Source organism: Anopheles moucheti, chromosome 3 (genome assembly GCF_943734755.1).
Source record: "Anopheles moucheti chromosome 3, idAnoMoucSN_F20_07, whole genome shotgun sequence".
In the NCBI taxonomy this organism is placed as follows: Eukaryota; Metazoa; Arthropoda; class Insecta; order Diptera; family Culicidae; genus Anopheles; species Anopheles moucheti.
The window spans coordinates 82,655,493-82,760,918 of record NC_069141.1 but is presented as its reverse complement, the minus strand read 5'-3'; the positions used below and the strand labels follow the sequence as shown (position 1 = coordinate 82,760,918).

The window sequence follows — 105,426 nt, the reverse complement described above, 5'->3', positions numbered from 1 at the left end:
TTGAAGGTATTTTCTTATGCTTGAAATATTGGGCAGGTTACGTCTGCTACAGAAATCCTACCAAAATATTTATCCAAGTTGGCTTATGCAAAACATACTGGGCAAACGTACTTGATACCGAATTGACAGACCATTGACAGCTTTATGACTTTACGTCACAAATAGAAGCTGTTATTAAATTACGTAATTCCCATAATAATTACACAAATATTTTAATTACTTTTATCCGATATAGGTATTCATTGAAACAAAAATAAATTAAACTTAAACTTCTTATAACGGCTCGAAGAGGGCAAATAACTCATTAATCCAATTCTTTTCCATTTTACATGTCCCGTGTCGTGCGTCAATGACGACATCGCAGCCGCCATGATTCGATATCAGCATCGAAAGGGTCTCTCCTTCCTTCCTTCGTCTGCGCGGCGTTAAAAGCGTCCCAACTAAGCTATCTATGCCATGCGCCCTAATAGAACAGTATCAAATTTCAGCGTGCGTAAGGTCTGTTTGTTTTTTGAAAGGTCCTCCGAGGTTTTCTCCACCATTACACAGGCGCTCCGGTTTTTTTTTTTGTTTCGTAGAAATCGGGTTGTGCCATGCCAAGGCTGTCAACGTGTGTCATAGGGCGGGCTCGTGAAATGCGTGTAACGCACGAACCGAAAACCCTTCATTGGTGGACAGGAAAAAGAGCGTACCGGCAAAGGTTTGCTTTGGTTCCGAACGTTCCGCATACAAATAGCGACGGTGGGAGTCGGTTAGATTTTCGGTCCGTCTGGCAAGCGGACAGGAAAACACCGGTCCGAACGAAATGGCAGACAGGGCAAGTTTGCGTGCCACGGCACGGAATTTCCACGCTCGCCACGGCACATTGGGTAATTGATCTGTCATCGGGCAAATTCGGTACCAGCTAATAAAGCCCTCGTTTTGAGCGGTGAACTCTTTGCGGGAGAAAATGATGACCGAGGGACGGACGCGGTATGATAAGTAAGCCATACCGTGGCACCGGCGTCAAACGTTTTCTCGAACACTGCCAGCAAACCATTTGCCTGAACGAGTGACCCATTATTTAAGAGGAGGCTGCCTTCTCCCGCGGCGGCCTTAAAGCCTAACCAACCTAGCGAAGGTATTGGACTTTTACCGCACGGAGTTCGTGTTTCGGGCCGGCAGCGACAGTGTCGTGAGACAAAAATGAAGTGACATCGTTTCTAGCCGCTCGGTTCCATGTCGCCGTGGGTTAATGCTGTGTCCGTGTGTGTGTAGAATCACTCATTCCCTCAGCTTCACCCTAAAGGTACACCATGTTCGCGGATGGCCGCGGAATGCAGAGTTATGCGAAAACTGTGCCACCATTATGTGCGCGCTGAGTGCATCGTGCGCCTGTTGGGAGGCTAGGCCTAGAACAGCGAAGGGGCAACCAGTGGCACAAGGGGTAACACATGTCATACGAATTAATGTGCACAACTTTGTTCAACTTCCAATAAAAAAGCCGAACACCAGTGTGCCACCGGGGAGCTTATAATTATGTGCGTTTCAATTGTGCCGTTGTATAATCGATCGTCCGTTTCTTCTGTGCCAGTAGTGTTGTGCTTTCTTTTCCTTCGCCTACCCATTCCCGCGCGGACGAGATGCTTTCCCACCGGACCAATTTGGCACATTGAATGGCGGACAATCGTTGCCAAGATGAAGTCTAACACGCGCTCGTGGTACGAATATTCGAGCAGCAAAACTCGGGACACAAACCCGGGGATGCGATGCAATTTGGCGCGAGGAGTAGTTTTGTCGAGATGTCGGGAGTGAGCCAGGATGCATGGAAGCGGAGACAGATTACCGCAAAACGCGTGCGTGCCTTCAAATGCAGTGGGACGTGGTGAAATTTCGACGCCACGTGGCGTAATTTTACGGCAGAAAGTACGAAAAGAAATGAACTAGGGCTGCCTGTTGTGACCAGTCACGGTGCACGTGAGTGTGCGTGGTTTTTTTGCTCTTCGATTTTGTTTACCTTCCTTCTTCGCTCGCAATCGCACGGCATGATCTTGATCCCGCGATATACACGAGAGGAGAAAGCATTGTCATGTGAAAATTTTGCACACATTTGACGTGATCATTGACTTATGTCGTTACGTGCAGGGAGCAAAATCGACTGACTAAAGATGTGTCACTTTCGAAAAAACGGGAGTCGATAAGCGATCAGCTTAAACAAGAAGAAAAGAGCGGCATATTGTATTGGGCAATAGCTTGTACTAACTTTGTTGCTAGATTGTTTGATCAATATTTACTTTACATAACATTTCTTCAAGAGACGAATGGAGTCTAAAACTGGCGATCGAAGAGGATGAAGTTAATAGTTAATCGAACCTCAAGGAGTATTTAACGTTTAGCCTGGTATACAGCCCTAACTTCCTATTGCTACTCAGAGTTATAGTGAAACTGTTCGGAGTATTCAAAATATGCATCTATCAAAGTAAATTAATTGTAAGAGTTGTAGTCACAGGAATTTGCATAAAATTCCACTATACTACTACACTAGCTAAATAATATAGCCAAATAGTCAAGCCGCATGTTAAATCATTGAAATATGTACCAAAATCAACACATTGAAACCCCTAAATTAAATGAGTCAAAAAAGGCTTAATTTAACTTTTACTGATTTACAAATTGACTCAATGAAACCTAATTAAAAAGTATATTAAGGCGGAATTTTCATGAATATTTTTATGTCCTTATGTTATTTTTTGTTTGGTATTCGGTTTAGAATTGTAGGAAATATTATAATTTTTTAAATACACGGCCTGGCCGTTCTACGGGTAATTTAAAAAAAATGTTTGTTTTCTACCTTTTTACAAAAATTATTTTCCAATTAAAAAAGTAACACAAAATATTTGTAAATGAGTTTTAAAGGCATCTCGCTTCATCTCTTTAACAAAATTAATTTAAATATCCCAGAGCAATTCTAACTTTCATTAGTCACAGAAACATTGTCTACCCGTCTGCAAACACGCGCGAAAGTATGCAAGAAATGTGCCATGTCAGATAACGCACAGCGGTATGGCAGAAGCAAACGTCCTCTGAAATTATCTCGACAAAGGCCGACACTAACGAGACCCGTCAAACTTTGACTGCAACTGTTCCAATTGTACGTTCGGAGAAGAAAACGATATACCGGGGAGCTGTTTCAAGCGACCCGCGGTTCACGTGTGGCGAAACCTATTAGCTGCCAGCGAACGGGAGGCATTGGCCTGGGCAGGTACGGTTGGGAGAGTTTTGAACAATTTAACTTACATAATGTATACGAGCAGGCCGACACATAAACGCGAGCACACGCCGGCGATGTGTCACAGAGATGAAGCATGACAGCGTCGTTGAAACACTTCCCAACACAGACGAACGTATGCGATTTGTGGAAAGGATTCCGTACAGTTTTGCTTATACATTTTCACTCCATCTTTTAATGAGTCGTTGATTGGCGTTGAACGACGGCCACAGTCGGTGGCTTCGATCGGCGCGGGGCAGAACTTCATTCCGTGCCGAAACCTCCGCTTACAATGCTAACAGATCGCACCGTGGATGGGCCGTTGATGGCGGTCTGTCAAGGGTCGATAGTTTATTGATAGAAATGCATCGATGCATCGCTGAGCGGTGATTGATGGTGTACGCGGTTCGAGTTCGGTTGGCTGGGGTTGAGGCTGACGCGCCTGACAGTCTTACTGACAGTAGCCGACAATACGAGAACAGCATCGGCAAGGCGGAGCTAATCAGGTGGCCGCACGCACGCACAGCGTCCATGTTGCAAGAGGAAACACTCGCTGCCCCGGTGCAGCTAATGTCGAAACGACCATACCAAACCGCACGGACAGACTCCGCTTTTAGCCGAGACACAAACCGTTCATCAATCTTTCCCCCTTAATGAAGTTGAACTAACAAACGCACGGCAAACCGTGTCGATGGTAACGAGATGAAATGGGCAAAATGGAACAGCACGCTTTTAATTTACTTTGCCTTTTAATTGGTGAATTTGAATAATTAATCTTTTCACCGTACGGCTCACCAGTCCGCAGCTGTATGTTTGCGTTGTAAGGAGATTAGCAACAACAGGGGAGACAAAAAAAAGCTTTACCTCACCAAGCAACAATGCATTGCGATGAATTGTGCACTTGCAAGATGCATTCTAAGACATAATCGAAATTCCATAACGCTTGAGCAAAACGGTAACTGCCACGCGTCTAAGTCCACGCCATTGGCACGAGCCTCCGAGCCGAGATCGTGTGTGCATCGAGAGAGCAAGCATGTGGTGACGGAATCCGTGCAAGCGCACACACGCCGTTTGCTGCGTAATCTTGCGTGACCGAAGTGCAAGAAGTTCCCGGCCGTCGCTGGACACCGATCTTGCCGGCTGTTAGTGCAGACACGGTGGCTCCATTGTCTGCGGGGTGTAATATGTTTGCTTTAGCCGCGAAACTGTGGCATAATCTTGGTGGCTGGTGCTCTATTTCTTGCCGTTGGTTATTTCTCAGTACTTTTATTGATTTATGAACCGTGTGTGTGCCCCGCAATGGAAATGATGAGGTGAGCGTTTCTTTTTTTTGCTAAAAGTAGCTCATCGAAAGACTTGAGCACATGAAACAAAAGAATATAAATTATATTAAATAATTGTTTCTCAATGCCACTCTTCTGTTCTTCATAAATATATGAGATTTTTTTCTTAAAAAATGCTTAGAGTTTAGGTTTATACTATATATACCTTATTGCTTCCCACGACGTAATTTTGCTGTGGTATGTCGTAAGTTTATCTCACTTCAAAGCATGAGTTAATTGGAATATCATTCGTGCACCGATACGTCTAGATCAGTTGACTTTCTTGAAAGGTTTCTAGCGATTAATATGAATTGTGTAGTTTTGAACCTCTATTGCATACTTTCAGGTGTTTAAATACAATCCAATTACAATATTTTCTCTATTTATGCTTATGCAATAAAGAGGAATAAACGTAATATCGAATATCAGCTTAATTTATATATTTAAAGCTGAAGTTATTTCAACATATGTTATTTTTATTGTGCGAAATTCGAACTTAAACAAGCACAAGAAGGCTTGTCCTGTAGATGCTGACGTATGGTTTTAAACCCCAAAATTCGATTAAAAATTCTTATATCACTCACCACACAATTTTCGCATCTCAAATTGTCCGAACACCTGCTGCAAACAGACCCGCACCATTAATCACGAAGTGTAAATGAATGGTTCACGATAAGACGATTAAGCGTAGCATCGCGTTACAAAAAATATTAATCAAATGAAAAAAAGTTGTAAAGGCTCGAAAAGCAAATTAAATCAATTTCGACTCAGAACAAATGGGTGGAAACGATGGATTTAGAAAGGATTATTTCGAACGCTTGAATTGGTGCGGTCTCAGGGAAACAATACGAAAACTAAAAACAAAAGGCTCAATCCATCGATGTCAGTCGATGGCCACCGTGTCCTCATCGACTGCTGTAGTGACGGATGTTATTAATTTTGTCACTGTAGCCACCGTCGTTCGAAGCGCTTTCTGACAGAACGCCCTCGCAAAGCTGAGTATCGTGTGAAACTCGCCGCGCCAAAGGTACAGCTAGGCGGGTGCTTCAGGCGGTTCCTCTTACGCGTCACGAACTGGGTGTGGAAACGAGAGCGGTCGAATGGTTTGAAGGATGGGCGAGATGGCGAGCAGGAGAGGGTTGAAGGTCAGGAAGTAAAACCTTGAAAAACGGTTGTCTTTTTTCACGTTTTGTTTTAAGCGCACGGGCATGGTGGCGGCTCCTCGCAGAAAGACATTCGGGCATCGTGGCGTCAATATTTTGTAGCGCACTAAATTGACCCTTTCGGGCTTTATTTGGAGGGCCACCCTAGTGTGTCGTGCGGTGCCGGCCGATCATAAAACGGATCCAAACGCTAACCGATTGATGGTTATCGTCTAGCCAAAACGAGAGAAAAACAACACGGCAGGGCACGTAGTTCTTCTCGGCGCATTCGAAAGGGAACCCCGGTGTCAAACGAAACCATTCATCGCAATTAGCCATTAATCTCAAGAATCTTCCCATTCCTTCCGAAGGTGGTTTGAATTTAATTTCATTCCCCCTGCTGCACACCCACACTCACACAGCCATGCGCTTAAAAGCTTTAATCTCATTAAGCGGACGCCGTAGTACACCTGCAGCATATGGCCGGTGAGACCACCGCGCTTACAAGCGTACATTATGGATGAAAAGTGAACGTTTGTGTGTTGTTTTTTTTTATTGTTATTAATAAGACTCCCTTTTGGACAAAGTGTTGACGGCGTGGACTGCTTCGATTCGATCTCGTTTCACATCGCCCTGCCTAGTTTGGAGCGCACTGCTCTCAACGCTAAATGGATTGTGTTTTGATAGGCAAATTGAAATGACGGACCGCTCCCAAAAAAAAAAAACAGCCGTCAGGACGTCCTTCGAGAAGTTCTTGACCAGCGACGTCCGATGTGGCTTCATTTATCATGTTCTCATAAATCATAACGTTCCGGTGAAATCAAATACGAACTCGCGCCCTTTCTCTCGCTTGGTTTGGTACGACTTTACGGCTGATGCTCGGCTGGGAGGAAGCAGCATGGGTTTGGCTACGTTTAACCTTGCTGGGCTGATGAAATAAAGCCTTATCCTGACGGGCTCCAAATGAACAAAAACTGCAGTTTAAAAAAAACCCAACGCCTTGAGCGATTTTTGGAACCCCAAACGAAGTAAATCTTTTAGTTTATCACGAGGACATTCTAATGGTGGTTAGGGTTCGAATAAACCGGCTTCAGGCGGATAAGAGTGTTCGTAAAAAACATCAACATTTTTATTGTGCACTTAATGACATGTTACATATGCTTGCTTGCATCATGGAACAAGTGTTGCCAGTGCTCCATTTTGTCTCCACTTTGTAGTTTAACTCTTCTTTTTTCCTTGTACAGATAATAGCTTGATAACAATGGATTTTCATGACTTTGTAATATTTTTATTGAAATATCCAGTATCCTTAAACTCCCTTTCTTCTTGTATTGTAAATTCTCCCTAACGATCTACTAAACTGCACGAATTACACAATCTTTAATGCGTTAGCACCATTTTACCACACACACACACTCACGGTCCAAGAGCATTTCGGTCTGTTGTAGGAGTAGTTAATGCACGCGTCTTTACGCTCATGCTGGGAATGTGACCCGCCGCAGGCTACGAGGCACGACTCCTTCCACGATTCGACCGATCAGATTAATCGTGAGAGCTGACCATGAAATCGACATGAACTTGTGATTTTTGGCTAAAATTTATGACGCGCTTTGTTTCATCTTACATTCGTGCATATGGGAGGGGGGGGAGAGATTTGCTTAACGGGTTTTAAGGTGACCGAAATCACGACCAGGAGGGCAGGTGATCTACCCGACCCCAGTGGAGTTTTGTCATCGTGGCACTGCAGCGGGAGGATGAAAACTTGGAAAAGGGAAAAATGGGATTGATCTGACCCAGTTCGAATCCTCGCGCACGACTATCCGCAAACGCAATGCTTGCCAAATTCTCGGATGATTTGTGGCTTTCGGTCGACGAGTTGCTCCCGACCAACGGGAAAGAAATTTGAGCCGACACGGAAAATAATGTCTCCCAGTAGCAGTGGGAGATTTTTCGCGGGGTTTGGACAAAAACTATGTCTTTAATTGTCTCCCGTCAAACGCTTTTGGAAGATTTTTAGGCAGAGAGTGGTGCCAATTCTACAACCCTCGAGCGGTACACTGATTGCGCAATGTCCCATGTCCCAGTACCCTAGTGGCCCGGAGTGGAGTTCATCGTGAATTTTTTTAGTAAGCGCTCCCTTTTGCGCCGAACCCGTTGTGTCGGAAGTAGGTTAAAGTCAACCATACGTAAAGAAGTATTTGCCACACGGTTCAAACGCGCGTCACATAGTCGCGTCCCTTTCGAAAGCTCGGGTTCATTATTTTCGCTCGATTCATTTTCTTCAAGCTGGCAAGCTCTGTTTCGTTAAGACTTAACAACGCAAACGATTAGCGGCGTTTGTGGTGTCCGATGATTACGGGGTGTCCGCTGCATACGGCGGGAGAAGGCACCCATAATGCTGGTCCCACCGTCTGGCCGACGACTGACGACTACAGACATGCATAGGTGGAAGTGCTTCTGCTGACTGAGGAGGACCACGGTGGCTTCCAGTTATTCAATTAATAGCCAGACCGAACTAATGGCCGCAACGGTTTGTACTGGATCGATGATGGCGAAATCGCGTCGCATACGCTGAAGTGGTCACCATTTTTTATTTCTTGCGAGTGGCCGAAGAGGGGGATGAAATTTAAACCACCAGTCGAAGGTGGTTCGTTTGGAGGCGGTCAATCCAAACCCGGGCGGGAATTGATTCTAGAGATTTAGATTAAAATCTTGACCGGCACGGCGTTACTCGCCGTTAGTGCACATTGCATCGGGCAGGATGAGGTGCTATAGCGAGTTAATCAACTGCCTACACTAGAAGCAGATCACCCTCCCTGTGTTACGGTCCGGTGCAGCACGGCTGGACCCATAAATTGAAGCATTTTTGGAACGGTGTATGCCGCGCGCTTGCATGAATTGCCACCGGTGTCCACTAATGGGGCTTCACAGCTCACGCTCGTAACGGTGCCCCGTTCGGCAATTTGTTTGGTGATTGCGCTCGGTGAACGATTTCATTCCCCAGAACCTAGCTGCAGCATCGGGTTTGTGTACGGTTTGGTTTTTGCTTTGTTTTCGTTGCTGAAACACTGACCCGTTTTGTTTGTTTGAGGAATGCCAATTTTTATTTGCATTCATTTCCGCCGACAGGTTATTGCAATTTGCCCACTCGTGTCAACTCTCCGGGTTGGGTGGAAACGATGATGAAATAGGAGTTGGAAGAGTACGAAACAGGGGTGTGTTGTTTTGTTAGCGTTTATATCAACGCCATTCCAATGCCATTCCCAATATGCCCGAGCGTAAAAAAATGCCCACCAAAATCTAACCTCAAACTTTGACATTAAGCTGGGAGATACTCATAAAAGTAGAATTGTAGATAGAAAGTGGTTTCGCAACATGTTTTGGTACACACGCTTTTGTGTGGATTCTAACTCTTTCAAACACAATTTACATTTACGAGTTCCAACGGATATGCGCGAGAACGGAGGGAAGCGGACGGTTTTACAACTTCACTTTATCTGGACAACGTGCAAAAAGCAATCACAACAGGACAATCGTCCTATCCAACCCGGAAACCGTCACTATCGTGATCATGTTTTTTTTATGGCAAAGCGTGAAGATCTGTCAAATCTATCTCGACGGTCCTGGCTTGCCGCCATCGGAAGAGAGTTAACAGTTGTTGAAATTTAATTGCTGAGGTTTTATGGGATTGTGGTTTCATTCGCTTTACAGCTTCACCCCCCAAATGCTGGTTGGTGTATGGTGACCTCGGAAATTTCGTCGTTAAAAGCCAATACGTCTGTTGATCGTTAGTGGCGGCATGTTGTGTTGTTAATTTGGCACGTCCGGCTGTGGAGCGGTCAGTGAATTTGCGTGGGTTACTTTGATGTCTAAAAATGTTATCAGTGTTGCATGGCATTTTCATTTTTGGGTTTATGAGTTTCATAAAATTTCTCACAAATATGTTTCATAAACGGTCTTTACATAAGGGCTTTTATCAAACTGTTAACATTGCAACGGGGATTTTGGGTTACTTGGAATTTTGTATATGCCCATGAAAACTTCCTGAGTTCCTTGAGGTTTTCTGAGTGAAAAATTTAGAGAGCATTATACTTATTCGGAGTTCGTACTATGGCATAGTTATGTAGACGTCATTGGTAGAAATGTTTAACTCCCAAAATGATATATGCTATGAAAAGAATGAATATGATCTTTAGATGATCGCATTAGTAGTTTTGATAAGCTCTTTACTCTGTGACTTTTGAACAGAGTGCATCATGTATTTCAGAGTAAGTTTATGAAGTTTACGAAGATGTTACAAGGAATTTTCGGATCCAGGAATACCTGTCATAGTTTGGAAAGTGTCCTACCCTTTAAAAATAATTTCAATATTTATGATAATTATCTAACAATATTTTATTAAAGACAACAGTCGAAAAGATTTATAAATCAAACCCTTCATTCGTTCGGTACTTTCACACACTTGTTCCCTTTCCGTAGTGTCCGAACACCTATACGAGGCAACCCACGCAAAACCTTCCATCGTCTCTTTGGCACCGATCCATCATCTCCTCCGGTGTTGCATCGAAATCGCCGCTGACATCGATCGGCATTAACTGTCAGCGGCAAGTGCGGCTCGCAAATCATTTACCCGTCCGTGGAATATTATTCATTTTTCTGCCTTTCCCAGCTGTGCTGCAAATTATCTTATCGGACCATTTTAATCAAATCAGTTCGCGCAGTTCATGCTGACACACCACTTCCATGCTGGCACCGGCAGCAAACAAGACTGTGCGCACCAGCCTTTCCCTTAGCTGTCTCGATTGACGAAACACCCGTCAGCAGCGCTGCACCTGACACCAGGTGAGTTGTGCACCCTCGAGGCGAACGCATTTCGTGTGCTGCACTTTTCCCCAACGGTTTCTGATCGGAGCGAGCGAAAAGGGGTAACGATCGGTACCGCTCGCAATTACCAATGCGACAAATGTGCACAAAATTTCCAACCGCCTTTGCCAAAGTGAGTGAAAACTTCCGGCTCGAGAGCGCGCGGTCGAGCCGTCGGGGTGGACGGTTACCCTGACGACAGCTCACCATCAACCAGCCATCGATCTTCGGGCCTTTCGAGAGGCTTTCTTCGGCGGGTTTGTTCGGTTGTTAGATGGACGGACGGCCCGGTGTGGCAGTGCCCGGTTGCAGTTTGCCTACTTTGTACGCTGGGGCCGTCCGGCTAGCTCGTCGTTTTTAATGAAATCAATTCAACAATGCTTTCTCTGTTTATTTGATTTTAAATTTTCATTCCACTTTTATTGGCTCATAATTTTTCACCTTCCAGCTTTACATCTTGGTCTTGTTTTGTTGCTTTTTTGCTGCTACTTTCGTACTTCCATTTCGCTGCTCGTAACCTGTCAGTATGGTCAAACTGGAGCTCTGGAGAGGATGGACGGAGTAGGAGGGTTTGTTTTTTCAGCCCCTCTTAGCGTCGCCTCCTGTTCGTCTGTCCGTTAGATGGAGAAAATCAGCAATGGACAATTTCTCCCCGCCACGACACTGCAACCTTTTGCTCGACGGTTGACGGTTTGATGGTCTTGTTTGTCTCGTTTCGATGCTGTACCGTGCTGCACATGACACTCACGTCCCTTGCGCGGGGTAGAAACGGTGCGGGAAAGTGGAAGGGAGGAAGTATATCCGCACTAGCCGGAAACGAGTGCCGTTGGAGTGGACAGGTCTTAACGCCTGTCGGGTGGTTTTTCCTTCGCTCGCCTTCATTTCTCGAGCGACTGCATGACGGAGGCGTTTGGAGATTTTGCGCGCGCGCGCGCGACATACCCGAACTGGAAAATTATAAACTGCGCTTGGATAGAGCTGTTTGACCATTGGCTCACACACACGCGCGCAACTCACCATGCGCACCATGGAAAGGAACGCGTGTTCATGATGTGAAGAAATCGAGCAATAAGTGTGCGCTACAGGGCAAACTTTTTTCTTCATTTTAATCGTTCCGTAAAAACGGAGATGGACGTCGGTTTGCTTTGGAATTAAAGTCTGGTGATATTAAATTTCAAAATAAATGGGAGGTTCAGCATACAGCAAAACCGAACGGTACTGCCCCGGAGCGGGACGTCGAATTTGGCTTTCGCTTGTTTGATAGTCAAAATGGCTTAACGACAAAGCTGAGCAATTTGAGGTGCACGCGAAGGCTTAGAGCACAATTTGCTTGCCGTTTCGAGGGTACGGATGACGAAACGGAGTAGGTCTAACGCCTTGTTTGAACGTGACACGTTTTAGCGTTATTTTAAGTGATGTGTTAATTTTTCGGATCTGCGTTGCAAAATGTGAGACACAGCAATGGTGACATTAAAAGACGATGGATCAAATGATGGGAATGAACGCGAAAATGGAGCTTGGCGTGGTATGAATATTTCTCTAGAGAAACGCCAAATGTACCTGTAAAAGATTGTAATGGCTATTTGTTCAACTGTCCATTAGCGTTTTGATGCAATTATTCATTTACTCTGATAAATTGTTGCTGTTGTTTAAGCATGTTGCAAGATGTTTTTCCATGCCCAAATTTAATTGAAAATATATGATGGATGGGAATGATGACATTTCTTGGTGAAATGTGAAGCATTATTTCATTTTGTAAGTAAAAATCATGTTCAATAAGAAATTTTCATTTCTAGTGGCCCCGTTATGGAGATCAGTGTTAATTTATTCATTTACCAGGCAAAAAACTAGACATCCGTCTTGTGATATTCGATCAAAATTAATATTAATGCCGAACAAAAACCTAAATGACATAAAAACAGAACACGAACAATGCTTTCTCCGTGGAATAAAAAACGTACAATTACATTTTATGTATTCACAAATAATGAAATTCGAAGTAAATTGACATAAATAAGAATATGAAAAACTGAAAAGAGAAGCAACAAAGAAAGCAAGAAAGATACAGGGCATGCAGACAATTTTTCATTAAAATCCGATATCAAACAAAGTTGTAGTACAAAGATAAGGCCAAAAAATCCGAGGCTCATTATTTCGTATAATGAAAATAAATTTCCAGATAATCAATTTCTGATGAATTCATAACGAACTACTATTGTTCACAAACAATGATATCGTCCGCGAAAAATTAATCAATATGTCGAATGCAAAAACGAATGACAAACAATTTGAACTTGTTTTTTCCCCCAAACTCCTTTGATCTTCGACACTCTTGATTAAAATGGGATCGATCTCACGGTAAAGTCCACCGTGTGCTTTCGCTTTCGCGTCCATGTTCGCCAGGTCGGTGACTTAATATCTCACTCATTTCATCGGAAAGGGTCCTGTCCTGTAGGTAGCCCTCGTCGTCACCCAACGGATCGGTAGCGACACTTAGGCAGCTGTCACTCAGATTCAGAGCTTTCATTCATGCTGCCCCTACGCTGCGAAAAAAGAAACACCCAAACCATTTCTTACGCAACGGTCCTGAGCTTGAGCGTGATCCTGCAGAGTGTAATCATTTCTTTAACAGCTGAATACCGGTACCCGATTTCTTAACCGGGACGTTGACGAACTGCCTGTGACCAACGAGTGGGTATGACAAAGTTTTCCCTTCCATTTTTGGCTACTGTCAAGCTCATTCAATGCTTCCAAGTGATGTTGATTTGGAGCAAATATCCCTCCTGGTGTGTGTTTGGAGTTAAATCGTACGCTTGGACAATGATGATTTATTGACGACGCTTGCACACGTTCAAGCATTCGTGTCGGGGCGTGCGTGTGTTTTTCGGTGTGGAAAGTAAACCTTACAAAACTCGGTGAAAGAAATAACACTAACAGTGGTAAATATGTACGGACCACCGTGCGGCTGACAGAACCGCCACCATGATAGCTTAATTGCCGTAAAGCCGTGGCGCAGTGAGGTACATTGGGCGAGGAACAGAAATTCACGCATCATGCCCGCATACGCTGGAATCTGGTCTGCCGGTTCAACATTAGCCGAAAGTTGAATTCCGTGTTCGTGTGGACCACTTCCGGGACCGGAGTTTTATTGGAACGGTATCTCATGGGAAGCGTAGAACGGATTCGAACGCACATGGACATGGACATGGGCGAGATTAGAACGTATTCGGTGCTTTTGGCTTGTTTGTAAGGTTCTGCTAACAGCCCAAGAAGGCACCATATAATGTTCTAAATGATTAGTAAATGTTGTACAATAGGTAGCAAATTCGTGGGAGATTGGGGCTTAGAAACTGGTTAAGTGTATGGCCCGTGGATATATCATGACATAGTAGAATGGCATGATTTATAGTTCTTGGTGGATTTTATGGTGTGCCTGGTTTTCCTGTGTTTTACTACTTTAGTAAAATTAATTATTTACAAATTTGTGTTAATTTATCCTATTTTGTTTCTAAATAAGAAAAAATATTTTACACATAACTTACGAAATCTGTCCAATGCTTGGATAATAACGGAAATAAGAAAGCTTTTTTGCAACTTCACGCTTAATTGACTTAAACCTTCATATTGAGCTCGCAGATTGCACAGTTTGTGAGGACATTATTAAGTTCCCACTATGGCTGTTAGTTGCCACCGTTTTCATCACGCAAAAAATCATCTTAAGCTGTCAAACAAACATATCATTATTCCGCGTAAACGATGCGTTGTTTTTGTCAAGGGTACGATCAAAGAAAACAATCGGATGATGACAGCTTCAGTGGAAAATAGTAGATTTTCCCTCCTCTTACTACACAACGAGCGAGCTCTATTTGGAAAGCTCCATATCTACATGGATCTTCATCATTCGGCAAACAATAAATGAGTTGCACTTTGGTTCAGTTTCTTTCGATTGCGTTCCTCTCGACGGTAGGCCGACGGTCTTTAGCACTAAAGCCCCACAATGCATCGTGCACTTGCATCTGCAAACATTGAGATAAAGCAATAAATAACGAACTCATTGCTGTAAGGGAGTGAACCTTTTCCCAAGCTGCGATTGTTTAGGAAAACGCATCACCAATGGGAATGTGAACATTGTATCGTGTGCGTCGGCAATGTTCGTGTGGTTTATAATTGCAGTTGCATTAGAAAAACGTGTGTGCGAAAGCTATCGTTAGCGGTTGGAAGTTGGTGAATTCAATGGATGTGTCATGGAATAATATGATTGTTAAGAAACCACGCTGAAAAAACTACCAGAAATCTTGAGCCGTAGTGATAAAATATGTTGTCTTTAAACCGGTGTATCATTTATGGCTTTCTAAAACATTTTTAAATAATAACTGAAAGAGCATATTCTTCAACTGAAACCCTATTTTTATTCATATGTAACGTATTCTACAACAGTACTATTAGTATTTGAAATTGATAAGTTAACGTTTGATAATAGATTTAGCAAAACTAACAAATGTTGTTATATGCAACAAATATCTAAAAATATTTTCACAAACACGAAATTGGAAACCGGATCCTTTATGTATCGTTATTCAAAGGGTCCCCTTGCGTAGGACGCAAAGCCTCCCGGAGCATAGCTAGTACCTAAAACAGTATGTAAATTCCGCTTCATAAAATCTAGATCGTATGCATAACGATGGCAAGATTACAGCGTCGGTCATACTGGGAAAGCGGATATGACCGGACGTACGTACGAGACCCCAGAGACGCCAGACGCCATCCGACGGTAACCCAAATGGCTCGTATTTATTTGATTAATTGGCTCCAGATTCCAGTCGAGGCGCGAGTAAATATGGAAATTCGATCGATGCTCATACAGTCTGCCGGATCCAGTGGTCCTTGAACGATGGACGCACGCACCGACGCTGGACGACATTTCGGGCGCTGGTGTATGAACGACGGGGCCAGGAAAGTGGGTTGGCTTCTGGTGAGATGTCACGGTGACGCGGTGTGGGTCACCCGAAACCAGTCGGTACACCTGCCCGCCAAATCCCCGGTTACCTCGCTACGGGGCCAGAAATTTGCGAGCACGAGCGTATCGCGGGCGCAACACGATGCCGGTACATTAATTACACCGTTAGGCTGTTTATTCGCTGTCAATTGCGAATTTTCAACAGTCCGCGCGGTCCCTCTACTCCCCCCATTGCCGGCCGAGCAACCTTAGCAACGTTACGGTGTGCCTCTATTTACCACCCTAATCGCATCGAATCGTCATCGATTTTTGATCGGTCGAGATTGCGCACAAAATATTCGCTAATCAATTTCCCATCCGCGCGACCGGACGGCTCGGCAAACGTCTTCAAGCGAAAATTAACGAATAGGGCGCGAACGAAACGAACGAACGTTGCGCGAAGTGCTTTATTGCTCAATGTGGTTAGCGGCGAGGGCTTTGGACAATCCGCATCGCACTATTATGTGCTGTATCGAATGTAACGTCCTGGGAGTAAGGTCCACACCTTGGACGAGATGAATTCCAAAACCCATTTCACGCATCATCCAGCTGAGCGGTGCCGAAGAACAGCGGTTGCATATGAGCACGTGTGCAAAAATAAGGGCACATCAGTGTTGCGGATTTTTTTTTTGTACGTGTGGCAAGCCGGCTTTTCTCAATCCGACAATGGGGCCGTTGGGCCGCGCGGTTGGTTGGCATGAGTGGTGCGATGAGGTTGCGAAAAGTTGTGCCAAAAGATATTCAAACCCGTGCTATGTTACACGGCAAACCCGCGGATTTAAAAACTTGTCGCTCGTTGGTGGTAGATGAGTGGTTCCAAATCATACGACATGTTGATTGGGGTGGTTGCAATGTTGGAATGTTTACGATTGCATAAAATGTCAACCTTCGCAAAACAGTGGTAGCAATTATGCTGATGTTGAAAAAATAAGTTTACGATACATTTGATTATATTAAGAATTTAAAAAATACTAAAGATGACGTTAAGTGGAAATTGAATTAAGCTGGAAATGTGAAGAATATTTGTAAAAATCACCTTTAAATTAACTTTCTCAGAACTCAATAATTCAAAGTAGACAAATGCGTTTACTCAATCGCGGACTGACATTGCCGACTAAGAATAGTGGCGCCATCTGTCGTGAAAAAAAATCTTCGAAGAAACGTTATTAAAATAGATTATTCTCTTCATCTTATAAATATATTCATTAATCAAAAGACACCAGCAGCACCGTATTTAAATGTTTCACTGAATCAAATTACTCACTTCACGCAAAGTACTCCTTCGCAAGACAACACAAAGACACTAACTCTAAACGCTAACGATCTTATCCCGTGCTCAAACAAATCAGCCCTTAAATCAACTTACCCGATGTAGGTGTGTGTGAGTTTGAATGAGTGTTTTTGGATTGAAGAATAAATTACAGACACACAAACGGGAAAGCATTATAAGCACACCGTTCTTGCCAGGCCGTTCCATCCCGCCCTACCCCTAAAACGAGGTGAACCAATTTTTCCTGAACCATTTTTTCTTACAATTCCTCGCCCCGATTCGAATGTAGCGAGCAGCAGAAAAGAAACTGAACTCCATTAATCCAACTACGGCTGAATATATTTAGGTTTCTGCTAGTAAGTTTCTGCTTCCTCGGAAGCTCTTAACAGTTTTCCGTGCACATTTACCGAATGGTGTACTGTGGTGTGTGGTGGATGAAGCATTCCGGTTCTTAGGATTCCTCTGTGTATTTATCTCTGCGTACGAGGATATGCATGTGTAAATCCTTGTCTTTGTTGAAGTGTAGTACCATCACAGGAGCTGTCGCACGTTGGGTGTTCGTATTCTCTTCTTTTTTTTTTGTTATTGCGAAATCAAATTACGCATGATATCCTGGCGGTGAGTTGAGCACCTTCATTTTTTCGGTTCACTTCCAACAACACCAGCCCTTTTGATTCACCCTTCCTTTCGTTCGTTGTCGAAACACAAAGGTCGACTCTTATCCTAAAAGCATGAAATATTTATTTTCAGTTCAGTTATAGTACACGTCTCCCATCGGAGCCCGGTAAACATTGTGTGTGTGGTATGGGTTTTGCGAGTGAACATGAAACATAGTGGCTGAGTCCTCGTCTATCCGGTGCCGAATGATGATTCACAGATGCGTGGCACCGGGAAAAGCGAGACCACTCCAAAGTCTATTTCTCTCTCTCTCTCTTTTTCATAGTTTGTGTTTCTAATTATCTAGTCTTTTTGGTTCTACCAGCTGCGTACTGGTGCTGTTGCTTCTATCTGGCAAAGCATCATCAAGCGTGCGGGTCTCCACAATGCACATCTGCATCTGCTCTAAACTGGTGGATGATTGTTTGGAAAAGTACTCAAGCGGTGCAGAATCTTCCTCATGCTGCCGGCACGTGGCTAGGGTGTGCGTCATCAGTACCGTGTAAGCTTAGTGCAGCCACGTGGATCCCATATGCAAGCTACGGCTAGTGTTTACGCGTAGTAGTCAGCTAAAGCACGGGATAAGAACCAAGGGTCAGGATAAAAGCAAATTAGCGCATATATTTCCAAGTAAGCGTATCCGCAACAGACACTAAACACACACACACTCACACACTCTCACAAACTTGGAGGAAAGTATGTGCTAAGAAGGATCACATTTAGCAGAGAAAAACACAACACAAAGGAGGAAGTTAATTATGCGAAACTCGCAGTAAGCCCGCAAGAAAGTGGTATGGTTCGTGGAAGTGAACGAGTTAGTTCTGTGGGTGGTTATGGAACAGGGAGGTTGCAATTGCAACGTAGGTTTTGCTCACTTCTTCCAAGTTGCACTCGGTCATTAGTAACATGCACAGCGCAGAGAGCTCGACACAAGTGCAACTAGTACCACATTGGTGGAGTATTTCTTTTGTACTTTTGCGTCCTTACCTGTCATAACTTCCATAAACTCTGTTTTTAGGAATGAATGGTTGCATTTGACGTTCGCGGATGGATGCAAAAATAAATTAAGAAATTAAATTTAAGGATAAAAGCTACAGGTCGTTGAGCATGGATGAAATTACCCTCAAAGTCCACCGTGCCTGATCCATCGGCATCAATTTCGTCCACGATGTCGTCCAACTCCTCCTCTGGCACAGCCCCATCCAGTTCCCGGAGGATTGCTTTGAATTCTTCAACAGGAAGGTATCCTTTGGCTATAATTTCACACAAATGAACGTCATTAAAATTAACTTATTTTATAAAATTGGTGACATGGAGATGGAATAAAATGTTGACGGTGTTATATGCTACTACAACCTGTAGTCTGTTCATACAGCCTGTAGTATATCCAATCCAATTTATTATCAATTTATTCCGCTGTCGCACGCTTGGCACAAAACATGACAGACCAATCTGATTAGTGTCCTGTTTATGTGTTCTATTTTCCATTTATTCTTGCTTCGTTTCACTTTCAAAATGCAATTCGTATTAAAATTGAAAACGATAGGTACAAGCGCCATAATATTTTTTGTTCGTTTTGCACCTACCTTAGGTGCACTATCGAACCACAACCAACAGTTTCTCAATACCGAGAACACCACCCAATCTATTGGGGTTTTTTTTTATGTGGCAGTGCTAAAAATAACCTGACATGGATTGCAATCCTTCGTCAGACACCGTCATCGAGCAGTGCTGGTTTCGCACGAACTGCATTCTGTGCAGCTCGTTACGTACAACACCGAAGCAATTTGGATGGACAGAATCATTCGATAGAATAAAATAAAAAACACTCAACTCTTGCTTTTCCCCGTCAAGAGTTGTTGCATAAAATTTCGAATCACACTTTTTCTCGCTGGCCTAACTTTCATAGAAAAACATTTCCTGGGATTATCGTAATTTTCAACCAACTCACCATCCTTGTCGTACATCATGAACACCTCGCGCAGCTCCTTCCGCAATGCATCGTAATCCTCCTCCGGCTCGACATAGTTCGAGGCAAGCGCCACAAACTCATCGAACTCTAGCTGACCGGACTCATCTTCGTCGTACTCTTCGATCACCTCTTCCAACTCTTCCTCCGACAGCTTGTGACCGAGCAGCTCCAGAATTGTACCGACCACGTCCGTGGAGATGCTGCCCGTTTTCTCCTTATCAAATGCATTAAACGCATCACGCAACACTAGGGAGAATGAGAAGACAAAGCAAAAGCGGTAGATACACAAATCCCGCACACCGTACCGTATAGGTTCGATTATTAGATGTTGCGATTTATTTGCACAACTTCACAAAAATAGATTGAAATCGAACCGAAATACATTGATTCGCAACCAAAAAAAACAGCTCCAACTCCGCTTTCGAATTCGGGTGTACAAGAGCATTGGATTTAATTTTGTTGGTTTTCCTTCGTACTTCACTGCCGTCCCACAGCACCCCCCTCGGTATGTCCCCCCTTACCTTTCAACTGGTCTTTGCTCAACTCCTGCTGCGTACCGGGTGAGAGTGTATCATATCAAATTAAAGCACCAAATTCACCGCACGATAATGTCCGCCACACACACAGAGGACCCGGCCGGTCGTCAACGAATGGGAAGTGTGAAAATTAGGCACCCCAAACAATCGCCATTAAATAATTAAGCCGCACCGAAAGAGAGAAGAGAAGAGAAGAGAAAGACAAAGAAAGTGATGAAGAAAACGGGCAATTGAAATGGCGCAAGCGAAGGTTCAACCGTCTGGAGTGCGGAAAATTCGCGAATCGAACGTGAAATTGCACTCGCAGCAGCGTTGGTAATGTGGGTAGGAAAACTGAGGAAAACCTCCCCCATCTCCTTCTCCACACAACCGCGTTGCCAGACTAGTAAATCACCATTTACAATTGGCACCACTTACCTTTCCTGCGCCCGATCCCGTACTTTCGCCCGCATCCGACATTGTGTCCGACATTATTGTTTGGGGCTTTTTGTGGGTGGCTGGAAAACTCGATGACTAAACAACGCCAAAAAAAACAACACCCGTCGCACAGGAGCACGCGAAGGTAAATGAAGCACAAATCAACGAATTAAATGTAGCGCGTACAGATTTAAGCGAACGCCGGAATCGTCTATGCTTCGAGTGAATAAAAAAATAATCCCTCACGAATCACGATGGTGCGATTGATGCGAACTGGTTCCCAGTGTGTCCTCACCGGTGCATCTTAAAGCGAGATCGCCAGAAACAAAAAACGCAGTACGGTACGATCGATTACAAATCGAATGCAGTCGCTGATGCGTGTGGTACCGGATGGGAACACTTTCACTTGTCAGCGCGGTGCGTTCAGTTTTCTCACCAGACTGCAAGCGACGTGCGATGTATTGCAATCGACTAGAACCGATGAAAGATCACCATCCAAGCGGTTGGCATTGTGCACACCATCCTGCGCACCCTTGCGCCTTTCGCCGTACGCCGTACGCGAATCCGCTGCGTTTTTTTTCCTTCTTCGCAAGGTCGAACTCACGCACAATCAACGACCTCACGCACCGAAACGCGCAATTCGCTGCCACCGTGGTGAAAGTGGCGGATGTTAATATACGCTAGCACGATTCGCACGATTAGTTGCCGACCAACAAAGCAGACACACCGAGGAAGAAAAACCGCACGCGCTCGATCACGTTTGAAGAGTTTCCTATCGTTTTACTTAAAACCACAACCACAACGCTTTAGTGTAATTAGTGCACCAAAATGTTTGACACAATTTTGCACTCCCACCGAGAGAGGGTGAAAAAAAGCCATTCAGCCAACACCCCTTTATGCGCACGGGGATGGGTTAAAAGCTTCTACCACAGCTCACACCTGGCGATCGACGGACTGCACGATGCAATCAACACCCGTTCGAATCCCGGATGATGGGATGAACGCGTGCAGCTCAGCGCAAAGAACATGCCCGACGACGACGACGACGACGGCGATGGATTCAATTTAGCGAATGAAGGAATGTCTTGCAGGGCAACGTTGTCACCTCACGTGGATGGCGTAACGATGGGTTGGCGCTCGTTCTGAGTCTTACCGGAGGCGGGCTTTGGTTGGATTTTTTTTATTGGTGACGCATTCGGGTGCCAAGTTGGTCGATAACTTTGTGTCACGGTTCATTGGCCAGTTGGTCATACTTTTGAGTTTCCTTCTTCAATAACTCAAATATTAAAATTATTTTTTTTTATTAAATTATTTGATGGAAATCGTCGAACCAAATTGTTTGTTCTATGTTCTATGATTATTTTTTTCAAATTTTGTTATGAATTTAGTTACCTTGCTGTAACAACAATAGTTTTTATTGTTTATTCCAACAATTCAAAGTTGTTTTAAAATTTATTTTTAAATTATTCACATCGGTTTACTTTCATTAACCTTAAGGTTTTTTTTCGTATTTTATAAAAAAATAAATTCAATATTTTAATGCCTGTGGATCCGCCCAATGTGTTTTCAAGACGACGACCGCTATGACCCATCCCGATCACCTATTCGGGGCAGGAATCCCCTCTCCGCTCTGCAGCATTAATCATTAAAATTAAATATAATAAATAGAATTTTCACATTCCTTTCCCGGTCACCGGTCGGGCTGATGAGCGTGTCAGCCAGCTGGTACGATTGGAGGGGTTATCGGCAAATGATTTTGGCCCTCGTGATCATTACGTTCGTAAAGCTGGCTATCTTATTTGCCCCATCGCGTCCACCTGACCCCAGGTCCGATACGGTCTGCTCGTAAAATCGCCCTGCAAATAGCTGAGATATTTTTCGTCGAAAAGCAGAAAATAAAAATCAACCATATGTGTCGCAAACCATATTTGAGGTTGTGCCGATGGTGCGATAGAGTTGACCTCGGGAAGCGAACGAAAATAAATAAGGGTTACTTTAATAGGTGCCAGTAGGAAAAGCGAACGTCGCATATATACACATTCAACAATCGATATGTTTTATTCCAAAATTATTTCCAAGAACCTTTTAACAAACCCTTGCTAATGTTAACTATATTTCGAGCAAAAACTCACATTCTTCTCTGAAGCACCATTAAACTAATGCTATGGTATCATAATTCTTAAATTACCATCCTTTCTTAGCATAATTCCAATCGGCTTAGCAAGTGAGCGCGGAAATCCATCCATTCGACCGTAATACCATCTCAGACGGACGCTATCTTTTAACGCGATATTCTTCACCACAGTAATCCTACCATGGCTGGATCGAACCCAATGCTGTAAGCTCCTAATTCCCGTTCCTTCGGCTCACGTGGAGAGTTATCGCAGCTGAACGTTGCACGATAAATCAAATCGATCCGCAAAGTTTCAGCCTGTTCGTACTGTGATTGGGTTACTAATAGCATGAAGCCCTCGGGTTCATCAATGTTTCAAAAGGGGAGTAGCAAACCAGAAGCTTGAGCCATCTGTGGTACATTTTGCAGGGAAGGATATAGCTACAACTTAATAATGGTTATAGCATCTTTGAGAATTTTTAATACCGACATCAATAGCTCAATAAATTATGAACAGAAGTTCAAAGTAAACCTTTGATAAGTGCGTACTGAACAAAGAAACCCCTTTTTGCACACAAAGTACTTGAACGCATTTAATATTCATTTTAAGTAAAAAGAACAGAACGGTCACCTAGCAGTAAACCAATACCCAACAGCTTCAAGAGCCGTTCAGGAACAATGGCGATGGAAAAAAGTTGTTAAAACAGAGATTAAACCAAACACATCCATACTTCGTCTACCGTCGGAAGAATAAAGGAAGTGGCTCCATCCTGCACGCTGTCATGTTCCGGCAAAAAGGCTTATCGGTGGCTACACGAACTTCATGCCTACTTCTCGTTGCTACGAGAAAATGGAGCAAAGCGAGAGAGACTTTTTCGCTCGTGAACGAATCGACAGGACAGTCGAGAATCATTGTATAAGTTTTTACACTGAAATTAATCATTGTTTGAATGGTTCGACGAAGTCACTTTTAGTACGAATGTTCAAGCAGATTAGCAGGGCAGAGAAGTTATTCTATGGAGCTGTGGAGGTACATGGTGTCCGATTTTCATAACGGTCTTCGATAGTTTTCATAATTAAAGTAATCAATTCAATTTGTTTATAAATAGCAGACATACAAAATATGCAAAATAAAGAAATATAAATAATTCGTATAAACTGGTGGACAAAGCCACACTGTTAAAGTATGGAAGCATGTTGTACTTTCCACATTTTCTCCAGTCAGTCGACAACAATGTTTTTCTACTCGTATGACGCTCCTGGCGCTATTTTCCAAACCCAAACCAACAACTGGAAGAACCGATAGTGAAGAAAACTTCTACCATTCAACACATCCAGTGTGTTTCGTTTGCTCTGCTTGGCACGGTATTTCCTGCTCGCAACCTGATGCTTCCCTTATGTTGTGCACCGTGTTTGTTTGGTAAGGAGAAAATACATTTTTCCCGTATACTGCACGCCACTAATGTGATCACATTTTTTAAAGAAATGGTGAAAAATAAATATTCCTCGCGTTCGCGTTGCGTATGGCGGTGCTAGGTGCAAAATGTAGTTCTTTCTCGGAGCTCGACGGAACGCATAATAAAAGCACACAAAAGGAACACATTGCCCAAAACATGGCCCCGAATGATAATGAACTTTATTATTTTAAAACATTCGCTTGCGCTGTCTTCTTGTGGCGTGTAGCGGGGAAACGAATTTACGTCCATGGAAAAGGCCGATGCCAGGTTTCCGTTTTGCGTGTGTTCGTATCCTGGAGCGTTGCTTCACGCAGCACACTACGAACGCATCCGCCTCGACAAGCATTATTTAGATAGAATGTGTTTCCAGTAGAATGTTTTAAAGCGATCACCAATGAAGCAAACGAAAGCTTGTTTGCAATCATGCCTCGGGCAGTGTGCCGAGTGGAGAAGAGAAACTTCTTTCCTGCAAGTCTGCTATATCTTGCCGAGCCCTCGTGACTCTGTCCCAATTGACCTAAATCCGTCGAGGTCGCATGCCGTGTGGCGAAGATTTCTAGCTTCCTGACAGAAATTCAACTTGTGCTACTTAGTTTTAAAGTGGCCCCAAACTGTTCTCGGTTCTGCAGCGAAACTGAAGAAAACGCTCCATTACGAAAAGTTATATACTTAGAAAAACATCCTTGTAGCATTTTTCAACTTCCTCGCCGTTAGTTTGGTTGAAATGCACCGTGCACATGCATGTGACATCGTTTGCGTGGAACAGTGGAAATGTTCACTCAGCTTGGCATGCAGTTGAGCGGACTGTGAGTAATGTGCGAAATAACTCGAAAGGTCATCGAGTGCACACGAAATGGTACAATCTAGTTTTCTCTCTAGACCGAACTGATTAATGCTACTGTTTGCTCACGTTATGAATATGGCCTTACGGCCGCCAAACAACATTAATTAAGATGCATGAATTATTTATAAACTCGTGTAAGTATGTTACCCATCAGTTTCGGGCTATAAAGATCAGCATGATAAACATTGTAGGGAAGAATGTTTTAATCATTTGGCTCAACTGACACTCACACACACATAGTTAGAATTCAGTTTAAATTAGAAAAATGAAAAAAAAAGAAAATTATCAATGCACACTTGGTTTTTCCCAAGCACCAACTTATGTACAATTATACTATTTTAATTAGGATAGTGCTCCTAATGTAATGCCTTTTTTTAAGGTTCAATTTTATTGAATTTAATTTTCTGCAGTTGCTGATATATGTTCCTATTCACATAAGTTCTTATCAGGTTTAGAATCGAGACATTTAACAGGAAGGGATTTAGATCAGTTCCACATGTATACAGGTTGATTATTTTTGAATTCATTTCTAATTCGAGACGAAATTTCAATACAGATCCACAGATAATATTATTCCGAATGGGAAGCCTGAAAGTATGCAAATTGCATAACAGAAGTTGATAATTAAAATACCCGTTGGAATATTTAATAGCAAATTTAATAATTTATTTATTATCTGCTCACGTATAGACCGAAAGTAGGTGCAGAAAACATATTATAAAGACTTTGGACTTTATTGAACAGCACTTCTCTTGTCTTGTTTAAACTCTCGAAAAATTTACAAACTCAATGCGCTTTCTGCTATCAGCACTCTTTAATAGTAATCCAAAACATCAAACTCCCATCACGAAACCTCCTTTTAGACGTCATCAAAGTAAAACGCTACTTTTCCAAATCGGTTGGTTTATCTGCGGTTTACCCTTACAAGGGGGTTTCCACAATTGTTGTTTATTTAGCGCTCTCGCTTACAATATAAGATCAACAGCAACATCCAAACCATGCCTCTAGCATGGTGTCGGTGTTTAGTAATACATCTAAGCTCACCACCGTACAAGAACCGGCATAGGGAAATGCGGAAGGGCAAAGGAAAAGCAGCCGTCCCGATTAGCAACCACGGAATATACGGAACGGATAGAATGTAACACTTTGAACAACCATTAGTAGCAACGATAAGCAGCAGCGACGGGTTGTGGCGCGTTTCCTTGCAATAGCCCTCCGTTCCTTCGCCGGTTCTTGCGTCTTTCAGAGCTTACAGATCGCAACATGGTGGCAGATGAACTGATGGTAGAGCAGCGAGCCCAGCTTCAAAGAGCCATCACACGTAGAGGAGTGTGGGCCCGATAAACAGTGGTCCGTTTAGGCACCCCGGTGACACTGACGAAGAAGAAACTTAACGAAGAAATGGGGTTTGTAGGAGTTTTTTTTACGCTTTTGAGATTTTGGTTGCTTAAAGTCCGGGATGTGTGTAGCACTTAATCATCACCACCAGTCATGACTTCCATGAATTCTGTTGTGGGAAGAAGAAATGCAAACGTAATTAAAGATGGCATACATGACTAGGTACTCTGGCGCAACTTACCATCGAAGTCCACGGTGCCGGAACCGTCAGAATCGATTTCCTCAATCATCATGTCCAGATCCTCGTTGGTCAGGTTGTCGTCCAGCTCCTTGAGGATCTCGCGCAGCACCTGGGTGGTGATGTAGCCGTTACCCTCCTTGTCGTACAGACGGAAGGCTTCCTTCAGCTCCTGCTGCATGGCTTCGGCATCCTCCTCAACCATGAACCGGGCGGCCAGGGTAACGAACTCCTCGAACTCCAGCTCACCGGAGCCGTCGGCATCGACTTCGTCGATAATTTCCTTCAGCATCTTATCGTCGAGCTGGTGGCCCAACATGCTCAGGATCGTACCGACCATCTGCGTGCCAATGCATCCCTTCTTCTCCTGATCGAATGCGTTGAAGGCATTGCGGAGCACTGGAAGTGAGTGAGGTAGACGTTTGATTAAAGGTTGTAAAAACTAGACGAATCGTTCAAAACACAGCGTGTCTCTCATTCACAATTTTCATTCTCATAATCCTTCTTAGTGAGTGCGTTAGTAGTGAGTAACAGACCGGGTGAGAAGATGAGTTTCATCTCCGTGGCAACGTATATTTTTAGTGCATCATCAACGCTTGAATTCGCTGCACATTGTAGCCGTTTCCCATCGCTTCCCAAAAACCCCGTACATCTCGTCTACTGCATTTTGAATAGCGGTGTGACTGACTGCTTGGCGCATGTGTTGAATTTAGCTTTCTCGCTCATTCCACCCCGTTGACGATGGGGTGTTTTTCCTTGGCAAATGTTTTTTTTTTCTTTTTTAGCTCGTCTATTCCGCGCACTGTGCTGCACCGATCATTTCACAGTTCGTTTCGGTGTGCACGGTACGGTGTGTGTTTATTAATGAATGAACATCAGCTAGAGGGATGGTACACACGATCGTAAAACTAGTCTCGTCATCCTCTGGCACGGTAGCAGTCAGTACACAAATGGCAGTACGCTCAATACCATCCACCTATGCAACACATTACAGCTGCACGTTTCGAGGGAAGCAGTGCCGGAATTGTGAAATTTATTTTCTCATCACCATCCAAACATGCACCCAGCGCATCTTGGGCAGTTCGGTTGTGCTACCATTTTACTATTTCTTTTTTTTTTTCGATGGAGAACCCTGATGGGAGTCATTAATGCTTTGACGGATGCATAAAAACGGAAGTTAAATTTTCGCATACAAAATGACCATGGTACGGTTTGGTCAGGTTGGGGGTTGGAAAGGGATTTTATGTAGTCCGGCCCGAGTTTGCATGTGCGGGTGCTAACATGCACGCGAATTTAAATGAAATTTTCTATTACGTGCTTTCGGTGGCGTCCTTTCGTTTATTTTTCGTTGTTGGAAAAGATGAAAACGTAACAACACCCTGGGGACGCATTATGTGGAATGGAAGCAATAAGTGCGGTATGATAAGCGGAATTTTGTGTTGAAATTTTTCCTAAAGAGGATAATACAGCGTTTGAGGAGCATATTTTGATAACACATTTAAGCTGCTCGCAATTTAAAAAATTGATGAAAGATATAAGAAATTGTTTTCTCGCGGATTAAAATAAATATTCTATAATCTCACTGCTTTTAATGATTCTTTCTACTATTATTACAACTTCCAAAAATAATTACCAGTGCAGTACGATTTCAATGAGTGAATTAATTCAACAACCTTTTTTCCTGTACTTGTTGCGTTTTAATCACCCATTGATGCACCTTCCAGCTGTGTCATCCGCGGAAGCACGTTTCATTCATTATCATGCAGCGTAGACTGCGCGACCGCTTAACGACCACGCGAAAGAGGCACAACCCAATCCCAACTCCCAGGCAAAGGCGAACCTCATAAATCCAACCCCTGAAACGTACAGCTTCATTGACATTTGCAGCAGAAGCTATTGGGGAGCGGTCTTGGCAACGTAGCACGTATCTGAAAGTTGGATCTCTGCGTGGATGCATCCACGATGCAGTTGCGTGGTGCGTTTTTGGAGCTTATCAGATTATCGTGCGAAACGGAAAATAAGGGTGTTTTTTTGGGGGGGAGGACATGGCTTCAGTGTTGTGTTGTGCTTTATATTTGGTAGTGATTGTGTTCCTGCACGAATTGTTGGGTGGACAGAGTTGGGTTTATTTTGCTGCGAAGGCTCATAATTCAAGTTCACGGTTATCACGATTGGTTGCCAAACACTCCGGCCACTGTCTGTCACGCTGGTGATATACACCTTGTATGTTTGCGGATGGCGAAATGAAATTCCATCCAAAAGCAGCAAAATGACGCGATTTTTTAGTGCGTTCTGTATTGTTTGTTGTAAAATTAATTTTAAAACTTCATACACGAGCTGGAAAAAAATCCCATTACCCGCAAAGAACTTAAAATTTATAATTCTCTTACTCACAACTCCTTTACTGCATGGAGTAATTGCTTTTTACGACAAGTCGTCTACCAATCACCCAGACGCACCCATCACTCGGTCAATTTCAATTTTGGCACATTTGAACCACATAAAAACAAGCTCACCAATGAGCCGCTAATTGACTGGCGAAGACGTTCAAATCATTCGTCAGCATTAAATGGCACGGGTTTTCATGCGATGGGTTAAAAAACCCCAACGACTCAATCAACCACCAACATCAATTCCACTCATCCACGAACCCATTAGTGAGCATTTATTTTTTTTTTAGAACGTTATTTTGTTTGCTTTCGATTTGCTTTTTTTTGCTTCGTTCAACCGCGCGACCTAGCGTGATTTATTTTCCCAACCAGCTGGTACGAGCTATTTTAGACACCCGTCTGTAGCCTCCGAACCGCAGCAATACTGATCTCACGGGTTAGAACGTTGTCCGAGCTGGTTTCCTGTCTCGTTTGTATCAAGATCATCGAACAGTAGGTTCCATCCCTACTGTGGTGGATGGAATGCACCACCGACCGAAATGAAGTTAACCTAATTAGCATCGTACGCATCGGTTATAAATACGACAAGCAATTGCGTCCACAAGATCGAAACGATCTTCCCCCGGTGCGTGGTAGGATCATTTGGGGCTTGATCTTCATGACGCAAACCACGAATTGCTCCAGTTCGAGTGCATTTCGATGGCAGGCGGGAACGAGATCATAATCTATGCACCGCAAATGCAGTGTGCTTTTTCCGTACCGTAAACTGTCTGCCGGTCGGACTATTGATGGCCGAAGGTGGACGTTTATGCGCACCTTCATTGGCGAATTTATACGTCGTGTGCGAACGCGACCGATCCTAAAACCGATTGCTCTCAATTTTTACGAGTTGCTAGCTTGTTGAACTGGTTTTAAACACCCCATGCCTATTTTTCATCCAATGATGATATTGACAAGCAGACAAGCGGGCTCACTAACCCGCTCGAAGTGGATGTAAAGCTACAGAAAGCGATTGAAAGCGTTAGCAGCGTGTCAAGTTTCACGCTTCGAATCGATTTATGTTCCATCTTTGTTCCATAATACTTACAAAATGATGAGATGTAGATCATGTAAAGCAGATCTATTTCAATACAGCAATAGATTTTATAAAATGAGAAGGGGTTTTGCTATAAAAATGATTGGTATTGTCCTTGAGAAACTCGAACCTTCTTGGAGACATTTCTTTTTTTAGGAGATCTGCCACATTTTATACAGTTCACAAACAGAATTTCCCACCAGCAGGAGCACTCATTAAACTGTACGCTCGATAAATGGATCGTAAAATTGTGAATAATCCATTTTATTGATTTGTACTAGAAATGTAGAATCGCACCTTGACAGAACCACACCAGTTCAAACGAACTAGCCCCGAAGGTCCCGACCTGGTAAGCTTGTAAAACAAACCTATTAAGCAGATTAGAAAATGGTTTGCCGTATTTCCATCCCCCGACAACGACACAATCGTACCGCTTTGCTTTACCGGGTGACAGTTCGTATCGTTAAATGGATTATTGCTCGATGAGGTAGGCCGCACTCGTTGACATTGGATGGTTCGTGATGGGCGCTACTGGGAAAGATTAATTAGCTTCTTGTTACAGCTGATAGCGCTGAGCTTGGTTGACGGTAATGTGGACAGCTAGACGTCGAGAATTGATCTTCAAATTATCTCCAGGGAACGAGAATTCCCGCAATGTCCTCACAGTGAGGGAGTGACAGTAATTCTCCAAACAAGGGCAATTAAAATTACATCTATCAACACCCGCCGGACGGTTTTTGCTGACGAAGATGGGAAGCTGTGTAGAATTTTAATCGATTCAAGAAGCCACCTTCGTGTCATCTCATACGGCTCTTCGTAATCGTTTGATGATCAACTGACGTCATCCTTGGAATAGGACCAATTCATCATACCTTTCCTTCACTAAGCTTGCGGAGAAAGTGAAAGCCTTTAGGTGGTCTCTCGCTCTCCGGGGCCACACAATTGGCATAATCTCCTGCTGGAAGCTCAGTAAATCCCTATCGACGTACGCATTTGGCCAACCTCAAAATGTTCAAGGATCTTGCTCTCGCCTGACTCCATCGGTACCGTAACACCTTAGAAGACAACCGATTAAAGCAAAACGGTAGCCCAGTGCGGGTTGAAGTGGTTTTTGGAAATGATTACAGTCCCTCCTTACGCGCCTTCGCCCCGAGGGGACATGCGTGCTCTGAATGGTGGGTGTGTAGTGCAGTGTTGAGTTGTCTAGTTTTAATTTCACCTTCGTTTCCCACCGCTACAGACACATAACAACCAAGCCAAACCCAGTCCGGTCCGGTTAGTGGTCGGACTTAGTGACAACTGTAGTCCTAGGTCATGTCGACGCACCATGAGGCCACTCCAAAAACCAAATTTCTTTGTCGTAGGACCATGCAATGCTTTGTTTTAGCTCCCGTGAGATTTACCAGCGGGTTTTCGGGTTGGTGAAAGGATTCCGCCCCGGCTACCGCTATCCATTCCTCTTCTGGCAGGATAATTTTGCACCTGCTCCCCCAAAAATACCCCACTTACAGCGCTTTACATAACACAACGCGAACAAAACGAATCAAAATGGATCAAACCGTCGAGCGAAAGGAAACCGTCGATGATAGCAATTAATGTGCGCAACGGCAGCAAAATTTCAAACAAACACACGAGAGATAAGAAGAAAACATACAAGGTACAAAGAAAAATAAACAACAGCCGTATCAAGAGAGAAAAAAATATGACAAACGGAAAACACAACTTTGTGGATACAAAACCGACCATTAAAGTGACATTCGCCAAAATAAAAAAAATAAACGAGTGACCGAACAAAAGGTGAGGACATGTTGCGATCATCGTATTATCGGGTCGTGAAAGTGACCGAATCGGAATTTGCCAAACAACTTTCGATTACCGCAGCGGGAAAGGGGTTTGCTTTGGTGTTGGTTGTAATTATTGTTCAATCATTCAGCGAATCATGGCGCAAAAGTAAGGCGCTCGGCTATGATGCCGTGAACGGTAATTACATTCATGGGTTGATTCGAAGTATTACGCTGGAAAATCGGTGCTGTTTCAAGGGTTTTTTTCTGTTTGTAATATGCAAATAATTTCCAAGAAATGGTAATTTTCATTAAAACCAGAGCGCTGCCGAAGATCGCTTTAAGGGTTAATTGTTGTTGGTTGGGGGAAGATAATTTTTCACTCATCTTTAACAAGGGGTAAATATTCCAAAACTTGCAAGATTTAATTTTCCAAACAGTTTTCCTTCGTGGGCAATTTTCAACGGGAAGGAGTGAGTGGGAGACACGATTTGCTTCGTAATAACGCTTTGACAATACTTACGTTCCAGCTGAGCTTTGTCCAGATCATCCTGGGAAAGAGAAAAGAAATCGAAAAAAACAAGATTTTAGTAAAAAATATTCAAGCGTCTTGATTGAGAAACTCCATCCACTGGGCAAATATTGTCTTCAGTCAAAATCGGGCTCCCCTTTATAACTCTGTTTTTTGCTGCAGTTCCTGTATCGATCTAGCTTAAAGCTCTAGCTGGTTAGTCTTCGTCAGAAAACAAAAAGTTCACCGTGCTCTTGTTGGTCATGGAAAACTCGCAACATGTTGCCAGGCATGCCCAGCATGAAAAGGAAAACTTGGATATTCAAGACACTCGATAGGTTTATCCAAATACATCGAGCACTGAAACCCGCCGCTTACCGGGCACATCAGCACTGTATGTATTATAAATAGCCGGACGTGTTCTGGGGCCTTTGATCCGGCATTGCCCTCCGCAGTACATCGCGGTACCCGCACACCGGTCGGTCTTCATTTGTATTCCAAACGAGCAGTTGGCAGTTTTCCGTCATTGGTTACTGTCTATCTTTCTTGGCCGGATTTTTTTTTTCGGGCACAAGTTGTTCCAAAAACCGATTGGTATGGCTGCTGATATTTTCAGAATTCGGGGTAGACGGACAGGGTGGCAATAGTGATTGGTTTCTGCTGACGGTACAAATATGACAGGTCGCTCGTAAAGTCAATGAATTGACGAGATCCAACGCGCACCGGTGAGGTAGCAAATATCCATTAAAGCTAGCAAATTGATGCTTCCCAGATGGTGGTGAAATAATGCAGCTGCACAGTATGCGTTTGGTGTTGTGTTTTGAAAAATAAGGCTGCTAAATGAGCGATGAAACACTCTAAATCCATTATCCAAATTAAACACCTCGTCTGATGCGGCTCTCGGTGTAAGGAGTTAAATGTTTCTTTTTAAAATTTTCACAACCATTTTCACAACCACAATTTTCAAACCACCGTAGAAAATTCAATACTGCACGCATTCGAAGTAAAAAATAAGCTAAACTCAGCGTTTTTGGCAGCCAAATTTTACATCAGAATTTCCACTGGCCTAATTTTGAATGACTGGCGTCCCAAATGAAAATCGCACGGGATGCACATTTGCAGCACTTCCTGTTGTTTTGGAACACTCAACCCAAAAAACTAGGTCTCATTATGACTGACTTTCAAGAAATGGACCTAGAGTTCGTAGTATTTTTTCCAACATTGTCCCTATTTATGAAACTGCTTGCTAAACGAACCGCTGAGCGTCGAAAAACTGATTGAGCTTCACTTGGCAGAAGGTAGCACTGGCACAATAGCAACACCACACTGACGGTACGCAGCACCATCATCGTTCCAGGTCCACCGGAGAACACCTTGTACTTGCAGAGTTTTTAGGCCACAACTTGCTACTTCCACCCCGTCTGGTTTTACTCCAACCCTCCGACGAGCCTCGCGCGTTAACCTGCGGGTGAACATTACGTGCAGCAGACAACACACCCGCCCTAGCTGCCGGGATTTTCATGAGGGACGGAAGGACGATGTGATGAAGTGGGTGTGTGTGTGTGTGTGTCGTTTTTCTCTATTTTTTTCTGCTTTGTTCTAATGATTGCAATCATTCACCGTGTACCGGTCGAGAATGTTGCAAAAATCTTGGCAAAACTTGCCCTGTCGCCCCTATTGTCAAGCTGTCAACCGCGAGCTGCCCGAGCGCGTTTGGTTGCGTTCTGGCGATTCTCTGGTTTCGCAACGCTTTACTAACCATCTCGGTGCACTGCACTTGCCGTTGTTCACTGAGTGTTCTTCACCGTAAGACTGTGCGACCGATCTGTAACTGCCGACCAACCGTTATGGGATGCAACTGCGAAGGATGTGGAATTGACCAACCGACCACCTTTGGGAAGCCGTTATTAAGAAAGGCGTTTAGTTTTTTTTTTGTTTTGCCAAACTCAACGAATAAGAATACACCGCAACGATGCAACTGCAACGACAATGCGATGTGCGAAAGTCTTGGGAAAACGTTAGTACAAGGTGCTATAATATTTCTAACCCTTTCTATTCGGCCTTGCCTTAGCGAGGACGGTGCACCAAAGACTGCACCGATTGGGGTTGGACGGTACTGCCACAGGGTGCAACAGGGTACCGACCAAGCCTAGACGCAAGTTTTGCTTTATTAATATGTACAACTGCACTATATTTTATAGTTGCTTGGGAAGACCATCACCGACGGCTTGGGCAGTCAAAGCGAACCACGGAACGAATTTCTTGGAACGGTGCCCAACGAGCAAAAGTCGACATCCCATCACAAACGCAGCAATGGCGCGGGTTCTCGGATCTCATACACATCGAGCGATGTGATGGCGCGAATTTTCCCTTTCACAGCACCTCGTCAAAAACTTTTGGACCCGATCCAGACGTGGCTGCAAAATACTTACAATGGTCGACATGTTGATGCAGGCGGCGGTTACGCGTGGTGGTGTAAAAGCAAATGGCAACTAGCGGCAAATGTGCGTGCCCGGAAGTGGTGCCCGATTCTGCGGATCTCAGTAGAATGAAATGTGACCCCTACCGGAGTGGTGGCTGACTGCTAACCGACCCGTATCGTTGCTGTATCGTTATAATGGCCAACCGTGCGGCCATGTGTGCGAGAGAATCGCGTAGGACATGGGGAGTGGGTGCATTTTACAGTAAATTCACTGTTCGCCCTCACTTCATATAAAACGCTAAGAGTTTATTTTGGTGCTGCTTCCACCCTCAACGATAATAATCCCGATTCCAATCGTTTACACACCGTTCAATGGTCGAAGCATACGCGTAAGAGCGTGTTTGGGTGAGTGAGAATCAAAAAGGAAGAGATCCGATAAGACATACTTTCGTTCCCCTGGTACGAAACGACAACAGTTTGGTGCGAACGTGTGCGAGCACACGTATTTGCTTCTCTTACACACGGAGAACTCCCTCGCAACCAATTAGTAAGCGGCTGTGGTTTGGTTCGGCATTCTTTGGGAGCTGCTACAATTTCGTTCCCGTCTCAAGTTTTCACTATTGCTTATGATATGATACGTTTGGAGATCAATGAATAGTACTGTGATCAAGTCTCACTCAGCGCTTCATCCAGAGCAGTTGTCCAAAAATTCGTCCAGATGATTATTCGCAAAGAATAAATATTTTGAGAATTGCCTATCTCACAGTGCATAATCTTTCTTTGGCATACAACATCCAACGATGTATGTCTCCTGTTGAAAACTTACATAAAAAACTAATGGCAACTCGTTTCACCCTTATTTGAGTAATTATTTCATCAGCATTTGATGGAACAATATAAAAAAGAACTTCACCTGTAAGAGGGTGCCTTTGAAACATAAACTATAGTCATTTCAAAACACAGATTTAGGTTAAACGAAGAATTTGACCTAACTCACCTACGTATCCTAAATAAAACATAGAAATACATAATAGTAATTTAAAAAGAGACTAGTGAGTTAAGTTAAACCTACAACATATTAGGAACATTCAAGAGGAAACAACTTAAAAAGTATTATACAAAAAATACAAACCAGTAAGCCTTGTGATATCGCTTTGCTCGTAAACAGGAGCAACCTATAATGTAGATAAACGTGTAAATATAACAACCAAGACCGGTTTATACGAAAAATAAAATAATTCGTGATTTATAGCCGAACTCCTAGGAGGATTGATTCTAACACCAACATACAAATACAGAGCGTCTCTGCTAAGCTGTGAATGAGTCTCCATAAGATGGGAATTTTCCATTGGCATATCTCCTTAATCTCTTCGAGCTCCCCATATGTTTCCCTTACCCTTACGAACGCATTTGTGTTGGTGATCTTCTTCACGGTTACCGCGAGATGAATCCATTTCGAGCGATTTTCCTATCGTTTTCTAATTTTCTGAAACACCGTACCACTCTTCACACTCTGATGCGTGCCATGCAAGGGATCTCGAGGGCAGCAGCTGAATTGTGGATGGTTTAATCGGTTCTTGCTAGAGAACGTACGCGCGTTTGCTTCTGTCCCGCACATCCGCCACATGAGGATTGTTCTTTTCGAACCGTGAAAATGCTCATATCTTGCTGCTTGTCGTGCATCCCACGGGTTCGCCGCAATAATAGAGCTGTTTTCCAACTCTCTACCACTGGTTCTACCACTGGTGGACTGATCGTTCGTCTTTACATTGTCTATTTTGATGAGCTGGCATCGCGGTTTACGATTTTTTTTTTTATGTAGTGTGACGGCATTCGGGCATGATCATAAATTTGCTTGCGGTGATCCATTTTTCATGTTGCACAAGATGGTAATTATGGGAAGGACATTGGAACAAACATTGTTATGGTTTTGTTAATCAACTGTCTAAAAGATAGTTTACACGAAAAAAATAATTAAAAATTTATCGATTTACCGAATCAATGAATTTCCATTCCATTTTTCCACGCGAAGAATAATTAAAAACAGAATTTTAAGTGACTGGCAATGGTCACTTTGATTATTATTTACAATTAACTACACCGGATACTAATTTAGCAAAAATAATCAATCGACTGATTCAATTACACTCTCTTCAATTATCAATAGACAATAAAAATGTTTATTGTGCATAAAAACTCAATCCAATTCAATGCTACCCGGCGTATACTGCTCGCAAACGGTTAATTGTTGGTGTTTGATGAAATTATGATTCGCTCTATTATGCTCAGTCCGTTCGCATAATGAATTCCAGCCGTACGTGCTTGTGAACAAAGGTGGAGTGTGTATTCATTTAATTGCATTCACTGCTGCTATCGGAAGTGGTTACGAGTCCAAAGGGTCCGATGCGTACGCCGAATTCCACGTCATAACCGACCAATTAAAATGCATCACTTGTTGCACATTTGGTGTGCGTGCACTATTGGGAGCAGCAATGATTTGATTTGGGAGTTTCAGTGTGCATTGTGTCTGTGATACAGGAACATAAGAGCGAATATTTAGAATATTTTCTCTTTCATTATTCTCATGAAACAATTTTACAATTTTAAATACACTCCCCCACCGCTTTTGTATAAACGATTTTCCTTTGTGCTCACTAAACGCTTTCCTATTACAGTCGTCATTCATTAACATTCTCGAGCTTGCGAGCGTAATTTATTTTTGCTGCAGAAATAAAAAAATCACCCACAATTGTCCCATAACCTGCAAAGCAAAGCGTCAGTCAACAGCTATGCTGTAGAACGATTTTCAAGAACGAATCCGTTTTTTTTCTTTTTTGTTAATGGTTTCCGCTGGCCCATCATTGACTAACGCCAACGCGTCTATCTGTCATCACTAGAGGTACAAAAGCAAAGAATGTTCCTTCCTTCCTCTTGACAAACCCGAACAGACACACGTTCCATCCGGTAACCGGCCAGACCCGAGGCCGGTCGCTGGGTCTATAAATATGCGAAACCGACCAGTCCCGCCGTTCCCCTCGCAGCCGGTTCAGCGCGAAACCTTTTGTTTGACCTGCCGGCATGGATGCTGTAGAAAGCATTATAACCGGTTAAAAACGTGATGCCAAGCCGAAAACTGGGGCTGGGTGAGTGGGCCACATTTTCCCAAGGACCAAGGTAAGCGGGAAAACATTCCCTCTCACTCACTGCACAGTTACCGTTGCTAGGCGCTCTGTACACGATGGTTGTACGATGGTTAGGAATCTTTGAACAAGAGGAGGTTTTGTCATAAACCACTATAAACGCGTGGCTGATCTGGTAAACGAAGACATACACTCACACACACACACGCTCGGGAGGGAAAATTCGATTGAAACCTGCTAAAATCAACACCCAGATCTGGCAGATGAGTAAGGGGAATGGCCATCATCCAAACGCAAATCCATTCTCATGCTTAACTTCCTCGACCAATCCACCGTTTAACTTCACTAATGCAGTTTCGGGGGAAAGTTTTGGCAATCTGCCTACGGGAAACTATTTCTGCATCCAAACTATTCAACCAGCTCTGCCAACCCAGACGAGCTGTCTGTCGTACTCTAATCATTTATTCATGGTGCACATAAAGTCCGTACAGTCACACAAACACACGTGCGGACATTGTTCGGTAGGTGGTGGTTGCGTACGATGGCCCATCACCATCAGTGGATCGCTCCTCCGTAGGACGCCCGGTGTCGATTGCTACGCAGTGACTGATGCAGCGTACCGGCGGTGCGTCCCATGTAGCTCGTCCCAGCCGGTTCGTCGTAGATACCTTGCTGCTGCTGCTGCTGCTGCAAGGGAAAGTTTATTTTGATCTCGGACTTTTGCTTCTTCAAACGTTTGCTGGGATGGGGCGGAAGTGGTGGCGGTGGGGGCTCGTTCGGGTAGAATTCCAAGGATGGTCGCGAGCGGTTCTCCATCTTCCAGGATATGTACTGGAACTGGTTCGAGGGTACAACGGCGGACACGTAGCTGCGGCCACTCTCGATGCTGGTATCTGACACGCTTCGCTTGATATTTGGTCTGAGTGGAGCAGATCGGATGGCAAACCCGGGGCAACGGCAACAGGATGCGGAAGAAATAGTAAGAATAGTTTAGCGGAACATTGGTTGGAAGAAGTATCATGAAAGTCTAAAATTAAATTGCGCCTAATTGGACAATACCCAGAAGCTTCATTTGCGAACTGTTTCCGTTCCGCTTCTCTGCCGGGAAACTTAACCCATTAAGGAGGTCAAACGAAAAGTTCCACCGGGCAAGACATTCATAATATTATAAGGGTACATCGGTTTCTTGAAAAGGGTTTGGATCCGAACACCATACCTTTCTGGCGTTAATGGCTTCTTCGGTGGCATCGGAGACATGTACGTGTTTTTCACGGTGTTATTCTCCACCGGCAGTACCGAGGTTTTGGAATCTGTAACGAAAGAAAACCCTTCAAGAGTAGCCAAATTCCTGAAAACATTACAATCCCCCTTCAAAACAAACTCCCCACTCTGGGGACTGCGCAATATCCACGCATACTCACGGTTCGATTGGTACAGGGACATGCTTTTGAAGAAACAGTACGTCACCAGCACGCCTGTTAGTAGGGCCACCAAGATCGACGAGATAATGATACTTATCATCATGATCTTCTGATCCTCTACCAGCCATGCACGCTGCCCGTATAGTGGCAGTAGTCGGTAGGGCAAACAGTTGAACGGCGATACCATTACCTCGTGCAGGCTGAACGCACAGAAGATGTAGTTCTTGTCCGGTACCAGGTTGACGATGCGAAGCTTCTGACTGCTGAGCGTCTGGCAGTGGGCACTGCTTTCGACATTGGTGGAAAACACGGACGCCAGTGTGGAGGTATCGTGAAACCAGAGCACCGCACCGTACGTCGTTTTGTCAAACAGTAGTTCCACGACGCCCTCCTGTGCTTCGGAGACGGTGAACAGTTTCGTACGGGTAGCCACGGTTAGACCAATCGTGCTACCATCGACTGATCTCACCGGGCGATGTTTTGTCGGCTTTTCGGCGACGATGTCCGCAGATATTGGGTTGGCAGTACTCTCGCACTGGAGTTGTACGAAATTGGGATGTACTGTTGGAATTGGGACGGTAGTCGTTGCCGTACTGGTAGTGTCGGATGTACTGGTGGTTTCTTCACTACTCTGAGTGCTCTCCGATGTAGTACTTTCTTCTGTGGTACTTATTGTTGTTAATTCTGTGGTAGTATCCGTCGGCGATGGAGTAGTCGTTGGATCCGTAACCGTTGGCGTAGTGTCCCACGTTGTAGAAGTTGTTTCCGGTGTGGTGAGTTCTGTAGTGGTAGGTTCTGCTGTAGTTCCGACACTGGTGTCAGTCGTTGAGTCTGTAGTTGAAAACGTTGTGGATGACGTGTCCCAAGTGTAGTCAGTTGTGTCTGTTGATGTGGAATCATCATCGGAAGTTTGTAGCTCCGTTGTAGTACTATAAATCGAAGAGGTGGCATCGTCCGTGCCACTTGTTCCCATCTCCGTTGTAACCTCTGTCGAGGTGGACTGTGTAACTGTAGTCATGCTGCTAGAATCAGTTGTTTGCATCGGTGGTTCTGTTGGATTGAAGGTACTCGAAGGCTCTACGGTGGTCGTTATTTCACCAGATGGTACAATAGACGTGTTTGGCGTTGGACAGAGATCAACGTTTTGAACCAGCATACCCTTAAGCTCCGTAGGACCTTCACACACGGGTTGATCCAGCACAAGATTAGAGGTTAGCAGCAATTCTTGCAGGTACTGCAGCGAACAGTCACACTCCCAGGGATTATCTTTCAAATATATCTTCACCTCCGTTCCCTGCAAACAGTCAAACGTTCCCGGTTTGATAACGGTCAGCTTATTGCCAATCAGATGGATCTGCTTCACCGTGCTGCATATGTCATGAAACACTCCGACATCGAGCCACGTAATGTGTGAACTGCGCAGGTACAGGCTCGTCAGTGAAGGCAGATTAGCGAAAGTGCCTGGCCGGAGCGTGTCATCGAAAAGGTTGTACTCCAGTGAAAGTATCTCCAGCCGTGGAAGCGTTGCGGATCCGGTCAAATTTTTGGGACTCGTCGAATCCAGGCTGCTTTCGATGATGAGACGCGTCAGCGAGTACTTCATTGGGCTCAGCACGTACGGGTCGATTCGGCGCAGTGGTAGATTGAGCAGGTTCAGCTCCTTCAAGCTCTGCAGGCCCAGAAAAATTCCCGTTGGGAGATGATCAAGCTTGAGCGATTGTAGTGTGAGCACGGTCATGCCAAACATCGAACCGACATCGAACGATTCCGGCTCTATCGTGGCAATGTTGGAGTTAATCAACATTAACGAAGAAATCTCAAGGTCCACATCCAGCTGTAACCAATTTCTTCTCAGGACGTCATCGGAAGTCTTCAGTGCCAGCATGCTCAAACCAAAAGAAGGACAAGAGCTTTCCTATTGTATGGAAGCATCGCAATAATTAACTTTCTTTTAGTTCCTTCACGAATCTTGAGCTCACCTGGACTAATTCTTGTACTTCCATGGATATATTTGCTACATCCACATCCGAACATTCTATAAAACATTCAACGATTTTACACTTTGCAGCATCTTCGATAGCATCCACTACCAAAAGGGGATACACTTTTCCAGGTTTTGGTTTTGGGGGATCTGGGGGTTTAGTCGAATCCCTGTAGGTATATACGTTACATTGTAAAGCTTTACCAACGCTCTTCTCAAAACAGTTTTTCTCACATACACTTACTTTTCATCCGCCTTCGTAAAGATGTCGGCCAGTACGAGACACATTAGGATGGAAAAGCAAATAACACAAAATAGCACTGCCAGACAACCATTCCGATTCCGGTTCCAATCGAGCGTTGGTGGACAGCTGCTAAAAGGCACAAATCAACATCAACCATTCGATCATCGAAATGCAGATAAAATCGAAGTTCTGTTTAGCAAACCTTTTGCTCGTCCGACTCTGTGATCGGTTGGAGTTGGTAATTTTCACTCTACCCTTCATGCTGCACTGATGCACTTAATTATGTTGAAAGATTTTCTTTATTATCACTGCACCGTTTTTCCAGCCAATTTTACCATACTCGAAGCAGCACATCCGGGTGCCAAATTATCACTGAAACTGGCTGTGGCACACTCGTCCTCGACACTCATTAGTGCGCCGTTATCGGTGTCACACCATTTGGTACGGACTGCCGCGGCATTGAACAGACGAACGGTAGGGTAGTGGCGAAAAACGTGGAAGGATATAATCATCTAATCAAATTGAGGAGCATGCATTGCAATCAGGCAAGCAAATAGCTTTTCACCATCGATCAGTGTGGATGCAGCAGGTAGCTGGGTGTCAGAAAACGGGTTCGTTTCCATTTTCCGGGTGTTGTGACGCGTTAGATAGTGGGAGTCTAGCCATTGGCGATTGTTTGTAACGCATTTCACACACAATTGCGCTTGATATCGAAACTGATACGATGATTTCCCTAGTGTAAATAAGAGTTATCATAGAACGTGGACGAACGGCAGGTTTACTTATGCAACGATAGATAAGCGATTGGTCGAATGGCTGCAAATGGAATGGTTTTGGATGGAATTTGTTTAATTAGATATGCCATCATCATCAGAAACCTTTCCGCGGAATACAGATGGTGAGAAAAGGTTGTAATTTTCGATCGCAAGTTATTCATTCGGAAATAAAGTTTATCGCACTACATTAGCCGATTCGAAGAACCCTGTAACGCCTGAATTTGAAATTGCATACACCGTATTGCATAACCACAGGCGTTTAATTATTTTCAAATCTGTAACATAAACTGGCGGTTTTTTACGGTTTTTGGAAAGTTTACTTAAGTTATATTATAATTAAAAAGTATGTTAACAGAAAATCTCCGAAAATTAACAGCTTTAATTTATGCGTAATATTGATTTTGGGTATTTTAAATCATATTTATTTTACAGTTTACGTAATTATTGTTACACTGGACAATCATAGCATTTCAACTTTTTATGCATAAATAGTTCATTAAATTTTAAGACTATTCACAGTTTCAGATATTAAACATTTAACTGAAATGACAACTAACCACAGTCAAGCACACTGTGAATTGTACCGTCGAATTGAATTGATCAATTTGTGTATACATTGTCGATCACCGACAATATTGCCTCAAAATAGAGACACAAACCCGCAGCCAACAACCATTCAATTCGCAAACAATTGTAATCGGTACAGCCGATGGAACAACCGCTTACAAAAAGGACCACCGTCCGTGTCAGTCACGGTTAGTCTTACCTTGACCATTTCACGAGAACGTGTGTGAGTTTTGTTATTGTTTTGGATTACTGATCGTCTCCTTCATCGCATCAACATGAATAAGTCGGAGTTAAGCAAGGATCAAATGAAAAGTAAGTTTTCCTTATCGTCTAGAAACGTTTCATCGAAGGATTTGAAGGATTAATTAACCAAAAACAATGAACTCCTAGTCCTGAAGGAATCCTTCGAGGCGTTCGACATCGAGAAGAAGGGTAGCATCTCGGTGGAGGTGGTTGGTACCATTCTGGAGCTGCTCGGGCAAACTCTGTCGGAGGAAGAGCTGACGGAGGTGATGGAGGAGTACGATGTGGACGAATCGGGCCAGATTGAGTTCGACGAGTTTCTGGAACTAGCGTCCAACTTTGTGGAACCAGAAGAGGATTACGATGTGTTGCGAGCCGAACTCCGTGAAGTGTTTATGATGTACGACAAGAATGGTAAGGGACATGTTGTGCTGCTGCAGCTTCTGCGAATTGACATGTATGGTTAACATGTTGTGTTTTGCTCGTAGGAACGGGTTTCATTCCGATCGACGTATTCAAAAAAATTCTCCAGGAGTTGGATGGTGCCGTGCCGGAGAATGAGTTGGATGATATCATCGATGAAATTGATGCGGACGGTTCGGGAACGGTTGATTTTGAAGGTAAATGATCACGATGCGATGGGTGCGACATGTTGGTAGATAATATTGTCTCTTTTGTGTCATTTTTCCGCAGAATTTATGGAAGTGATGACTGGTGAATAAATGTAATACGATATGAACCCACCAGTATCGTATCTTCTCAGGCATGGGGACGTCAATATATTACAAAAAGCATACTCTACACACAATCAGAAACGTATAACAAATAACATCCAACATAGTAACTACAGACACACCACACATTACACTATTAAATGCTACAGTGAATAACATCTGACACATGATATGTATTCCCCTTATCGTCCTCGTTCTCAGGGTATCCTTATCGGAAAATGTATTTATCTATCATTACGATAGAAACACAATAAAAGGGTAAAAAAGAACAATTTTAAATTATGTATCGGTATTACTTGCTCAAATTTATTATTGAAAGAAAATCATTTGAGATATTTTTAAATACACAGCATCTTTAGCACATGTGTATAAACCATATTTGGCAGTTGATCATTTTCGACACACTAATGCATAACACTAACCAAATGGCTGATCTCTGTGATGAAGTCTCGATCGCCATACAATCGCCACCCTTGCCCGCGAGGTCGAGTGAAAGTATGTAACTCGCATTCCTCAGCCAACGAATCGCGATTCGCCTTCCTTGTGTTTGTATCGGTTTGGTTCGTTCGATCACGCCTGACGTCACAATATCATGAAGCGTGTGTCATCGAAACGATCAATACTGTTTATTGAGATGCAGCTGATGCTGCCGCAGGTGCATTCGAAATAGAGCAGCGCAATCGCAACCCATAAGCATTACGTCTGCAAACGATTGTAATAGCCTGCCGAAACGGGTGTGATATTCTTTTTTAAAAAGGACGCCCAACACAGCACGGTCACGGTCAGTGCTGTGATAGTGGTCAAGGAAGCTTAACGTTTATTTGTTTTTCGTTTCGAACTCACGGTCAACTAAGACAAAATGGAGAAAGCAGAATTGAGCAAGGATCAAATGAAAAGTAAGATCAAGGACGCATTGATTGAAAGTCTCCGGTATTGTGAAGCTTTGGTTTTATACTCGGAACAGTCCTGAAGGATGCCTTCGATGCGTTCGATATTGAGAAGAAGGGCAGCATCTCGCTGGAAGTGATCGGTACGATCATGGACCTGCTGGGATACGCGTTGTCCGAGGAAGAGCTGAAAGAGGTAATGGAGGACTACGATGAGGATGAATCGGGACAGATCGAGTTCGAGGAGTTTATCGAACTGGCATCGAATTACGTAGAGCCGGAGGAAGACTACGATGTATTGCGGGCCGAACTTCGCGAAGTGTTCATGCTGTACGATAAGGATGGTGGGTGTAATTTGTGCAGCTACAGTGATATCCAGCAATGCTAATTAACCCCAAACGCTCTCTAACAGGGTCGGGTTTCATTCCGGTGAACTCGTTCAAGGCGATCCTCCGAGAGCTGGACGGTGCGGTACCCGAGAACGAGCTGGATGACATCGTGGATGAGATTGATGCCGATGGGTCGGGCACGGTTGACTTTGAAGGTAACAGCGGCTAATGATGCAACCGGCGATGAGCACCATTGCGGGAAAGCACCGTCACTAACAAACCCATTTTTCATCTCGTTCCAGAATTCATGACGGTTATGACAGGTGAATAAGAGAGAGTGAGGGTTTGTGAGTGGGCACGGATACCGACGGTGCATAACCGTGGCTGGGAAAAAGGAAAAAGGAAGGGTAATTACAGTACCGGGTCCGATGCGGATACGGACTGAAAAGCGTGTTGATGTTGCTCTGGGCCCAACCACCTGCACCTCACAAACGTTCCTAGTTTCTCTGTCTTTTTCTTTGCCCATATGCTACAACGGGTCGGAAGTGTCATTTCCATGTTGCAAACGTTCTCGTGCCGACGTGTCTAAACGTCGGATATGTTTTGTCCGTTGTCTGTGACTTGTTGCCGTGTCCTGTGCTGTGTCCTGTCCTTTGTTTTGTCTCTTAGCAGTACGGGTTATTGTTCTCGCTACTTTGGCAAACGTTTCAGTTCGCTTTATTTCACGTCTCTTTTCACGTGGCTGCACAGCAAATGGCACGACGACTGCAACCCAAAGGCACGGCCACGTTGCACTAGGCGCGGAAATGACACACACTGGCAGATGCACCCTCGGGGTCACTATCAACGCAACCAATCCGCCACCATGACGGAGTCATCCGCCTCTGGGGGGAGATCGCCCAAGTTGCTTGGGCGGAATGAAACCCTTTTCAACACGCCTGTTGTTATGCTAATTGTTTTCACAGGTCCAAACGAATAAGCGAAAACCACCAACTTCGGACAGGAGGCTGTACTGGAATACGGCAAACGGTGCCCGGAACTTAAGGAAACTGTTCGCAACGATGTGCTCTTGAATTACACACAGATATTTGCCGTTCAGAAAAGCGCAAAGTTTCAGTCAATTGATTTTGTGTAAGTGAAGATTCATCGTGCTGCTAACAATAATATCATAAAGCCTTGTAAAAGCAATCATTCCGAGATAAAGACATGTGAGAAATAAAATCATGTTAACCCCTTACGGTTAACGAAACAATCTTGTTTTTTTGCTGAGTTTTCACGACTAAAAACGATTAAAATTGCACCTCAATTGCATACATTCTGGTCAATACTTACGCATTTGATAGACGATTTGTCTGAAGTGTTGAAACATGAAATGCAATTCCGAGTATGAAAGCAGCATTAAACATTATTTGCTTACCTTCCAACCCCAAAATGGCGTCATGAAAATTGGCCCAACACAAACACAACACAAAAACGTACCAAATTGGCTTGCCGAATCAAATCGGGGAAAATTTCTTTATTATTCAGCATCGCATTTATGGCTCATCATTCCATTTCTCCCTCTCTCTCTCTCTCTCTCTCTCTCTCTCTCTCTCTCTCTCTCGTTCTCACTGCTTCTATATCTTATCTCTATTTCCGTTCACATATTATGCACCGATTTCAATACCTCTCTTGAAGCTACAGTTGCACATCTCATCACTTCCACCTGATGCATATTGTATGCATTCATTTGCATCGATATTAGCTACGCAATTGCATCGCTCCTAACCTCACCTCGCCAGTTTTCACCAAAGTGCTACATGATGGTAGGTCTGCTTACTACAGCCATGCACTTTATTTCCTGCAAATACAAATATAACTCCATTTTCGACCACCTGCCTTGTCCTGGGTGCACCTCCGAACAGGTCCACTCCGGATGGGTGCTCTAGCGGCGGAACCTACGTTTTCACTAGTTGCTATTGCTGTTTGCTATGGGGTTTCAGTTGTCTACTATACTAGCTCACAGATTGCCGATGGTTTGTTTTGTTTTTGGGTTTTTTTTGTTACATTTCATGCTTTGTTTTCTTCTCTAGTGCTACGCGATTACGTTACAGGTTTGTTTCTCGCTACTTGTATTGGTTGTATTTGTTTTTTTTTGTTCATCATTTCAATTCTATTTTCTCTGTGTGGTTCTTTGGATCGTGCTATCATGCAGACTATCGGATGCATTTTTGATGGTTTGTTCGTTCTTTTATCTTGATGAGTTTTACTGTGTTTTTTCTTACTTATCATGTTTTTCTCTTCTGCTCTTTATAACCTTGTAATTTCTTGAGAACTTGTGAAAATTGGTTCAATAACAACAAGCTTTTTCGTATCTTAAACAAACGAACAATTAGAGTAACAGTAGTTTGCTTCTTTGCCTGTAGTACTATGTACTATATATGGGGTTGTGTTCAATGTATTTTTGTGTAAATTGGAACTCTTCTCCGTTATAATATTCGCACGCCAATGTTGCGCTTCAAATTGGGAAAGTACGTCCCTCCCGATTCGCTTCACATATTGACACAGTGTTGAGAGTCATGCTTGAGTTATTCCATTTGCTGTTTGGGTGTATACAATTACGATGATAATGATCTTGGGTTTTGTGTTGATATTTCGGTTTAATACATGTTCCTGTGCACTATTCTCGTACCGTTCCGTTTCACATTAGCTGCCACCGCGTTGCGAGCAACAAGAACACCGATATAGAGAGTGATTGAAACTACACTTAAGTTCAGATCAATAGCTCGTAGCCTTGCACCTTCAGAACGAGGTAAAGTACGATCGTTCCTTTTTGTTTATTCTTCCACTAGCACGTGGGACGGGAAAATGATGGGTTTTAAACATGCACACAGACACACATACATTTGCAACATGCACACACTTACTCACAACAAGATACATCTAACGTTGTGAAGACGAGTTGGAAAAAGGATACGCCACCGAGCTCGTTCCGTTGAGTGTTTTATATGGTTTAGTACATTGTTGGCGTGTCGTAATCGAGCTTAACGGCTTAGAAATATTCATTTGAACGAATGAACAAGAAATTTATTAACCGACTTGTGTTTGACTTTTCCGTGGGTTCAAGGTTTATTCAATACTAGTCGCGATGAACTGAGAGCGTAAAATAAAACATCAAAAAACCTTTCACGAGTTACCGACAACACGGAAACGCAAAAGGATTTTCTTCTGCCAAAAACTTTTGACAATATCCAAAGGGTACCTGTACTAGTAAGTAATCCAAAGAATCTTTCACTCCCTGTCCTGAAGTCGGAAAAAATAATGCTTGTAAAAAGAGTAAGGTGCTCCAAAGTGTGTCTCGTACACTGTCTGTGCGTATACTTCCTATAGTGCATGAGAATGTAATATTAATGTAAATTGTTTGTAATAGTGATCATCTCTTAACATTGTTTCGATAGAGTAGCATAACGCTTACTTAAAACTGTTCGTATTATATTTCCATTTCCTCTCTTCTTCCTCGTTCCAACATTCTTAACATTCTCCCATGAAAAAGAATTCATCGCAACTAGCTAGCGTATCAGAATATGTGGCTGTGGTTCATCACACCAAGAGAAACATTACATTTGCATGCGTGTTGTGTGCAAGATTTTTCGTAACATTTTCTGTACAAAAGTTTGACAGCTAGTGTTTACTGCTCTTTGTTTTTTTTTTGTTCAACAGTATAGAAACAGTTCTTTTTTTTTGCTTATTTCGAGAAAACTGTTTTGCGTTAGTAACGAGAACTCGGCTTTATGATTGTTGTGCAACATCAAGGAAGTGTTTTTTTCCTGTAGTGTTCGTGTGTGAGTTTAGGTGAAATTGACATCGACAGTGCATCGAGACGTCTTTGATGTGCGATCCCATCAAGCTTGCATCTAGTGTGCATTATGTTGCTTTTTGTTTTGTCGCAATTTAAATCATAAATCTTAATTGACATCGATCGGAAAAGGAAAACATCGTGTGGCCGGATGATCCGGTCCACCGTAGGGCTTACATACACAACTAGCAATATATAGATATAGTAGGGTACATGTGGACTTTCGTGTTCTGCTGGGCACACCGTAGCATTTTTGATTTACACTTACAAATTAAACCTCTCTCTCGTCCATTGTAGCGATAGAACAATGAAGGAAAGAATAGGAAAAATGGGATGCAATATGAAAAATGGTGCTTATCGTCTAATGATATGTTTGGATATGTGTGTGATTTGAGATTTGTGTTGTTTTTTATGAACTTTCTAAATCGTCTTGAATGATTATTAAAGATACATCTTATAGCATTCTAAATAAACAAAAAATCATAACATTTTGCTTCTGAAACGGCACACGTATAAGATGAATAATGCTCGGATCAGTTGATTTTATCAACCCATTACACCGGTACATGTGGAATTGTTTAACGCGCACCAAAGGATGGTGTAAAGAAAAAGTCAAAAGATTGATATGCACTTTATGTATCATGGAATACGTCTGACCTGCGTTCTTACCCCTTACTCCACCGGTCGAACCTTATCGCATTGACAAGTTGCACACAAAATGGTGCCTTCATACATTCAAGAGTCGTCCATGTCGCATGGCAGGGTGATATGTATTACGTACGAGGCTTACACTAACTCGCGCACGATTTGATATGTGTGTGATTGAGGGGGAATAAGCGGGAAGAAACCGTGGTGGTTTTTGTAGGACCCCTTTGTGTTATTGCAAAATTTGGGACATCCCCCATCGGTGATGTATAGACAATAATGTATCAAAATGTAACAACATGATTGTATCGTTTCATTTCATTTCTCACCCCGCAAAATGTCACGCAGGGGTTGTTTCACCTTATCTAACCGGTATCTTATGCTCATATTCATATGCTCTTATGTTGTGGAATACTGGTTTTTGATATGTTTTTTTTTTGTATGCTTTATAATATTTAATCCATCTTGTTCATTTTTTAAATGGTTCTTTTTAAATATAGACATCTAGTGTGAAGTTTGTTTGTGTGTGTGTGAGTTTTTTTTCTGTTTTTCAAATGCAACAATTAAATTCATCATCTGATATGTTTCAGTTTTGTAAGGTTAGGATTGTGTTAGCTTTCTTACTGATAGCTTCACAGCTGGTGCAATACATATATTCATGGATATGTTTTTTTTTTGTTTGTGGGGGCGCAATTATATGCGTATACGTGTATATAGGTATAATGCAAATATTCTTAAATTTTATGCTTAAATTCACACATTGATATGTTTTTCTTTAATGCCATTATGTGCTTGCTTTCAGAATGTTTAATTATCTTCTTGTTTGTTTTTTTTTTTTGGTATGCTTTTGTAAATAGTTTTGCATGGTGCTTCAATAAAACACAAAACAACACGTACAGAAGAAGCCATTCTTAGCTGGTGTGAAGATGTAAAACGCCTTCTTATATGTAAATAGGTTTAAATACATTCATCTTTGCGCTGCACTGGTGTACAGAGTGTAGTAGAGCAGTTCGTTCGTTCAGTGCGAACGTTTCGAACTGCTCGAACTGACTGGTTTTTATTTCTTTGGATCCTATCCTACGTTCTTCACTAAACGAAAGCATTCTTAAAAAGGGATCATTGTTAAAACGGAAGGAACAAAAAAATAACCCTGCAACACATAATGGCCGTCCAGTGCACGAAACGTGGCCCATTGTACCTGACACTAGACAACAGTCCACGTTTCGTTAGATAACACTTGGAGGGTTTGTTTTGAACTCGAGCTGTGTCAAGTGTGCCATAAAGTGACCGTTTCCTTACTGTCTATGCTTGCTTTCCATGTTTGAAGCTAAACCTTTTCCCCCCTACCATTAGATGATGTGGCATACATGATGAATAAGATGAATGTGCGTTACGTGAAGCACCTTATAATCTACATGCAATAACCCTAATCTAAAGCAGAAAATAACCTTCACAAATCAGCGTTTAGAACATTTTTCGTTCCTCGTTTTTTTGTTTTTGCAAAGGAACAAATCAAAACCATCGAAGCATAATAATTGTGTGTTTGTCTACGCGTTACGCACACAATACACGGAATGGGTTGCGTTGCGCGAATAACTGTAACACGCGATTTTGTTTGTTTTCTTTAATAATTTGCCCTGGAAGCTAACACCATTGTCCCATCTTCCGGAAGCGTTCCTTTGCACGAGCCCGATAAGATCGACAGGAAGGAACGCAGTCCGGAAACGTTTGCATAGTTTACTTCATTGAAAGACTCTTTGGTAATGTGATTTTTTGTTTTGCGCGGTGCACCAACCGGGTTCGCACCTGTAGGGTGAACGATCAGAGGTCGATTTGCGCCAATCAGCGGCACACGGGCCCTGCTCCGAAAGGGATTTCTTTCCCGTACCGTTTCCAGCATCTTGCTTGAAAATGCTTTGACGTGCGTGTTTGTCTGATCGCTTAATTGGAAAAGCAAAGTGTGGAAAATCAAAGTGACATTTGTATTTGTTTCCATCGCTGGTGCGGTGCATTCTTGCCAACCGTACCGTTACCGTTTGCCATCTTTGCCATCTTTCGTTCCCCCATATTTTTCTAGCCCTAGTTTCTTACCCTACACTACTACACACGTTAGATTCTTCCTCACCGAGTGGTGCTAGGAAAGAAAATGCGCTCGTCTGCACCATTTTGTTTTTATTTCCATACCTCCCACTTCCCCAGCATTCCCCATCTACCTACTCACCGCCGCCGCACGTGCCTAGCGGAGCCTGCCGTAACCAATCAGTGCGCTTCCGGTCACGAGCGCAACCAGCGCCGGCAGCAGCTGCTCCCTGCCCGGCGTACCGTTGCCACTAAGTGACGACGTGTGGTACTTCTTGCCGACACAGTTCATCCGTTCCAGCGGCATGTTCTGGACGTAGTACTCCCGGTGTTCGTTCTGCATCGTGCACATCGGGCGCTTCTTCTGGGTCATCTCGTCGTCCCGGTTTTTCAGCTCCCGCAGCAGGTTCGGAAACCAGACGAGTTCGCATGAACAGATCAATGGATTATCTGCAATAAAGGAGAGTATAGGAAAAACGCAGGCGAAAGTGTCAGCGATAATCGATACTCGTTTTCTGTGGGATTGTAATTTATGCTAGCAATATTACATCCTATCAATGCTGATAGAATGCGATCAGAGCGATTGAATGTCAGAGTAAAGCTTAATGCCGTACTCAAATGAGGTAACTTTCAAGTGATTTTTCTACTGTAATTTAATTAAATGGGATGTTCCCTAACAGCTATTAGTAATCACAATACTCTCCATAGAGACTTATCCTAAAATTACTATTTTTAACAATGAGTACCTAATTTAACGAATAATAACCCATCTCCACATGGCAGAACTTTAACCAAATAAGGATAAACAAATGTATTAACTCAATCATTTTAAAGGTGTCACCCTAGAACCCTCGGCTATTCTTATCCCAACATTTTTTCCTAAAACCGGTCTCATTCAGGCCAAAACGCACGCACATGAATCAAGGAAATATTTTACTACCTCTCTGAAACTTAACTCCCTTCACTGGAAGGTTCTATTGTTGGCTAGGGAATAATCAAGGGATCATAAACACCTGGGGATAAAATTGCATATATATTTTTCCCAGGTTGGGCTGCTTTTAACGCTTCGATTTATTTATTGTTCTCCCATTTATTGTTTTCTGCATTTGTATTCGTTTGTTCCCCACATTATGCTTTACGTGCTTTAAGCTTAAACATCTAAGCTCATTTCTATTCTGTAGGCGTCGAGAAAAGCTGACCTGGCTAAAACTTCTCCCCCAGGAAAATCAAATACTTGGAAACCAATTTTCTTTCCCTGTTTCGTTGATGGTGTGCTAAGTGGCTGTCGATAATTCGTATCGATCGACACCGTATGGTTTGGGGTTAACTTTCCGACTTGGGGTGGCGGTTTTCATGCCATTTCGAAACCGTCCAAAAAATTGGATAGAAACAAAATCCGGAATCATGCATCAAACCAAACCAAACGTCTAAATAACGAATGGATCGTTTCTTCCATCATGCGTCACATATTTTTTCATTAACATTGCAAGCCTCTCACGTGGGGCTTTTATACGTTCTGCAAAATGAAATACACCCGGGAACGAATTAAGAGCTACAAAAGCCAATACGAATCAACATTCCCGACCCGATCTGGATGGTGAATCCTCTTGAGGGAAATAAAATGTCCTCCGATTGATCTTCATTTATGCAACCATGAGCCTGCCTGCTGGGGCCTGAGCAGAAGCCGGCAACGTTACACATCGAAGCAAAAGGAGCACGCAATTTGCAACGCGCATGAAAACGGTCGTTTTCAGCATCCGGTCGTCATGGAAGCCGTTACAGTATGGGACCGTGACTTCACCAAACTTTGCCCACGTTCCGTTCGGTGTCAGCTAACACAAGAAGCTCACGGAAAAAGAGGAAAAGAGATACAAAAAACCTACTATCTCACTCGACGAAGTTGATTGAGTTGTCACCGGAAGCGGGACGATATCAAGCTTCTGCCTTAACAACCATGCGAACGAGTGACCTCGTTCGTGCCGGAACTGCGGGAAAACTTTTCACACCAATAGTGTCAGTTATCGCCACGGGCAGGTATTTTTTTGCGTGGAGTTTCTTTGTGTTTGAATCAGTTAAGGTGTCTTTTTTCTCACTCTATAGATAAGCAGATAAAGAGTTCGTTATAGTCTTTTTGAAAGGACGGAAGAAAATTAAACTTTGGACCGGAATCGATAATGGCAACGATCGTACGATAGAAAAGGTTTTTTTGTTCCTCCTTTTTTTGCAATTGATAAATTAATTGCTACAACTTTTCATTACCTCAGAAAAAATCCTTTCTGTACGTCGGATTGCATATCTTCAGGCGTTTACACCGTAATGAGGAAAATTCCGTGCAGGGACATAAAAGAAGATTCTAAACTAGCTGAATGATTTAAAAGGTTTGCCCATTATTGGGCACCACCAAATTAAGAACTTTAAAATGTTACCCAAAAACGATATCCAAAAAGGGTATGATTTGTTAGAGCACCGAAATTCCCTGAAATCCTTGAGATTTATTTTGTTAATTTCGTTTTAACTATCATCTACCACTGGTAGTAACTTTCATTGAATTATGCGTTTTAAAGTGCACTTTAAGTAAGGTTCATGCTAACTCAAATGGTTGTAAAAGAACCCATTTACGACTTCAACAAATTCGTTATGTCTAATGGAGTCCTATTCAGCGGAAGGGCTTTAATAACCCTCGTTTAGATTCTAATCTTCATCCACATTTTATCCTCCCACCTTACTCCACAATTGCTACCTTGCTCGGTGTGTTGACCATCGTAACATTAAGGATGAACATAAATTAAAGATTCGTCTAGCTACAATCTCATTCCTTTGCCATTTGCCGGAAACGGTTATCTTCCCTCCCAAGTGTGATGGTCTATAGCACTAGCGAAAGTCATTTCATCCTAGACGTAGATGAAGATAAGTGCGAATTGGCGTCCCAGCCGTAGGGAGGGTTGTATTTTATCGTAATACCTTCGCCCTGCCGGCTCAGGGAAAAATAGGAAATCGTATTCGTGCATATTCACTTACCCATAATATCAACGACACGCAGCGAGTCCATGATCGGCTCCATCACTTCCTCCGGTATGCGCGTTAGCTTGTTGTTCTGAATGCTGAGCGTCTCGAGGGAGTTGAGATTTTCGAACACGAGCGCCGGCAGGACCTTGATGCTAAGATAACGAGAAGCGAACGCAACAAAGTAAGAGCAGCACAAACATAAGCAGACAAGGGGCGGATATCGAGTCCTGAGGTCGGCTGCCAACATAGCCGCAAATACCGGTCGGTCTATTAATTAATGTCGAAGTGTTTTCAAGGACTTTTAGACGTAGGTTTCAAAGGCAACTCCTTGCATTAAGCCTTTTTTCGAGTTTATGGAAGCTAACCATCCAATGTGGGCGTGTTTGTAAGTTTTGGTGATAAAAGAAAGGCTTCCCGGTAGCTTATCTCGTTGTCGCTGCGCTTTCTTCTCCACTACCCAACCGCAATACTTACTCGTTCTTCTGAAGATTTAAAAAGGTTATCGAATCGCCGAAACCCACAAAAGCGTCCTCACTAATAACGGAGATGTTGTTCGAGCGCAGGTCCAGATGTCGCAAGCGGTGCAGTGGGCGCAGCGCTTCGCTCGGGATGATGTGGAGATTATTGTCCCCCAGGCGGAGATATTGTAGGTTTTCTGGGGATAAAACCGGTACCGGTTAGATACCACAGGTCGTAAGATTGCTGATTACCAGTACCGGTCGATTACCTTCCAATCCTTCGAACGCTTCCTTCGCGATGTACGAGATGGAGTTGCCCTCCAGCTCGAGTGAGTTGAGCAGCGTGAGATGAAAGAATACCCTTGCCGGTACTTCCGTAAGCTGATTGTGGGCCAAAATCAACGAGTCCAGATTCTCCAAACCTGCCGGCCATTCGTAAGCGGACACGACATTTCATTAGTAATTCCGACAGACGTCCCGTTTCCTTAATCACCCAGGAGATAGATTTACTGTAGGGGCTGTGGCTGTTCCTTACCTTCGAAGTCACCTTCCTTGATTGTTTTGATGCGATTCTCCTGTAGCTCGAGCTTCCGCAGATTATCCAGCATCGAGAGTGCCTTCTGCGGCACGGCGGTAAGATCATTTCCGCCCAGGTTCAACCGCTTCAGCTTTCTGCGAAAAGTGCGACCGGAAGAATGGAAACATTACACAGTGACTGTCTAGCGATGGTGGAGCAATCCTTTCCAAAGCTTACTTGTCCAATCCACGGAACGCGTCCGGTTCGATGAGTGTGAGCTTGTTTTCGTAGATGGTGAGAATCTCGAGCGTGTCGAGTCCCTCGAACGCTCGGTTGTGGATCTGGGAGATGCGGTTGTGGTTCAGGTTCAGAATCAGCAGATAGTGGAGATTCTTCAACGCACTCGACGGTACGCTCATCAGTTGATTTTGGGACACATCGAGCTGGGTGAGTCCGCGTCCTGCACGGATGGTGGTTGAGATGGGACACGTTTTAATTAACATGTAAATTACGACGAATGTTACGCTGGGGAATTTTAATCAGACCCCATTCAAAATAGGGTGAAGCATAAGCATATAAATGTAAAGATAGATGGCATGGGAAATCGAAAATCTATTGTCGAAGGAGAACCAGAATAATGATACATTAAATATGGATTGAAAAATTTTCACACGTCGTCGAAAAAGAATCGTTGTATGCATGGAAGATAAACTAGAACATTAAAATTCTTCATAAAAATCAAAACAAAGAACTTCACGAACGTATGCATCGGTAAACATTGTACAATAGGACGAACATTATCAATTCATTGAAAAGGGAAATGCTTTTTGGTGAGTAATCAAATTTGCACGCAATAATTAAGAGATTTTATCGGTTACAATATTCCATTCATTGTTCATAAACTTTGTTCACCGCTTCAGCATTAGCAGCATAACACAAGCCACTGGGTGGGGTTTGTCGGTGCAGTAAAAGGTTTCGCTTCAAACAATCGTAATATTTTTATTACGACGAAATAACGCTATTATGTCGGTGTAGCCAGACGCGAACACGACAACGCTGCTGTATAAGGATGAATAATTTCATTTCCCTTGCTTCGTTTCGTCGGTAGATTCAAGTTCGCCGACTCACAATTTGCCTCTTAATTGCGAAACGTTGGATGGAAATATAAAACCAGAAGTCAGGTAGTCGTAAAATGTTAAGAGCCTTCCTTTCGGCAACATTCACTGGAATGTCGTGATTTCTCATCCCCCTTTTTAGGCAGAGAAGCACGCCATCTTGACAAGGGTAGCACTGAGGCATAAATTGCGTTTGCCTAGTTTTCAGACATGACAACACGTCCGACAGGATGGGTCCTTCATCTCAAGGGCAAGCAGTCGCTGGTAAGGAATAAGACTACAAACGCACTTACCCAGCGAGCTCAGCGATGTTTCCTCGATGGTGGCGAGACTGCTGTTGTGGATGGTAAGGTGCCGAATGTCAAGCGCCAGAAACACGAAACCCTGCAGCTTCGGTAAGTTGTTGTGGCGCAGCTTCAGGTAGAAGATGATCGGGCTCTTGCCCTTCAGCGCACTCATCGCCTTAGTGATGTGCTGTACGTCGGTCGCCTCGCACAGGATGTCCAGCCCGTTCTTCTTCACCTGGCAGACGCACGGGCTGATGTCGCTACCCGGTGGGCATGTTTGCGGTGAGTTCGATTGTGCCGTAACCAACGCGAGGTCCAGCACCGCCAGTGCCAGCCCGAGGAGCTTTATCCACATCCATAGGGCATTCCGTGACGGCATCTTCCCGCCGCCGTCTCTGTCACTACACTTTTTTCTTCCTTCGTCTCAACACGTTGACTACGACTGCATCTGGCGAGACAGGGCAAACAAATGGGCAGGATATTAAATTATCGGCTAAAGGAAATTTGTGCCTATTGTGCTTAATTTTATTAACTTCATTTTTCGTCCAAATGTTACCAGAGTGCAAATTATTTATGCGCGTCAAGACAAGCCAATCATCATTACAGTGATAGTCCTAGGCGAACAAAATCGGATCGTTACGTCAATTTCAATTTTTAACCTCCCGCGAGAGCGCGAGATAGCTACTAGAAACCACTATGTCCCCTAATCCTCAGTGAGAAAGTGAAGTTTTCCTTGCGCCTGAATGTATGCTATACCTGTAGCACGTGCATTAGAAGCCAATCCGGGACGGCGACGAGATGTGCCACGATCGCGCATATATTTTATATGAATATTTCATTCTTCTTTGCATACGATTATCGCCATGTCCCGAGGTGCCTTCCTGCTGGAAATTGCTATTTACCGTTCGTGGCTTCCTGAGGATTTTTGCCTCCTGCACACTTACAAATACCTCGAGACCTGGTTGTGGGTTGAATACTTTTAGCTACAAGCGTACAATGACTCGTATGAAATGTGATTGAACAGGGAATACGATTGTCATATTTGTCAAATGTTTAGTCAATAGTTTAGGTATGGAATTTAAAGTGCATGTTGGGATGTAAGGGATGTAATAAAATATTATTCAACCTTTTCATAAACTGATTAAACTAATTACATTATTTACAAGCAAAATCCCTTTACAATTATATTTACAAAACAAATCGAACTTTTCCTGAATCTCAATAAATGCCAGAATTAATCATTTTCACATTTTTCAAACGGAAAACATGACCATCGCTTTCTGATAAGATTCGTTATGAGCTCAATAATTCATCAACATCTGATAATAATCTTCTGAAATGAATACATGGCCACTAAATGGTGACCATATATTTACCACTCCTTTATGCACCATTGTATGCGAATGCAAGAAATCCACCGCTCTTTATACCTTCATTACACTTTAATCCTGCCTCACATTGTGCTAAAGATGAAAACAATGAAAGATAATGTATTATTATGGCACAGTTATCAGATTATCCCGACGCTCACATTCACTCACCGAGTCCATGAGCTTTACCATACATATAACGCGATAACGTGCTCGCAGATGTTACGCGTTGCGTGCTTTACAATAAAGCAATTTGTTATCCGGAGCAACCGCTAAAGCCCCGGACTAGAAAAAAAAACACGTTAGCACGCGAGCCAATTTTGTGGTGTAATTTATTTAATGTCCCCGTATGTACCATATTGGATGTTTTTTTCCTATGGTTACTATTTAAATTATAGGTTTCAAACAAAATTACCAGTTATAAATTAACCAGATACACTAATGTGCGATGAATGGGTTTGACTAAAGGAATGTCATTTTTTATTTAATTAATGATTTCTTCTGTGGTAAAAGATAAAATTCCGTATGAATAGGTTCATTTTTTATAATAATAATCTAGCCGTACATTTTGTAAACCATTGCTTGTAGACAAAAATCGTCAGTCGTGAGACGCTCATGGAGACGCCCAGTACTTTAATTACTGTACCATCCTTTATCACGCTTATGGAGACGCCCAGTACTTTAATTACTTTGACATGCTTTTTCACTGTTCAGATCTTTTTTTGCGATAAATAACGAATGAAATTACTTTTGGCCGTAATACAATTGAACATGGCATTTAAAATTCAATTACCAACGTTAATTAAACGTTGACCTTAATCCGCTGTGATAGGTAAGTTACTACACACCGAATGAGCCAGCAAAAGTGGTTCTAAAAAAGTTGTATAGAAATTTTTATCTGTTCACATTTTCTTTTATTATTGTTTCCCATATCACATGTTTCAGATTCTGTAACACTGATACTGGTACTGTTTCAGATACTGCAACATAGTCATAAACACAAAAGTTCCACCCCAACTTTAAGCTTTGATGTTTGATAAATTGATTGTTTTGTTTCTGCGCTTTGTTTGATCTTATTATGACTTTTCTGTTAATTTCATTAGTGCAACAAAATAAAACCAAAACTTATGGAAAGGGATATGCGAATGAAAGCTACATTTAGAAGAATCAAATACCATTTTGCAGCATGGTAATAAAGATGGATTTGATAAAACGACGGAACAAATATACATTGCTTAGTCGAAACGATACCCATCAAACACAGTTCAACTACCTTCAATATGGTCGATAGCTCAACTGTGCCTTCTACATTCGGTTCTGAAAAACAGCTTTTAATTGAGAGCAATGTTTACTACGCATTTATACTCCCTCGTCGAGCAAACGTCCACCCTAAGCCGCGACCCTATCCAATAGCTGTTTAAATCAAAATAAATGCCTTTTGCGGGAAGGAAGGTATGAATTACACGGCATAAATACCTGCGCGAGTACTCTAACAGCAGCTCGACTAGCGAACTGAACGCGGTGCAGAGTGAACAAACGGAGGGTGCAAAATGGCGCTGCCTTGCCACAGAAAACATCGCACATCGGGGGTTGCCCACGGGTCATGCATTATTCATACGTAGCATTTTGTTATTTATCCTGGCCGTCCCCTGCTACCTGGCCATTGTTACGGCCCAGAGGCAGTGTGGATGTCAGTTGATGACATCGGCCGTGGTGGTGATGGTGTAACGATCTTGCGAACGCTTTCTCCGCTCCGGTACGTATGTAAATGTGCGAGACCTGTGTGAACTCCTGGCCGTGTCCGTGGAATCCTGTCGAGCTAAAATTAGATCCCAAACCGGCAAAAGATAATATCGATTTTTGTCCGTTCCGACGTGGAAGGCACGGCCGTCACTGCGTCTAATGGCAAAATGTTCCATGTTCCGGGAACGGCCCGATTTAAGTCGATACCGGGCTTGGCCGAGAACCAACCATTCCGTTCGCTCATCTTTGCCTTCTTTATTGACTAGCTTTTATCCTGCCTGCGGCCGATATTTATACTCTGTGCAAACCGATAGCGAGTTGGAGCATTTATATGATAAACCTATAGAAGCCTTTTTTGCACAAAACGATCTACAACGTGGAGTGACTTTCTTAGTATTACTTCATGTAGTAATACCATTCTTTCCCAGAAAATTTAATCGAAAGAAAGTACAAGGCAATATCTACACCATATGTGGCAGTGACAGGTGTCAGACGATATGGCAAAGGATGAAAACACGTGGCAAATCTTGACGGGTAAACCTATTCAGCTCCGTTACACGGTATGCACATTTCATGCTTGCTTGACGTGTGCTGAGTGAAAACACGTCCTCCAAAGCTAGACTGACCTTGATTGGATTACGTGTTTTACATTATTGATCATCTATTCAATCACACTGTAATGCTATCGACGTCAGTTGCGTAAGAGTCTTACATCTGCCACTTACAAAAAAATGCTGTAATCTGCAACGAGGGCACATTGTTCTTAACCATTTAATCTCTCCAAGCACTTCACACACTTGTCCCCTACTAAAAATCAAAATGCGTCACTTGGCGTTAAAATTTATGGCTTCCCAGTGGCGGCATGGATTAACCCACATCGAAAATAACACAATTTTTCCAGCCTAAAACGCATTAGTCTGATTAAACGTCACCGGTAATGAGACGTACGCGTCAAAGGCAAAACGAACAAACGGTGACAAATGTTTGCCGGAATCGGTCCTTCAGGTTCGTTCAACCAAGTCAATCCAGTGCCAATCCGACACGTCGAAAGGGAAGGGATAATATTGTTTGCCCGGTACATGTACGGCTGTGGCACACTCGAGGCCTCGTTCCATATTGATCCGGTATTAGGGTTTATCCCTTTTACTGGGTGTGGGGTGGATTTTATGTGCCTGTAAACATTCGCAACGAGAACATTGACCGTGCCGCTTATATCACACGGTGGTTAAAGAGATGATTTTTTGCCAGGATTTCCGAACGTATGCCTCACGCGCGAAGTAAAGTGAAAAATAAAGAGAATGAGAAGGAAAAACAACACACACACACACACTCATCTCCATCAAATAAGCTCCCTCACAGACGTGATCCGTACCGACTCACTTCCAATTACCTCGCAAAGCAAAATAAAACGTTCGATTCGGCAAAAGGGAAGCCGATATCGATCGTTTAGTAGGCAGTAGTAGCTCACCGTTGCCGCCGCTTTTCGTGCTCAATCGTGCAGAAAAGATGGTGGCGAACGTTTTATGCATGAATTATTACTCGCTCAACTGTGAAGGAGCCTACGACGGTTTGCAGACCAAATCACCCTAATAGTTCCAGCGTACGACAGCGGGGGGAAATTTAAGAAAATCGAATTTGATAAAAAAAAGGAGCAGAAAACATCAAATGTCTCAACGAGAGCGGGAAAAGGGAAGCACACTTACCAATACCTTGGTGAAATGTTAGCACTGGTTGCTGCCCGTCCCATAGCCCCTATATCATGCCGGAAAGGAGCCGTACGTATCGCCACGGTCGTATTTCTTTCGCTACTTCTATTACTGACCACGCATAAAAACACTTCTGATAAATCACATTCGCGTACACTCACAGCTTTTTCCTTGCCTTTGTATATTGTATAACGATCAGATAATATAAAAGCAATCACACTGTCACACCATAAGCACTTACTTGCACGACACCGGTGGGCCTGTTGCCCGACGAAAGCTATTGCCACCCAAAACCTTATCCAACCGCAACCGCACACTTCACACACACGCACCACGCACGCACTCACACGCACTCACACACGGCTTCCTGTTTGGTTGGGGAAAAAGGTCAAACAAAACAAAACGAAACCATTACATCAACACACACACACACTATATTATCATTAACTTCGTACAAATGTTTGTTTTTTCCGGTCGATCCTTTAAAGCTTTCGGAACAGGCTGTCGATATTTGCCTACTTTCAGTGCCTACTTTTCGTCCACAGGTCGGTGTGTATGCCCAGTTTATGGATTTATCGATGAGTAAACGGCACCTTTTTTCTATTGGCACACAGCACACGAACGGTGGGCGTTGACGAAGTATCGCTTTCCAATCGTGGTACGAAGCAAAAGGCAAGAAATTAAGAAACTAGCAACGGCATTACGTTTCCCGCTGGATGGTTTCTTGGGCGAGGCGGAAGAGGGAGAATAATTACATTAATCCAATTTTTCGTACAGCCAATAGCGCTTCTTAGCGATTCTTTGCAACAACAATCGGCTACTGCGACTTGACTGCTATTTGGCTCACTATTTGTGCGACGTGAAATATGACGCTGGAAGGAGGATATCAATTTGCAGCAAATATGCGATGGCTTTCGGGTTGATTGATTGAAGTTTGATTCGTTATTTGCTGAGAAGACAGCAAGCGCTTTGCTATTTGACCTTAGCTATTGATACGGCGTAGGACAGATGAATATTTAGATGTTTGTTTGATTACAGTTAATGTAGTTGGAGTGCTTTCTATTAAAAAGATACGTTATTTGCTTCCAGCACAATTTGGTGCCGTGACCAGGATGATTTAAATAAAACGTTTTGCTATTAAATATGGTTAGCTTCACACAACATTTTTAATATGTTTCATGTGTTAGAATAAAACTTAAACTCTGCCAGCAAAACTGAAAGTCTGCTGTTATTCATCTTAAATTAAAGTTTACCTTTCACCGCACCGAAGCCAATTCATCATCTAACCCATGCAGACCACATCTGGGCAAACTCGGAAAATCGAATAAAACAATGTGTCACCGTGAAGGGTGCCTGCAGAAAAGGGTTTCCCCTGGCGTGTCTTCCCAGAAGGACCACTGTAGCGATCGAACATTTTACAGCATGAAACACAACCGTATCACCTGCTGCTGATCGAACCATCGAAACGACATTGTTACTCGGGTAGCATGCCATCCGAACAAATACTGTCATCGATTGCCACCGTTGTGACAAGCTTGCGAGGTGCCTGTCAAGCACTCAACGTGTCTACTTTGTTGTTTGGTGGAATTCGGTCAGGTTTCGATGTGCGGAAAGTTCCACACAACGTCACTCCTGTACAATAATTTTCTTTATCCAGCCATTGTGTACGGTGTTGCTTTGAAAGGAAATATGCTCCCGTGCCGGATACGATTCGACGTTCCGATACGGTGGAAGTTGTGACCCGTTCGCTTTTACATCCGTTTTAGCATCCCCTAGTGCATGTGCAGAAAGGGCAGCGGAGAACGGAGAAAACTTTCCAGCGTACGATCAAACGGTTCAGAATTCTCCTGACTAGCGTGACTGGTGAACGTTTTCGCCGGAAATTGATTGAATTTCTTGTACCGTTGTGCAAAGTGCCATTTTTGCCTCTTCCTTTATGTGCCGCTTGAGATGGTGGATACAAAATATGATTAAAACATTTCATCTAACTCCCCTGATGCAAAGTGACTTACAGTCCACCACAGACAACGGTTGAAGGTCACCTTGGCAAATTTTACACGCAAAACTGCCGCCCAAGCCTATCGCCAGAAAATACACCACACAAAACCACGGAAGTCAGCCACTGCACGCTCATCGAAATACGTTCTCAGCACAATTAACAGAAACCGAGTCTAGCGCGGGCAGACGATGCTGCAAGCAAAAATCGGTTTTTGCCACGACGCCATCACCCAACGATGGTGGCGATCGAATTAATCAACGTGCCGCACACACTTGTAGCAGCCAGTCCGAACCGGGACCGACCGCTAAGCAGGAAGTATCAAATCAACGCTCGTGCATGACGGTGTATTCTCCCAGCGTTTTGAATGTCGGAAAGTCTCAGAAGTCGACATGCGGCTTAGCCACCGAAGCGGGAATTGGTGAGACGGCAAACACAATGCTTCGACCGGCCAAGAACATGCTCTTTCGGTTTTGGCTTTTCTCAAATAGGCCGCGTACCACCCCGCACCTTCCCGGCCACCCGTCAACACGCGCGTGATGGCGGTATCATTATCGTTGGGCGACAAATTCAATTTGAGTTGCGAGCAGATGAATTTGTTTAACAATGGAAACCGCAACCACATGCAAACAACCATCTTCAGACCGTTTGACCCGCCTTATCCGGACTTTCCAACGGTTTGCGCTCTGCCTACCGTAATTGCCACTGTTCAGCGTACCGATGCGGCTTGCTCGCTGCTGCTGCTGCTGCTGCTTGACACAGAACGCCAACCTCTTGGTGAAGGCCCCAATCGTTTGCGCTTGAAACCCGATTTCGTCACAGTGGAAGACATCTGGCAAACCACACCCACCAGACTGCCAGTGTACGAACGATCGATAAAGCAGTCATCACAGGTGATGTTAGTGTTCTGGTGCGTTTCATCACTCTCCAGCATGTCGTACGGTGTACACTTTGCTAAGCGGAATCATGAGTGGAAAAATGGGAACTTCTACAAAATGAAGCAAGATGGGGATGTATCCAGCCGGTGTTTGCTTGAAATTGAAATTCTATCCAACCACCAGAGAATACGACAGTGGAAATGTGTTGTAGTTTGTTGAGGCATCCAATTAGTTAGCTCGATAATCATGCAACACGTGTAAGCCAGTAATTAGGCATTCGAGCATGTACTTCTAGCAAAGCCGTACGATGTGATTAAGCTTCATGTTCTTACGTATATCTAATGAGTAGTTTGATCATGACGTTGTGTAAGACTGATTGGCCTATTATCACTCTTTTAGATGCTTGTCACACATCGTAAATAACTCAACATCACAATTAAGACTCACTGGAACGAGAATGTATAAAATTTAAATTTTTAACATAGAATCAGTTTTATGCTCAAATATGTTGAACATCGCGTTGATTCAGTCTAACAACAAGAAACACTCATATAAAATCCATTTCAAATCCCTTCCCAAACGCGTGTGCATTTTTACTCCTGCTCATTATTGTTCGACCGTCATTTCAATAAGCTGAGCCGCATTTTATGAATTATAAAAATCTCACAACAACCATCCCTTCACCCTTCAAAGAGTGTTGTTGCTCCCATTATATGATCTCTTACGGATATAGTACCTTTTTTTAATGCACTTTTCGCTCACTGCACACGGCGAACCTTTCAGCGAACTTCCCAAGAGTGTCTTGTGGTATCACTTTCCGCTTGCATATGTAATTTAGCGCTCCTAGGGAGAGAAAGACCAGCGCACGAGAGCACTTTTTTTTGCATGAATAATACAGCCAGCTTTTGCATTTTTTATCCCCACACTGCCGGTGCTCGGCAGAACGAGTCGTTTGCTTTCGCAAAAGCAAAGCCCGCCTGTGCAAGAAACCATTTTGACCCGTTGCCACTCGCAGCAAATCACTTCTTATTGTTCCGCTGTACACACCCCGGCCCCAACCTTCAGCGTGTGGCTAAACACATCCTCAAATATGCCGCCCCTATAATTCTATTCCATGTCATTGTTACGGTCCAGCGCTCGGCCCGTCTGGCTACCAAAAGTTCAACGAGTGCCTCTCGACGGGAGTGAACGAACGATTCTTCACCACAGACAGTGATTCTCGTGCAGCACACGCTTCAAACAAAACACTACGAACAAAAGCAAAAAGAACAAAACGTAGCTACACCGTAACACACCAAAAAGCGGACGAGGGTGGTTTTTTACGTTGTTTAGATTTTCATTGCCACAGCCGTCCTGCCCGATCCTTGCCGCGAGCGCAACACGCCTCTTTCTGCAAAAAAACCGGAGAGTGAAACCCTCAAGACGATACGTTCAGGTGGGATGAAAGGGAGGAGGCTTTCATTCGGCTTGTTGTCCCTCCTTTCATCGACCCGTCTTCTGTCATTGACCGGTGATTCCTTTCATTCGCAGTCACCAAGCAATGAAAGCGTTCTCTGCCCCACCAGAAGGACCCAACCGGAAGTAATCGGATCCTTTTCATATCTCCTTCCCTTTTTCAAGGTTTTTTTTTTTGTCAACTGATAAGGCCACCGGTGGGGGATCGATGGGGTGGATGGAAGGTGAATTGTTTATGCGTGTCCCTGTCCGATCCGGTAATGGTCGTACGGTTCGAGACGCGTGACAGGACATGTCCGAGACTTGTACTTTATTATGTTCCGGTACATCATAAAACGGCGGGGTAAGAACAGTGACCGTGGAGGGTTCTAGCCAACCCACAGCCCGCCCAAGAATGGTCGTAATCGATAAAACCGCAACCACTGGAACTGAGTCAAAATGGGACAAAACTTTTCCCTACCGAACGTGTCAATGAGGGGAGGAAATTTGTTTCCACGAAATACTAAAACCTCGGGCAACAACTTCTTCTGTCGGCAAATTGTTTGTGTCCCCCACTGCTTCCTGGAACCGGAAGACATTGGTGCACGGAGCTTAAGACGAGTAAATGTACCGGGAGTTTAGTGGCTGTTTTCTTTTTGTGTGTTTTCCTTTTGTTTCCTTAACTCAATCAACAGTTTGAACGTTGATGCTTCCGGTAATGAGTGTGGAGGAGCACGTGTGGTAAGTTTTTTGGTGCTGCGCTGTGCAATCGCCCCTATAAAAAGTAATCAAAAAGTAGCCATGTTGTGTGTAGCCGTGAAGTGAGGTAGATTTGTGACAAAATGTTGGTGAATGGGACAAACAGACGAAGTCGCCATTGACGGAGAGCTTGTCCATATGAATGGACTTCATCTTGTGCGTCTAATGGAGGACAATTATTGTATCATTTTTCTTTGGCAATGGTACTTCTCGGACACAAGTATGTTGTATTCGAGTTTATTTTTGTTTGCATAAGACAGTTCCATGACAGTTCGCACATAATGTGCCTGCAGATGGTACTGTTAGTAAAATAATTAGTAACCACGTTCTAAATGGAGGCGCATGGTCTTTGGTAAAACATGTGGATATTTTGCTTTAGTACGTATGCATGATCACTTTAACAAACGTTTAAAATAGCAAAAAAATCTTTTTCATTTTAATGCTAATGTTTGTAGCACAAACATGAAGTTTATCAATCTCACAACAGAACCCCGGCAAGATACAATAAATTCAACTTTTTTTTTAAATGACAAAAGGAAATGCTATTTTCTCGCAATCTGGTTTAACAATTTATCATTATTTATCTTTTGCCTCACCCGTCGACTTCTAATGACGATTATTTGCTAATTAATTGTATTGTAAATAACAATACTAAGGTTCTATTCTGCGTATTCTCCACAAATCCACCACAAAGTCACAATCGTAAAGCATTCTTCGAAGGCTAACGTTACGGTGCAGTTTCGCCACCATTATCAGTTCCAGTTATTGTGATTATACTCGTACAACGAACAACATTGATATTCTACTCCTATCTGCACCGACCTAAGCCGACCGACTGGTGTGTGTGTGTCTGTGTCTGAGTAGCTCGCGAAAACGGTGAAGGTAATAGAAAAATAACGAAACATCAATTCATCCGAATTATTCCTCATTACAGTTCATCATTCACTTCCAGCGCCTATTGAGCCCGACGACCATCATCATCATCATCACCATCATTCTCACCATCACCACCAACGTCTGTGTGGTGTGCTTCACTTTCAATTACTGGGCTGACGGTACGGTGGGACGCAGCGAGTCACTGTGTGACCGTGACGCCGCACCCATATCATTCACTCCACACCGGCCCGCTTCGATGGCTGACCCATGGGGATGGGTGGTAATTGTATTCAGAAAATCATACACACTGAGACACACACCCACTCACAGCGCGCAAACCTCGGTTGGGGTTGGCAAACAAGGCCGAAAGCGAGGTTCCTTTTTTTCGCACACACACAACCACAGACACAATAGCGTAAAGTATCCTTTCACGACTAAACAACCTTATCGTAAATTCACTTACATTCTACACGAAGAATCGACTTCCTATTCTTATCCCCTCCTAGGGGGTTCTTTACACGGTTTGCACAGTTTTCTTTCTCACCAACGCGTACGAAACAAAAGCATTTGTTGTTTAAGGCTTCAATAAATATTGCATTGCTGCCCCTCAACCGTTAAAAGAACGCTTGGTTTATACTTTCATCGCCGTTCCCAGTGTGACCCAACTGAAGAGTTGCTATAATTTATCAGCAACCTCTTGCTATTTGTGGGCAGGATAAAACTCAATTAGCTAACAGGACACGGTACACGGAGCGGTCCCTGAGTCAGGAGCGTCGGAATATCTAGACACGCGCGGTCCCTTGCGTTAATTCATCAGCGTCATTACAATTCTCCTACTCCCGTTTTTTGTTGTAATGATATCCGTTTGACTTCCTGCCGTTCACTTTAGTCATCTTCACCAACACCACCACATCACTCGGGTTACAACGCGTTTCGTTTTGTGCAGTTTTCTTTTAACATTCCCAACGCCGAAACCAATTCAATTAATGCCAGGACCGTCGTTGGCTGGGTGCAAATTATGCAAAACAACCCCCCAAACACAGGTGCGCACACAAACACAACTAACACACACACATACACACTTTTAGACAATGCTCGCTAAGGGACGCTAGCGTTGCATTATTACACCCCAAAAGCAAAGCACCTAGCGAAGCGTATCCTTGCGATTGCGAGTGAATGAATTTCCGTTCCACGGTACGGCAGTTCCCTGTTTCACGCCCGGCAATACACAAATACTTTTGCCGTGCCGTTTCCCTTTCCTTTACTCAAACAAAAAAGCCTCAATCCGTCAAAACCATCCACAGCTCACCCGAAAAAGTGCTCCGGAGGTGTAACGTCCACACGGTAGCACTGTACTCTCTCGACTGAGCGCGAGAGTCAGGCCCGAAACGTGCGTTCAATGGTGCGTCCCGATAACGGGGATGTGTCGTGAGTTCCACCAGTTGCCACGACGAATGGCGACGGCACGACGCACGGCGACATGCGTACAGCGACAGCGTTTCCTTCCATTCTTTGTGCTGTAACAGTGAGCTACCACGTCTGATCCGACGAATGGGGATTTGTTGGAACGGTTGTCGGTGTGTTGGTGTCCCATATTGCCCAAAAAACACACAACAAGTGGAGCTCAACTTGTTGACGAACCCTGAGTACCCCTTTACGTGAGTGCCGTTCGTGTTGGACAATGGAGATCAGCACAGAGTGTCTCGGAATGGAGTAGCGTCCTTTAACAGTCTTCCTGCTCCCACCGACAACACCACACATACATATACACCCAGCCAAAGGTGTTTGAGTGTGTGAGTGTAACTGTCGTTATGGTTATCCTATTTCCATCCGGACGCGTTGGGGTGGGTGGCAGGAAAACCGATTTTCCACCGAGCAGACACGGAGCGTCACGTCGTGTAGCGAATGGACGCTCCGGTGCGTTACACAGCTTTATGCTTTGCTTCCGGGCGTTACGTTCTCGGGTTTGGTGTGGCGTGAATGAACGTGCTGCAAACACGCGCACGCGAAGGCCAACGCGACTGGTCCAAGGATGCGAAAATCATTTACATGAACCGAGACGCAAGACTCACCGTCAGCATAAACTGCACTCACTTTGTATTAATGTTAAACGTAGGAAAAAAGTAAATGCACATACACACATTTATTGTGGAAATGAGTCCGAAAGGATTTTACATCTCGCTTCACGCCTCCATGGTGCTATTTATACATTCACACACCGATAAAAAAGACAAAAAAAACATCCGGTATTAGAACGAGAAAATGGATGGAGAACGTAAACTTTTTTGCCCTCTCACCTCACACACTCTTTGGCGCGTGGGAACAACCACCTTCCGGCGCATCCTTCACCGTTCTGTTGGTGTGATTGGTTGTGTGCATGAATGGGACACGATGGGTGTGCCTTTTATGTCACCTGCACACCACCTGTGTCGTCTGTGACACCTGCAAAGATGAATCAGCTCAAAATTGGTTGGAAATTTTCGCTTCCCTTCATCACACGAAAGATGTCGTCGGTGTTTTGTGACCCCATTTTGCGCTGCAACTTCATTATTTTATACCATTTCGTGCACATAAGAATCTACCGGTGTATTTGTGTGTTTGCCTTTTTTATTCACTCTGCATGGCATTTTGATATTTCGGGCTTCGGTAGAATAGGTAGGCTAGATGAGGTTGTACCATGTAACGGATGCACCGGGACACTTTTCATTACTTTTGTAATTTATGCAGTCACTATAAACCATTCATTTACATTGAAGTATAAGCATTTAGGAGATCAGTTTAGATTTACTTATAAAATAGGAATTTAAAGGTAGAATCGTGAAAATATTGTCATTTCAACTAATTTAATATAATGCCTTTCGTTATTCAAATATGCCTATCGTTATTCAAATATGCAAAAGAGTTAAAAGAAGTATTGGATGAATCTGATTCAGATTCATACATCTGAGGGAATCTTTTAACTGAGCGATTAAATCTGAATCTCTCTTCCAATGATTCATGAATGCTCAGAAATTTAAGCAGTTCATTATTTAGTTATCAACCAATATTAATTTTAACTAACATTAAATGTTTATCCATTTATTGCATGTGTATAAAAATCTCAAGTCAGAAGCATTAAGAAAAAAAAATCCTGAGATATTTATGAATCGATGTGGACTCACTCACTACCAATTGATGTGGACTTTAATGGTCTCAAAAGATTAATAAATCACTACTAATTAAAATTTAATAATTAAACGACTGATAGAGGGCCCGCCTGATCATACTGATAAGGAATTTTAAAAAATTCCTTAATGAAACAAACAATATCGCCATTGCCAAAAATTACCCTTTTATTCAGCGCTGATCATCATACAACGCAACATTGCATACAAGTCACTTTTTCACCCTTAGCTACCAAACGATCTTGTATTCGTTTCATACCTCCGACCGTCGCTCTGTAAGTATAAGTGTAGGTGCGATAAACCACACACATACATCCACACCATTGATGAAGCACGCGCGATTCCACCGATCGTGCGATCAACCGCGAGTAAGCGCTTCGATCAAAACGCGAAAGTAAACATGCGCACGCACACAGCCTCACACAAATACCGGCATCTGAAGCTGCGACCTGTTTTGTGTGTGTGTTTTTGGGGAAGAGCTGGCATGTGAGGTGCGCTAGGCGGGTGATGTCTGTGGCATTCGATCGCGCACATGCTCAGCACGAAGACGGCCGACGCACCGATCGTCAGTTTGAGTCGGTGCGTACATTCAAGCGGTCGTCGCGCAAGTGCTGTTCAAGTCGCGTCCCGTGCAGCTGTTTTGCGTTGTTGTTGTTCCGTTTTCCCCATTTTCGCTAAGCATCCCCGTATCCCGAAAAAGGTAATTCAAAAGGTGAACAAGTGTTACGAAGCCCGTGGTCAGCGCAGAAGGCCAGTGTGCATCGAGGCGCAGTTTGCGAGTTGGATGGGACAGAGTGCAATGGGAATGAAACACAAAATCAGGATGGATGGTGAACAGAATGTATAATGTGCGCCAAATGTTTAATCTATTTCCACACTCGGCCTTGTTCGGGACAAAACGTGACGTGCTTGGGTTGCTTTAAATGCTATTCGTGAATGGTCAAACATGGAAATAGGAAAGAATGATGGAATTAAAGTGTTTGTTACGACCCGTTCAATCACAAGTTACCAAGGTTGAGGGTCCAGTATCGTCTCATTAAACTAATACAGAGACTTTTTATTATCGTCAGTAAATTACCAAATCCAATTCACCATGACGAAATAAGTCATATTCGTTCGACCCTCCGTGTATGGTTCGATTTGTTTCGCACGTCATAGCGTACCCACGATGTTCCCATGATTCCCAGTACGCTTCGTTAAACGACCGTCGTAAAAGAAGATGATCGCATCAAACCTCCTGGCTTCAGCCATAAATGTTTATCAATTATCACTGACACGGCTGTCAATCGTTTGAGGCGACTTATTTGACTACAGTGAGCAAACGCACCCAGTCATCGTTAATGCACCGAATGCGATTAGTAGCTTGGTTTCCATCTCAGCGCATGACCCTGAAGAATATGTCACGACAGATAGTAGCAAACTGTTAGAAAAAATACTGATTGCTTCGAAACAGAATCCAGACTTTAAGAACGCAAAAAAAGAGCCCCATGCTAGCCGCCCATGGTATTGGTATGGATGGTTGCGGAACGGCCAGAATAATGCATATTTTTGCATATGTAGTCGTGCCCAAAACCGAGCTGTTCCCTCGGCGACAAACCTATACCGGTCGGAGCGACAACAGGCCGAAAATTGTTGACCAAAGAGAAACATTCTTGTTGGGAAGTTGGGCAAACATTAGCATTAAAGTTTAACGCCAAAAACCGGTTCGTAGAATGTTTAACCATCGTGAGGGCACAGAGACATGCTGAAATTGGAGAATATTTCGCTGGGATGGTTAAACAACCATCCACCTAATGATGAGCCCTACTGGCATGACTTTGTTTGCCGAAAATAATTAAAATATCTTTTAATTTAGAGAGAATATTGTATAATTCCAGTGTGACTTATACCTCTTCTCACAAAGAGTCTAACGAAATGAAAAAATTCTTCAAATTGTCCACAAATACATAGCAAACTGTTGTGCGCTAAGTTTTGCCCCATGATACCGGGAAAATCAACCGTGCAACAACAATCACGGTCTCCATCTCAACTATTTATGAACGCTAAAGCGCGACAGAATGGTCCTGTCCCTCCCATGGGTGTCATTTGGCCAACCCACTGGTAGGATACTGTTTCCGGTCATAAATCCGTCCCTTCCCGCTGTCGCATGACCTCAGCTACGAATTGCCGTGTCACGAAACGATTACAAAGCTTGCTCGAACGTATCGCTATTTCCTCCGCACGGTTTTGAAACATGATACGGAGCTTAGCTGACAGTTAGAAACATAATTGTTTTGTTTGTGGCATTTCTTCTCCCAGACATCGGATTCCCAACTTCCTCCCAGCAGACCCAAACAATGCCGTCTGTGAGAGAATTTCAAATTAAGCAGATGATTTCATAACACCTTGGTCGTTATTTTTATACACGTGAATAATCATTCCACTCACAGAATGACCACGCTTGTTCGCTAGGGGGCCCACGTGCGCTTACTTATTGTCTTTTTATTTATCGCATTACAATATGGTTTCTGTCGCCCGACGATGTCATCTTCCCATAGTGCATCGGATGAATGGGTGTTGTACGCTTTACTATCACGATTAAATGTACGACCGTAGGAGTTAACCGCAAGTAAACCTTGCGGATTTAAACTCTACGGTGGCCCCCAAGACTCACACACACACACACACCCACAGTATTGCACAAAGTGCACTTGTGTTTCATTAAATGTTTATGTTGTTCGAACCTTTTAGCATGAGAAGTCACGCGGGATGTGGCCGGTGCGAAAGGTGGAGTCGGTGATATAAATACGAGCACATTGTTGACTCCGCTGCTCGTTTACCATGGAACTTTGCGATGTGTGTGTGTGTGTGCGATGGGTTTAAGGGCTGCTGCAACAACACAACACCGGAGATTCGGTGCATACGGTGCAATTCCACGAGAGACAACGATTGCAAAGTTGCAGCGATGGATTAGTGTGCGGTTGTGGTATTAGTTCATCGCCGCTTGCGTGCTTGCTCCAGTTCGATGCAGCCAACCTGGTACCGACCGTGGGTGACCGACATTTTGGTGTACAAAGTAACAGAAAACAGCCGGAATATAGCAACGACGATCTAGCGAGGTAGCGTTGTGTCTTGATGTGGATGCGTGGGTAGAGTTCGATTTCACTTGATTACCGGTTTGTGGCTGTACGGCAAGCTATTTCTTTTGTGAGACCTAAGGCGTTGCTACGTCTAAATATTGGAGAGCAGAAGAGACGATTGAAGTAGGTTTCAATAATTGGTTAAGAACTTTTGTTTTGTGTACAAAACAGCAATGAAATGAAAAGAAGTTCTTGATTAAAGTTTTTAAGTACACTGTTTCCTATCAAGTAGGGCAACATCAAAAATCTTCATCAAGCCAATGCAATGCATCAGACATTTAATCTTCTTCGAATTCAACTACCAAGTACTTCAGCCACAACAAGCACTGATACCCTGTGCTATATCGCTCAATATCCAATCAAAAACCACTTAAAAACCTTGATGCATTTTGGGCAGAAATCAATTCCCAATAAATCTCAGTTCAACCTCGCAGTCCTTGTTGATTGCCACTCTCTTGCTGTATCGCGTGGGATTGATTCGTGCATAGATTAAACGTTGCATAAGAATGCCTGGTAGATCATGCCGGGGCACTGCTGCATGTGTGGCCGTACACTCTTCACTGCACTGGAAACGTGATTGGAAGGAAACTCTCAAAGGCGCCAGCCGGCTTTGCGTCGCTGAATGCCCCGCTCTCTCTCTCTCCCCTCCGCTCTCCGACCCTGTGGTTAAGTCAATAATCAACCCGTACGCAGATCGTAGAATCGTTCGCCTTCAAGCCTCCACCGTGATGATGGACGTAATGGTGTCTTTGAACTAGCTTGGCGAGGACAGAGTTAAAAGTACACCACCGAAAGATTCGTCATTCCATCCGCCTGGCTTCCGGTGGCTCTTGCTGACCGTGGTTGATGTTGTGGTTATTGTCGCCATTTTGCCAATCGTACCACAATGGCAAACGAAAAAAGGTCATTTGCTCACCTTCCGTTCCACACGTTCAAAATTTGCATTCAGAAATGCGCGCTCCGGTTTTGAACCGTTCCTCGATCGGTGCCCGTTTGTTTGAGCGCTGTTGCGTTGGTGATCGAATTTTCCGCCGGTCGTTGGATGTGTTTCTAATTTTAGCGATGAAAATTTGGCTTTTTCCGAGTACAGCTTCCATCGTGCACGAGTCCGACCCGGGTCGGATGGATTGTTTACGAGATTTTCAGGAATTTCCGACCATATGAGCGCACGGGAGTCCAAAAATACCGTCAACCGTCCCGCGGGGCAAGCGCGCAAGAACGGACTAGCCACAAATGCACACACAAACAACCCGACGGCCGACCCGGTCTCAGGGCCATATGATCCGGTGCGGTTGATGGTGTGCGAGTAGCCATTAGCGTGACGGGCGACTCGCGAGCCATGCTGAAACCTTTGGAGCAATAATAATTTCATTAACAGGTACCGTGCTCGTTATGGCACGTACGGTGAAATTTGAGGAACTATCGGAACACTAGAGGAAGTAACTAAATATTGATGTGGTTTTTGGGAGTTTCAGATGCATTACAATAAGTTAAAGCGATTTATTGAGAGTTTCACAACTTGACGTAATGTTTCAGGTAGTTTGAAGACTTTACCAACTGCTTTTTAAAATAGTTTATGTGCAACAATTGTATTCATGATCTCCAGAGAAGATAAAATTCGATTAAATGCTTATTAAATGCAAATTAATTTTATGATGCCTACTCAATCAAATTAAACTCTTGATCGTTAGAAATCAATTGGAATAAAAAGGCATATCGGCGGATTGTTTAGCAAATCAATCAACATAACAACAAACCTTTCCATTTCTTCATCATGTAAGGGTTAATCCACACCGCACGAAATCAATGCTCCCGTCCACAAGGCCTCGAATGCATACCCAAGCACAACAGCCTCTTCGGCTGTACGCCATGGTGTGCGTGTGACGTACAGAGCACCAACCAAAGAACGCACCGAGATTGAATGTTTTGGACCGGCGTTTGGATCGGGTAAAAGGCAACCGAAGAAGCTACCCGTGTTTCAAAGCAAATAAACATGTGTTCCACACGCTCCGCAACCTTTTGCAGCCCAGCCCCAACCGGTCAGAGCGGATGTAGAACCATCCGCGGTGGGCAAGGATAGGATACGCAGAGCAAAGCATGAAACGTACGCAAAGCAGGTTGCGCCCTGTCTCGTGTCCATTTTTATGGGCAGACGAAACAAGTTTTACCACCACGCACGATGCAATCGCCAACGCTGCAACCGTACGCCCCGTGCGCGATGCAGACCTTCTTAACGCGACGTCGCTCGAAGACCACAGAGGGAAGAGAATGTGTTTGCCAGTGCAAAAAAAAAGCAAAATTGCTACGCCCTTAAATCTTGCCCCAGAAAAACCTTCCCTATCGCGATCGATCAAAGTGTGCTGTTTTTTTTTTCATTCGTTTCTTAATTCGTGTGGGATGCTACGGGGTATATCTTGGCGTTGCTTCTCGCCTCTCATCGTGAGCGCTTATAGAGCGCTTTTGCTTTTCTTCACCCATTTATTTGCGGGGGTGCAAATTGACACTTGATGATGTCATCGACGATGGCCATCGGCGCCGGAAGGTCACTTGTTGCTGTGGGTGCCGTATAGGTGCCGTGTACATCGGGTACGGCACCGACTGCTTCTCGCCGTCCGTCGAAGTGGCGAGTTCACGATGGTAGACCATTTCGATGTGGTAACCTCACTGTAGCGCTGCCAACAATTATTAACTGGTAAGATGATGTAGCGAGACTTGTGACTAGGGCAAATGTTGACCACACTGCCCGAACCCGAACCGACCAGTTATTCTAATTATTAACGCAAGAAAGGATCTTGCGGTTATGCTTGGTCCGAGGAATTGTACGATCTATTCCAACCATCACCCTTTCGCTAGCATGAATTCGCGTAAATTTTATGCTTCGAAGAACATAAGCGTCCATTTATTTGGAGCAGAAAAAGCTTACTTGCAGGAAAGCTTGTTATACCTAACGTTCGCGGTTTACCTGGTGGAAAGCGCAACTATGTTGCAGTTTGATCTGGATGAGTTTTCGTTTTTCAAACCGTTTTTCAACCTTCCAACCGCATTAATCTGTGCAAATTTAAAGTTACGTTGAGATCATTCTAATCAACGCCAGAGCCGCTTATTTAAAATTATAATTTGATTCTTTAAAAAGAAATAAACCTAAATGTTCAACCACAAATATCTGATGACATCGATAGCCTTCGCGCAATAAATGTGACAAGTTCTATATTCGAATTTAACGACAAATACCCTTACCTGGCAACGCTGGCTGACGTAACAGACTATCTATGACATCAGCAGTGCGATCTTTTATGACGAACTTACGACTCCCGCAACACTGTGCCACCGGAAGTGTGTAGGTGGAATGACTCTTTCAGACAAACGCCATCATACACACGTACACGTGTCATCGGAATGTCGCCGACGAGTTTTAAGAAATGGAGCTATTCTATTCACACTGCTTTCGTGCACCAAAATGTTTTCGCACCCCAAAAATGGGAGTTTGTTTGTGGAGGTTCAAATTTCGTTAAACTCAGCGCGTATGTTGGAGCTTCCCTCTCCAGCACCGGATGCTGTCGAAGTCGGAGAAGTTCCGTCGAATGTCCGGAACCAGGTTGGAAACGAAATTGCAAAAACACACACACACACACACATACATGCGACCGCTTTGTTGGCCGAGTGACTTAAAGAGGAATCACCAAAGCGGTGGCACTCGACAACCTGCCCTAACCTTCAACTTCGCCGTTAAAGCGTTAAACCCACCAGCCACGGTGATCGTTGGATATGACTGACATTTTTTTTCCTTCTCTGCGAGATATATTTCATGACCATCGCTGGTTCCCATTTATGGAGCGCTCATGGCTTTTCACCATGCTGGAGGCAATAACCGTGCTCGAGTTCGTACACTTTTTGTTCCCACCTTTCATGCGGTATCATACTCGCGTGACCGAGCCACTAGCATCCACGTCGAGTTCTTCCACCATTTCCGCCGTTGAATTGGATGGATGTTGTCGTCCACATCGGCGAATCATTGATTTGCCGGGGACACTGGTTAGTTCCGGGTTTTCTTGGTTGGGGAGAAGAAAAGAAGCAGCAGGAAAGAAGTGGAGAGGACATTTTTCGTTTTCGCTGCTGTAAAAGGAGTGCACCGTTAACGGGCACTAGCGAAGCAATCCCAGGGTCGATCCGGTGCCAACAGGTTTTTGTTTTTCTCTCCATCTTCGGCACTCAGAAACTATGCGATGTGGTCGGTTGTTGGTCGATTTCCGATCCGAGCCTTGCCCTGCCTCGGTGATCTCATTAGCAGATGCGACTTGACAGCACCGACTGCATCCTTCGTATTGCGATTTACGACGGTTTCAAATCACTTCAACGCATTTTGCTGAGCGTACTTTTTACTGTCTGCAATCGCTTAGCGCTAATGCTCGGAAAGAACCTGATTCACAATCCACAGCACGGCAAGGACACTGCCGCAAACGGACACTGCAATCACGCAAGATGGGATGGGTTCAAGAATGAAATGGGACATTACGTTCCGTTTTATTCCATGTGATTTACTTCGATTGCGTCCGATTGCAAAGTATAAGTCGCTTTGTAATGTAAGATCCAGATTCCCGTTTCTTTCTTCCCAACTTCCCAGCATAAACATGACGACCAGGGAGCAGCGACGAGAGGAATATTCGTCCTCGGTACGAGTCATGTCACCGTCTCGGTCGCTTACACCCACAACTCACGGCCATCAGTTCGATAACAGATTGGGTAAGTAATGGAACGATGTCCAAATCGTGCACATTTCAATGCGACATATTTCTGTATGAGAATATACACCTCACCACGAAAGAATTTCCAATTATACGAATAAAAAGGGTCTAAAGCTAGAGCGAGCACTGAGTTGTTGCACTGAGACACTAATCATTATCATGGACATTCATGCATGTGCTCTTCAACAGCTGCAAGCAATTTTCATCTAGCTACGCCTGAGCTAGACAATGAGCGAAGAATTGATGCATTTGCACTTGCATTTGTACGATGGTGTTATGGTGCAGTTAAGCTGTAATCTTCACCGTATGTGCAATTGTACAGGGATCGCCAATTTGTTAACTATTTTGATTTATGATGTCTATAGTAATCTGGTGAATCGGAAGCTTTAAATGTTATTTAAAAGATGTAAAATTCAATTTTACTTTGCCCCAAAATACTTAAAATGCCTGCAGAAAATAGGAACGAAAACATATTTTATCGATCGTTTAAATCATTCGCAGAATAATAGGATCTATTACGATTAATAGCAATTAGCATCCCTCGAGGTTCTTTAGGCCATACATCAACAACTGTAGCCAAATCAAACATGCATGATTCAAAGCTATATTTTGTATGACTACTAAGACGTAACAGATTATCTAATTTTAATTATAATGACAAAGTGGTTTGTAAGAAACATTCCTAAAAACTCTCTGCAAACATCGAGTTGCCAACCACTGGCATTGCAACATTTTCACATTTCCCAACCTGCCAGCTGACCATTTGCGGCGCTCAACTGTAGCTGGTCACTGCCGGCACTAATCCATAACTGAAAGGAAACTCTTTAGCATGCCTGCACAATTTGTAAAGCAACCACTTCCCATTCAAGCATGATATTAGAAAGCACTCGGAGTAATAATTACTACCATTCCTTTCGGGCGCAAGAAGCGAAAGAATATCTCTTTGTGCTACAGCAAAACATAATTGAAAAAAAGAAGCTGTTTTCTTGTGCAAATACGATGGAAGGTCAACTATTTCCTTATTGGAATTGACATTTAAACTAAAAGCTGCCATAGATTAAACGCTTTCTACATTCTTTGTAGCTTAAAGAGCATCTTGTAAATAGTTTAGTAAATGTAGCTTTAGAAAAGACAACAATATTAAATACCAGACAACACAATCATACAACAATTACGTCAACTGACAATTGGCGAGCGATATTTCGAAAGTGATGCTGTGAAAACGCCGAAACAAAACGTTAATGCTCTAATTATTATGAAAAGAAATCTTCTTTATCAACTCTGCAAAAGTAGGAAAGGCATATTTCACGAATTTTACAAGTTCTTTTGTTTGTTTGTGAAAGGCGACCGTGATTTTCCACACTTGTTGTTTTCTGTCTAATTATACAAACTTGTTTAAATCATACATAAAAAGCGCTCTACAGCATGATACAATTTCCCTGTATAAAACACTGCCATCCAATTATTTTACATTACATACTCAACTCCCTATATAGAATGCTGCCAAACATGCAATTCTTATTAAGCGCCTTAACTAATGAGAAAATCTCTAATTACAATTAGTAAGCAACTCAGACGCTGTTTCGTATTTTCTTGTTTATTTTTGCTACTCAAGCCCTAATGTTAAGCACTCAACAGCGAATCTTTCGCTACATCAGCTAACGAGCATGCGGATAAAGTTTGTCCATTTATTAAATCTTCAAACGATTCGCAAACGAACACTCTCCGCAAGGTTTCTTATCGTGTCCCATTTCTCCCGCAGTGCAAATCATCGTTCCTCGGATAAGCTCTTACTTAAATATTTATTTATTATCATTTCATCCGTTTTCTACCACGCTTTCTTTTCGTCTCCGTTTAATAACGCCAGATAATCTTCTGGAAGACCTGCAGGCAAGCGTTTCCCGCCCGGGAAGCTCACTGGGTCAACCCGTCACTAATTACTCGTCGTCGCGCGAGGTGCAGTATTTGCAGCCGTCCAATGTCACAACCGTTGCCCGCGAGCGATCTGTCAGTCCCTCCGTCACCACGGTAACGTCGCTGCGTCCTTGCGTGCAGGGCACTGAAATGTTGCAGCCTCATCGGAGAGTGTTGCATTTGTGGCTTTAATTGTTGTTTTGTTCTGTTTTATTTTGGCTTCTTTCTCCCCGACACAACGCGGGTGACTCAACGCAGAATGAACGGAAGGTGTACAAGACGGCCAAGTACGAGTACAAATCGAGCGGTGGCAGCACACTGCCGGCAGGAGCCGGACGGACGGATCAGTCTGTTAGTGAGGTGTACCAGCGCAACATTAATCAGCTCGACACGCTTCTGAATGATCTTGAACGTGAGCGCGACTCATCGCTCGACCGAAGTAAGTGTGCGACGTTGCGGATGCTGGCCACCGCCGTCGCTTGCCAAACAAACAAACGACGCGACCGCTGCTAAAAGCTAAAAATAAAGCTACACCGCACCTTTTTGGTGCTGAGACGCGATCCGCGGGCGTGATTAATCATAATGACGTTTGGCGTTCGAAAAAGTTCGGAGTCCTATTCGGGTAGAGTTCTCCGTAAAACTAAAATCATCTTACTGCGTTGGTGGCACACACCGACACGGCGAGGCAGAACTAAGTTTTCACCGGCAGCGAGGACTTGGCTGTGGTATGGTGTACCGATCTACCGTATCGACAATACCGGTGCACGGAAAGTAGCACAATGTCAGCGGAAAATTAAGTTAAAATTAGCACAACGCGATACGAAACCCTTACCTACACGTTCGCGTTCTGATTCTGGTGTCCAAACTGGGTCAGTGGTTTTTTCGTAAGAGCAGTCCATCGAAGTGAAATGAAGATGGTAGGGTGTGATATTGATATCATTAAACTTTGTTTATTTTGTATTATTCGCTTTGCCGCGAAGCTAAAGTAAACAAAAATCCTTAAATGCGTTCAAGCCATTAAGAGTGACAGTTGCCATTTGGTGGGAAAATATTGTTTTCGCTTGCGCCGATGGAGCAGCCTGGTGGTTGAAGACCGGACTGGGCCAATTAAAAAGGATTATTTATTAAAGGAATATAAGTATTGTTCCAATTGGGTTTAAGGATTAAAGGATTGTTTTAAAGATTTTTATGTTGTTTGTTACTTTATAAACAATTTCGATGAACTCTATTCTATTTAAATTTGTGTAAAGAGCAAAATATAGAATATACATGCAAAAGCCATGAATCAATTACATTTGATTGATTCATTGTTTGAAATGACTGGACTAGAATATCAGTTACGAACTGGAATAGAAACTCCTAGCTGGAATACTTATCTCTAAGAAGAACTGCCATGAATTATCCAAAAAAATACCTCTTTGAAACTTCTTCAAACAATAAATATGGTAAATGATTTCCTACGAACTGGACGAACGTAGTGCAATAGCCTTGGTGTTACCTACCGCAGTGACAGACTATTGAATTCCAGTGAATGAATATCATTCCATCATTAAATTTAATGAATCTCGTTTGCGCTCAAAATATTTCCAGGTAACAGACATCTGAATCGTGATGGTATCGATGCTGGATTACAGTAAGCATTACTGGCAACGCATTCTTTTTCATCCTGTGGTTATTACGAATAACACTCTCGCCCTTTACAGTGAACCCGGTACGAAGATCATCAAAACCACCACCACGTACAGCAGTGCGGGTGGCAAACAGCAGCCCGTAAACCGAGAGCTGGTGTTCGATTCGCCGAACAGCTACGAGGTGCGTCAGTCACGCTCACGTCACCGCAGCCCACCGTACGAGAACCATTCGTCGACGACGGTAAAGAATGTTTCGTACGGTTCCGACAGCTCCGGCATCTACGGTGGCATCAACCGGTCGGCCACACCGCAACGCTCCATGACACCGGCGCGGTCGGAGGAGTACTACACCGAGACGCGTACCATTTCGCCGAGCTCGGATTTGGTGCCGCGCAACGTGCGCTACAACGAAACCGTCCACGTCGATGATGCCGCCAACGTGCTACACAGTATTCCCTTGTCGGACGACATCCTGCCCCGTCCGAACACGAAAGTCACCACGACGGTGCGTACGTACACGTACGAGTTGCCACCGGACAGTGCAGCGGGCACACTCAACCAAACCATCTCGTACACGAACCAGGCAGTGAATCAGACCACCAACACGCTGCCGGCTCCGGGCTATCCGGAGCATCCGACGCAGCATGTTAACCCGGGCACGAAGACGGTGCTGGTGAAGAACGAAACTTTCAACACGTCCAACAACGTACAGGAGTACCCGGTGCCGTCGATACTCAATCATCCACTGCCACCGAACACGGCCAAAACCATCTACTACAAGAAGGACACGAAGCATTCGACCACGAACTACTATCCGGATCAACCGGTGGAACCGGGCTATCCGGGTAATTTCCGTGCGATCGAGCCACCTCCACTGACCGGTGCTCCGGACGGCCAGCCCATGAAATACACGGTGCAGGAACCGGGTTATCCACCCGGTAATAACACCACGTACGTTTACCGTGAGGAGCGCACCAACACTAACAACCGATACGGATCGCCCGTCCCCGTGTCGGACAATCTGTATCCCCAGCCGGCAGGTCCAGGCGGTGTTCCACCACCGACAACGGTGACGTACAAGTACAGCTCCACCACGACGAACGCAACCCGCAATCTGTATCCACCACCGGCGGAGCGGGAACCATTGCTGCAACCGTTCCCAACGGACGGGATCGATCGGAATGACATCGACGGCAATCCTCCCCGGCGGCTGGACGATTTGATGGCTACATTTGGAGAGGTAGCTTTACCTACTACTCACCAAGAGAGAACTCTACCCGTATCTCACTTGTTTTATCTTTTAAAGGATGGCCAAATCATTTACCAGTCGAAAGTCACATCACAAACCGATAGTGGTACCGGACCGAGGCGGATGTCTCCCGAACGGAACGGAACCGGACCGAAGCCGATTGATGACACAGTGGACCAGAAGACAGCTCCAAACCAGCTGACATCGAAAAATATCGCCGGTCCACCAGTATACTATCCGCCCGGGCATGAGATGTTTGCCAAGAAGGAGATGGAAGCGAGCGGATGGAGATCACAGGTAGGTTTGGGCCGACGCCACCAAAGACAAAAAAGCCACCATCTTAACGTATCGATTTTCTTTTTCCAGGGTGAATATGCGAAGGCCAGCGGGATGTATAAATACGAGGCGGAGAGTAAATCGAAGAGCTCCAGCAAATCTGGGGCCGCCGTCGTACCCGTCTGTCTGCCACTGTGCTGTGCGATGCCCTGCTCGATCATGTAGTTCCCTTTCCATTCCCCGAAAGTGGAGCAGTGTTTCTTTATGTTATAACCTTCAAACTGGAATAACAAATCGTCCGCGTGCGAGTGTCTATGGTGGGAGCGGGACAACGCGCACGAACAACAATGTGCCAATTAACGATATTATATTTGTCTGTTATGCTACGACGCAGCATTGACTATTACTACACCGTTTATACACCTCCTTACTGTTTTTATTCTAGAAAAACTAATAAAACGAAGAATCAATTTACAAAACCGATCTCAAGAGACTAATTTAACAAGCACTAAGGCAGTGGAAAACAAACGATTTCTAAATATGAACTCGGATGTGTTCATGGGAAACGTTTGCTCTAACGAAGTACGTCTCAAAGCGCCTAAAGTTAGGCAATCAGTACGACCGATGGAAAGCTTGAAGATTGAGTTAAAGATTTCTTTCTTTCTGGTTTTGGTTTGTGATGATTCCCGACGAACAAACATCCCTGTGAGCCAGATTTTACGAATAGGTTAGTTGTCAAACAGATCAGCCCAAAGCTTCACCCAGCTCGTCATCATATCTTTGGCTTGAGTTTTTTTGTACGTGGCGTTGTTTGGCTACAGTTTTCAGTCTACGTTCGTGCCAAGTAGTTGCAGTTTGTGATCAGTTTATCAAGGAGTGCAGAACAACTGACTAAAGATTGTGCAACGAATATGCACCTACAAGTAAGTGCTTATTACATACATTAGCTGGAACTGTTAGGAGATTCACAGTTACTATTAAACATGTATCATAACTACATTTCCAGATGGCACAGAAGGGAGCTCCAATGCAGGAACCAGCAGCAACCGCAGGAAGACGATATCGACACTGTTGACGAATATCGAGGACGAGGACAATTCAATACTGGAAGTAGATGATCATTCCGGTGGGCATCATCATCATCATCATCATCTTGCGTTCGTGTGTTCCTGTTTCGGTTAGAATGTTTGACCAGTACTTTTTTAAATACTGTGCGGTAATGTATTGTGATATAAAAACATTTTAGTTAAATAAAAAAAGTAAACAAAAAAACGATAAAAAATTATTTTCATTAATATCTAATAACCTTGAGAAATAGTAATTATTATGAACTTTGGAGGAAGCATCCGAGCTGTCATTCTGAATTGTACGAATAGATTTTCTTCTTCGTACTCCTAATCGCACAATTGCAATTGTACTAATCGGTGCACTATTAGTACAATTGTGCCGCCAGGGGTAATAATTCCCACCGAACAAACATGGCATACAGAAAGCTGTACATTAAGATTAAAGTTCGCTACTTATTGTGATGTTTAAATTGTTGGCAATGATTTATTTGTTCTAGTATCACATTTTACATTTCATTTCCCTTGTTTCCCTTGTTGTTCCTTCAAACTAAAAAATACCTCGGACCTACAAAATGCCTGCAGGAAGGAAAATTGCTCGGAATGTCAAAGTCCGCCTGATGCGTACCCACATTCAGCACCACATCCAAGCCTCGGGACCACGACGGTGACCCAATATCGCGCAGCAGCCACAGTCCAGCATTTTTGGCAGCGAACCGCACCACGACGATCGAGTCGCGCCGCACAACGATTGTGTCTCGCTGCAACGGGACCGTCAGGTTGCGGACCAGCTTTGCCGGTGCGGTCCGATGTCCGGTGGCCATCGCCACGACAAACACGCTCTGCCCGTGAAGGTGATACACGTAATCGTCCGCGGTATCTAGACGAGAGGCGACTTGTTCATGAGCCGCTCGAAGCTGGCGTCTTACCGGCGTGCGGTCGGGACTTACCGGCATTAATTAGGACCATTTCCACCCGATGACCTGCTTCGATGTGCTCGACGTGCACACACTCGCACCGGGCCGTCATCGGGTGACAGCTTCTTGGCAGCGACCGATGGCCACCGCATGTGTCTGCCCGCAGCTCATCGTTCGCCGGTTCGCGTAGCATCAGCACGGACGGAAAGGCAAAGGTGAACCCGTTCACGGAGTGCACCGTCTCGCGGATCGGTTCTGTGGAGTAGACCGGGATGGGTTAGAAGCGGGATGGGAAGGGAACCGGGGCCGAAAACAACGCGAAAAAACGACATTTGGGAAAGAAGCAAAAAACACGCGTGCCGAGCCGGTTTCGAATAATTATTATTATCTCATCTGAGCGCATCAGTTGGATGCGCTTCGGCTCGCAATGTACCTCCGAAGGGTCCTGCTCCATCTAATGGCCGTGTGCTGATCGTAAACTCAAGCCGGGTGTCGTACGTAGTGAGGTCCTTTGGAAACTGTCCACTTGCGCCGTGCAAATCCTGCGGACATACAACAGTCGCTCCACAGGCAACATTCCCAACCAGGTCTAATGCTTTGTCTGCTGGGTGCAGCATTGGAGGTGAGATTAAATTATATTTAATACTTTCAGCATCGTTCGTCCCACCGTCATTCATCCTGAGTGAATGCTCGTGCGGTAGGGAGTCGCAGTGAAGAGCAAATATTGCACGCTCACATGAACCTCGTTTGCTCGCTAGCGGCGTGAACCGAATTTCGTAATCTCGCTTAATTTTGTCACCCTCCATCGGGACTCGTCGGGTAAATTTTAGGTCCATCCGGACACCATCGTGGAGTAGGATGCGCCTAACAGAGGGCATGGTACCATGTTCCAGTCCATTACCATCCAGCGAGAGGACTTGTAGGTTATGGTCTTCCAGCTCGACCCAATGCTGGCATTGGCTCACTGCATAGAGGAGTCTTATGCGGAGGTTGGAATCGCCTGTTGTTCCGTTTAGCGAGTAAACCTGTCTCCAGTCCCGTTGCCCGTTGATTGCAAGCATCCCATGGAGCTCCGTCACCAGCCAAACGGTTTCGGCAGCGAGATCACTAAGGACGGGTGAATGCTTTTGCTCGTTTGCAGAGCGAACTACGAATGCCCCAAGAAGACCTTGGGTACGTTCGGCTCCAGTGAAGCCGTGATACAGATGAGTGCCCGCTTTATCCGCCTGGAATTTGTACTGGAACCGGGTGAAGCTGGCTATGGGACATTGAGTTATCCTGAAATGATTGGGAGTAATACATTATGCATTATAAACTCTACAATGGAGCTCCATGTGAGTTAAAAAATATAATTTTAAAGCGAAAATGCTACCGAAAGGATTGTTTACCCCAGGTGTATCAATATGGTTCGTGAATTAAATAGAACATCTTTCACAGTGCAACATAAATAAAAACCTTATTCTACCACGTTACTCCATCGATCAGACACGAGATGCGTGATTTATCATCTCACCACTCACATCGGTACCCCATCCATGAAGGGCGTACGGCGCTGGCTTTGTCCCGTCCAGTGCAGCGAGATGCTCTCACCGGGGATCCGATTCTCGACATCCACCACCAGGAAGTCATTCTCGCACACGGTCAGCGTGGGACCAACGTATCGTCCATTGATGGTGTAGTAGTAGGCGATGACGGGCGACTCGGAGGATCTCCACCCATCGGCCCACGACACGTTGTCTGTAACAGCGAAGTTGCTGCAAAAATTCCGAATAGAACCAAGGTTGGGTTAGTCAAACCCCGTACAACCGAACTCTCAATCGCGCGCTATCGTTCTGCAATTTCAACACTTATCGTCGCTTCTGGGGGTTGTTAAAAAAGGGTTCATTAAAAGAAAAACGAATTTTCAAGGGGTGGACAGACAGACAGAGTAAACTATCCCGAGCGAAAAAAATGAGAATCTTTGCTGAACCTTTTGATGACAAGTGGGACGATTTATGTGCGCCAGAGATGAATGTGATGAACGTGAGTCTTTTAAAGCCGAGCGAATGAGATGTGTTTGTCAATATTTCAAATTAACTGGGCAGTAATTTAAATTGCTTACGTTGAAACATTTTATGTTGCAGGATGATTAATTGTTAGTGAAGTTGTAACTTACGTAACTAATATCAATATAATCGTGCTTTACGTGTTACTCTAACTAGGATCTACAGAAGCAGTTTTTGTAATTCATTTTTATTAATTTTTATAACAAGCTTGAAAAGCAATTAGTAGATTAAATTAAAACATAAAACAACTATTTGAATTAATATATACTAGAATAAACTTTAATCCAAACCACATTCAAGCCGTTCTGCGCCATTCTTAGACTTCACAATCCACCATTCATCCCTAGCACAAGTTTAAGCTACCGTATGGTGCATGTAAATATAGATTTATGAGCCAGAGATGATGCTGATTAATTCCTCTCGGTCAGACATTTCATAACGTACCTGTCAGGGTGATAGGTGCGTTTTTCCACCACCAGCTCAAAGCGGCAGATCCGTGGCCAGTCAGCTCGATTACAAACCCGATCGCACGAAATAGCACGTTCCTCTGCAAACAAAAAAATCGAAACAGCAATGAGCAATGCAGGATGAAAAAGTTTTGGGACACGACACAAACTCTTGAAATTAATATTTCACCTCAAACCACAACTGTGAACCATTGTGAACGTAGGGTGACCTCTTTGCACTTTCGTCTCGTTGTCGAATGAGAATTGACTTGTTTTAAAAATATTGCACCCCTTTTCAAGCAGTGCCAGTTCCATCGCTAGCTTAGTTCGGCACATGTCTTTCATTTGGCATCGGTTTTCAAACACGGAAATATGATCCATCCGTATTATTCCGGGAGTTCACTTTTGTCCATATTATCCCCGCGAATCAACCGAATATGCCCGGGATAAGGCAAATTGCAAGGAGGAAATGCCTTGTAAATTTGTACATCACACAACAATAAATAAAAAAATATATTTTTAATGACTTCTACTCAATCATTTAGAATAAAATTTAAAACATGTCCTCACATGGCCTCAAGCATAATTTGTTTCATCGTATGGACTTGCATATTTTTCACCTCCTGAGAAATGGCACCACCTGATGGACTGGTTGTCCTGTGCTGCTGGTGGACATAATTTCGAGCTAATTAGACAGCGCTGGCGTAAATCCGGCCCACCCGTCCACGCTGTCAACGCGAAGGGCAACATTAGGCGGTAACCTTTACGGTGGGATGAATTGTCGCATACAGAGCGCAATTTAACTTTACACTTTGTGCTGCCACGGTTAGCTAGCTCTAATTGATTGTTGTTGCATAGAGGCTTGCCCGAATCTAAAGCAGATATACAACGTGCAAAGCTTCAAGGTGCCTTTAAATTATCGTTTGGAAAAATAGCACCTTAAGCTGTGAACTTTAAATTGAATGACGCATTTGAAGGAACAGTGAAAGCATGCAGATCACGTGCAAGGATATCAATGACGTACGCAAACATCTAGGAGTGTTTATATGTTACATGTCCTTATACAGCTTATATACGCAAGGTCCTTTCTATGAAACCTGTTCCCGGTTAAGTTTCATTGCTATTTATTTTCCTGAAATATTCATAAATGTATCTTTTAAATCTAATCACACTTCTAGCAAAAAAATCCAATTATTTCTATAAAAAATGTGGAATACTGCAGCCATGAACTCCCATTTAATAACAATATTCAGTATTCAGGTGTCACTTAAATATATTCAACAATTTCTCAGGGTAATTTAAACCCTAGTCTAAGTAATGGACATTTTTAGAAAAAAAATATACTTGAGTTTATTATACCTAACATCATACTTCAATCAAAAAATCGACCTAATTATCTGTAATGTACAGCGTAATGAGTCCCACCAAAAGAGCATTCTGTTGTTATATCATGAAACATTCTACATCCATCTTTATCTGTGATTCAAAAATCATGTTCATTGTGCTATCGCACATGATTTCGACAGCACCCTCTATAGACGTGACCTCAAACCCGTTCGAAATGTGAAGAATAATGTTGCCCAAGCTCTTTTCTCAAAGCCTCCGTCTGGGAGGGAAAGAAACATTCATACTGTTCACTTCGATTAGCGACATAATAACGATCAAACCTTCAAACAAACTAAAGTGTAACAGCGTGTTATTACTTGATCTCACTCTTACGTCCTCCCTCCTGCGCTATCTTGCAAAGGTCGCAGGACAAGCGATCGTACTGTAGACGCTTCCGGTTAGTGCGGACATGCGTGAGAGTATTTGTCGTGAAGAAAAACTCGTTTAACTCCCCAGCAGCGATCGGCGTGCACAGCGGTTACGTCCGGATCTCTGGGCAGCTGGGGCCCTCCCAGGGTTGGTGTTTGGTTTTTGCTTCCCAGCCGACCGGGATCCGTCATTAGCGGAAAGAATAGGCCTACCGATGATACTGTGCCGGACCCGACCCACTGCAAGACCCGTTGCGAGATCCTCCCGCCTGTCAGGGAGCGAAGCCGAGCTAGATAAATTTTCCTAACACTTATTACCATTTGCACCGTGCGTGCGTCTCGCACGCTGATTTTCCACCGGCAGCGTAAGAGATTTTTACCAACCGACGCGGACACCGACGAAGCAGACGAAGGCGTTTTGATCGGTGGTACGGAGTAGACCCCAAAAATAGATGTCCTCCCCGGCTTGGACACACCAGCCAGTTGGTTGTGGACGCTGCACGACCACGACCTGAGTGAGTTGTTCGGAGGGGTCTTTATTCGCCGGACGGACAAACCGAGCACCGGCACGGCTATATGTATTGTGTTCCCCGATTCGGATCCGGTGGACGAAGCAGTGAGCCCCAGTGTGGTGAGGACGATCCGACCTCAACATCCATCCATCCATCCATCCATCGCGCACAGGCAAAAAGTTGACAAAGCGTAATGGTTTCCATAGGGCGGTGGTCGGCATGAGGTCGATCGGTAACGGTGGGTCACCGAACAACGGGCAGGAACCCGGGGTGGAATCGAATTTTCACCACATTTAATGATATTTTTAAGCATCTCGAAGCAAACATAATTCGAGCAGTGTATACCACGGCGCGGCAGGATACGCCACCCGTCGCGAAGAATAAATCGTGACGAAACCAGATTTTGGCTAACGGCCTTCATTTCATCTACGGATTTAAGATTTTTGATACGATTCCATCCCGTGTTTTCTTTGCGGTCTCTTATTTTTGTTCGCCACCCTAATCTGTTGAGCGTGGTTTTCTTGAAAGGATTTTGGTATCTTGCCCATATTTATTTCGCCCGTTTCAAAATGATCACCAAAACACCGTGAAGGCACGGGTGTCTTCCACATCGAAAATTACTCAATTGAAAAATAAGAGTTTTTGCTTGTTTCACTTTCAACTGCGCCGTACGAGAATATTCTCTTTTTATGTGCAAAAAGGCACTCTGCCGACTGAACGGTCTTGTTGCACATTTTGTTATTGGCACAACCTTGCCAAACCAGCTGCTTCACAAGGGAGGGAAGACTAAAACTGAAGGCTTCTTGAGTGGTGCGCCACGGAAAGCAAAACCTCGTCTCGTTTTATTACCTTTCCGTTGCGGACATTACGCAGCAATCTCGAAGGATATTGCCATAATCTCTACCAGAGACCTATGGCCGCTCTGTGCGTTGCTTTTGTCACGCCTTTTAAGATCGTCTGGGACAAGCGAGTTCATTTGCTACCATACGTACGCTTTGAACCTTCCCGCCTAACGATGCATATTAGCTAGGTGTCTAGCAAGGAAGGAAGGTGTCAAATCTGGTTGAATTATAATATTTATGGCTAGGTCGTTTTGTGGGATATGCAGCGCCGACAATCTCTGGCCGACCCGAGAGCGTTGCGGTACTTGACGACCCTCGCGGGAAATAGCCAAAAATTCTTAGCAATTAAAAGTTTTTATTGGAAATTATTTTTAAGCTGAGCAACGGGACGTTGCATTCGACAAAAAGAAACACACATTTGTTCGTCGCTGTACGAGCAACCGATGGTCATTTGCTACCGTAATGTGATGCGATTTCATCAAGCAATGCTATAGTATAATTGAGAGCAGTCGAGAAGAATATTAGTAGTACTAAAAATACGAATAGTACTTCGGGCACAATCAGCTGTGCTCTAACAGTTCGTTTCGTTATTGCTTGTAAATTGTTTGTCAATTGTTCTACACACTATGGAATTCATTTCACGTGAAGCGACAGAAGCATGCAACTTTGCATTATCTGCCTTACGCTGAGCCGAGTAATGCAATACTGTAGTAAATACTTTGATGGTTTACTAATTATTTCAATTATTCTTACCAGCTTTATCTCTTTCCTAAACAAAGTCGATATATGTATGTTATGTAGTCTTGTTGGGTCGTGTTCCTCACGCGTTGGATGCGGAATGCTCATTGTTGCTTTAGTTTAATTGTTCTGGAGTTTACTACGCTCATAAACAGTTGCGGAACGTTAAAAACACTAAAATACACAATAAACATCACGAAAGGTTATGAACCATATTTGACATCTTGAGCGCGTTTTTCCAATAATTTCCAAAAATTCATTACTGAATCTTCGCTCATTGTGTAGGATTATCAATATGAAGGGTATAGTCATGGCATATCAATTGAGGAAATGGGATTTACCTATCCAGATACCCAAAATTATGTAAAAATCCCTCCTGGGGAGGTTTTCCATCTGTTCCAACTGAATACATCATCAGGACCTCCTGCCAATAAGGATGTTTTCGATGACACTTGCAACACTCTTTTTTGTAGTTAGTTGCGAGCTTAGACAAGAGAAAGAGAATGAAGAATGCCGGCTTTCATCAATCTTATTCCATTGTACACTGTATTCCTCTCATGACCTTGGAGCATTCAAGAAAGTTTTATGATATAGTCCTGTGCACTTTTTATAAGTTGTGTTCAATCCTCTAAACCTTCAAATAAAAACACTTAAAATTATGAGGTAATGCATAAATAATGTTGGACCTAAGTTAATTTTACACTTCCATATCTAGAGCTGCGAAGTTCCATAATTCCCCCAGGGAAGTTTTAAAACATTTTATAAATATGTTTGCAAATGTCAAACTATAGCAACAATTCGCAATTCTCGTTGTGTTACACTCTCTTACACTCCACTACCGTCAACGCTGATACTCACTTGGATCGATCGCGGTAAAGTGGATCAAAACGGCAGCTGTAAAGAACACGCCGGCGGTAATCAAAACTCGCTGCACAATCAAAACAATCAGTCGCAATGTTTTCATCATTTCCGCCACGGCTAGAATCTATCCCACTCTCTCACACACAAACACACACATGCGCCTGACCACCACCCGAACAGCTCAGCAAACGTGTCACAATGAGGAAATCGCGAAAAGTTTTAAACAAAACAATGCGCGCACAACGTTCACACTTCCAAAACCGTTCCTGGTCGGCACTAAAAACCAAACACGCACGATTGTTGATCGAAACAACAAGATGTTTTGCTTTTTTCGTCCAAAATAATCACCATATCCTAAACCATTTTGCCAAAGAAAGCTGCTTCCTTTTAAATGCTTTTGCATTACGGTTCCTACTGGGTCACAAACATCCGCCACACCGACACCATTCGCTGAAGGTGTTCCAAACGCGACTGAAAACCCACTAACCGATCGTACCGCAACGCAAGTCACTGCATGGAACATGACGATCCCACCAACCGCACGAACCGAGGCGACGATGGAAGCAAAATCTTCCACCACAGCTACACGGCGAAAGATATGGGCCGCAAACGAGATGCGGACAAAAGGCCAGACAAGAAACCAGAAACTGAAAGACAACAATCAAAACCAGTCGAATGCACGTGCGGTGTTGCATCTCGTCGGCGGTGCAATTTTCTCCAGTGGTCTTTCTCTCCGCGCATCTCAGATCTGCGGCCGGGTGGGAAGGTTTCATTATTGCAACCAAGCGACCCTTCAACCTCGGGACCACTACACACCTTTACCACGCTTACCAACGCACACGCTCGTCAGTCTGGCCAGTCCGATGCTCGCGGTGGTGGCTAGTATGATCGACAAATGTGCAATAATGTCATTGCGTAATGCAATGTCGCGTGGTTGCATATCGTTTTTGTTTACCCCTTCTATGGGGATATGTTTTGTTTGCATTTCTCCGAACGCCGTTTGCAGCTGGACGGCAAAATCGTAAAGCAAACCGAACACCAGGCTGTTAATTGTGCACTGCTGTTTTCCCAAATGGGCCTGCAGTTGGACATGCCAATTTTCTATCATTTCCAGCGCGCACACATATTTGATGTGTTAAAGCATTGTTTGATTTATTAGTGCTACCGTGGGCAAAAGATACGTCAACGTAAAACACTGCCTGCTTGGGTGCGTCCATATTTTGTCAGCGCATTTATGGTGTGATTTATTGTGGCTTTTTTGTTTCGTTTTTAGTCTCTCGAACCCTGTCTTGCGTTAGTGTAAATAACAACTGTAAAAGTTTATGTTATAGTTTACTACAGCTTATTGTACACCTTCCATTTTCATATTCATTGACCGCACATGTGTAGAGGTTTTTTTTTTTTGCTCTCTGTTGATGTTTTTAAGCGACAAAATCAAAACAGCTGTTTCGCATAGTGCTGCCACCAGGAAGCACAAATCGCTACAGACCCACTTGTACGGCGAAGATTCCTGTGTCGCGCACGGTTCTGTTCGCTGCATTACATTTCGAACCTTCGCGATAATCGTTCTGCTGCAACAGGTTCAGTGGTTGCCCTTTAACGTTGTATTTTTTTTATTCACCGAGTCGCAGAAATGGTACAATGTGCAAAAAGGAAGGTATGAAATATCAACGTTTATTCTCGATGACAATGTGGCCGCGCGAGAGAAAGCGACATTGCCGGTGCATCCTCGTAACGTTGCGGACGTTACATAAGTTGCAGCGAGTTTGCCAAAAAAAAATGGCTCCCAACAGTTTCTGCCAGACGTGTTTATAATTAATGAGTTTAAAGGACTTTTATTACTTTTTACACTTTCTACTACGGTAACTTCAAAATGCCATCTTAGACAGAGTCGTAGTTAGCCAAAGATTAAAGATGAAATGATGATAATGTTGGAAATGTTAAAGCCATATACTTATACAAAATAAACAGTCATGAAACTGTTTTGAACAAAGTGATTTTTAAAATATGTATATCAACTAAAGATGTAAAACAGAACAACGATTCACAAATTGGCTGTAATAATGAATATTTCGCAAACAGACACGTTGATTGTCTATTTTATTTGTTTGGAGAGTAAGTCCTTTTTAAAACATAATGGTTGTAATTTTAATTTTATAATTTTAATGGTTTTAATTAAAGAAAATATTGTCGAAAAAGACTGCTTGCTTTACTTATGAAAAAAATACGCAGATGTCTTAAATAAGTCCTTTTTTGTTTTCGCTAAACATTATTACTTTCCACATCCGGCAACCGTAGCCCAACGAAGAATCTTCAAAAGCTATCAGATTACAATAAAATGTTGGAAAGACATCTAATTCTTTTCGCGCAGAATTAAGAGAAACTAAATGACAATTTTTTATCATAAAACGGCGTTGAACAAACGGTTTGTAGCTAAAAATTTGAAACTAGGACGTAAGGTTATAAACAAGATTGCTAAACGCTCGCAAGGATTACCTTGCCAAACGAAACGGAAATCCCTCAGAATCGGAGTGACCTATCAGTAGAGTACGTCAAAGCCTTTGACCGATAAATTTACTGGCTCCCGTAGCCGCCTTCGATTATATAACCGCTACGCTCGGCCTGTTGCGAAGACGCCATCAACCGCCAAACCCTAAGCCCCATTGCTTCCGCCCTTCACTTCACTTCGCCTTCCCCCGATGAGAGCACGTTTTTGCACGAATTTTGCACGACCCGCACGACAGGGCACAACTGTTTAATTCTTACGCTGCGCTATTATTAAAGCGACATTTTACATTGTTCTTGTTAGCGCGAGGCCACCGGTACTAAAAATATTGCCGAAAGAAAAACCTTTGCCGTTCTGCGTTGCGGCGTAGCCACGGTGGCGTTTGACCACGGCCGGACGAGTTCACGAAACATGTTGAACATGCGAAACGGGGATGGCTGGCTGCTGCCTGTTACCTATGCATCCGTCGACTATCATCCTGTCTTATTAATATTTTTTATTAATAGCACACATCATGCACACTTTCCATTATTTTTTGCTATGCTTGCCTTTCATCTAAATGTGTTAATATGGCTAGCTGCTGCTGCTTGTTAGGAGCTTGAAAAAGACCAGCGGCGAGTAATTAGCTCCATTTGCAACATTCCCGGGCAGGATGATGAACGCCCGAAGGACGTGCCTTGATTGATGCGGCCTGATACACGCTATTTGTTGGTTTGATTTTCGATCCACCCAACCCCGGTACAAATGGGTATGGATCAAATTGTGGTTTTCATCGAAAAGCAAACCCGAACAGCTTTATTTTGACACGACAACCAAAACTACAGCTGATGATTACCAAGATCATCCACAACATAAAACACTACATCCCCTGAGAGCTCAGCTGTTTCGACGGCTAACGGGCACGGTAAGAAACATATTAAAAATAGCACAAAATGCACAACAAGCGATCGGAATTAAGTACACACTGAACGCAACATTTATCGTCGGTGAAAACAAATCCAATACAATTTTCTCGTCCCAATCTAATTCACAGCCCCAGTCGGCGCTTATCGGTTTTTCAAGAACTGTTATATTTTTACGATGCGTATTTGAGACTCGGGTTAGCAACTGCCACGGATGGCATACTACAATGAAGCGTGCGTGTAACCCTTTACACAACGCTACCACCATACTACCGACAGAGGTGATTTTTCCGTAAAAAATCTATTCTTTGGTCCGCATCAATTTGTCCCGATCAAAACGGAACATTTTTCAACACATGACGAAATCGAGCATCAAAGCAGTCGGAGCGGTAAGGTTTTCCCGACCACTGTCAGTTCTTTGCGGCTGCAATTTGATTATTTATCCTGACAGCGTCAACATGTTGTGAACATGGTCGTTTAGGTATGCGAATGTCATTTATAAACGTCGAGAAGAACAATCCCGAACGCCTTGAACGCAAGCAAAAGGCACCAAACTGCAACATTGTTCCATTTATTGGCGATGTGTCGACTGGAATGTAAATGAAGCTTTGTTTCTTGCTGGGCATTTATATAAGTAAGCTATGTAAGGGAAGGGAGAGAGTTTAAATAATAAATGTTTGCTATTCTTGGGAATTTTCCTTTTCCATGTTTTGGATAAAATGTTCGAAACTTTCTTGTTAACCCAATATTACAACCCAATTGTAATCAAACAATACTTTTTCGTTTTTAAAACATAAAATATTGAGAAGGAAGCTATTTTTTCGTGTTGTTGAATGTACTCATTGAACAAGCCAAGTCTACTGATTAATGTTCCTCAAACGACCTTTCATCGCCTGAAACATTCAATAGACTAGTTACTTTACTTTTCGAAACTAATTTGTGCTACACTTCATTAGCTTGCAAAATTTTCACAACACATCAACTCGAACCCTTTGGATGGGTAACATCATTGGCCGCTTTAATGATCATTTTAGCGTCCAATCATGTTACGCGCATCGCCATACTTTAATTCAAACCAGAACCATCTAACCATATGTCTTTCATTTAAGAATTCCTAACAAGTCCAAGCGAAGGGAGAGAAAAATACTCTCCACATCGGGCAAGCACAGGACAGGACGGGCTTTGGAAAGGGGGGATGGTTCATCATCATCATCAACGCCTGTCCAACGCATTCGACTTCAGCACGATCGCGTTACGTGTCGCTGTGCCCGGTGCGTTTGACACCCTCTGAAACGGCTCAAGTTCATTGTCAAAGGGGAAATTTACCCTCACACGTTTTGGCCGCGTACTGGTGGTGATACACGCTCCCAACTCTTACCAAAAGAACAGGAGTCCGCCCGACCCGACCCAACCAAACCTGGCCAAAGTAAATGCTGCAAATGTAGATGGACGAAAATAAAATGATGCCTATTTTTATGGCTTTACTACACCCACATAAGCTCGCCGGCGTATGTTTGCGCGTAAATGTGTGCGTGTGTGTTTGTGAGTGTGTATGTGTTCAAGAAGATGATCTTGAGGTTGCAAATATTTGTTATCCCCAGCCTTTTCACACCTTCTTCCTGCTGCCCGGTTCAATTATTTGCCAATTCCTGACCCGGTGCAAAATTAATATCCTTCTTCCGTTTCTATTTGGCCACGTGTTAGGGCATATTTCTACGACGGATGTTTCGGATTATGGAGTAACAGATAGAGCACAAACCCACAAAATCTGAAATTCAATCGAGTTTTGGAAGAAACAGGCAGAGGATAATCTACGGCAGAGCCAAACTAATGATACCTCTGAACCCTGCAAGTGACAGACAATTACCACAGACACTAAAAATAGTTTCCGCCACCATAAAGTCCCGTCCATGGAGCATGATGTATCAATCATCGCTGGCTTGAACGGAACGGGAAGGTTTTTAGTGAGAACAAAAACAGAATCAAAGGAAATGAGACGAGCAAAACTGGCGTTCCACCGGTGGGCAGAGGAAAAACCCGAACGATCACATCCAACAAGCAACGCCGTACGTTTGGCTTTTGGTTTTTCCCGACGCAAATCGTCAAACCTCCGAAAAACTGCCGCCGCGTTCCAATGGCGTGAGCGAAGTCGCATGAAGTCACGCTGAACGAAAACCATCGCCCGGCCCGCAAGGAGTCATTGGACGCGCCGTAGCGTCATGCGGCCGGCACGCGTGTGAAAGACTACTTCCAAAGTGATCTTGAACCCGGTGGTGACCACGCAAAATGGCAAAAACACACATACGCCAACGCACTGGTCGCTGTAGATGGTGATGCTGCGGCTCTCGCTCCAACGCAGCTCCCATCCGGTGGGACACATTGCTGTAGACCGTTTTTCCGAAGGTGAGGAAAATAAGCGGTGGTCGTTTTACATAATTCCAAGAATGTGTCGGCTTTACGACATGAAGGACGTTTGGTTTGGGTGGAGGCGAAGGCGGACAACCAAAAAAAAAAAGGATGAACCAACTGCTGATCTAAGCTTAACGAGAGGTCATCGCTTTGAGCGAACTTTAGCAAATCGATCATTCCAGTAGGAGGCACAATCTGGGGAAATACATAACCAGCATTTTTCTGTGTCCTTCCGGGATCTTAACTTCATTCCGATTACACGGATTATCATAATAGTTTTAAACAAATAAATCCCAACAAATCACTCAACAAAAACCGTGGCGCATTAGCGATTTACGATCTACACGGCGGTAGCAGTGGCTAATACTAACGCGTTACACGTCATTTGTTTGTAATCGTCATGCCGGAACGGTGTTGGTGTGTGTTTTGCTTTTCGACAGAAGTTGGGCACTGATTCGGCATATGGTGGATACTGGTTTTTATTTTTATGTCAAGCTATTAAGCGAAATTAACGAACCTAGACAGCAAAACCAACACAATCGCTACGTTTTGCTTTTCTAATTCCTTCTGCATACACACGTGCACAGGAAGCGAAATGTCAAAAGTGATCACACTCAATCCCCCACCGTCCCCACTGTTATTTTATATTCTCCCTCCCTTTTCACATGAGATTCAATCTTTTTCGCAATACAGCTTTTTTAACTAGAGAAAAATAATAGAAGACACACACACATACGAATGCGTGCAAAGAAAATGTAATCCCTCTCGACGGTGTGTTTGTTGAAATTTGTTTCGCTTTTTCATTTGTTTTAACGGAAAATTAATTATCAAGAGACAAGAGCATCACATAACAGTGGCACTAAACTCGCGTTGGATGCCCTTTCTTCTATCGCCATTGTCAATCGCCCGGACTACTTGGCATCGTCAGGTGTCGTTGTGGAGTGGCATTTTTTTTGTGTAGAATTTATCTTCCAAACTTCGTAACAAATTTCTGTAAAGGATTACTTCAAGAAAAAATTGCAAACGTTAATTTATCTATCAATTAAGCTAATCACCGCTGCTTGATTGAATTTTTACAAAAATGATATTGTAATATTAGAATGACATTAAAGAACGAAATTCTTTTCCGAACCAATTACCCATTCGTAGCGCTTGACTCTCCAGTTACGGGAAAATAAAATCAAAGAAGGCCAGAAATTGCAGACTTGGTCTTCTAAAGGTTATTGTACCGATAAAAAAATAAGAATTATGAACACAATTAAACTAAGCTTGAATGAATTGAAGATGAATTGTAAACTTCGACAACTTCTTAGCTATCGAAGGTTAGAAATATCTTCTGAACAATACTCAAGTTCAACAACATCAATGATAGTACTTGGGGAAAATTTAAATAAAAACTTGGTTCTATTTTAACAAAACTTATAATAAGCAAGCCAAACACTGTTGATCTAAAAATAGTATAATGTCCGGGTATATTTAAACAATTTGCGATTTATGAAAGAAAACAACGAATGAAATACAACAACACGAGTTGCCACCTTAGAAATTCTTCACCTTCCGGCAGTCCGACCTTGGAAAAGCAGGAAAAGCGCTCCCACCCGTAAAATAGCAAGTTAATAAATCTTCTCTCCGGCCATTAACAAGACGCCAAATGTAACGTTGTGTGGGTACAAAAAAAAACCTTTAAACCATACCTTTCAACCCTGTTAGATGCATATGTGTGTTTGTGAGTGCTTTCCCTCCGTTTGCGTGAAGCTTGCCCCGCAAACGTCACGCCTTTATCCATAAATCAAACAATTGAGTATTAATCAGTGGCCACCAAGATTAGAACGCGAGCACGGACGGTAGCATGTTTGCGTCTTTTGCGCGCCACGCTAAGTACCTTTTAATAACAACAATCGCATCCACCTACCGCGTACACGCGCACCAACGCATGGAATGAACGGCAGCGCTTGACGTAGTTTGACACCTCTGATCGTGTCCATCAGATCGCGCAGAGCGTACAATTAACGTGCACGCCGAAACAGCCGAGCCGAGCGTTCGCGATCGGATAAGGACAGGACGCCGAAAGACGAGCCGTGTCAGTTTCCCTCTTTCCATCGTTTTCATCTCCGGGACGTCGTCGCGATGAGAGTTTTTTCCCCAACGCTTTTCTTTTCACGCAGCTCCATAGACGACCAGGAGGGAAATGGAAGCGAACGGAAAGCGGAGCGGGCTTTAACTGATCATCCTTACGTCAATCGGGTGCGCTAAGCGACAGTGACTTTCCGCTCGACAACCGGAACGCAAACAATGCTCCAATATTGAGGTGGACGTGATGGAGTTTGCATTAGAAAGGTTTTTTTCTTCTTCGGAGGAAGTTTCTTACGTCTTTTCGATGGTTCTAGCTTCCATCCTGTACAATATGGTACCCTAACGCATGTGTCATATGATATGAAACAGTTTGATGAATGCAAATGACATCAAGAAATGGAAGGAAAAACGTGGTCTGGGCCTTTCCATTTGAAACACTGGGCGTCTCCATGAGTATGAACACGTGGCGTAATATATTTTTCAAAATTCAAAAATTATATATTTTTTACATTACAGTTTTTTAAATCATTTATAGAGGGTAAATATTACAATCGTTACTTCAAAAACTCATATACAAACACAATGAAATTTTTGTTTATTTCAAATTAGTTATAATGATTTTTCGCGATAAATTTTAATATATTCATAACAATGGAAAACTTTTAATGTGACATACAATACTGAAACTTTTAAAGAATGTTCTTAATTTATGGAAACGATGGATGAATAATTTCACAATAAAAAGTTAACCATTGTGGCTTCCGAATATTTTATAATAAATTAATCACAGTCGCCGTAAATCGATCATGAAATTAACGCAAGACACAACACAATTTCACACCACAAAATGATACATTTTTTTTTTTTCATCAACAACCTTACAAAATCATCCGTATTGCTCCCGGTACGTTGCACAAACGTGCCACAATTATGACACCAGCCCCGTCCCAAAAATGGGAAACACATTTCTCACACTGCATTTGTCGTGTTACTTCATTCGGCATGCAAAAATAAACTGCATGGGACGAATAATGAAACAAATCCGAATGACAAGCAACAAACATTGTTGTACCACATATGAAACCCATCCTCGTACGATCATCGTTCGATCGTTTCGAAACGCCTTCCGGAATGCTGGAATGGACAGAGAACCTCTCCCCTTTTCCCTATGGAAGATGAAGGATTGGTCGTCAGGTTTATTGTCTTGAGTATTGGGACGAACGCAAAGCAATACTTCCCAAACAACACTGCAGCAGCACAGCAGTGTGTTCCCTTGGAAAAATGTTTCGAAGGTAGTTTGCTAGCGCGTCCCGGTTGGATTGGCGCCAAAAGCGTGTGTTGGAAAATGAAATGCCTCCCGAACGATGATATGCATCACGCGTACCATCAAATGAGCAGGGCCGTACCGTTCGGGTCCGGTGCAACCCTTGTGCGGATTTGTCTGCGGGATGGTAGGAAATGAATTTTACAGGAATTAATAAACGTTCGCTTGAAGGATGAAAGCATACCGAATAAGTTTTTCGCATCTTTGTTGGATAACTGGGCTGTTTATGTGGCCACTAAATGGAAGATTGATCACAACTATAATACATCATTCAACACACAAAATTTAACACTGCCTTTTCATGCCTCTAAATATTGTAAAAGTACCTACAAAAATGCTACTCCACAGAACTGCCTCAACAACAAAAACAACAAACTCTCCAACCAAAATTGAGATATCATCGAAGGTCTTTAGCGTGATTGGAGCTCGAAGCGAAGATCCTCCCGTGCCGGTGTGTGACAGCGCGACCATCGCGACGGTGCACCTGTTCGTGCTCAGAATATTTCCATACTGTGCGCGTGTTTGTGCGCGGGCCACGATCGCTAACCGACCGGGGCGTCCCCATGTCTGTCCGCGTCTGTGTAGTGGTACCGGGCCCGACGCACAAACGATCGCGCCGGAGCAGTTCGGCCCTGGTTGGCCCGGCGTACGACCCGAACCACGGTTCGGAATTTATAAAAGGACTCGCCCGGCGGCGATCCATTGCCGATTGTCTCGACCTTTCGAAACAGGTCAGTCGTCTAGCAGGAGCAAAAGCAGCAGTGGTTATTTCTCGTCCGAATTTTTCCCGATCACCCGTCGTGTGTCGCAGGTGGTTTCCTGTTGGTTTTTGGTGCAGTTTTCTGGTGGAGTTTTTGGTGGTTTCTGGTTAACAAGGGGAAATTAACGTCCCAAGCTGTGACACTAGTGTACGATGACAGTATTGTAGCAAATTGAAGACGGAATTTTCTGGAAGTGTAAAAGTGCCCTAGCATTGTGACTGCGCGCATTGTGAGCGCCTCGTGTGAGACACTGTGACATTTGGTTCGCACTGTACTAACGGTGGACTCAGGGTTCTGCACTGTACGAACAGGAAGGACACAAAACGTGCGTGAAAAGTGCACCAATGGCATGGCAAAAGGATTAAATGACGCGACAAAATCTCGTCCAAAGCACGCAGAGGTCATCGGAACAGGGATTATTCGTCAAAACTTCAAACATGAAAGCACCAACCTTGCGTTGTTTTCGTCTAGAAGACTCATTCCAAGAAAAGACACCGCCAAAAGGCTCATGCGTACGGCGATTGGAGGTGGCAAAACAGAAAAAAAAATTGGACAAGCAGCATCAAGCGGCAGTGACACCGGCCGACCGACCTCCGGCTCGCTATGAGTGATGATATTTTTAAAGTTATTTGCTTTGATGAGCAAAATAGATAGTGAACAGGTGCTTTCTATTCCTTGTGAGGCAGGAGCAGGTCTTCAACACCATTGCCCTGTCGGTGTGGCCACGTACCGATGGCGTGACAGCAGCGCACGGTGAACAGATTTCAAGAATTCGCTTAGCATCCACTCCACTACCGCGCGGACAGTTTGGTGTGCGTGTCCTGTCCGCAACCGAATGTTATGCAACACGGTCTTTGCACGAGATCAAGATGGTGCTGAAAATATGCAAGAGAACCACCCTCACAGCAAACGGCATACAAAGCGATATAATTTAACACTATATTATCCGTCTTTTATTAAAACTTTACCAAAAAAAATGGAATTAAAAATCAGTAGCTCAGCCAAAACAACAAATAAAAACTACACACCGGATTACACAGTTAGACACCTTCAGTTTTGCCCCCAAGAAATAGCGCCCTCCCCTTTTTCATGGCCGGGAGGGGTTGAAATTTTTGCGACCTCCCGTCACTATTTTTAGCCGACCAGGTCCTTTTGTCAACGCTGGGCTAACGACAACACCTCCCCCCCTTCCTCCTTCCCTCCCCCGATGCGAACCGACGATCCTCCTGTCGGTTCCACGATCGTCCTCGTTGGCCAGACTGCGCTCTCACGACACCCTCGCATGGCCTAACCCATGGGCCATGGGCCCCCGGGGGTTGTCATTAATATACATGGATGTGTGAGTGTATGTATGCGGGAAGCATGCTATTTTTAGCGCATTTATTCACGCCGCAATTTATTGCGCAACGGAGCGTTTTTCCGCGTGTCTGTCTGCGAGCCCCTCGCGCGTGTGCCAGTGGTGGAAATATTTGTTTGTTTCGCGATGAAAAATTATTCTTTCATATACTGTTTAATGTGTTCATTTCGTGTTGGAAAACGGTTTCCCCATTTATTGTTTTTTTGTGTTTCAAATTCTTGCTGGCAATTTTTGATTTTTTACATGGCATTTTTTCCCTCTGCACCCCATTTCGTTCTTTCTCTGTTGTGAGTGTGCGGATATGGTGTGCAGAAACTTTTCACTTGAGTGCACTTGACAAGTGTTGATCGGCATCCTCCATTCTTTTGCCACTTATCCACCGATTTTGGCATGTGTCGTTTTTCACTTCTTTTTCCCCATTCCCCCTCCGCCTCATTCCACCCCTCTTCTTCCGATCACCGCTCCTTCATCACACACAGGCGGGCGTGGATCGCAACAAGATTCCATCCTGCTTAGATCAAATATTGGCTGACATTAGCAAAGCGAACCGATGAACACCGCTCGACCGCGTTTGCCAAGAAAGTACATCATGAAACGCAACTAACTACGAAAAGCAACACGAAGACCTGTAAAGGGGGGAGGGGAGAACGGGAAAAATCGCGGAGAGGAAACCCGTGGCGTTTGGCGCACATTTAAAGAAGGTGCGCGGATGAGGGAACGTTTCTATTTCGGTACTGATTGATGAAACGTAAATTCCTGCCATCCGTACGGGGCGCGCATTTTGCACAAAAAAAAACCCTCCCGTGGTAACGTAACGGTTACGGTATATTCGGGATTCGGTTCACCTGTTGTTATGCCTAACGCCGTACACACATACAGGCGGGCGCCTTGAGTGCATCCATCATGGAGTTCGTTACCGCTTCCCGCGCTTAAATAGACATCCTCCAATGATGTCAGCCCTAGAAGGAAGCCGTTACGAAGTACATTTTTACTGTAGATATGCTTTTTTCTTATCCATGGCCCAAGGAAAGGATAAGAAGAAATCTTAAAGCAATTGGTTATGAAAATATATCTACATTACCAATGAGACCATTGGAGCAGGCTCCATTTCACAGCTGCCGTATGTTTGTTTTATCGATATCAGCAAAACTGGCTACACCTTTACCAACAAAACATAAGAAATCGTTTTGCTTCTCCCGTCAT

At 43.7% G+C, this 105,426-nt stretch overlaps 8 protein-coding genes across 12 annotated transcripts; 3 read left to right on the top strand and 5 right to left on the bottom strand.

Moving 5' to 3' along the window:
- Positions 1-18,395: 18,395 nt before the first annotated feature.
- Positions 18,396-20,547, bottom strand: LOC128303062 (troponin C, isoallergen Bla g 6.0101-like). The gene is made up of 5 exons (XM_053039916.1): positions 20,423-20,547; positions 19,991-20,015; positions 19,449-19,715; positions 18,619-18,750; positions 18,396-18,505 (listed from the first exon to the last, which is right to left on the bottom strand). The coding sequence occupies exons 1-5, from the start codon at positions 20,474-20,476 to the stop codon at positions 18,396-18,398; spliced, it is 588 nt and encodes a 195-aa protein (XP_052895876.1). The 5' UTR covers positions 20,477-20,547.
- A 5,166-nt stretch (positions 20,548-25,713) lies between these two features.
- Positions 25,714-34,704, bottom strand: LOC128305630 (troponin C). 4 transcript variants are annotated; one of them, XM_053043180.1, is made up of 4 exons: positions 34,602-34,704; positions 32,182-32,209; positions 26,416-26,811; positions 25,714-26,343 (listed from the first exon to the last, which is right to left on the bottom strand). In XM_053043180.1, exons 1-4 carry the CDS (start codon positions 34,611-34,613, stop codon positions 26,309-26,311), a joined length of 471 nt encoding a protein of 156 aa, XP_052899140.1. In that variant the 5' UTR covers positions 34,614-34,704; the 3' UTR covers positions 25,714-26,308. The 4 variants fall into 4 exon arrangements, with proteins under 4 accessions (XP_052899140.1, XP_052899142.1, XP_052899141.1 ...); XM_053043182.1 differs by lacking the exon at positions 34,602-34,704 and adding an exon at positions 34,217-34,301; XM_053043181.1 differs by lacking the exon at positions 34,602-34,704 and adding an exon at positions 33,929-34,064.
- Positions 34,705-38,286: 3,582 nt separating this feature from the next.
- LOC128304742 (uncharacterized) lies at positions 38,287-41,640 on the bottom strand. Its single transcript, XM_053041958.1, has 6 exons — positions 41,580-41,640; positions 41,378-41,506; positions 41,132-41,303; positions 39,153-41,067; positions 38,948-39,041; positions 38,287-38,650 (listed from the first exon to the last, which is right to left on the bottom strand). Exons 1-6 carry the CDS (start codon positions 41,636-41,638, stop codon positions 38,287-38,289), a joined length of 2,733 nt encoding a protein of 910 aa, XP_052897918.1. The 5' UTR covers positions 41,639-41,640.
- Positions 41,641-42,953: 1,313 nt separating this feature from the next.
- LOC128304634 (troponin C, isoallergen Bla g 6.0101-like) lies at positions 42,954-43,685 on the top strand. Its single transcript, XM_053041840.1, has 4 exons — positions 42,954-43,032; positions 43,111-43,377; positions 43,452-43,583; positions 43,657-43,685. The coding sequence occupies exons 1-4, from the start codon at positions 42,996-42,998 to the stop codon at positions 43,683-43,685; spliced, it is 465 nt and encodes a 154-aa protein (XP_052897800.1). The 5' UTR covers positions 42,954-42,995.
- A 796-nt stretch (positions 43,686-44,481) lies between these two features.
- Positions 44,482-46,159, top strand: LOC128303971 (troponin C, isoallergen Bla g 6.0101-like). The gene is made up of 5 exons (XM_053041080.1): positions 44,482-44,593; positions 44,662-44,928; positions 44,997-45,128; positions 45,216-45,236; positions 45,879-46,159. The coding sequence occupies exons 1-5, from the start codon at positions 44,557-44,559 to the stop codon at positions 45,890-45,892; spliced, it is 471 nt and encodes a 156-aa protein (XP_052897040.1). The 5' UTR covers positions 44,482-44,556; the 3' UTR covers positions 45,893-46,159.
- An 809-nt stretch (positions 46,160-46,968) lies between these two features.
- Positions 46,969-57,256, bottom strand: LOC128300463 (slit homolog 2 protein). The gene is made up of 7 exons (XM_053036526.1): positions 56,862-57,256; positions 55,691-55,913; positions 55,472-55,608; positions 55,206-55,358; positions 54,953-55,133; positions 54,491-54,630; positions 46,969-51,922 (listed from the first exon to the last, which is right to left on the bottom strand). Exons 1-7 carry the CDS (start codon positions 57,232-57,234, stop codon positions 51,630-51,632), a joined length of 1,500 nt encoding a protein of 499 aa, XP_052892486.1. The 5' UTR covers positions 57,235-57,256; the 3' UTR covers positions 46,969-51,629.
- Positions 57,257-71,366: 14,110 nt separating this feature from the next.
- Positions 71,367-84,195, top strand: LOC128301717 (uncharacterized). 2 transcript variants are annotated; one of them, XM_053038316.1, is made up of 8 exons: positions 71,367-71,481; positions 78,522-78,640; positions 80,510-80,670; positions 80,815-80,995; positions 82,147-82,189; positions 82,260-83,427; positions 83,494-83,733; positions 83,803-84,195. In XM_053038316.1, exons 2-8 carry the CDS (start codon positions 78,529-78,531, stop codon positions 83,935-83,937), a joined length of 2,040 nt encoding a protein of 679 aa, XP_052894276.1. In that variant the 5' UTR covers positions 71,367-71,481; positions 78,522-78,528; the 3' UTR covers positions 83,938-84,195. The 2 variants fall into 2 exon arrangements, with proteins under 2 accessions (XP_052894276.1, XP_052894277.1); XM_053038317.1 differs by having other exon boundaries at positions 71,370-71,481; positions 78,492-78,640.
- A 1,092-nt stretch (positions 84,196-85,287) lies between these two features.
- Positions 85,288-93,023, bottom strand: LOC128303529 (uncharacterized). Its single transcript, XM_053040511.1, has 6 exons — positions 92,889-93,023; positions 88,183-88,285; positions 87,214-87,447; positions 86,127-86,971; positions 85,727-85,948; positions 85,288-85,656 (listed from the first exon to the last, which is right to left on the bottom strand). Exons 1-6 carry the CDS (start codon positions 92,995-92,997, stop codon positions 85,322-85,324), a joined length of 1,848 nt encoding a protein of 615 aa, XP_052896471.1. The 5' UTR covers positions 92,998-93,023; the 3' UTR covers positions 85,288-85,321.
- Between the last annotated feature and the right edge of the window lie 12,403 nt (positions 93,024-105,426).

What these genes read in the sequence shown, in the direction of transcription:
- LOC128303971 (XM_053041080.1), top strand. Translation starts at nt 44,557, where the DNA reads ATGGAGAAAGCAGAATTGAGCAAGGATCAAATGAAAA. An exon ending in CATGCTGTACGATAAGGATG is followed by an intron (nt 44,929 to 44,996) that starts GTGGGTGTAATT and finishes GCTCTCTAACAG; the next exon opens with GGTCGGGTTTCATTCCGGTG. An exon ending in GGGCACGGTTGACTTTGAAG is followed by an intron (nt 45,129 to 45,215) that starts GTAACAGCGGCT and finishes ATCTCGTTCCAG; the next exon opens with AATTCATGACGGTTATGACA.
- LOC128303062 (XM_053039916.1), bottom strand. Translation starts at nt 20,476, where the DNA reads ATGTCGGACACAATGTCGGATGCGGGCGAAAGTACGGGATCGGGCGCA. An exon ending in CATGATGTACGACAAGGATG is followed by an intron (nt 18,751 to 19,448) that starts GTGAGTTGGTTG and finishes GTGAAATTATAG; the next exon opens with CCAAAGGATACCTTCCTGTT. An exon ending in AGGCACGGTGGACTTTGAGG is followed by an intron (nt 18,506 to 18,618) that starts GTAATTTCATCC and finishes TCCTAAAAACAG; the next exon opens with AGTTTATGGAAGTTATGACA.
- LOC128304634 (XM_053041840.1), top strand. Translation starts at nt 42,996, where the DNA reads ATGAATAAGTCGGAGTTAAGCAAGGATCAAATGAAAA. An exon ending in TATGATGTACGACAAGAATG is followed by an intron (nt 43,378 to 43,451) that starts GTAAGGGACATG and finishes TTTTGCTCGTAG; the next exon opens with GAACGGGTTTCATTCCGATC. An exon ending in GGGAACGGTTGATTTTGAAG is followed by an intron (nt 43,584 to 43,656) that starts GTAAATGATCAC and finishes ATTTTTCCGCAG; the next exon opens with AATTTATGGAAGTGATGACT.
- LOC128304742 (XM_053041958.1), bottom strand. Translation starts at nt 41,638, where the DNA reads ATGAAGGGTAGAGTGAAAATTACCAACTCCAACCGATCACAGAGTCGG. An exon ending in CAGAGTCGGACGAGCAAAAG is followed by an intron (nt 41,507 to 41,579) that starts GTTTGCTAAACA and finishes TGTGCCTTTTAG; the next exon opens with CAGCTGTCCACCAACGCTCG. An exon ending in AAGTACAAGAATTAGTCCAG is followed by an intron (nt 41,068 to 41,131) that starts GTGAGCTCAAGA and finishes TCCATACAATAG; the next exon opens with GAAAGCTCTTGTCCTTCTTT.
- LOC128305630 (XM_053043179.1), bottom strand. Translation starts at nt 33,518, where the DNA reads ATGATGGTGCTGCGTACCGTCAGTGTGGTGTTGCTATTGTGCCAGTGC. An exon ending in CAGTTTTTCGACGCTCAGCG is followed by an intron (nt 32,210 to 33,425) that starts GTTCGTTTAGCA and finishes TCTCTTTCCCAG; the next exon opens with GATGATCTGGACAAAGCTCA. An exon ending in CGGCACCGTGGACTTCGATG is followed by an intron (nt 26,344 to 26,415) that starts GTAAGTTGCGCC and finishes TTCCCACAACAG; the next exon opens with AATTCATGGAAGTCATGACT.
- LOC128300463 (XM_053036526.1), bottom strand. Translation starts at nt 57,234, where the DNA reads ATGCCGTCACGGAATGCCCTATGGATGTGGATAAAGCTCCTCGGGCTG. An exon ending in GCGTTCCGTGGATTGGACAA is followed by an intron (nt 55,609 to 55,690) that starts GTAAGCTTTGGA and finishes CACTTTTCGCAG; the next exon opens with AAAGCTGAAGCGGTTGAACC. An exon ending in AGCGTTCGAAGGATTGGAAG is followed by an intron (nt 55,134 to 55,205) that starts GTAATCGACCGG and finishes TTTTATCCCCAG; the next exon opens with AAAACCTACAATATCTCCGC.
- LOC128303529 (XM_053040511.1), bottom strand. Translation starts at nt 92,997, where the DNA reads ATGATGAAAACATTGCGACTGATTGTTTTGATTGTGCAGCGAGTTTTG. An exon ending in TTCATGGATGGGGTACCGAT is followed by an intron (nt 86,972 to 87,213) that starts GTGAGTGGTGAG and finishes CAATCATTTCAG; the next exon opens with GATAACTCAATGTCCCATAG. An exon ending in AATGGTCCTAATTAATGCCG is followed by an intron (nt 85,657 to 85,726) that starts GTAAGTCCCGAC and finishes CCTCTCGTCTAG; the next exon opens with ATACCGCGGACGATTACGTG.
- LOC128301717 (XM_053038316.1), top strand. Translation starts at nt 78,529, where the DNA reads ATGACGACCAGGGAGCAGCGACGAGAGGAATATTCGTCCTCGGTACGA. An exon ending in TCAGTTCGATAACAGATTGG is followed by an intron (nt 78,641 to 80,509) that starts GTAAGTAATGGA and finishes TAATAACGCCAG; the next exon opens with ATAATCTTCTGGAAGACCTG. An exon ending in CGAGCGGATGGAGATCACAG is followed by an intron (nt 83,734 to 83,802) that starts GTAGGTTTGGGC and finishes TTCTTTTTCCAG; the next exon opens with GGTGAATATGCGAAGGCCAG.